The sequence below is a fragment of the Mobula birostris genome, chromosome 17 (assembly GCF_030028105.1).
Source record: "Mobula birostris isolate sMobBir1 chromosome 17, sMobBir1.hap1, whole genome shotgun sequence".
Classification (NCBI taxonomy): domain Eukaryota; kingdom Metazoa; phylum Chordata; class Chondrichthyes; order Myliobatiformes; family Myliobatidae; genus Mobula; species Mobula birostris.
In genome coordinates, this window is record NC_092386.1 from 42,389,591 (window position 1) to 42,533,769 (window position 144,179).

The following is a 144,179-nucleotide window of genomic DNA, read 5'->3' on the forward strand; positions in this document are numbered from 1 at the left end:
GTCAGAGAGAGATGCAACATGGGAACAGACCCTTCAGCCCACTGAGTCCGTGCTATCATGCATGTACAGTATATTTATACTAAAAGAGTAGTACAGTACAAAGTAGGCCCCTCAGCCCAACTAGTCAAAATCGACTATGATGTCCATCCCAGCTAGTCCAATCTGCCAGTATTTGTCCCACAACCTTATAGACCTTTCCAATCCATGCACCTCTTTTAAAAGTCCTTATTGTTTCTAGTTCAACCACTTCCTCTGGCAGCTCATTTCACATACATGCCACCCTTTGTGTAAAATAAGTTGCCTCGCTGTGTCCTCTGGATCTTGATTCCCCACTTTGGGAAAAAGACTAAGTGCATTCATCCTATCTGTGTCCCTCACAATATTATACAGTTCTATAGAATTATCTCTGAGTCTCCTGTGCTCTAAGGAGTTAAGTCCCAGCCTGTACAATCTCTCCCTATGACTCTGTCCCTCAAGCCCTGGCAACATCCTTTCAAATCTTTTCTGCACCCTTTCCAGTTTAATAACATCTTTCCTTTCACAGATATCTGACCCTAACTCGTTTTATTCTCCCCAGATCCGCAACCAACTCCTCCTGCAGGTTCTGTTACCCGCCTACACGCTAGGGAAACTTCACAGTGCCTAGTTAACCATCACTCATGTTTTGAGAAGTAGAAGGAATCGGGAGCATCCAGAGGAAACCTGAAGAATTTGCAAATTCATGTAGACAGTTCCTGATAACAATTCCTCAATGTAAACCTCGGGTAATGAAGATGGTAGTTTCCAGTTTTGGGTAACCTATGCCCCTTGTGTTGTTTTCCCATATCGAGTCCAACCATGCTCTCTCGCCCTTTATTCACCTTTCTCATTGAATTCCCCCTCCCACCATCACCTAGACTCATTATCCTTCCCACCTGCCCTCGTCTCCCTTGGTCCACTCCTGCTATCCCATCTCCTCCCCCTTCCAATTCCATCTGCCTGTCATCCTTCCCTTATCTGGTTACCCAGACCAGCCTCTGTCTCTATTCCCCCACCTGCTTCCGCTCTCTCCCCGTAAGTGATTCTACCTGTCACCTACCATCCCCCACTTAGCTCCACAAGCCCATCATATCTACCCTGCCCCAGACCTGGTTCCACCCATTGTTGTGTTTTGTAACTCCAGAAGCTAACTGAAAGAAAAATCAGGGGCTGGGATAACTGTCCACTTAGTTTCTCTTTTCCTTTTTTTTTTGATCACTGTGGAGGACTACTTATTCTTGTGGGATAAAGTCGTTACTGACAAAGGGTGGGGGGGGTCACTCTGCTTGGCAGGTGAGACTTGTGGCTGCGAAACAATCTCAGGTTCTGGGGCCTCCTCCATGGTGGTTGTAGGAGTTGACTCGGGGGCTGCAGGAAGTGGTTCTGACAGCTCTGGACACCTTCTTCTCTAACAATTGACTCTGCTCTCCTCAACTGATCTATGTGTTATCTCCAGATGACATCAGATGCCATCTCCACTGTGCAAGAGATTGGTCCAGTTCTGTCCTCAACCTTCCCAATTTTGATCACCTCTGTAGTCCTTCTCCAGAAATGCTTGAGCAGGAGTGATAGATCAACCTGCTTGTTTGAGGAGCCCTCAATTTGTCTCAGCTGTTTGTCCTGTACACTGTACTCGTTCTGAGCTCGGGTTTGAGGACATCCAGGTTTGAGTGCAAGGGACGACCCGAGAACCGCACAGCTGATGAGTTGTTGGTTGTGGAGTGTGCTGCGTTACGATATGTAAGGAAGAAATAGGTGAGCTTTGGGTTCAGTTTTAGTGTAGTGTGTTCTGTTGACATTGATCGTAGAGTCTAAAGAGACTCTGGACAAACCTTTCCACCAAGCCATTTGTAACGGGGTGGTATGGTGCAGATGTAATATGTCTTATTCCATTCATTTTCAGGAATGACTGAAGCTGCTCCACAACAAACTGTGCTCCATTGTCACTGACTAAGTATCCTGGAACACCAGTCCGTGAGAAGAGGCTTCTCAACCTATCAACAGTGTGCAAGGCTGTTGGGAACATTTCTGGCCATTTTGCAGCTACGTCGGCGACTGCCATGAATGGTCTGGCAAAATCCACCTGAATTGTCACCTGAGGGCAATGCAGGCAATTCCCAAGGATGGAGAGGTGCTGCTCTTGTCATCTGGTCACGTTGGCATCCCAAGCAGTGGCAAGCATCTCGATCTTCTGATCTATCCCAGGCCACCCAGACAAAGCTTTGAGCCAATGCTTTCATTTTGACCATGCCTATATGACTGGCATGTAGCTCCTCCAACACTTTGGTTATCATCTTGGAAGGTACAACAACTCTCAATCCGAAAATGAGGGAACTGTGTCAAGGGTAAGTTCATCCCGGCACTGGTAAAGATGAAGGATCTGGAACTCCTGTTGCACATTCCAGCAATGTTGGGTTGCCGTGTTGATCCGAGACAGTCAGGGGTCTTTTCTGGTTTCCCTTTCAATCATCTCTACTGTAATAGGGATTTGCATTATGGAGAATACGTCAAGAGGAGTGTCCGCTTCTGTAAATTTTTCAGGTATTTCCTTTTCCAAGGGTAAATGGGGCAACCCATCAGCATTTCCGTGATAAGTTCTCCTCTTGAATTCAATCTTGTAATTGTGTCCTCCAAGACACGGAGCCCATCTCTGCATTTGTGCTGCTGCTGTTAGTGGAACACCCTTCTGATGATTGAAAATGGACTCTAGTAGTTGATGATCTATAATGAGGTTAAAATCTCTCCCATACAAGTACTGGTTGAAATGTTTTACACTCCAAACCAGACTCAAGGCCTCTCTGTCAATCTGTCCATTATTTTTATCTGCAGTGCTCAAGGAACATGATGCAAAGTCTATGGGGCGTTCACTTCCATCACTCGTAACATGACTTGACTGTACGGCGAGGCATCACAAGCAAGCTTCATTGGACAATGTGGATCATCTAATGCCACCATTTCCTTTGGAAAGCCACCTCACACTGCTTTGTCCATTGCTACTTGTTCCTGATCTGCGGCAATAAGTTCCAAGGGTAGAGCACAGTAGTCAGATTTGGCAGGAACGTGTTATAGTAATTGACAAATCCTAAAAAGAACCACAATTATGACACGTCCTTTGGCCTTGGGGCATCCACCATTGCTCTAATTTTCTCAGCACACTTCTGTCATCGTTGTGCATTAACAGTGTGACTACAGTAAGTGTAGGAGTCATGTATCTATTTCTGTCCATTGTAACCATATTTCCATTTTCTCTCTGTATTTTGTGGCTCATATATTATCATCATCTATCACATGGGCTGGGGCGAGATAGAAGCTAATTACTACAGTTGAATATCCACGGTTAGTTGTTTAGTTAGTCTAGTTGAGGGGGAGTGAGTCGGTGGAATGATTTTTTGTTGACAGTTAATTAAAACATTATTAGAGCGCTTAAGTAGGCTGTAAAAATAGGGTACAAGCTCTCCTCTACAATCACTCTGAGCACCGGTGCCCCACAAGGCTGTGTACTCACCCCCCCCCCCCCCGGTACTCACTGTACGCCCATGATTGTGTAGCCAAGTTTCCATCAAACTCAATATATAAGTTTGCTGATGACACAACAATTGTAGGCCGTATCTTGGATAATGATGAGTTTGAGTACCGAGAGGAAATTAAGAACCTGGTGGCATGGTGCGAAGACAATAACCTATCCCTCAACGTCAGCAAGATGAAGGAATTGGTTGTTGACTTCAGAAGGAGTAATGGACCGCACGACCCAATTTTCATCGGTGGTGCGCAAGTGGAACAGGTCAAAAGCTTTAAGTTCCTTGGGGTCAATATCACAAATGACCTGACTTGGTCCAACCAAGCAGTGTTCGCTGCCAAGAAGGCCCACCAGCGCCTTAGCTTCCTGAGAAGACTAAGGAAATTTGGCCTGTCCCCTAAAACCCTCACTAATTTTTATAGATGCACCGTAGAAAGCATTCTTCTAGGGTGCATCACAACCTGGTATGGAAGTTGTCCTGTCCAAGAGCGAAAGAAGCTGCGGAAGATCATGAACACAGCACAGCACAGCACATCACACAAACCAATCTTCCATCTGTGGACTCACTTTACACTGCACGCTGTCAGAGCAGTGCTGCCAGGATAATCAAGGTCACGACCCACCCAGCCAACACACTTTTCGTCCCTCTTCCCTCCGGGAGAAGGTTCAGGAGCTTGAAGACTCGTATGGCCAGATTCGGGAACAGCTTCTTTCCGACTGTGATAAGACTGCTGAACGGATCCTGACCCAGATCTGGGCCGTACCCTCCAAATATCTGGACCTGCCTCTCGGTTTTTTTGCACTACCTTACTTCCCATTTTTCTATTTTCTGTTTATGATTTATAATTTAAATTTTTAATATTTACTAATTTTAACTATTTTTAATATCTTTAATATTTGTAATCCAGGGAGTGTGAAGCACAGAATCAAATATCGCTGTGATGATTGTACGTTCTAGTACCAATTGTTTGGCGACAATAAAGTATAAAGTAAAGTAGGAAAAGAACACAAATTCTGATAGTGCTTAAGTGCGCTAACTTCACTAATTGGAATGCTAATTTAGTTTGACTCCTAATTATGTTTAGAATCACTTCATTATATCGCTAATTAGAAAGTTTAAATACATTGATTTGAATGCTAAGATCGCTATATCACTAATTTAGTTTCATTCTTTTTTTATTGGTACAAGATCATTCATCTTTGCTGGTTTTGTAAAAAGGGATCTAACGTACCTTTGGCGATTTGGAAATTCATTATTGGGAAGCATGTCATACAGTGTCAATTACCTTGGTTTAGTCTCTCAGTGGTTTTGGTTTGATTTTTTCATGGATACACTAACTAAGAACACCAGAGTGACTTCGAGTTTTGTTTTATCAACATCATATCATGGAGAGTTTGCAGCAGTCTCCACCGCCACCAGAACTCTGAATTCTAGATTATATAGAGCTCATACTTATACAGCAAGACAAACAACTTCACATAACTTTGTTTGGCATCCCACGGTCAGTACAATATCAATCACTTAAAAGACATGTCAATTATTCTCTCAGTGTGAACTTAACAGTCCTCTTTGTTCCCTGTTATCAGGGCTCATAATTTACCCCCAGACGCATCCTCCCTCCAGGTTCCAGGGGCCTAGAATCTGATTAATTGAAGTTCCTGGTACTGCGCTCATCATCCAAAGTTATTCTCAACACGCATGAGCAGTCTTAAGCCCAGCTGTTCCAGAATGGTCAAGTATCCCATCAGGCACTAGTTTTAACCATTTCTACCACAGTTTTCAAGTAACCCCTACAGTAAGTGATGCTTAAAGAAATCACACTTGTTGTGTTGTGCTCTGGACCCATAATCTTTTAATCTTTTTAACACTGCTGTGAGATTTTGGAGATGTTCCTTGTCATCCTCACCAGTCATCCCGGTAACACTGAGTGCCTGGGCAGCCTTGCAGCAGCTGATCCATAGCTTTCTGCCCCAGTGCAAGTTCAGATGCTACTCCTAAAATAAGCCTATTAAAGCAATAAAGCCCTTTGTGAGTATTTATGATGAAAAACATGTTGGATTCTTCTTCCTCAAATCAACACAATCCTGACAGAGCCAGCCTTCTTGGCTACGCAGTGAACATCACATCTACTGTAACATGTAATGGATAGAATATCCACAGTGACTCAGGGGACAATTCTATGGTATTTGAGAGGCTATGATTGGGAAGGATCCTTATGGCAGACAGCAGGGAGATTCCTTTTAGTTACTGCATTGGAAGTTGCCTCTTCACTCACTGAAGAACAATTAACAATAGCGCCCTGATGGATGATGCTCTGGAAACAGTGAAGGAGGAAGACAAAGTCATCTTCATAACGACCTGTTTTTTTCAAACTTGTTACCTAATTTGATTTGATTCTCCTTGGGTATTGACTCCTGTTCCTATTTTCAACAACCTTCACAAAAATACAGATCCTTCCATCCCTGCAAATTACTATCATATTTTCCACCCGTCATTGTCTGCCAATTCACTTAAAAGTTGCTGGTGAATGCAGCAGGCCAGGCAGCATCTCTAGGAAGAGGTACAGTCAATGTTTCGGGCCGAGACCCTTCATCAGGACTAACTGAAAGAAGAGCTAGTAAGCGATTTGAAAGTGGGAGGAGGAGGGGGAGATCCGAAATGATAGGAGAAGACAGGAGGGGGACGGACGGAGCTAAGAGCTGGATAGTTGATTGGCAAAAGGGATACGAGGGGATCATGGGACAGGAGGCCCAGGGAGAAAGAAAAGGTGGGGGGGGGTGAAACCCAGAGGATGGGCAAGGGGTATAGTGAAAGGGACAGAGGGAGAGAAAAAGAATGTGTGTATATAAATAAATACCGGATGGGGTACGAGGGGGAGGTGGGGCATTAGCAGAAGTTTGAGAAGTCAATGTTCATGCCATCAGGTTGGAGGCCACCCAGATGGAATATAAGGTGTTGTTCCTCCAACCTGAGTGTGGCTTCATCTTTACAGTAGAGGAGGCCGTGGATAGACATATCAGAATGGGAATGGGATGTGGAATTAAAATGTGTGGCCACTGGGAGATCCTGCTTTCTCTGGCAGACAGAGTGTAGGTGTTCAGCAAAATGGTCTCCCTGTCTGCGTCAGGTCTCGCCAATCGGGAGGCCGCATCAGGAGCACCGGACACAGTATATCACCCCAGCCGACTCACAGGTGAAATGTTGCCTCACCTGGAAGGACTGTCTGGGGCCTTGAATGGTGGTAAGGGAGGAAGTGTAAGGGCATGTGTAGCACTTGTTCTGCTTACAAGGATAAGTGCCAGGAGGTAGGGAGCAATCCCTGTGGAAAGCGCGGGGGCTGGGGAGGGAAAGACGTGCTTAGTGGTGGGATCCCGTTGGAGGTGGCGGAAGTTACGGAGAATTATATGTTGGACCCGGAGGCTGGTGGTGTGGTAGGTGAGGACAAGGGGAACCCTATTCCTTGTAGGGTGGTGGGAGGATGGAGTGAGAGCAGATGTCCGTGAAATGGGGGAGATGCGTTTGAGAGCAGAGTTGATGGTGGAGGAAGGGAAGCCCCTTTCTTTAAAAAAGGAGGACATCTCCTTCATCCTGGAATGAAAAGCCTCATCCTGAGAGCAGATGTGGTGGAGGAGGAGGAATCGCGAGAAAGGAATGACATTTTTGCAAGAGACAGGATGAGAAGAGGAATAGTCCAGATAGCTGTGAGAGTCAGTAGGGTTATAGTAGGCATCAGTAGGTAAGCTGTCTCCAGAGACAGAGACAGAAAGATCTGGAAAGGGGAGGGAGATGTCGGAAATGGACCAGGTAAACTTGAGGGCAGGGTGCCTGGGGAATGAATTGTTGATATTAATGGCTGGGGCCAAACCAGAAAGGGGAATTGAGCAGAGGAGATAAAGAATAGAAGAGGTGTGATTTGTGGTTAAAATAAAGAAGGAAATATGATGGGATTGCAAAAAAAAAAGAGATTGTAACATGAGACCTTGGAAATGGAGGAATATTTGTGGCAGCTGCTAGGATTAACTTCACTTTAGGAACTTAGAATTTGATGATGAAAGGAAAGATTGCTGGAGGATTATCAACAATAAAATTGGAGAAAATGGGGCTGGTAAAGTTTATGTTTACAGCATGGTAACAGGCCCTTTGGCCCAACGAGCCTGCACCACCCGTGTGACCAATTAACCTGTAAAGCCATACATCTTTGGAATGTGGGAGTGAACTGCTTCACCTGAGGAAATCCACACCTTCTGCTCGAAATGTTAAGATAAACTTTATATTCTGTTTACTTTCATATAATTATAGTACTATTTCTTTTAGGCAGAGAGTTAGATTTGCAACTGTCCTAAAATTACTCAGCATTTAGTGTAAAATGAAGGGAATAAAAACAGCAGATTCATCTTAGTTTACTGGAATTATTAGGAACCAACATACCTAAGGAAGTAAAGAGAAAAAATTTGCAATAAAGTTAATTTGGCGCAAGTGCATTATGAGTACTCTTACATAATAAATTTTTATGAAGAACTAACTTTTCATTTATAAAATGTCATAGTCGGACAAAATAAAAAGTCAAATGTTACACCTAGCCATAAATAATTACCAATATTTTAATGTTCGTGGCACTGTATTTCCTTAAAATTTTGAGTCAATTCAGAAAAAAATCCTGCATTACAATCATTTCTATAGAAATACAAAAAGCTTTATTAAAATAAAATTAACAAGTGCAATCAAAAATATTTTAACAAACCATTAAAATGAAATACCAAGACACTTGTTAAGTACAAAAGTGAACAAAATATTCAGAATTCTGAACAACTGTGACACAGTAAAGTCTAAATGTGTGCTCCATTTGAAACGTAATGAATATTATATTCACTGTACACCTGGGAAACAACACCACCCCTAATTGGTTGTGGACGCTTGCTGATCTAAGAAACTTTATTCCTACAAGCATGATTACATCTTGTGGTGTTACATTTGTTGCTTCAGCTACATGAGAAATTTCATGTTGTTAACAAAATGAATGTTCCACAATTTACAAAAAAAGCATTAAATAGGATGTTTTCCAATGTCACTCTCAAACATTCCTAGGGTCAGATATGGTACCACAAATGCAGGTTACCCCATCAATGTGCTTCAATCCTAAACTCATAACAGCATTTTCTGCTGCTACAGGTTTGCTGAGTAAACAGCAATTTATGACCAAAATGCTGGAGATTTTGGCTAAGTGAAGCTGAAATGATTTACCAAAGCTTATTCCATGAAGGTCCCTAACAAGCTAGTAGAGAGTATAATATAATCTCACTTGTTTGGGGTGAATTTATACATACATGAAATATTTACTAATCCCACCATATTGTTCCTTTCACTTTATTTTGGCTACATTAGAAATGGAGAGAGAACCAAATGAAAGAAAATAAAGAAAATTCAATTATATGATCTCTTTCAGCTTACATTATTTAAAGCCTTCACAGTCAATGAATTCATTTTGAAATGTAATCAGTCAGGCAAGCAAATACAAAAGCAATTTACAGCAGAACAAAATATATGGCTGGTCAAATAATTTTTGGTGCTGTTTATAGAGGAATAGAAGGAAAATGGCCAACATAACAGGGGAATACTGCTAACCTTCAATAAATAGTGGCATGGGATCTTTTATCTCCACCTGAACAAGCAGATCAGTCTTTATCTTAACACCTTATTGGATCAATAGTAAGCAGTACAGCATTAGTGGCAGCTTTATAGAGGGGACTGCTGGAATGAGGCTTGAATCACAACCATAGCAGCTGAACATTATTTTATCACCTGGAAGCATACTACAAATTGAGTCAGGCTAACACAATTACTAAGTATAAAACTTCCTAATTCTTACATCAATTTTGTTGGAAATAATATTAAAAGTCATTTTGTTGCCTGTAGTGTTAATCTCAAAACTCGTCTTGCAAGAAGAAACCGATTGAAAAGTGATGTTCACTATCCAAGTAAGTGCATTAATTCAGCTACTGGTTGTGAACAGCTGATTAAATTTAACCCATGTTAAGTTCAAATTCTGTTTTCCAACAATGGTGAAAAGTTGGATTTTAAGAGCAATTTATTAAGTTTGTTTCAGTTTTTCAGAATAGGGTTTTTTCAGTTAACCCTTTAAGCAGTGCATGGTCATTCTTTTATTCCCACCATGTGGTCTTGCTCCGCAGAACAAAAATTAGTCTTCTGTCAGTACACTCTTGAATGTGCAGATAACCATCATACAGTAATCTTCAGTTGCTATTTGCTGAAAAAACAGAAACCCTGGGAGGTATTACTGCAAACAGTATTTTTCGCTGTGCTAGTTATCCTATTTCAGTGCATGTTCTGACTCCTATCATATGAGAATTGGAATAAGATACATGTTGCCTTCAAATTAATTTATTAGTTTGAGCCATACCAAAACAAAAACAGTGCAGGATATATATTTAGAAAATGCTCTGCTATGTATTTAAGTCCAGAGAATTTCTGGTTATCTGAACAGAATCTATTGGGACAGAGCTTACATTGCTACTGAAACTGGAACGCCTCATGGACACTTGAGTTGCAGTGATCTGCCTCAATTCCTTGCGAGATAATCTGACAGGAGTAATGATATGTGAAGGCTTTTCAAAAATTTGAGTAGATTTGGATGAGCATTTTGATTGTTGAGCATCATCTATTACTTCTAAACCGAGGGAATCTTCTTCTTCAGAAGTCTTTCTTGTAGAGCCTTGAATGGTTTCTGAAATTTCTTCCCACAAGCTATGGTTTCTGTTTAGTCCAGATATTGTGAGAGTACTATTATTGTCATCAATACTTTTAGATGGTCTCAAAGCCCACTTTTTATCCTTTGTGCAAATATCTGCTATTGGACTTAATGTAGCATCACCAGTACCATTGCCTGCAATTAAAATATTTTTTATATATTACTTGTCTTGTAACATTTTTATCCATAACCCACAAATAATGATGATGGTTTTCTGCTTCTTATATAAACCATATCAAAGAAAGATATTTAAAAAGGCCATAACGTTCTAGCTACCCATAGCATGTTTTGTGTTTATTATTCCTTTTCTGTCTTCTCTCCTTTCTTTTATTTTGATAATGCCCTGCATTATGGATCCTGTTTCTCAATAATATGAATATAAAAGCTATAGAGAAATATTAAAATTAGGAAATCTAGCCATCTTTTAAAACCATCACACCTATGAGTTTCAGCACTATTTTTCCCTCTTTTTCTTGACTGGAATTCAATCAAAAGAGGTGTTTCCTTACCTTATTGGTAACATAATTTCAAACAAGACAAAAGTGATGCTAACTAGATTAGAATAGCAGAGAAAATCTAATTTAAATGAATGGTTTAAAATTATAAGATTGGATAGCAGGTAGAAGGTGGTTGCATTTAGTAAAGAAATGGTTTATAATGAAAGGACATAAATATATGATCAAATGTAAGTAATTAAAAACTAGCAGGAAAATTTTTGTTTCAAAAAATCTACACAGAATTCTATGAAACAGTAGAATCTATTATACACCCATAATTATCACCAACCATATCAATATTTAAGGATTGGTCAACTAGATTGTGGAGGGTTGAATAAAGTTTCTATTCTATTATGAATTTTTTGAATATGCCCACAAGAAAATTAATCTCAGGATTGTATATGGTATATATATGTACTTAGATAATAAATTTACTTTGAACTTTAAAGTGATGTGAGAACTGGGTATCTAAATGGAATTAGGGTACAAAGAGGATAAACAATATGTGGACTAATTGGGCCAATTTAAATCATTGTCAATATTTTAAAATTGATGCTTAATTTTCTTTTAAAATCCACACCCTATAAGAGCTTCAATATGTTACTATGAAAATATAAAATGCTCATAAACCTCTGATTTGTGCTAAGTTACCATGCAGAATCACCCCAAGCAAAATCTAAACACCACAATAAGGTGGTGAAAATTGGAGAGATATACATTTGCTGAAGATTTTTATTCATCTCCAGCACAGCAATCAAAGGGAAAGACAATTAATCAGTAACTCACTCAAATGGGTGAAAATACATGAAGAAAAGGTATCTTGGTGAACATAAGAAAAGTAAAGAACTTATAAGGAAACAATTTAAATACAAATAGAAAGCACTTCAGTTCATTACTTCTTGATGCTGCCACTTGCTGATTCTGATTCTGTGATTCACCCAACTCACGCAATTTCTTTTTCAGTTCTCTGCTTGTTTTTTTATAAAAGTACAGGTCCTTCTCCAGTTGTTGGATCTTTGACTCATATCCTTTAATACCATCTGCAAAGCCTTCACCACTTTTTTCTGGAAAAAAATATTTCCTTATTATTTTGATACAATCTTCAAAAATTTCTGAATGCATGATGTCAGCAATAACTCATTATATTCCTCCTTTAATGCAAAATGTCTCAGAGCAGTCCACAGGAACAACAAACAAATTTAATAATGGGTCACAATAGGTTTTAGAGCAAATGATCAAAAGATTGGTCAAAGTGTTAAATGAGTGTGGGGAAGCAGAGAGAATCAGGGTGATAATTTCAAAGTTTTGTGCTGAGTTAATTAACATTTGGGATATTGGTTTTAAGACGACAGGTTATAGAAAAATGCTGTGAGACAGAATTTTATCAGAAAACCAATTCAGGAAGTGATTAAACATTAGCTGTTTTTTTAAAAAAGACACAGAAATTGCTTCCAGGTCCTTCCTGGATATAATATCTGGAAAAGCACACAGTGACATCTGATGCGTGATACACCTTTGGATGCCACTTCTGACAACTGCAAAAGCATGTGGGTATTCTGCAGACAGCATTAGTCACTCATTCAGAAGCTCTTAATAATGAGTAAGGTTTCCTTTGTTAAATCTCAAAGCAGGTCCCAGTTTACAGAGGTCATGCTTGGAAATCTTTTTTGTTAAAATATTCCCTACTGGTGTCTAAAACTAGTGTCCAATAGGTTAGGGATCTTGCATACAAAATAAGCTTAGATGGGATAAGAAGGTACGAGAAAAGTTAAAGAAAAATGCAATTTTAGTGTGACGGCGAAGGCAAACACCATATCTTGTATCAAAATGTAAAAGTTATACCATTGCTGGGATGATATCATCTAAAAATACAGTATTGGAATATTCAACTAGTAACTCAGGAATTATATATACAGAAATTAGAGGGTTAACAGTACCAATTAAATGCAAGTATCAGTTTTGTTTACTTAAGGGCCTGAAGATTCACATTGTTTGTTCCATTAAGGGTGGTGAAACAGGCTTCAAGTCAGTATGAGATGAAAGGCCTTGGACCATTTCAGATTAGAGATTGGGGCCATCTAATATGAGGCAGTTAAATCACAACAATAAGAAGGTCTTTCTGTGAAGCTCTAAGAGAAATATTGTGATTTCTCGACTCAGAGGAAAATACTCGTGCCAAATGGAAATAATTTTTTAAATTAAATCTTAAATTGAGCCTTGCTTTTGTAAAGATCTTAAACACAAAAACTTCAAAATACTCCTAACTCAGATCTGATGGCAATTCTGATGAGAATGGAAAAGGCTCTTGTACCCTGGCAACTGTTTGGACACTTAAAATGGCAAAACTGCAAATGCTTGATTCTGAAATGAAAAACAAAATGCTGAAAAGGCAGGTCAGTTAACACTTCATGTTGTAGATTATTCATCAGAACATGTTAAAATAAGAGAACAGAGGGTGGTAGATATATAACATAGGATAAAAGCTCCAAGATTGCCATGAAATTTACTGTTTATGAAGCCGTGAGGTTGGTAGATTAGTAATGGAAGTGCAGGGAGAAAGACAGAAAACAAAGAGACATGTAAAAGTTGTGAAAGACGACTTTGATTCTTCAAACACTTACTTTTGCACAGGATGGGAAGGAGATAGAGAGCACAGTGTCTTGGTGTTATGGCAATAACCTTTCCTTCAATGTCGACAAAACAAGAGATAGAAGGGAAGTAGTGCTCTTTTCTACATCAAGAATACTGAGGTCAAGAAGGTTAAGAGCTTCAAATTTCTCTCAGTGATCATCACTAATAACTTGCACTTGTCCAGCCACGTTGATGCCATGGCCAAGAAAGCTCACCAGCACTTCTACTTCCTCAGGAGGCTGAAGAACATTTACATGACCCTTTTGACCCTCACCAATTTTTATAGATGCACCATAAAAGCATCATAGCCCAGTATGGCAACTGTTCTGCCTGAGATCTCAAGAAACTGCTCAGCACATCATGAAAACCAGCCTCCCCTCCATGGACTCGGTCTACACTTCTCACTGCTTCAGTACAGCAGCCAGCATCATCAAAGATCTCATCCACCCTACATTCTCCTTTTTTCCCCTTTCCCATCAGGTAGAAGACACAAAAGCCTTATAGCATGTACCACTAGACTCAAGGGCAGCTTCTATCCCGCTGTTATAAGACTATTGCATGGTCTTCTACTAGTACAATAAGATGGACACTTGACCTCGTAATCTGTCTCGTTATGGCCTTGCACTTTATTGTCTGGCTGAAAAGTGGTGAATATTCCAACATAGAGTGTACATGTATCTTATAAATACTGGACTTTATGGTATTAGAAAGTGAACTTGTCTTTGGCCTGCACTTGTAACACAGTTTTGACTTGTTGAGTTTCTGGTTAACGGTAACCCCTTCCTAGCAATTAAGATGGAGGGAATGCATAATATAGTGAAATGCAGAGACCATTCCTTTTATTATTCCAGTTATAGTTCGATTATATAACATCTGGACACTGGAAAGCAAACACGATCTCTCTTCAAGGATCAGAGAGGGTATGGAGAATGATTAGATGAAGAGGCTTCTGACCTCATTAATTTACCTCCAGTTGAAAGGAAGCAAGTAGAAAAATATGGAGTCTGTATTGGAAATAGATTAGAATGGGAGAGGGTAAAAACTAAAGGAGGCCAGGCATCAAATGCTAGCCATGACAGCAAAGCCCACTCTTTCAAATTCATACTCATCTGTAAATAAAAAGTTCAATGTGGAATAAGCAAGGATTCAAACTGGGCCTAAGAATAAACAGAAACACAAGTTTTTGTTGAAATAAAACTTGAGCACCACTTTAAAACAGCTCCCAACCCAAATGCAGCCTTTCACTTGAAAAACAGAAAAGTTCAAGCAGTTGAATTGCAAGCAAACATGAACACTGAGCAAAGCACAGTTACAAGAAAAAGCAGAAGAAAGCCAAAATGTGAAAGGCAGAGCCAGAAACTTCCTCATGGAGACAGTAGGAAAAGGTTATCATATCATTATGTGCCATGTTGTATGATGTGGACAATCATGGTCAATCCATGACCAAGATCATTCCTGGAAACCTTTTCTACAGCAGCTTGCCATTACCTTCTTCTGGGCAGAGTTTTTACAAGACAGATGACGCCAGCCATTATCAATACTCTTCAGAGGTTGTCTGCCTGGCATCAGTGGTTGTATAACCAGGACTTGTGATACACATCAGCTGCTCATACGACCATCCACCACCTGCTTCCATAACCACGTGACCCTGATCGTGGTGGGGGCTAAGTAGGTGCTACAGTTTGCCCAAGGGTGACCTGCAGGCCAGAGGAGGGAAGGAGTGCCTACTCCTCCTTTGGTAGAGACGTACTGTATTCTCCACCCCGTCACCCAGAGAAAGGGTAGGAGACTATACCCTGTGATTGAATGTGTAATGGTAAATGAGAACAACAAAATCAACATGCCTGTAAACATGAGAAGTGCCATTGTGCATAGCTTATTTACAAATCCACATAGATCGGATGGATAACAATGATAACACTTAAACAGCATACAATTGATTACCTTTAAAATACTGTAACAACAACTGCATTTTCTGTTCATGCTCCTTCTGTTGCATTGTCAATCGTCGGTCTATCTCCATTGATAGACGCTCCAGTGCAGATTCTAATTCATGCACCATATTTTCATGTTCAGTTACTTTCTCAGACATTTCTGCACATTGAACCTGCAACTTGCGTTCAACTTCACGAAGGCTAATTACCTGACAAAATTAAAACATAAATAAATTTTATCTAGGCTTCAATGTTAAAAGTTTAGTAAATACTGACAACATTACGGAGTGTCTTATTTGGGTATTGATGCCACTGGGAGAAAGTACAGAAGCAAATTTGTTCAGAACAAATCTCAAAAGGAAGGAGGACAATTTTTCTCTATGCTGTTGTTGGGCAAGATTAATTTTGATTGTTCACATGGAAAACTTCCTACTCATCTTCTTAATACGCTCATGATCTTGAGCATTCACTTGAACTGGGAAAATAGCAGATAAAAATCTCAGTTTAACATTCCAATCTACAAGATTCCTCTCTTGACAATGTAACATTTGACCAATAATGCATTATAAAGTCACCTTTGAATCCCAGTAGTGCAGTTTGTATCAACACTAAAACCATAAACAACTACAATGTCGTGAGGATGAACTATTCCAGTGATATGAACACTTCTGGTTTCAAAATCTGCTAAGAAATCAGCGTAATTTTACACTGATAAAATGTCTATTGCTAATTTATATATTTTTATCAGTTAGGAGAAGTATGCTACACTGAGTTTGCTTGGTGACCTATTTACATTCTACATTTTCATCACATGAAACAAAGTCACTTATCAAATTTTGTTCATAATGAGTGAATCACATTATATACAAACTAAATTTTAGGACTAAGTATTATAGCACGAAGAACTCTACCTTGTTAAAATATCTGCAGAGAAGAACTCTTGTCTCAGCAGCTGATAAAGCACCCAATCTAAACATCACATTCTCCTCATTTTGGGCAAGGCTACTGTCCGAGGCTTTCAATGAATGCTGGCGACTGTGAATTGTTTCATTTTTGTATTCTATAGCAGCATCCAGAGCTTCAATACCTTCCTCTAATTGGAGTAGTATTCGCTCCTCCTGAGAAACAACATAGGTGTGATTAACTCATTTATGTACGGTATGCTGGCCTCACTTCTGGTGGATTACCTTGCTCTCCAAACCTGAGCATAAAATGGAAGCCTTTTGATTGTACCTTTCAAAGGGAATTATTGATGAAAAGGTAAAAAAAATTCAGTTTTTGGAAGCGTAGAGGAGTGGGATTAATTAGACAGTTTATTTAAAGAGCCAGCACAATCAACGAATCTGAATCGGTACTGTTACATTTTATGACTTCACCTTCAATTTATTGCGATAAATGACTTTATTATTAAAATGCAATTTAGTTTGAATTTCATCTACAATTTTTGAACTATTTAAGATTATTTTTACTAAGTCCAATGTAATGTTCGGTTTCTTAAATTATGGTAACAGCTATATCTTGCACCTAATACAATAACAAAAGAACTTCATATGTGCTCAAGTAGAGGAGGTCTTTTATAACTATTTTCTATATTACAAGAGAACAAGCAATGACATCCTTTCTCATAGTAGTAATTTCGTATTGAGTTTGGAAAGTTCATGATTTATAATATAAAAATGGCTAGCTAATCTTGTATTAAAATCTATATTAAAAATCTATCACTTCTAAATATTTGGTCACTTTTAATGGTCAACTTCTTTGTTCATATTATAACAGAAAAATTTAAATGCTACACAGAGTGGGTGGTGATAATTATGGTGTAAGGAAGTTTACATTTGGAATTCTCACTGTAAATGAAAGCACAGGGGTTTATGAAGAGCAACACACACAGAAGTTTATGAAGATGTTTCAGAAATAAAAGAGAGTGGTAAAATGAAGACTGAATAATGCTTTTACATTTTGATCAAAATATTATTTGCCTTTTAATTTCATTTTACTTGAAAATTACAATGGATTGTGGCTCCCTTTAAGCAAAATCTTGGGACATTAATTAATAAAAAATAAAAAGAAAACAATTCAAATGTCTTGCATATTGAGGAATTGCACATAGCTACATCAACTGAATCTCCAATTCTGTTACTGGCTTTAACATAGTTACAAAATTTCTATTAATTCAGATCTAAGCAGTAACTGTAAATTGCCAAAAAATAAACAAGTAATTATACCTCAGGTGACAGAACATTTCCTAGCTCTAGCTTCTCATCCAAACATTGCCTTCTTTTCAGAAGTTGAGTTCGTTCCTGTTGAAGTACTTGTATCTCTTCTGAGATTATTTTACTTTCTTCCAAGGTACTAGTTTGAAGTTGAGTGCTCTTGTCTGATAATTCTTTTTCTATTGTTTTTAAACGAGTGGATAAATTCAAAATATCTTTGTTCAGAGCCTGAAAAGAAATGATCAATTATTAATTTCTTGTAGTGTTTTAACTACAAGACTCAACCTCTAACTACTCAATCAAATGATTCATATTATGCAATTTACTTTAGAATTTATCCAATGCAATACACTGTATTGATATAAAATAATGATTAGATTAGTATTTATTTCAGGACTACAGGACTATGGTCTTTCAAAGTAATGATTTCAAAATTAATCCTGAACTACTATTCAAAGCAAATGTTTAAATTTTCTTGACCCATTTGCTTTATAAGATATACTAGACAATGGGGTGACCCGTTGGGACACCCTTTGAGAGAAGGGTAGTGCAGTCTGATGTGACCAGAATGAACATTAAGTTTTCCTGAATGCTATTGGTATCTCTTTGCTTTGGAAACTGAAGTAGAAAACCTCAGTTTATTAAAGAAGAACAACGCATAGCAAAGCAAATGTAGCTGCTCCTCATTTAACAAAGGACACTTTTGATGGCATTATTTCTAGTTTATCTGCCACCCTTGTGCCTCTCGTTGTCATTCCAGAGACATGCAGCCCTTTCATCTCCCGTCTCTTCAGCTCTTCTGCTGTTTGTTGTTTGTCCCTGATCCTGGAGACGTGCATGCCTCTCCTCCTCTGTCTCTTCTTCTCTCACCTTTTTTGTCCTGACTCTTTGATCCTGGAGTCGTACGGCCCTGGCCTCATCCGATTCTTGTTCTCTCCCTCTCCTTGCTGCTTCCCGACGACGTTTGGCGTCAGCTCTTGACCATAATGTCCCCCTTCCCTTTCATGTGACATAATTAGGCTGAGCATTTTTTTTTACCCTAATGCTGGATAGAAGATACGAAGCAGTAACACCAAAGGATGCTGATTATTCTTGATGATGTGGTTGACGCTCTCCTAAATGGATGTGATATAGTCACCGCTGTCTTTTGACTGCAGCAAAGGGTTTTATGGGTGTCTTGAAGTATATCATTACAATAAGATTTAATTATCTCTTATTGATGGGTGGCAGTTAGATCTGTCCCAATCCTGAACATGCTGATGGTGGTGATTAGCAGAATGTGACCCTTTGAAATAGAGCTGCCCTGCCCTTTTTCTCCAGTAGGTGTCGCTGCTGAGACTGGCAGTGCGCATGCGTCGGGCTGTCGCGTCCCGGTTTCCATGATGACTGATCGGGTCTCGGGTTAAAAGGGAGCCTGTTTATTTTGGCAAATGAGCAATTTTATACGAATATATAACCCTGAACTTTGTCTGCATTCTGTGAGTTAGCTCATTTTAATTCGACTTAGCCAAAAAAAGTGCCGCTGTAATGCACCGTTTGCGGTAATTGGAGGTCACAAACAGACAGCAGGAGAGTTTTAGTAGTATATAGATTATCTAGTATCATCTGTTGAAATAATGTCTTTCTTCAGATTTCAAAGATCTTATTTCACTATACCGAAAATAACAAGGTGTTTTCTGATAGCTATCATAGATTGAAGGCGCCTTTCAGACCAAACATGGTTAGGTGTATGGTGACATATATGTATTTTGATAATAGATTTACTTTGAACTTTGAACCTCATGGTAACAGAAGAGCACAAGTCAAATCTCCACATAGATGTCCTTGCAATATTGGATAGAAAATGCTGCAGTAATCAAAAATGAGAACACAGGGAAAGAACATCAAATCTATAAGGTTTTTGTACCATTCTTTTATCACTTTCTACCTGTAGATCCTCCCCAGGTTACCACAGGGTTCCATTACTGATAACTGTTTGTAATATATCCCTCAGGTCTCCCAAATGCTCATTGTGCATACCACTACACATATTGATGATGGCAGAATGATGCCCTTACCTGCATCTCCTCCATTTCCCGCACTTCGGCCCTCACCCCATCCTCCCGTCACAACAGGGGCAGAGTTCCCCTTGTCCTCACCTACCACCCCACCAGCCTCCGGATCCAGCACATTATCCTCCGCAACTTCCGCCACCTTCAACAGGACCCCACCACTACGCACATCTTTCCCTCTCTACCCCTCTCCGCTTTCCACAGGGACCGTTCCCTCCGTGACTCACTGGTCCACACGTCCCTCCCCACGGATCTCCCACCCAGCACTTATCCCTGTAAGCGTAAGTGCTACACCTGTCTCTACAACTCCTCTCTTGCCACCACTCAGGGCCCCAAACAGTCCTTCCAGGTGAGGCAACACTTCACTTGTGACTCTGTTGGGGTCATCTATTGCATCCGGTGCTCCTGGTGCAGCCTCCTCTACACTGGTGAAACCCGACGCAGATTGGGGGACTGCTTCATTCAGCATCTCCGCTCTGTCCACCACAACAGACAGGATCTCCCAGTTGCCACCCACTTCAACTCTGCTTCCCATCCCCATTCAGATATGTCCATACATGGCCTCCTCTGCTGCCATGATGAGGCTAAACTCAGGTTGGAGGAGCAACACCTCATTTACTGTCTAGGTAGTCTCCAGCCCCTTGGTATGAACATTGAATTCTCCAACTTCTGGTAATTCCCTCCCCCTCCCTTCCCCCATCCCAATGTCACACTGCCCCCTCCCCCAGCTGCCTATCACCTCCCTCATGGTTCTGCCTCCTTCTACTACCCATTGTGTTTTCCCCTATTCCTTCTTCACCTTTCCTGCCTATCACCTCCCTGCCTCCCCTCCCCCACCCCTTTATCTTTCCCCTTACTGGTTTTTCACCTGGAACCTACCAGCCTTCTCCTTCCCACCCTCCCCCCACTTTCTTTATAGGGCCTCTGCCCCTTCCCTCTACAGTCCTGACGAAGGGTTCCGGCCTGAAACGTTGACTGATCGTTTCCACGGATGCTGTCCGACCTGCTGAGTTCCTCCAGCGTGTTGTGAGTGTTGCTTTGACTCCAGCATCTGCGGAGTATTTTGTGTTTAATTCAGGTGTTTGCAAGTTGGGGAGAACCTGTATCTATAAATCTGAACATTATTGCCTGAGATGGAAGTGAGATTTTCTCTAGATTGTCTTATTTTTTACTCAAGAAATTTAGCATGTATTTCTCACCAAGATTTTATCTTGTAAGATCCCAGATGAAGTGACATACATTCTTACCTGGCTGGAACGCAACTTCTTGATTTCTAATTGGCTTTTCTCTTGCAATAGTGTCTCCTTTTTCTCAACAATAACTTCCCATTTTTTCAAATCCTCCTCCAGCTCAGCTAGAGCTTGTCTTTGGTGCAGAACCTTTTCCACCTCTTCATCCAACCATTTACGTTGCTCATCAATTCTCTTAAAAAAATAGAAACACATATAAAAATAATAAATGTTCAAAAGAAAATGTTAGAGATTACAAAAACTGTAGAATGCATTTTCTTTGTACATTGTGTGTGTATATATATATATATACACACACACACACGTACGTGTCTGTGGGTATGTGTCTATGGGTTTCCATATTTTTGACGAAACAACTGGACAATCACTGGTAGTTTTGAAACAATAAGTGAGTAAGCCTCATTTAATATATTAGTTTAATGGTAATGCAAATTAACTCCAAATCAGGAGCTTATTTTGTTACATTGGTAAAGTAAAAATATAATATAATATAATTTCAAGAAGAAATATAACATTGCAAGGCACACCTGCTGCTCCTGTGAAATAACAGGAGAGTAACTCATTTTCTTCAGATGAGTAACTTCTTCAGTTTTTCTTTTCAGGATTTTCTGCTGATGCTCGCGCTTTAATTCCAGCTCCTAGTAAAATTAAACATAGAAATCTTGAAATTTCAGGAGATAAACCAGTTTAGAATTAGAAGTCTCATAAAATAGCTTTTGAATTTGGGTCAAAAGTTCAAAATATTCTGATACAGTTCCTTTCATATCATGAATCACTACAAAGTATTGATTTTGTTAGCTGAAATTTCAATGGAGTTGGTTGCTATTCAACATGGGTTTCTCAAAATTTGTTATGAAGCCATAGACATTTGAAATTGAGGCTGAGTCCAGGTTTGTGGAGACTTGCATTATTTTTCTTGAACCTTAAATGCATGAAGAAAGAAGAGAATAATTAAAAATGAGATGGGTACTATGTCCATGTATCAAGGCCTGCCAATTACAACCAGAAATTACATAATTTTGCAAAATGTTCAATGCATGTAGGAGCTTTAATTCTGAAAGCAGACTGTGACAGCCGGCATCATAGAGTGCCCGTGGAAAGAGATAAAGTTAGAGGTCAATTCACCAGAGCTAATTTTACCTTTGTTCTCTCAGTCCCATCATCTATCCCACACCCACCCACCCACACACAATTTTTTTCTACAATTTGACTTTTACTTATTTTCCCCAAACTCACATTTCCATGCTTGATATGTTCTACATTAAAGAGACATGCTTGAACAATTATCAGATAGCCAAGACTGCACCATCGAAATGGAGGTGTGTTCCATCAAATGTTCAAAGGTTCAAAATGATCCACTATGTTTGCATTTTGTCCATTCATTAAAATATGTTATAATTTAATTAATGTTACTCTTAACTGTTGAGAATTCAGTATGAATTTACATCTACAGATAGAAATTCACCCATTTTCCTGTAAATGTTAGCTCACCATATGTGTGTTTAATCAATGGAATAGAAGTTGCAAATTTTACAAATACTGCTTCAAATACCAGCACGAAAATATTGAAGAATTCTGTCCAAACACGGCTATTATTTCTAACTGAATACCATAGATCATATTACCAATTTAAATATTTAAATCATTGAACAATTTCAAAAAACACATCGTCCATTTTTTTAAATACTATTCCTTTGAGCTGTCTTTAGAGTTTTGATCAGTTTTCGTACAATATACTTTATTGTCGCCAATCCTTCTCCCGGAGGGAAGAGGGACAAAAAGTGTGTTGTCTGGGTGGGTCGTGTCCTTGATTATCCTGGCAGCACTGCTCCGACAGCATGCGGTGTAAAGTGAGTCCACCGACGGAAGATTGGTTTGTGTGATGTGCTGCGCCGTGTTCACGATCTTCTGCAGCTTCTTTCGGTCTTGGACAGGACAACTTCCACACCAGGTTGTGATGCACCCTAGAAGAATGCTTTCTACGGTGCATCTATAAAAATTAGTGAGGGTTTTAACGGACGGGCCAAATTTCTTTAGTCTTCTCAGGAAGTTAAGGCGCTGGTGGGCCTTCTTGGCAGTGAACTCTGCTTGGTTGGACGAAATCAGGTCATTTATGATATTGACCCCAAGGAACTTAAAGCTTTTGACCTGTTCCACTTGCACACCACCGATGTAAATTGGGTCGTGCGGTGCGCTACTCCTTCTGAAGTCAACAACCAATTCCTTCATCTTGCTGACATTGAGGGATAGGTTATTGTCATCACACCATGCCACCAGGTTCTTAATTTCCTCTCTGTACTCAAACTCATCATTACCCGAGATATGGCCTACAGTTGTTGTGTCATCAGCAAACTTATATATTGAGTTTGATGGAAACTTGGCTACACAATCATGGGTGTACAGTGAGTACAGCAGGGGGCTGAGTACACAGCCTTGTGGGGCACCAGTGCTCAGAGTGATTGTAGAGGAGAGCTTGTCCCCTATTTTTACAGCCTGGGTCCTGTCTATGAGGAAGTTGAAGATCCAGCTGCAGGTCTGAGTGCTGAGGCCCAGGTTCTGGAGCTTAGGAATCAGTTTATTTGGAATGATGGTATTAAAGGCAGAGCTGTAGTCAATGAAAAGGAGCCTTGCGTATGGGTCTTTATTCTCCAGGCTTTCCAAGGAGGAATGTAGGGCCAGAGAGATGGCATCTGCTGTTGACCTGTTGCTCTGGTAGGCGAATTGCAAAGCGTCGAGGTTGACTGGTAGGCTGTGGTTGATGTGTGCCATAACCAATCTCTCGAAGCACTTCATAGCAATTGATGTCAGAGCCACAGGTCGATAGTCATTCAGGCATGCCATCTTGCTCTTCTTCGGCACTGGGATTATCGTTGCCTTCTTAAAACACGAGGGGACTGAAGCAAGGAGCAGTTGAAAATGTCAGCAAACACTTCAGCTAGCTCGCTTGCACAGGCCCGGAGAACCCGCCCTGGGACGCCATCTGGGCCCGTCGCCTTCCTTGGATTTATCTTCAGGAAGGTCCTTCTAATGTCCTCCTTGACGACAATGAATCTCGATGCCACCAGGTCCAGTTCATCCGGAGGGAGTGGGACGCTCCTCTTCTGTTCGAATCTTGTGTAGAATACGTTAAGTTTGTCAGGAAGAGAAGCGCCACAGTTATTGATATTCCCAGCCTTTTCTTTGTGCCCAGTGATCTCATTTAGACCCTGCCATAGTCTACTGGCATCCCTTTGGTTAGCCTGGGCTTCCAACTTGGCTCGATATTGCCCCTTGGCGTCCTTAATGGCTTTCCGGAGTTCACGCCTGGATTCCGTGTAGCGACTGGTATCCCCGGACCTAAAAGCCGCAGCTCTAGCCTTTAAAAGGGACTTGACCTCATAATTCATCCAAGGTTTCCGGTTAGGGAATACCCGGATCGTCTTGCAAGACACACAGTCCTCCGTGCATTTCCAAATAAAGTCCGTGACAACTGAGGCATACTCATCGAGGTTAGCTGTTAAGTCCTTCAATACTAACCAGTCCACCAATTCAAAGCAGTCACGGAGCACCTCATCTGTTTCCTCCACCCAATGTGACACTACTTTTGTCACCATGACCTCCCGTTTCAGTTTCTGTTTGTAAGCCGGGAGGAGGAGTACGGCCTGATGGTCCCATTTTCCGAAGTGAGGTCATGGGACGGAACGGTAGGCATCCTTGACTGCTGTGTAGCAGTGGTTAAGTATATTCGGGCCTCTAGTGGGGCAGGAGACATGTTGGTATAACTTTGGCAGCGCCTTTCTGAAGTTGGCCTGGTTAAAGTCCTCGGCTGTAATGAGCAAAGCTTCCGGATACCTGGTCTCAAGTTCACTGACGTTGGCATACAGTATGTTCAGAGCACACTCCACTTCCGCCTGGGGGGAATGTAGACCGCTGTCAGTATGACCGAGGTGAATTCCCGTGGCAGATAGTAGGGATGACACTTCACCGACAGGTGTTCCAGGTCCGGGCTGCAGGAGCTTGTCAGTGCCACTGTGTCTGAGCATCACGCAGTGTTGATCAGTAGGCAGACACCACCTCCACTCGTCTTGCCCGAAGGCGCCGTGCAGTCCATCCGACGAATCGAAAATCCCTCCGGTCGAATGGTACAGTCGGGGGTGGCAGGGGAGAGCCAGGTCTCGGTGAAACAGGATACACAGCAGTTCTGCATCTCCTTGCAGTAGGTGAGTCTCCCTTTAAGAGCATCCACCTTGTTCTCTATGGCTTGCACATTAGCTAGTAGGATGGTGGGCATAGGGACCCTGAAGCCCCTCAGCTTCATTCTGACCAACAGCCCAGCTCTTTTCCCATGCTTCCTTGGTAAGTAGTGCATCTTTCCAGGTCTCTATCAAAGCAGTGCGTTGTTGTCAGCTCTATGAGGTTGGTGGACGCGTCCCTCGGGAATCGATCGGCTGGTTGCGTCGTCGTGTGCTCCGGGCCGGGATGAGTAACAGGGGAGGCTCCGCTGCCACTTCCAGCTGCCTGGGGCCCGGGCTGTCGATTGGGGCGGGCCCTGAAGCCGACACTTAATCCCAGATGGCCGGGCTCCTGGCTGAAACAAGTCCGTAAACCGAGTCACGGTTGTGGAGGCCTCCACTCCAGCCGAGCCTCAGGCTTGATTTCTGAGGTCAGCGACGGAGGCCTCACTTCTGGCAGCTGTGGATGGCCACCAATGGGGCTTTACGTTGGCGCTCCGGGGATACGTCTGGGGCACCTTGTGGTCTCCGCTGTCACTTCTGTGTGGTCGTCTGCTCCGGAGAGGTGCTGGTCGGAATGGGCCGTGTCTCCAAGCGCTCCAGCACGGTAGGAGACCGCGGGTCTCTGGGAACGCGGTGGGCCTTGTTTGGTCGGGTCCAGGTGCGGTCCAGAGTTTAAGAAGCAGTTCTGGCGCGGTGGTCTCCAGCTGGGTCAGTAGCTTCGCCAGGGTGTTGTTGATCTTTATCTTTATAAATTGGAGGTTTAGAAGGGTTTCTCGGGTATAGGATAGTGGAGAGGGCAGTTTGCTCAGGAGAGCACACGCAAAGTCGCTAGTTACTGGCGCCAATATTAAAATGTGTCTCATTCTTCCCACATGAAACAAATGAAATAACTTAATGATCACCTTATTCCACCTTGTCACATGCTGTGGGTTAAGAAAAATGGTTATACAATTACATTGAGAAGCATTATCAGAAATGAAAATAGATAATACATTCAAGAACTGGCTCAATGCAAATTTACTTTAGGTTCAATCCCTAGTCTGTTTCAATCTCTTTAAAGTACCACCTACATACAACTCAGAATTCCCTGGTGACAAACACACAACCTGATGACAAACCCATATTATTTTACTGCTCTTAAAAATTTGATTTAGGCACAGAATGAAAGGTTCACTTTTTTCAACCCTTGTGCTGTATCTAAAGATGAGGATTGTCTTTTTGATGTATATTACCATAGTCTGTGTGTACAAATGTGCTATTTTATGGGAGTGTTGCAAATAGTTATTATAATATGAATTATATAGATCTTGGAAATAACAAAAGGCTACATTAAAAATTACAATGCATCTCATATGTTTAAAAACTTAAATACATATTTTACCAACATAACTGTTAACACTTATATCTTACTTTGATTCGTTGTTGATCTTTTTGAATCTCATTTTCCAGTTTTCGTTTTTTTTCACTTTCTTCTTGCAATTTTTTCTGGAGTAGTAGTTGTTGTTCTTTCATAATTTCCACATTCTGGCTCAATTGGACCAATCGTTTCTCACTTTGTTCTGACATAGAAAACAGCTTCTTCGTTTCTTGCTGTTTCTTCTGCAAGGTCTAAGAAGATAACAAAATTTTCAATATGTTTTTGTTGGCAGCAGTATCCTAGTTACCACCAAATTTCCCTTTGAACTATAAAATATATTGCACGTTATTTTTCACTCACACTGAGGTCCCCTCCTTTTTCTGGTGCTTCAATGACTATTTCCTATTCTTTCCTCAGTACAGAAATTTCATGCAGTCTTCTTCAGATCTATTCACCAACCACACCTTAAAATAATCAATTTCTGATTATTGCTTCCCCTTCCTTGAGCTCTCAATCTTCAGTACAATGAGCTGTAAACCAATAACTATTTTAAGCATACTTCCTCCCACAGTTACTAGATTATATTTTTCCTACTATATTTTCTGCAGAACTATTTGTCCAGTTTCTCATTTTTTGTTGCATCTCCTCTAATAATCCATCCTTCTACACTTCTCTCTTTTTCTATGCACATTGGGTGTTGGTCTTTTTTTTTATTGGATTCTTTCAGGTTTCTTGCTTTGCGACTACAAGCAAATAAATCTCAAGGTTGTATAATTCTTACATTCTTTGATATTAAATGTACATTGAATACTTGTGCTTCTGATATTTCCTATTTCCTTAGCTGAGAATTTGCATGACCTTCAATTATAACAAAAGATGCTAGAAACTCTCAGCACATCTATAATCATTGATCATTGGGGTTGTTACTCCCAATGCAAGTCTGATGATAGGTTATTAACCTAGCCCTTCACAAAGGTTGACTTTTCACTGCCGCTCCCTGTTCTACAGAGTATTCCCAGCATATTCTATTTTATTGCCGATCTCAATCATCCAGTTTTTTTTGTTTTTTTTATTCCTTTCCCTTTCTGGTTATTTATCTCATCATTCCCCCATGTTCTTAGGAACTTCTTATTTTTACAACTATTGTCCAACATATAAAGTGATTTTTATTCATTTATATTGAATGTTTTTTGAATTATTTAATACTTCAGCAATCAGTATACCTGAACTTTAAGTTTGGCAGAATCCATCTTCTTGCGGAATTCCTTTTGCAATTTTACTTTTTCTGCAGCATCCCTGAGCTCTTTGTTCTCCAGTTCCTGCAGTTGTTTCTGAGCTTCAGTCAGCTCAGTCTTGGCCTGCTCTGCTTCCTTTTCTAACTGAATAATCTTTTGGTAGTACTGTCGGTTCACAGCCTGAGCATCCTGACCTAATTAAACAAATCAATATAAATTGTAAAATAGGCAACGAAGGAGAATTTTAGTAAGATCAATACTTCCCCCATAACCACCTCAAAAAAGAAAGTACATTTTGCTTGTTTTTGTCTCTGCAACTGAGTGAGAGAACCTAATGCACTCATGCACTGAAAATAATTAACACGTGCTTAATCAAGTTGTATTGTGATATTTAAAGTTCCTTGTATTCGCAATCAAATTACGTCCATAGGCCAATCTAAGAAATAACGAAATATTGACTTCTTGACTAGTGGGCTGACTGCATCCTTCATGCCGATGTTTCCCTTATCCCCATCCTGTATAAATGTTTTAGCTATTGATTGTTTTTAAATCAAAGTCTATGTATAATGAACAATGAGTGAAGAAGAATTAACAACTCTGCTTCAATTATTTGATTCAACCACATTCAATTGGGTTACTCAAAAAGAATACAGCACTAAATATTTAATATGACTTGACAGAAATATTTAGAGACAATGCTCCCAATTAATTCATTTTCCTTTCTAAGAAAAATATGGAATATGAATGAGGATTAATCAATACTTATGTTAATAAAAAGATATAACAAATTATAAACTTAAGAGATTCTGCAGTTGCTGGAAATCATGATGAACACACAAAATGCTGGAGGAACTCAGCAGGCCAGACAGCATCTGTGGAAATGAATAAACAGTCGATGTTTTGGGCCTAGACCCTTCATCAGGTTTGGAGAGGAAGGGAGCAGAAGCCAGAATAAGAAGGTTGAGGAAGGAGAATGAGTACAAGCCGGTAGGTAATAAGTGGAACAAGGTGGGGGGAGGGGGATGATGGATGGAAGAGGTAAAGGGCTGAAGAAGGAGGAATCTAATAGGAGAGAACAGTTGAACATGGGAGAACAGGAAGGAGGCCACCAGAGGGAGGTAATGGGCTGGTAAGAAGAGAAGAGATTTAGAGGGAGCCAGAGTGGGGAATGAAAAAAACAAGAGAAGGGGAATGGGGAGGAAATTACCGGAAGCTACAGAAATATAACAAAGGGTTATTTTGGATACTTCAATATTAATGCATGGATTGTTATTCAGACAATCTACTATCTGTATATTTTGATCAACTCTAACCTGTTTTAACCAGTTCTTTGATGAGCTCTTCCTTCATGCGAATGTTGATAGCAAGCTCTCTTATCTTCTGCTTAGAATGAGCCACATCCATGTCTACAGACTTCAATTTCTTCATGTTTAATACTTGACTTTGACGCAAGCGCTCAGTCTCAGAGGAGGAATTCTTTTGTGAGACTACACATTCACATTAAAACAGAAACATGAAATTGGACTATAATTTATACCAAACATAACTGGGAAAGTTAATTCAATGAACAGCAAGTGCAACAATGCTGAATCAATTCTTTCGTACAATATTCTAAACTCAAATAAGCTGTTTGGAGGAAGGTACTTTGGCACTTTCTTTGAAATAAAGAGAATATGGGGAAGGGGCATAATCTGCTACCTTTGCACACTTCAGTCGACAATGAAAACATTGCCATGACCAAAATCTGGGAATTTGCTGCTTGGAACATAACATCAGAAATGTGAGGCAATTCAGCTTACAAACCGGTTTCACCGTTCAATTCATGATGATCTGTATATAGCTCCATTTATTAATATTAGTGGTATGTATCACTTGATTCCCTTATCTAATAAATATTTATTATTTTCATTGCTGAAAAATTGACCTGTTGTAGTACAGTAGCCATCTCAGAATTTACAAAACTGGAGTGGAAGCAAATCATTCTTGTCTCCAAGGTATTGCCCAATAAGAAAAACTAAGAAATCATTCCCTGAACCATAAGGTTCAAAAACTAAAGAACACAGTCATAAAATAATGAGATGCAAGGTAAAATTTTTATTATATTTCACAAAGATTGATTATCATCAAAAGCTCACTGTCTATAAGTGTGGTAAAACATAATCAATCAGGGCTTTCAAAAAGATAAATACTCCAGGAAAAAAATCATTTGCAGGACTATGGGGAAAGATAAGGAAATGTGAGTAGTATAGTACAATGGGTGAATGGCCTCTTGAGTTGTAACGAGTCTAAGATTCTGTTAAAGACTTGATTACTGTTTTACCTATGCATTAGGTAGACTGCTAAAGAGCATTATTTTATGTCACCCACAAGTGTTCAATGAACAGATCTTTAAATGAATTGTCAAACTTTATGCTATCTCTCTATCCTTTTAGGTAACAAGGTTTGACATTACAATTCTGTATTTTAGGGTTAAAGTGTATCAATATAAAAGATAGACAAAAAAAGCTGGTGCAGCAAAGTAAGCAGAAATTCATTCTGTTACTAGATTTTAATAATGATGTAATTAATTTTTCCTAGCTCAAATTATGTTTCTTTCATTATGCCATTTTTCACTTGCAAGTTTTCAAAATTTCTCATTAATAAATGCACTATTTTTTTCCGCCAACTATCCATATACCTTTCTGTGACTCAAAGTCTATTCCATTGTCATCTCGTCCTTGACTGGTCACATGGAAGTCTTTATTAAATGATTTAATGTCGCTCATCATACAGGCTTGCTTCTGAGTCCAAGTCTGATTTATTGAATGTCTAATATGGAAGAAAATATCAATATAATATAATTAAAATTCAAACAGAATTATTTTAGGTATAAGCACAAGTCAGTTTTATTTCCTGATCATTTTTGTTATGGTATGGTATAAGTGAACAATTGTATTGATTCATTCTATACCACAGAAAGATGTGTAAAGTTCAGAAAATTAATGTGCCTTGTTTTAGTGGAAATCAAATTGCAGATTGAACAAATTGTTCCATTCTAACAAAAGATCTCAACTGATGAGTTGTGAGAAAGGAGTGACAATTAGAGACCGATGAGCAAACTTATTTCTGAGTTAACTTCACTTCAATCCTTTCCCTTTCTATTCATTTTAAGGTTCTCATTAAGTATTGATCCTTTTTGTCTCCAAATAAATGAACACTGCTCTCAAGCTAAAGCCAGGTGGACTGTTACATTCCAGCATAACACTCACCTTGTCGTCATATGCTGAAATTTTTTCCTTAAGAAGAACAAATGCATGGTGTAAACACGAATTTGTTAAAAAATTATGTCCACCAATGTTCAAAGGTTATAATAAAAAATATCTATTAACTTAATATACAATGGAAACCCTGAAGGAGAAGTTTATGTTCAAAGCATAAAGTAAACTTGGTCCAAACTACATTCATCTTAAGTTTCCGCTCCCCCTGCCCTGCGCAACCTCAATGGGTTTCTGCTCAAATTCACTTCCATATAGCCAGACACAGAATACAACCTGAAAGAGTTTAATCAGACAATTTAAAACAATTGCAGGCAAGCATTCAAAGTGATAATATAGGAATTAGCACAGGATTTTTAACTACTACAAAGTTCTAATGTGCATGGCATTCAAAGCATGCTAGAATTAACAGTTTTTGGCTTTGTATGCAAATTCCCTCAAAACAAATCAATAAGCTTCAAGACCTTGGCCTCTATACCTGTTGTACAGTTGGATCCTCGATTTCCTCACTTGCAGACCGCAGTCAGTTCGGATTGGCACAACATCTCTTCCACAATCTCCACCAGTACAGGTACACCACAAGGCTGCATGCTCAACCCCTGCTCTATTCACTCTTTACCTATGACTGTGAGGTTATGCACAGCTCCAATGCCATATTTAAATTTGCTGATGACGCCACTGTCATTGATCGAATGAAAGGTAATGATGAATCAACATGTAGGAAAGAAATTGAAAACTTGGCAGAGTGGTGCCCCGACAAGGACTTGTTAATTAATGTCAGCAAAACCAAGGAGCTCATTATTGACTTCAGGGGGAGGAAACCAGAAGTCCATGAGCCATTCTCACTGGGGGAAAATCAGAGCTGGAGGAGGTCAGCAACTTTAAATTCCTCGTTGTTACCATTTCAGAGGATCTGTCCTGGGAAAAGCATGTAAGTGCCATTACAAAGAAAACACAACAGTGCCTCTACTTAGAAGTTTGCAAAGGTTTGGCATGAGTATATTAACTGATTGCATCACAGCCTAGTATGGAAACAACAAAACCCTTGAAAGGAAAATTCTACAAAAAGTAGTGGATAAGGCCCAGTCCATCACGGTTAAAGATTTCCCCACTATTGAGCACATCTACATGAAACACTGATACAGGAAAGTAATATCCATCATCAAGGACCCTCACCATCCAGGGTATGCTCTCTTCTCACTGCTTCCATTAGGAAGCAGTTAGAGGAGCCTCAGGACCCACACCACCAAGTTCAGGAATAGTTAATACCCCTCAAATGGCTCTTGAACCAGAGGAGGTAACTTTACTCAACTGTACTCGCCCCATCACTGAATTGTTCCCACAACCTATGGACTCATTTTCAAGTACTCTTCATCTCATGTTCTTGATATTTTCTGTTTGTTTGCTTGTTTATTTATTTACTTATTTAGTATTTGCACAGTTTGTTGTCTTTTGCACATTGGTTGTTTGGCTGCCCTGTTGGGTGAGGTCTTTCTTTAATCCTGTTGTATTTCTTGAATATACTGTCATTGCCCACAAGAAAATAAATCTCAGGGTTGTAAGTGGTGATATCTACTTTGATAATAAATTTACTTTGAACTTTGATATCCGTCCATAAAATACATGCCAGTGCTTTCCACTCCAATTTCCCATTACTGCAGACAGGAAAATAGAATCAGTGAGTTATGAGCATGGGTATGAAGGATAATGGTGAAAGACTAAACAATGGAGAAAAGTGAAGAAAAGACGATGACATGAGAGAGCTGATACAGAAAAGACATGAGGTGGGGAAGGGACCATGGGGAGAGATGACCATTGAACAAGGAGGAAATTGGGCTTTAAAGAAAAGATCTGGTAGCTGGGTAAATATCACTGCAAAAAATATGTTAATGGATTAGGCGGAGAGGGTTTCAGAAAAGATCCGAGTTACTATAAATGCAGGAGAAGGGAATGCAGTTGGTGGGAAAGAAGTCATAAATTTTTGGAACTCTTCCTCAAAGAGGAATGAAAGTGAATTTTGACATATCTTACAGGTAGGGCAATAGATTCTTGATAAGCAAAGATGTGGTAGGTGATTGGAAAATAGACAAAATATGGAATATGAGGTTCTTCACCATAAATTAACTGTTGATAGTGACAATAATGAAGAAGAAAAGAAGAAGAAAGAAAATACTAATGCAGATCAGCCATGATCATATTAAATGCCAGTGCAGGATCAAGGAACTGATTAGCCTGCATCTGTCCCTAATTGGCCTTATCCTTATGTATTATTGTGAAGAATGTCAACAACATGTTGGAAAACAGAAATATCTTAAGAAAAATATTCCATCCTGCTGGAATCTTCACTGCGGAACTTCCCAATAAGTTAAAGTGCTTCAAGAAAACAGGGCCAACTCCAATCCTCTGGAAAAAGTCTGTTGTTACAGCTGAAACTCATGACATTCAAGTACCACATAATCCAAGTTTGATATAAAAACAGAATTTTTGAAAGCATATAATGTGGACAAGGATTTCCTGACTGCTTTAAGTGATCAGATTTAAGGTAAATTTCAATTCCATAGCACAAAAAACATAATTTCTAGTAAATCTTTTGAAAAATTCTTAACATAAAAATCATTGCATGTACTTAAGATTGTTAACTGTGTATAATTTAAATATTACATTTGAAAATTTACTACAAAATTAAGCATTAAAAAAATCACAATGTTAATTCCTCATCCAAAGTAACTCAATCTTAAATATTGAGAGAATAAACAAAACTATTCTCTCTGTACATTGGGATTGGGTGAACAGTCTGTTCATCAATTTTTATATAATGCATCAAAAGGTTTAAATTTATCATATTTTCTAGTTCTTAATTAGTAAGGGTATCAAAGATTATGGGTTGAAGGCAGGTTAGGAGGGATAATATATCAGCCATGGTGGACTTTCAGTCTTTGAAAATTCCTTCCTTCAAGAATGCCACGAACAAAATCTTTGAATATTTCAAGGCCAAAACAGATATAATCAATGATAAGGGGCGAATGTTCTCACGTTCTCAGTATTTATTGTTTATTTATTATGATTATTACTCTCTGTATTTGTACATTTTGATGTCTTTTGCACATTGGTTGTTTGTCCGTGTGACATCTAGAGAAGACGAATGCTAATGTGAGAATGCTGTTCTTGGACTACAGTTCAGCATTCAACACCATAATTCCCTCCAGGCTCGACAAGAATCTCAATGACCTCAGCCTTCACCCTGCCTTGTGTAGCTGGATCCTGGAAGTCCTGTCAGATCGCCAGCAGGTGGTAAGAGTGGGCTCCCTCACCTCTGCCCCTCCGGCCCTCAATACATGTGCCCCTCAGAGCTGTGTCCTAAGCCCCCTCCTTTACTCTCTGCACACCCATGACTGCGTCGCCACCCACAGCTCCAATCTGCTAATTAAATTTGCTGACAATACTGCATAGATTGGCCTTATCACAAGTAATAATGAGGCAGCCTACAGAGAAGAAGTCATCACCTCAACACAATGGTTTCAAGAAAACAACCTATCCCTCAATGTCACATAAGAAAAAAAGGAGCTGGTTGTGGACTACAGGAGGAATGGAGAAAGGCTAGCCCCTGTTGACATCAATAGATCTGGGGTTGAGAGGGTGAATAGTTTTAGGTTTCTCGGCATAACATCACCGAGGATCTCACGTGGTCTGTACATACCGGCTGTGTGATGAAAAAGGCACAACAATGCCTCTTTCATCTCAGACGGTTGAAGAAGTTTGGTATGGGCCCCCAAATCCTAAGAACTTTCTATAGGGGCACAATTGAGAGCATCCTGACTGGCTGCATCACTACCTGGTATGGGAACTGTACTTCCCTCAATCATAGGACTCTGCAGAGAGTGTTGCGGACAGCCCAGTGCATCTGTAAATGTGAACTTCTCGCTATTCAGGACATTTACAAAGACAGGTGTGTAAAAAGGGCCCAAAGGATCACTGGGGACCCGAGTCACCCCAACCACAAACTATTCCAGCTGCTACCATCTGGGAAACGGTACCATAGCATAAAAGCTAGAACCAACAGGCTCCGGTACAGCTTCTTCCACCAGGCCATCAGACTGCTTAACTCATGCTGACACAACTGTATTTCTATGTTATATTGACTATCCTGTTGTACATACTATTTATTATAAATTACTATAAATTGTATATTGCACATTTAGACGGAGACGTAACATAAAGATTTTTACTCCTCATGTATATGAAGGATGCAAGTAATAAAGTCAATTCAATTCAATTCATTTCATCCTTTTGAGTGCAGTCTTTCATTGATCTATTGTGTTTTTTGTATTTATGCTTTTTGTTTTTTGTGAATGCGTCAAATAAATTAATCTCAGGGTTGTATATAGTGACATATATGTGCTTTGATAATACATTTAATTTGAAATTTGAATTTTGAATAATTATTAAGAGTATCGAGGTGAAGTTGAGGTTTCTATCAGACCAGCCATGGTCTTGTTGAATAGCAAAGGGATGATTCAGATGAAAACCATGCACAAAAGGAAGGAAAGTTACCTCAATTGCAAGATCAATACTTGACATTTATGTACCTGGAGTGCTGTGCATTAGCATTTTCTTTCTTCTTTTCTTCCTTATTGCCATTATCAACAGTTAATTTATGGTGGAGAACTTCATCCTGCTCTTCAAATTTCTCCATTAACTTCTGAGTGCGTGTTCGAAACTCTGCCATCACCCTTTCAAGAGCATATGAAGGTGGGCTTGTGTGCACCTGTCCAACAATAATCATCTTTTCAACTACATTCCTTTATAAATTGTATTTATTTTGCAGGTTCTAAAGCCTAAAATGCCTCTGAAAAGTAAATTAAAAATAATATCTCGCCTTTTAACTCCTTCCCATTGACTAGGGTTCTAAACACTCTATCCTTGTGAAGTTAACAATTGTATTGTGAATCCTATATTCCTGTAAATACTCTTCTCTACACTAGGGAAATCCAAGTGATTGGATTCTGCTTGACAGAACCTCCTAATTAACAGGTAAAGGTGACTTCAAAGTCCCGTTGTTTGCCGTTTTAATTCATCATTCTTCCACACTAATCTCCTTAGCCTTTGATCGTATTCCAACAAAGCTCAATACAAGTTAAAGAAATAACCTATCTTCCAATTACATACATTACAAACTCTAAGATTCAAAACACAGAATTTCAGATCATTAGCAGTTTCACAATAAAACATAAGGCACAGTTTTGTTTTTGCTCTCTTCTCATTTGTTATCCCTATTTCACCTCATTTATATCCTTCTATCTACACCTCTTCCAGACTTCTGATGAAGAATCTCTAACCTAAACTGTTCCCTATGTTTCGCTTCTCACAGCTGCACCCTGACCTTCTGAGTATTCCAGCATCTTGTTGTTGTTATTCATTGGCCTTTACCAATCTCTTTCAGCTGGCACCACAATCTCATGTCATTCAGTCTACCTTGTTCGCCACACTATTACAGATCTTTTCTTCTATCCCTTCCTTTTTCTCGGCAACTTCAAACTTTTCAATGTTGGTTGATTGCATGCTAATAGTGCTCAACATTTATGCTTTCTAACCAAAATACGAACAAGATATGACCTCCATAAAACTATCAGATGACGCTAAGAGACAGCACCGGTCCAAAATAGAGTCCCAGTCCTGCTGTCAATTGTGGCAGGGCTTACTTACTGTAGTGGGTTACAAAATGAGCTCAAACAACATGGCTGACAACAGCACATCCCTTCCTGAAGGCTTAACATATTTTAAGCAGAAGGGAACAGATGAGTCACCACCTATTCCTGACAGTTTCCAGTGCACTGAATCTACAGTCATGGTCGTGGACTTAAGATCAGTCTTCCAGAGAGTGAACCTGCATAAAGCACCGTGCCTGGATGGTGTTCCTGGTTGTGTACTTTGATCCTGTGCAGATCAGCTGGCAGGGATACTTGCAGACATTCTTAACTTCTCCCTGCTTCAGGCTGTGGTTCCCTCTTGCTGTAAGAAGACCACTATCATCCCAAGAAAAGCAAAACAACATACCTTAATGACTCCTACCAAGTAGCTTTGACATCTACCACCATGAAGTGCTTTCAGAGGCATGTATCAGCTCCAGCCTTCCAGAAAACCTTGACCCACGGCAATGTGCCATGGCCCTACATTCATCTCTGGAGCATCTGAACAGACTACTGTTTATTGACTACAATTCTGCCTTCAGTACTAGTAAACTCACCACCAAGCTCCTGATCCTGGGAGTCAATGCCTCCATCTGCAACTGGATCCTTGACTTTCTGACCAACAGACTGCAATCAGTAAGGATAGGCAGCAACACCGACACCACGATTATTCTAAACACTGCTGCTCCACACTCATGACTGCATGGCCAGATTCTGTTCTAACTCCATCTACAAGTTGCAGATGGAGTGGGCCTCATCTCAAATAATAATGAGTTAGAGAAGAGGAAGAGATAGAGAGCTTAGTGCTGGTGTGCTAACAACCTTTCCCTCAATGTCAACAAAAACGTGGTACTTGACTATAGGAAGGAGGGCATGCTCCTGTATAAATCAACTGTGTTGTAGTTGAGAGGGCTGAGAGTTTCAAATTGTGAACGTCACCAAAAGCCAGTCCTGGTCCAATTACGTAGATATCACAACCAAGAAAGTTCACTAAAGCAATTTAGCATGCCCCCATCAACTCTTACCCATTTTTATTTCTGCACATCGAAAGCATTCTATGTGGATGCAACTGTTCTGCACGTGACCACAAGAAACTGCAGAGAGTTGTAGACACAGCTCAGCACACGATGGGAGCCAGCTTCCCCCCTGTGGACTTTGTCTATTCTTCTTGTTGCCCTTGTAAAGTAGCCAGCATTATCAAAGACCCCAGCCACTCAGAACATTTTCCCTTCTCTCTCCCATTGGGCAGAAGATACAAAAGCCTGAAAACACATATAGCCAGCCTCAAGGACAGCTTCTATCCCACTATTATCAGATTCCTGAATGGACCTCAATGTATGATAAGATGGACTCTTGATTCAGAATCTACTCATGATCTGTATACACAGTATGCAAGACATGCTTTTCACTGCATCTTGCTACATGTGACAATAATAAGCCAGTTGCAATACCAATATCAAGTACATTTTTAGCATACCAACATACATGAAACTGCTTTGTATTAGCATTGATTGCAACTTGTGATGCGAACCTCCGACCAGTTTTTCCAGTAACCTAACAGACAGTTCTTTAAAGCACAGCTCGAGGCTGCAGAGAAAAAAATAACCTTTATACACTTACTATTACTTAGAGAAACAGAATTTATCCTCAGGATTCTGGGGAACAATGTTAACCTATGATTACAATATTTTCCTTTCTATTCCATTCTCTGGACCTGAACTCCTGTCAACTGCCCCCACCACCAACCAGCTCTATTCAATATTTACATATCTAAATAGCAACTTGGTCAGGTATTCACCAAGGTTTAGTAATGAAGTCCAGCAATATCTCTAAGCTTAGCCAATTGTCAAGTTTATAAGAGATTATGAATATTTCTGAATGCTCTTTCCTCTGAGAAAATCTCTATATTGCAGTTTTTCCAACAGTTCAAATCTGTCCATTATTAAAATACAGACATCGGACTAATCTTCACTTGTAACAGGGTTAGCTAATAGTTAACAACAAATTAGCCTTTCATCATATCATTTGCCTGTTTTTTTTACTCCATTGGAATTCATTAAAGGAAACACTGATAAGATTAAATAACAGTTGACAGATGAATAACTATCAGTTTATCAACACAAATGTATGAAAGTGATTTACAAATCTTTGTATTTTGTATCATATTTGAATAAAATTATCAGACAAAATCATATGGAAGTCCTGAAATATTATTTTATGAATAAATATTACCTTTCTGGAGTGCGCAATCGATTCAGTTTGATGAGACTGCATAATACTGAAAGACTTCATATGAATATTTGATAATGGCACAGTATGAGGTCTTCTTGCTGCAGTCACAGCTAAAGATGTTTCATTTGAATATCTGCTATGATGTGAAAACTTGTCAGATTTAAGGACCTGTAATTCTTTCTGGAGTTGATCAATAATAAGCTGTTGTTCAACCATTTTATCATTCTGTAAAGTGAAATTTAAAATAAAAGTGAAACGTTCCTGCTTCTCTAGTTCATTGGCCCCAGATTTCATGATTAATATTTTTGCTAAGCTTTTAGGTATCTACACCAACTATTGTTTCTTGATTGATATATCAGATATCTAGTACATTGTATAGGCACTTCTTGCTCAGTTATAACAAAGTAGGAAACTACTTGTTCTCTACTCACTTTGTCACCCTTTCACTTATATATGCTTAATAACAACATGTCCTAAATAGAGCAATTTGGGTACAATACATAAATTATTAATTTCTGTTTGCCTATAAGTAAAGCATGCACATAAAAATATCAATGTATTGTAAGTGCAGAATATTGAACACTGTCACTGGCCAGAAAATTGGGAAACAGGCAACAAATGATTGCCGGCACTCTTCTTTGACTTGGGTGGCAAATACATATTTACCAATAAAGATCAATTTTTGTTGACTTGCTAGTAACAACAATCTTAAATGTTGAGGACCCTGTAGGACAGCAGGTATTTCTATGAAATTATACTATCACGTAGGAGAGCAAGAAAAATCCTTGTTCATGCAACAACTGAAAAATAACTTTTGATACCAAACTAACCAGGCCCTTTGGCTTAGCTAGTTATCAAAACAATGCTAAATTATACATGTTTCTGGATGTTTATTTTATTGAGAATTATTCAAAAACATTCAAAACATTGGAGCAATTAAAACATTAAAAAAAACATTTGATTAATCTCAGTGACTCTTAAAAATATGTTGGACTGTTTTGTCCCTTGCAGACATTCCTCCAAACCTCTCAGAGATCTACTGGACAGATTTGCAGCAGACTGACACACTTGCACTGGACACCCAAGAAGTGTTCAATTGGGAGTGTCGGCAGAAAATCACTAGCGAAGAATCCCAGTTGATTTGAGGCTTCCATGCTCGCTTAGGGGTCCAATGCTGGTGGGTCTCAAGATGGTAAATTTAAACAATTTGCTGACATTGAGTCATACTGTAAAGAAACAGGCCCTTTGGCCCTTCTAGTCCATGACAAAAACATTTAAACTGCCTATTCCCAACGACCTACACTGGGACCATAGCCCTCCATATCTGTACTATCCACGTACCTATCAAACTTCTCTTAACTGTTGAAATTGAGCATGCATGGACCACTTATGTTGGCGGCTCATTCCACCCTCTCATGATCCTCTGAGTGAAGAAGTTTCCCCTCATATTCCCCTTAAACCTCACCTTTTGCCCTTAAACTATGACCTCTGGTTGTAGTTCTACCCAACTTAGTGGAAAAAGCCTGCTTGCATTTACCCTATCTATACCCCTCATAATTTTGTATATATTTCTCACTGACTTCATGCCTTTCCTTTATTCTTAATACTTTTCCTTGACTCTAATTAACTGGCTGTAAATAACAATGTTAATTAATCATATGCCAATTAATTTGTTGCAGTTTTATGGAATACACTGTTGGTTATAAAGGTACTGTATAAGTGTATACAGTTTTGTTCTTTCTCTAATGTTTTTTAATGCACAATGTAACAGAGAGCAATACTGTACTGAAGTCCCTTTGCAGTTTTCCAAAACAGATGTTGCTCTCTTAGGCAAAGAAATAATGATCTGTATCAATATGTATTTGGCCCATTTGTCCCTTGAAAGCCACCTGCAGTTGTAATTACCTTTTGCGGTCACACAGTTCCAAATGCCCTCAAAGCCTTACTGCTGTGGCCAAGCTATGAGACATGGCTCTAAGTCACTGACATAGAAAACAAAGATACTACTCTCTAATTATGTCATGCTTTTAAAAATGTTCATAAATCCTATCCCCAAGAATCCTCTCCAACAGCTGGTCTGTAATTTGCAGAATTATCCTTATTCCCCTTTTTGAACAAAGGATTACTATTAGCTAGTCAACAGTCCTCCAGGACCTTGCCTGTGCCTAGAATGGACATGAAGAACTTTGCCAAGGCCCAGTAGTCTCATCTCTTGCCTTTCCCAATAACCTGAAGAATAATTGTATCAGGCTCTATTCTTCAAGAAACCCAACACCATATCTTCCTTAATCTCAAAACATGTTATCATGCTCCACAATGATCTCACTATCTTTCATGTCCTTTTCCTTTGTGAATACTGATGCAAAGTATCAGTTCTGGTGATAGATATTTGCAAAACACCTACATTCTTAAAAATTCAAGTTACTGTACATACAACATGCAAATTACTGTAAATTCAAGTTACTGTACATGTAAACAATTTACATTATTATGAATGTAAATTAATAGAAATAGCTCAGCACATTACAGGTGTCCCCCACTTTTCGAACGTTCGCTTTGCGAAACCTCGCTGTTATGAAAGACCTACGTTAGTTACCTGTTTTCGCTAACAGAAGGTATTTTCACTGTTATGAAAAAAGGCAGCACACGAAAAAAGCAGCGCACAATAAAAGGCAGCGCGCACCCCGAGCAGCCAAGCTCCTCCCCCGGAACTGCATTCTAGCCAGCATTGCTTAAACACGTGCCTGTAAGCAGCCATTAGCAAGATGAGTCCTAAGGTATCGGAAAAGCTTAAAAGAGCTCGTAAGGATGTTACACTTAGCGTAAAACTAGACATAATTAAGCGTTTCGATCATGGTGAACAAAGTAAGGACAAAGTGAGTTTGGCTTGTGGAAGTTGACGAAGATGATGTTGAAGAGGTTTTGGCATCTCACGACCAAGAACTGATAGATGAAGAGCTGATGCAATTAGAAGAGGAAAGAATAACAATCGAAACCAAATGCAGTAGCGAACGCACTGAAAGTGAAGTCGTCCAGGAACTGAACGTGAACCAACTGCGTGAGATTTTGCTTCAATGATTGCAGAAAAGTACGACTTTAATTTTGAAAGGGTACATCGGTTTAGGGCATATTTGCAAGATGGTTTGAGTGCTTACAAAGAACTGTATGATAGAAAAATGCGCGAGGCTAAGCAGTCAGCATACTGTCATTTTTCAAGCCTTCCACATCAGCCACAGCAGACGACGAACCTCGATCTTCGATATCGAGGCAGGCAGACATAGAAGAAGATGACCTGCCTGCCCTGATGCAAACAGATGACAATGAGATGACACCCCAGTGTCCCACCACCCCAACCCTCAGGCTGCGGACCAATATCGATCCGCGGAGCATGCAGCGGTAGCCGAGACATGTAAATGTCGGCCCAGATCAGAGGCAATTGCCGATTGCATTGCCTCTGATCTGGGCCGACATTTATGTGCCGGGCGGCACCTGATTAATTAGCTCGTTTATTTTGGCTTTTTTCTTAAAGATGTGCTGGATGCATCCCGGCTACCGCTGCATTCTCCGCAGATCGGTATCGGTTCGCTGCCCGGAGGTTGGGGACCACTGCACCACCTCAACCTCCGACAACTCAGCCTAACACACCATCATCAGTGTGCTCGGCACTGTCTTCCAGATTCCCGTAAGTGATACTACACTGTACATATATTATTTCTACTTTATATCGGCTGTGTATTTTTATGTGTTATTTGGTATGATTTGGCAGCTTCATAGCTTAAGGGTTACTGGAGAGCGTGTTTCTGCTGAGAGCGCTTGCATGAGATTTTCGCTACGGAGAACAGTGCAGTAATGATTGTAGAAAAGTATTTCTACTTTATATAGGGTGTGTATTTATCATATCATTCCTGGTTTTACTATATGTTACTGTTATTTTAGGTTTTATATGTTATTTGGCATGATTTGGTAAGTTATTTTTTGGGTCTGCGAACGCTCACAATTTTTCCCATATAAATAAATGGTAATTGCTTCTTCACCTTACTACATTCCGGCTTATGAACCGTTTCATAGGAACGCTCTACCTTCGGATGGCGGGGGAAACCTGTACATAGTGATTCTGAGCTTAATGATACGTCTAAAATTAGTGGTAAGAGAGAGATTTAAAAACCTACAGAGAGCAACAAAAAGAATCATTAGGAGGGAAAGGATGAAATATGAAAGCAAGCTAGCAAACAATATCAAAGTGGATAGTAAAGCTTTTTCAAGTATGTAAAAAAATTGAAAGAGAGGTGAGAGTGGATATAGGACCACTAGAAAATGAGGCTGGAGAAATAATAATGGGGGACAAGGAGATGGCAGTTGAAATAAATGAATATTTTGCATCAATTTTCACTGTGGAAGACACTAGTAGTGTGCCAGATGTGAAAGGTACGAGGGAAGAGAAGTGAGTGCAGTTACTATTACAAGGGAGAATGGGCTCAAAAATCTGAAAGACCTAAGGGTACATTAGTCATCTGGACCAGATGAATTGCACCCTAGGATTCTGAGAGAGGTAGTGGTAAAGATTGTGGAGGCATTAGTAATAATCTTTCAAAAATCATTAGACTCCGGCATGGTACAAGAGGACTGGAAAATTGCTAATGTCACTCCACTCTTTAAGGAGGAAGGCAGCGGAAAGGGAATTATAGACCAGCTAGCCTCACCTCAGTGGTTGGGAAGATGTTGGAGTCAATTGTTAAGGATGAGGCTATAGAGTACTTAGCAACACAGTACAAGATAGGACAAAGTCAGCATGGTTTCCTTAAGGAAAAATCTTGCCTAAAAAATCTGTTGGTACTCTTTGAGGAGATTACAAGTCGGACAGATAAAGGGGATGCAGTGGATGTTGTATATTTGGATTTTCAGAAGTCCTTTGACAAGGTGTGACAAATGAGGCTGCTTATCAAGTTAAGAACCCATGGTATTACAGGAAAGCTACTGGCATGGTTAGAGCATTGGCAGATTAGTAGGAGGCAGTGAGTGGAAATAAAATGATCCTTTTCAGGATGGCTGCCAGTGACTAGTGGTGTTCTACAGGGGTCGGTGTTGGGACTGCTTTTTTTTATGCTGTTATCAATGATTTAGATGATGGAACAGATGGCTTTGTTGCCAAGTTTCCAGATGATACGAAGATTGGTGGAGGGGCAGGTAGTGTTGAGGATACAGACAGGCTGCGGAAGGATTTAGATAGATTAGGAGAATGGGCAAGAAAGTGGCAAAGGAAATACAATGTTGGAAAATGCATGGTCACACACTTTGGTAGTAGAAATAAATGTACAGACTATTTTCTAAACGGGGAGAAAATCCAAATATCTGAGATGCAAGGGGATTTGGGAGTCCTTGTGCAGAACACCCGAAAGGTTAATTTGCAGGTAGAGTCAGTGGCGAGGAAGGCAAATGCAATGTTAGCATTCATTTCAAGAGGTCTAGAATATAAGAGCAAGGATGTGATGCTACGGTTTTATAAGGCACTGGTGAGGCCTCACCTTGAATATTGTGAACAGTTTTGGGCTCCTCATCTAGGAAAAATTTATGTTGGCATTAGAGAGGGTTTAGAGGAGGTTCACAAGGATGACTCTGGGAATGAAAGGGTTGTCATACGAAAAACATTTGTTAGTCCTGAGTCTGTACTAGCTAGAATTTGGAAGGATGGGGGGGATCCGATTGAAACCTTTTGAATGTCGGAAGGCCTAGACAGAGTAGATGTGGAAAGGATGTTTCCCATGGTGGGGGAGTCTAGGACAAATGGGAACAACCTCAGGACAGAGGGGTGTCCATTTAAAACAGAGATGTGGAGAAATTTCTTTAGCTGGAGGGTGGTGAATTTTTTACTACAGGCAGTTGCAGAGGCTAGGTCATTGTGTATACTTAAGGCAGAGCTTGATAGGTTCTTGATTGAACATGGCATCAAAGGTTACAGGGAGAAGGCCGGGGAGTGAGGCTGAGAAGGGGAAAAAGGAATCAGCCATGATTGAATGGTGGAACAGACTCGTTGGGCCAAATTGCCTAATTCTGCTCCTATGTCTTATGGTCTTGAATAGAGATGAAATCTAAGGTTTGAAAGATATACCAGCATCACACCTCTAGCATATTCTGTACTTCTGCACGGCAGCCAGCACAAGTTAAATCACAAAGAAAACTACTTAACAACAATTTACAGTTGAGGAAAGAATCTACAGCGACAATGGAACTTTATTTCTGCATTCTTTCGTCAATATTTTTTAACATCATGCTCATATTCTGGTATAAATACTTGAAGTATGGGATCTTTAGATATGAAGTATCTGCTAAAAAGGTCCTCCAATCAATTTTGTTTGTTTTATTGCTTTAATGTTATAATGCAAGCCAATTGTTTTCCTCAACATTATATTTGGACATGCAATTTTAATTGCATGTTTATTTTGGGAAAAATAGTGGTTACAATCATAATGGTAAGTTTGAATCGGAATGTTTCATAGAAACATAGAAACGTAGAAAACCTACAGCGCAATACAGGCCCTTCGGCCCACAAAGTTGTGCCGAACATGTCCCTACCTTAGAAATTACTAGGCTTACCCATAGCCCTTTACTTTTCTAAGCTCCATGTACCTATCCAAAAGTCTCTTAAAAGACCCTATCATATCCGTCTCCACCACTGTTGCCGGCAGCCCATTCCACGCACTCACCACTCTCTGCATAAAACACTTACCCCTGATATCTCCCCTGTACCTACTTCCCAGCACCTTAAACCTGTGTCCTCTTGTGGCAACCATTTCAGCCCTGGGAAAAAGCCTCTGACTATCCACACGATCAATGCCTCTCATCATTTCAATTACAAAATGTTAATATTAGTTTAAATATATATGGAGTGACATTAATCCTAGTGCAATGTTTGTTTAGAGCTCTGCTAAGAAAACTAGGTCACCTATTTAATTTCAAATTGCTGTTCACTCAAGATAGAAACAAGTTTTCCAATCACTCCATTCCTACAAAAAAAAATGAGACACATAGATGGAGTACACAGCTGGTATCTTTCTCCCAATGTCGAAATGTCTAATACTAGAGGTTGTACATTTAAGGTGAAAGGGGGAAGTTCAAAGGAGAACAGTGGATGGCTGGAATGCTGTGCCGGGGTAGTAGTAGAGGCAGATACAATAAAGGCATTTACAAGGTCCTTAGATATGAATACAGGTATGCAGAGAACAGAATGATATGAACCATATGCAAGCAGAAGAGATTCATTTAATAAGAGGTCATTCGTTGAATTAGTTCAGCACAATATTGTGTACTGAAGGGCTAGTTCCTCTGCTGCACTGTTATATGTTTTATGTTAAACAGCAGGATTCAAATGATTAAACAGGGTTTCCATTATGTGCTAGAGAACTCATATGTTTCTTCTGTCCCATTGTCTACAGTAACTATGGGTGGGATACAGAGCTATTTCTATATACTTATAAGCTCCTTACAAAGGACTTTCTCAGTGGTGGTCCTGCTGAATGTGCTGCATAAGCTGTAGCTGTCGGATATGTGTCAGAGGTAGGGCTAACATTCCCCCTTACTCTGAAGGAGAAGGATAAGATTGACTCTGATGCGTCTCCTTTGTTCCCCACTGTAGTATAGTGCATCATGTTTCTATTTTGACATTAACGAAGAGAAAAATCTCAGCAGGCTAAGGTTTTTTCAATCTGGTGAAGACAAATACATAACTTTCTGCAGGCTCTGCTCCAGTATGCATTGATGCTTGGGCATCTCAGATCAGGGATGATTTAAGATCAATGACACCATGAAATCTTAGACTCTAGAATTGTGAACCACTAGGATTTTTGCTCACCCAATGTTCAAATTGTCGTTGATCTTTACAAGTAATTTGTCGTTGTCATGCCAAGTATTTAAGAATAATTATTAATACTGCTCCTTGTATTTCTCTTGGGAGTAGATATGTGGTGAAGATCACATTCACTTGTCTCTAGATGAGAAGAATCTACACTGTATTTCTGGAGAAGTACTTTGACCGCTAGGAAAAGGCAATAAAGGAGAACCCTGGCAATAACTTCCCTTATAGCAGACAAAGGGGACATACTGCAGTTGGATTTGCCTCCTTTCAAGAAGATAGCTTTATAACAGAATCCTGAGGTACTTAAGCACATCCCTTTCTTCCCAGGCATTTATGATTGAAGCTTTAGAACTTCAGCAGTGTCAACTTTGCTTTTTATTGGCCTCTGTTGGTAAGGGACAAAGGCAAATAATTTTTAGAACGGAATGAAAGATATTCATGTTATGGACAAAGTCACAGGGAGGATTTCTTTGAAATGCTCTTTCCATCAGATGCTGATTGCTTTCCTTTGTTGATAAGTTCACTTTCATCTTGGATGTTTGAGCCATAAATGGCCTTGACAGTGCTGAAGAATCTGTACATATGATTATCGGGGAGTTGATGAAATACTTGTGCTCTGGCCATGCCCCACTTGTTATTTTTTAGTCACAATATTTCTGTTGTACCTCAGCTTTGAGGTCCATTTAGAGTTGTTGCTTTTCTCTAGATGTTTAGTAGAATCCATTGTGTTTGGATTTCCAGGTTATTTTCATCAAACCAACCCTTATGCTTTCTGAGCACAAGTCTCTTCGTACTTTGTACATGTTAACTATTTGAGCAATCCAGATATAATGGACTCTGCAGCTCCTATAGGTTGAAGGCATTAGGTAAAGTAAAATTTGAGTGTTTGTCGCATGATAGTATGATAAGGTCTTGTTCTGTGAGTAAATATGAACTGCCATTTTGAGAAGCAATTTAAAAATTCACTGCTGATTATTCTTGGCATAATTTGGCAGTGTTTTACTCATGAACAAGTACTAGCAAGGAAGTAACCCCAACAAAAAATGAGATCTATTTCCTTAGGACTGCTAAAATACACAGAAATGAGCTCAAGATATTCTACTCTGGGTTATTTCAATAGTGACTATACAATAGCATGAATAATCTCCAGTTTATTATCTCTAAAAGGAATGAAATATTAGTCGTTAGTTTCAGAGTTGAAATGCTGATCTCTACACTGAAATTAAAGTTGGAAGTGCACTTTGAAGCAATGTTTAAACTTTGATGAGGGAATTTTAGCTCAAGAACATAATGTTTGTAAGAAGGGAAGAATGATAGGCAAGGAATAATTATTATATTAGTTCACTTCAACATTGATGATATAAGCTGCATGAGGTTGCTCACAGAGAGAACTTCTCCTTCCTTATTATATCTTAAATTAGCTCAGCTTCTATTTCAAAGCACAGAATTCAAGTCCTGGACCTATCCAAATGTCCAAAACACCTAGCTTCACACCTCATTATAAAAGTAATTGAGTTATACAGCATGGAAACCTGGCCGTTAGGCTCAGTCTGTCAGATCAACCAATCTTCCTACCCAAGCTAGTCCCATTTGTCTTCATTTGGCCCATATCCCTCTAAAGTTCTCCTATCCATGTACCTGTTTAAATGCCTTTTAAATATTGTAAATGTACCCACTTCGAGCACTCCTTCGGCAGCTCATTTCAAATACTCAACACTGTCCATGTGAAGAAGTTGCTTGGAAGGTGCCCTTGTGACAACAGACCAAATTATCAGAAGATTGATGTTGATAAGAGGACAATGGGGGAACATTCAGAAATGTTAATGGGGGGCGAGAGAGATTAACGAAAGGGAGACACAGTTCCGAGTATTGTCAAGACCGGTTGCTTTGAACCTGAACTGTTTAAAGTTTGATGGACAGGCGATACCCCAGCAGGGGGATAAAAGGGACAGGTTCGCTAGGGCAACAGACACCACGACACCATGAGGTAACGAGACCCTGGAAGCGGTGTGCCCCCACAAGTTGGTGCGAGTTTTGGAGGTCTGGTCGCGGGACCAGCCATAGACGCACAGGGTGGAAAGGTACGGGTGGCGGGAATCTGGTGTGTGTGTCCGCCCTTGCCTCGGTGCCAGATTCACCGCAGAAGAACGATCGTATCTGGAACGGAGGGGTCACAGTCGGTGACCTCAGAAGACATTACAAAGGGCTCACCCGAAAGCTAACTGCGAGGAATATCGAAGGTCTGTTTGGAATCCGATTTGCATATTCATTCGCTCTCTCTCCCTCCCCAACGGCACAACAGCGATTACTGCGAACTGAACTAAATTGAACTGAACTCTGTGTCACTTGAGACTGATCATTTTACCCCTAGACTGCGAGAGAGCTTGATTGATCCTATTATCCTAGTTCTGTGTACATGTGTGTTTTATCATTGCTAACCTGTTGCATTTATATCCTTATGATTAGAGTACTGTGTTGCTTATTTCTTTAATAAAACTTTCTTAGTTCCAGTAATCCAGACTCCAACTAAGTGGTCCATTTCTGCTGGTTTGGCAACCCAGTTACGGGGTACGTAACACCCTTTAAATCTTTCCCCCTCACCTTAAATCTACGCCTCCTAGTTTTAGATGCCTATCACAGGAAAAAGTCTGTGAGCATTCACCTTATCTATGTCCTCCAAGATTTTATACACTTTGATATGCATAGTCCTCAGCCCCCCTTTCTCTCCAGGGGAAAAAAGCCTCAGCCTGTCAAGATCTTCTTTATAACTCAAGCCTTTTAGTCCCAGTAACAACCATGTGAACCAGAAATGCACATAATTGTCCAAGTGCAGTCTCACCAATGTCTTACACACTTGTAACATGATATCTTAAATCTGTACTCAATATCCTAACTGATGGAGACAAGTGTGCCAAAAGCTTTTTCCACCTTGTCATCTATGTTGCTACTTTCAGGGAACTATGCACTTCACTATATACTTTTACTACCAGGTCTCTGTTCCACAGCATTCTCCAGGACCCTACCATTTACTGTGCAAGTCCTGCCCACAATTAACTTACCAAAATGCAATACTTTCAACTTGTCTGAGTAAATTCCAGTTGCCATTTCTTGACCCACTTTCCCTGTTGAAATAGACCTTGTTGTAATCTTAGATAACCTTCTTTACTGTACACCATGTCTGTCACCACTTTTGGTGTCATCTACAAACTTTCTAAACATGTGAACAACTTTCTCATTCACACTGTTAATAATGATAAAGAACAACAGTTCTCCAGCATGGATCCCTCTGACACATTGCCGGTCACAGCCCTCCAATCTGAAAAACAATCGTCCAGTATTATCCCTTATTAAAGGCCTGGCTAAAATCCATGTAGACAATGTCTACTACTGTGCCCTCATCCATTATCTTAGTCACCTCTTCAAATAAACTCAACCAAATTTCTAATACATGTTTTTCTATGCACAAAACCACACTGATATCCTTAATCAGTTCTTTGCCTTTCCAAATGCAGATAATTCCTGTCTCTCAGAATCCCCTCCAGTAACTTTCCCACCAGTGATGTTAATTTCACTGGCCCATTGTTTTCTGGTTTATCCTTGCATCTCTTCTTAAACAAAGGTGCGATATTTGCCTTCTTTTTCAGAATCTCATCCATGGCTAATGATGAACCAAAGATCTCTGTCAGAGCCCACTGATTTCTTTCCGACTTTTCCACAACTCCCTAGGATACACTTGGACAGTCCTTGGATATTTATCTACTTTTGTGCATTTTAAGACCGCTATCACCTCCTCTTTTGTAATGTGATATTTCAAGGCATCACTATTCTCTTACCTGAATCCCCTAGCTTCTATGACCTTCTCCAGAGCAAGAAGGGACTTGAAATATTCATTTAATACCTTGCCCATTTCTTGTGATTCCACCTATAGAAGACCCCATTGATCCTTAAGGGGCCTTATCCTGTTGCTAGTTAATCTTTTGCTCTTAGTGTACTTATTGAATCTCTTAAGATGCTCCTTTGCCATATGTACCAAAGCTAATTCATGTCATCTTTTTGCCTTCCTGATTTCCTTCTTAAGTGTAGTCCTACGTCCCTTATACTCCTCAAAGGATTCATTTGATCCTAGTAGTCCATACCAGATGATGCATTCTTCATTTTCCTGATCAGAAGCCAAATATCCTGCATCAGCCAAGGTTCCCAAATCCTGTCAGTCCTGCCCCCTCTCTAAATACAAGAGATTCTGCAGATGCTGGAAATCTTGAGCAAGATGCTGGAGGAAGTCAACAAGTCAGACAGCATCTATGGAGGGGAATAAACAGTCAATATTTCAGGCATAGACTCTTCATCAGGGCTGGATAGGGATGGGACAGAAGCCAGAATTACAAACGTTTGTAGGAGGAGGGGGAGGGGAAGGAATGCAAACTGGCAGGTGATAGGTGAGACCAGGTGAGGGGGTGGCAGAGGGGATGAGATAAGAAACTGGTGAGGGGGGAGATAGATGAAAGAGGTAAAGGTTGAAGAGAAGACAGTGGACCATGGAAGAAAAGGAAGAAGGGGAGCCAGAGGGAGGAGATGGGCAGATGAAAAGAAGAGAATGGGTGAATGGGTAACCATAACGAGGAATTAAAAAAGAAAGAAGGAGGGAGGAGGAGAAATTACTTGTAGAGAAATCGATGTTCATAGTTTGGTTCATTGATGGTTGGAGGTTAATTGGACAGAATATGAGGTGTTGCTTCCCCAATCTGAGTATGGCCTCACCATGGCAGTTGAGGAGGCCATGGACAACATGTCAGAATGGCCACTTTTCCCACTCTGCAGACCTTTGTCATTCCTACCCACCTGACTTCACCTATCACCTATTACCTTCTAACTATACTCCATCCCTCCCCCACCTTCTTATTCTGGCATCTTCCCCCTTCCTTTCCAGTCCTGAAGAAGGGTCTCGGCTCGAAACATCAGCTGTTTATTCACTTCCATAGATGCTGCCTGACGTGCTGATTTCCCCCAGCATTTTGTGTGTGTTCCTCATCTCTCTAGCAAGAAGATACTGGAACTGAATTCCCTTATCTAAGTCTCCCAACTTGCCAGACGTACCTCTCCAAATCAACCTTTGAAAGTTCCTGCCTAATGCCATCAAAATTAGCCCAGCCCAAAATTACAACAGGTCCATTTTTTCCATAACTACTTTAAAACTGTTAGAATTATGGTCACTGATCTTAAAGTTGTATAAAACCAGAAATCAATAAAGAATAATGCAGCTTTGTGGAAAACACTGGAACCAGAAATGCAATTTTCATGCTACGGATGATCTGTGAACGAGCCATCCAGGTACAAAAAGACATCTACCTATGTTTCATTGACTATGCAAAAGCTTTTGACAATGTCAGACAGCAAGATCTTCTGGAAATGCTTCAAAATCTTTACATAGATGGGAAAGATATACGTTTCTTAAGAAACTTATACTGGGACCAGACAGTATCCATCAGAATAGAAGGAGAAGTGAGTGAGTATGTGAATATCATGAGAGGAGTCAGGCAAGGTTGTGTCTTTTCGCCAGACTTATTCAACCTGTATAGTGAAAATATCTTGAGAAGTATCAAAGACATCAAAGGATTCACAATTGGAGGCCATAATATAAATAACACCAGATATGCTGATGACATCGTACTAATAGCTGGCTCAGAAACAAAACTTCAAGAACTACTCACTATAGTGGCAGCAGAAAGTAATCGCAGAGGCCTCTCAATCAACACCAAGAAGACAGAAAGCATGGTCATCTCCAGAAGGACAAACATCCCACAATGTGTGATCAAGATCGGAAATACAAACATCAAACAAGTCAACAAATTCAAATATCTTGGCAGCCTAATAACAAGTAATGGCAGGTGCGATATCAAATACAGAATAGCAATGGCGAAAGAAGCTTTCCAAAAAATGAAGACCATATTAACAGACAGAAAGATGAGCACGTACACTAAAAACACAATACTGAAGTGCTGCATTTATTCTATCCTGACTTACGGAAGTGAATGCTGGACCATTTCTCCAGCAATGGAGAAGAGACTAGAAGCAGCTGAATTATGGTTCTACAGGAGAATGTGAAAAGTATCATGGACCACACATACATCAAATGAAGAAGTTCTCAGAAGAGCCCAAGCAGTTCGATCACTCATACCAACAATAAGAGAAAGACAACTCAGATTTCTAGGACACATCATGCGGAAAGATGAACTAGAAAAACTTATACTCTCTAGAAAGATTGAGGGGAGCAAACCTAGAGGAAGACCTTGGCTTATGTACATCAAAAGCATAGCCAGGTGGCTACACATCGAGGAAATGGAAGTCATCCAAAAAATGAAGGATAGATCTATATGGAAAGCCATGGTCACCAAAGTCCGCATCGGATATGGTACCTAGACAGACAGACAAATCTTGAAGTGCTTCCCTATCAACACGTCAGTCACTTGTCTTGGCTCATTTAGCAATAGGATATCCAGAATTGGCCTCTCTTTAATAGGAATTAATTAAATATGGTTAAAAAAACGATTAAATAAATTAATAATTTGACTAAAGCGGAATAGGGATGGACTAACCTGAATGCGGCATCTTTCTTGCGATTCTGTTAAAGTTTCCAGGAGTTCCACTTTTTCCTGCTCTAGTGCATGTATTTGCCCCTGCAATTCCTTCATCTCCATGGCTTTTTGACTGAATAACTCTTCATCTGTAGCCAAGCTATCCTAAGGAAGATAACAGCAATACTTATGCACAAAACATAAAGAGATCTACCAAATTTCACTTAAATGTTGTTTCCTAAAGAAATATTAAAAAATTATTCAGGTTAATTCCCATTCTGAATTTCTTCTGACTATTATTTACCAAGCCTTTATGGTATAATTATTGTTAATTTTACTTTAGAAAATATTAAATTTACACAGATCTCAAAGTAAATCACTGTGACTATAATTGCCTGTTTGGTTTAGTCATATTTATTAAATCACAGCAAACTATTTGCAATCTCCTGGCACTGTTGACAAGTTCATAAAAAATAATTTTCAATGCCTCTTGTCTCAACAACTCCTCCCTCATTTTCTGACAATTTTGGTTTATACCATCTATTTTATGCTATAATCATTGTAAGACTATAGTCTTAATTACAGAATGTGTACTTATGGCAAAACTCAGTTTACTGTACCTGGCATTTCTTCAACTCCCTTTTCAATTGAAATATTGTAATATGATGAGAATTTTGTCCTCCATTTCCAAATACACCCTCGATACCACTCGTGTCAGTCAATTTATTCTGCAGTTCCTCTACCAGGTTGAACCACTCCTTCATTTTTTGTTGTTGGTTTGCTTTCAGATTGTTTGTATCTCTAACTTCTGACAGCAAGTATGAGGCTTCATCTATGCAATGTTTATAATGATAGCTTTCCTCTTGTAGATGGGCCACCTGCTCTTCCAAAGAATGGATCCGTTTTTTGTCTTGACTTAACAAGTCTTGTGATGTCTGGTTGGCCTGTGTGAGTAGACTTGTCCGTTGATTCTGTAGTGCTTCCCTAAGTGTTTTAATTTCTAGTTCCATTTCATCGATGCGATCCCAGTCCGGGCCATAATTTACAATAGGTTTGTTTCTTATATCTCTGGCTCTATTAGCATACTTCAGAGTGTTAAGGGATTCATCAAAGGTGGATGAAGAAGGGCTAATGCAGGCAATCATTGTAGTTTTGGCATTCCCTCCAAGAGAGTCCTTAAGCAAACGAGTTATCTTAGTATCTCTATATGGAATGTGTATACTTTTTCTCTTTGGGTCTCCAAGGGCACTGATCACATTTCCAAGTGCCAAGAGACCACTGTTTATTTGAATTGATTCCTTAAATCGTTCACCAGTGTTCCCTGTTTTTGTAACTCTTTCAGAACCAGCAAGATCAACAAAGCAAAATTTGGAAGAGATCAACTGAAATGATATCTGTGATTCTTCTGTAAGGCTGTCATTATGTTTATTTAATTCTGATTCACTTTTAGGCCGTTTTTGGTTGAGGTACATTGTGAAAATGGCATGTGATCGACTGGAATGTTTATTCATCTGGGTGGTACCTGTGTGTCGGGCTGCATTTCCAGCCTCCAAAAGGCTTATCATTTCATCTGGTGTCTCAATTTCACACTCCTTGGCGCCAATGATCACTAGAATAAACAAGGGATATAGAAAGAAATGTTCACTATAGTATGTTAACAAGCCTTTCAATTGAAAAATAAAACAATTTAGTTTGATGTTACTTTACATTGAGCATCCTCATGCATTAATTTTGTGGAGTAGTATGACAAAAGAATTCAGTTTGCGTTTTTACAAAGTTTCCATGGAAAACAGCAACAGTGAAGGCAGTCATGAAACCTTAATCTAAATTGATTCTATTTTCAAACGAATAGCATATTCTTCCCCCTAGAGTTAAGAAGGCCAAACTATGCAAAGGGATACGGATAAGTCAAAATCAAAAAAGCTGCAGATGCTACAAATCTGAAATATACACAGAAAATGGTAGTAACTCAGCAGGATCAGGCAGCAATTGTAGAAAGTGAAAAAGAGTTACTACTTCAAGTTGTTCTGATCAAGGATCTTTAAACCGAAAAGTTAACTCTGTTTCTCTTTCCACAAATCTATCTGATCTGATGAGTATTTCCGGCATTTTTTGTTTTGATATGGATAAGTCAGAGGACAGGAAAGGTAATGTGGAAAATATGAGGTTTTGCACTTCATTAATAGCAGATTAGAAATACCATAACTTTTAAATAATGAGAAAACGTTAACGTGCAGAAAGATCTTGATATGATGGTGCATGAAACACAGAAAAATGCAGATAGAATAAACAATTTGGAAGATAAAATTAAATAGCTTTCTTTGGAAGGCGGTTGTAGTACAAATTAGGCAATATTTTACACAACTATGGCAACACTGCACTTGAAATATCATTTGAGTTTTGGAATGTACCGAATGAAAATAATCCATTTATTCTTATCTTGTTTTCCGTCCTTTAACCACGCTGCTATTGTTAGAGTAGATTCGCTGAAGTTGGATGATGACAGATTTGAGTAAGATTGGCCAATACTCATGGAATTTGGAAGAATGAAAGGTTAATTCATTGTGTTGTTCAAGATTCTGCAAAAGATTGCCAGGGTAAACCTTATCAGGTTGTCTTGCCTAGTTGGAGAAAAAAGAACTAGGGGAAAGTTTCAGGATAAGGGTCACCAATTAAATCCAAGAAGTTTCTTTTATGAAGATATTTGTAAATCCCGAGCATTCTGTAGCTCAGAGGGTTGTAACCATTCAGTCATTGGGAATATAATGACATACTAATTAAGTTATGGGACTAGTATCCAGAGGAATAAACCACAGGCCTTCTTAGTTCAAATGTCACTAAAATAGCTAGGAAGTGTCAATTAATAAAAGCTGGAAATAAAAAAGGTTGTATCAATAATGGTGACAGTAAATCTACAAGATAGTTTGAAAACCAGGCTTATTTATTAATATGCCACAGGGAAAAAACCTGCCACCTGTTCTCCCCTAATATGATCCCAAACAGCAATGACTGATTCTTAACTGGTCTAACAAAGCACTTAATTCAAGCCTCTAATGCCAGTCTCTAATGTCTATTTCACTGAGAAAGAATATTTGTTTAAAAAGACAAGGGTGTGATTGATAGATTTTTTGACACAAAAGGTAGCTAATAAGCTATGGATTTGGCAAAAGAGGAAACAAAGTAAAAGATCAACTGTAAATTGTGAAGTAGTCCCTCAGGACTGTTCGGCCTAATCCAGCTATTTAAAAAAAAATTCTGTACATTTTTCACATCTCACAATAATTACAATGCCCACCTGGCACACTTATTCCATGCTATACTTCCCCAACTCTCCCTCAAACAATCCTGATTAATCAGGGCGGTAGACCAACATTATCTGCCCAAAGAAATTCCATCCAATTACTGCAAGTGCAAGCCTCACACTCACATCCTACTATGGTAGGTACATCAACTAAATATAAAAGGGAGAACTCACAATATTCTTATCACTTCTTCCTACAAAGATGGCACAAGATGCAGCACCTGAAGCAGTGATACACAGGAGATCAAAGAGTACTTCAATGTGTCATTATAGTAGAGGACAGAATGCTGGCTGTAACTGGATTAGTTGTCACAAAGCTAATTGAAAGTAAAGATGCTTCCTACATGTTTTTCTGATACAGATGCTGCAGATGGTGATATCTCTCACTTGAACTATAGACCCACTCCTTGTGCCATTCTCCTTTCAAGAATCCATCATTTGGTAACAACAGAGGGAATTATATTAAAAATACCTAGTCATTCATTCTGAGCCTCAGATACTGACTATTTCACACATATAGTTTTCAGAAGGAATCTGCAGGTACTAAGCCACTGGGCATGAGCGACCTGCAGGATGAAGGGTACCCTAATGCCAATTTTATGAATTCTATCTTGTAGTGTGATTGATATTCTTTTGAAGCTGTAGACTATAACTTAAACTATAACTTATAGTTTATCATTAGTATTACAAACAATCCCCTACATTTGTGCCCAACAAGGGTTCAGTTACAGACTCTTTTTTGCTAGTCTTAATTAATCAGTTCTGGAATTTATAACTCACAATGTGATGTGATAATATTTATTCTTTTAAACACAAGGAATTCTCAGATGCTGGAGATTTTGAGCAACAGACAGAAAATGCTGGAGGAACTCAGCAAGTCAGGTAGCATCTATGGAGGGGAATGATCAGCTGACGTTCTGGGTCGAGACCCATCATTAGGAGTGGAAAGGAAAGGAAGGCTACAAACACAAGAAAGTCTGTAGATGCTGGAAATCCAGAGTAACACACGCAAAATGCCGGAGGAACTTAGAAGGTCAGGCAATAATCTATGGAACAGAATAAACAGTCATTGTTTTGGGCTGAGGCCTTTCATCAGGACTGAAAAGAAGAGGGAAGAAGCCAGAATAAGAAGTTGGTGGGGAAGGGAAGGAGTACAAGCTAGAAGGTGATAGGTGGAAAAGGTAAAGGGCTGAAGTTCAAAGACATACCAGTTAGTAGCTTAATTGGTCATTGTAAATTGTTCCAAGATTAGGCTAGTGTTAAATCAATGGGTTGCTGGGTGGCGCAACTTTAAGGACCAAAAGGGCCTTTCTCTAAATAGGAGCTGTATCCCTAAGCAAAAATAAATAAATAAATAAATATTTCACTGCTTGAATTAACCTCACAAGGAATGGAATTACCTGTATTTCCTTTTTCATCTTCTCGAATATGAATGTCTTTGTTGGTGCTCTGTATCTCCAAAAGGTCCCGAAGCTCTTCTTTATACACTTCAATGTAGGATACTTTCACATTGAAGTAATTATGTTTTTCCGCAATATTTTGGAAGATCTCATTAATAGCACGTGGAATAATCCCTTTCAACTCATCAGAAATTGAAGCTTTAAGTCACAAAAAACAGAACTCTATTAAAATATCTAGCATGCTTTTGTATCACAATACAATAATGTACTGAAATCACAATCGTAATCATGGTTTTATAAACTATAAATAACATAATATAATCATGTTTTAGAAACTATAAATAATTTTATTGGTGCAGATTAGGTTAGGGTTAACATGCTGATGCAATAAATATACTGAATTGCTAAACTTTAGACATGCATTACAGAATATGCATTCTGAAAGTAAATTTACGAGCTAATGTTTGCAGGTGGGTATATTGAGAAAATGCATTTGCACAGTCCATGATTTACTTAAATGGAAGATTACAGATTGTGAACCTGTCATTTCCCGAATTCCTAAAATGCAAATTAAAAGAATCAGATTGGTGACAACAGAATATTATTTGGCCCATTGTGTCCTTGTTAATCAAAAGGCAGCCACTCAGCGTTTTTTCACCTTTCAATAGTTCCTACATAGCCCTAAAGGTATTGGCTATTTAAGTATACATCCAGGGATTTATCAAATATGATTGGGTTTTTTCCTGTCTCCACCACTCTTTCAGGCAATAAGTTCCAGACCCCTACCAGCCTCCAAGTTAAATAGCTGTCTTTGCGTCCTGTCTTATCCTTTTCAATTGCTTTAAATTACCTTTTATCACCAGTTTACGCTCTTTTGCATGATAGAGAATGGCAAAATGTGTGTGCGTGTGAGTGTGTGTGTGTACTGCCAACAATTTCTTTTATGTGGCTGGCAGTGTGCCTTAAATTCTAAAATGAAAATGAATGGTATGTAGGGTTTATTAAAACCATCCCTGCAGTATAGGATAAGGTTCCAAATGAAAGTAACTCTTAAAATGCTTAATCCATCCATAATGAAAATGAAAACACTATCATGGTTACATGATTGCAATATCTTGAAATTAATTTAACATAATGCAATCAAAATATGCATTTGGCAAATGTTAGTGATTCTATTAAAATCTCTAAATTTTTAATTGCCTTTGGTGACTTAATTTATTAATAAAATGAAAATCATAGTGGATTCTCAGCAACAGAAACAGATATGTTTTCCAAAATTCCTTTATTTCCCTCTTCCCTGTAGAACTCACTACATATGTGAAAGTCCAGTGTACAATGTCTTTCAACCATTTGGTTCTTGAACCAACCAGTTAAACGCTGATCACTACTGTTTAGCAAAACTATAACCACTTTGACCATCTTGCACTAAGATGGATGTGTTTTATTTTGATTTCGTCATGTTTTCTTTTAAAATTTGTGTCTAATTTATGATCAATTTACATATTTATAGTGAATGCCGCTTGCATGATGCTATGTGCCTGCGAAGCTACTGCAAGTCAGTTTCTAATGCCTTGCACTTGAGCATACAGGTTTCCCCCGCCATCCGAAGGTAGAGCGTTCTTATGAAACGGTTCGTAAGCCAGAATGTCGTAAAGCGAAGAAGCAATTACCATTTATTTATATGGGAAAATTTTGTGCGCCCTCGCAGACCCAAAAATAACCTACCAAATCATGCCAAATAACACATAAAACCTAAAATACAGTAACATATAGTAAAAGCAGGAGTGATATGATAAATACACAGCCTATATAAAGTTGAAATATTTCTCTACAATTGCCTGCACTGTTCTCCGTAGCGAAAATCTCATGCAAGTGCTGTCAGCAGAAAATCTCACGCAAGCGCCATTTGCAAAAACACTCTCTCCAGTAACCTTTAAGCTATGAAGCTGCCAAATCATACCAAATAACACGTAAAAATACACAGCCTATATAAAGTAGAAATAATGTATGTACAGTGTAGTATCACTTACGGGAATTGGGAAGACAGCGAGCACACTGATCATGGTGTGTTAGACTGAGTCGTCGCAGTTTGGGGTGGTGTAGTGGCCCCCACCATCCGGGCAGCGACCCGATACCGATCCGCGAAGCATGCAGCGGTAGCTGGGAGGCACACAGCACATCTTTAAGAAAAAAGCCGAAATAAACATGCTAATTAATTAGGTGTCGCCTGGCACTTAAATGTCGGCCCAGATCAGAGGCGATTGCCGACTGCCTCGCCTCTGATCTGAGCCAACAATTACGTGCCGGGTGGCACCTAATTAATTAGCATGTTTATTTCGGCTTTTTTCTTAAAGATGTGCTGTGTGCCTCCCGGCTACCGCTGCATTCTCTGCGAATCAGTATCTGTCCGCGGCCTGAGAGTTGGGGTGGTGGGACACTGGGGTGTCATCTCATCGTCGTCTGTTTCCATTAGGGCAGGCAGCTCATCTTCTCCTATGACCGCCCGCCTTGATGTCGAAGGTCGAGGTTCGTTGTCTGCTGTGGCTGATGTGGAAGGCTTGCTTGACTGCTGAGCCTCACGCATTTTTCTATCATACAGTTCTTTGTAGGCACTCAAACCATCCTGCAAATATCCCCTAAACCTACGTACCCTTTCAAAATTAAAGTCGTACTTTATCATTGCAGTGAAAATCTCACGCAGTTGCTTCACATTCAGTTCGCTACTGCATTCGGTTTCGATTGTTATCCTTCCTTCTTCCAATTGCATCAGCTTTTCATCTATCAGTTCTTGGTCATGGGATGCCAAAACCTCTTCAACATCATCTTCGTCAACTTCCACAAGCCAAACTCACATTGTCCTTACTTGGTTCACCACGATCAAAACGCTTAATTATGTCTAGTTTTACGCTAAGTGTAACACCCTTACGAGCTCTTTTAGGCTTTTCCGACACATTAGAACTCATTTTGCAAACAGCTGCTCACAGGCATGTGTTTAAGCAATGCCAGTGAGAATGCAGTTCCGAATCCGGGGAAGAGCGGCTGCTCGGGGTGCGCACTGTCTTTTATTGCATGTTGCTTTTTTCGCGCGCTGATTTTTTTTCATAACGGTGAAAACACCTTCTGTTAGCAAAAACAGGGAACTAACATAGGTCCTTCGTAACAGTGAGGTTTCGTAAAGCGAACGTTCGAAAAGCAGGGGACACCTGTATTGTTACTTTGCAATATATGCATATTGTCATCTGTGTAGCTATATGTTAACAATTTGGAAGAGAGGGCCAAGTGTTGCATTATCTAAGTTTGCTGATGACACTAAATTGAGTGGAAAAGCAAATTGTGCAGAGGTTGAGGAGAATCTGCAGAAATACATAGATGGGTTAACCGAGTGGGCAAGGATCTGGCAGATGGAGTACAATGCTGGTAAATGAGAGGTCATTCATTTTGGAAGCAAAAATAGAATATCAGAATATCACTTAGATGGTGAAAGGAAGCATGAGAGGCTACGTCATTAAATATATTTAAGATACCGATAATTTTTTTGTACAGTAGGGGAATTAGGATTATGGGGAAAACAGAAGAACATAAGAACATAAGAAATAGGAGCAGGAGTAGACCATCTGGCCCATCGAGCCTGCTCCGCCATTCAATAAAATCATGGCTGATGTGGCCATGGACTCATCTCCACCTACCTGCCTTTTCCCTCTACCCTTAATTCCTCTACTATGCAAAAATCTATCCAAATTAAATATATTTACAGAGGTAGCCTCCACTGCTTCACTGGACAGAGAATTCCACAGATTCATCACTCTTTAGGAAAAGCAGTTCCTCTTCATCTCCATCCTAAATTTACTTCCCCGAATTTTGAGGCTATCTATGTCTCCTAGTTCTGGTCTCACCTACCAGTGGAAACAACTTTCCTACCTCTATCCTATCTATCCCTTTCATAATTTTATACGTTTGTATAAGATCTCCTCTCATCCTTCTGAACTCCGCGAGTACAGTCCCAGGCGACTCCATCTCTCCTCATAGTCTAACCCCCCATCTCTGGAATCTACCTGGTTGATTCTCCGCATGCCCTCCAAAGCCAGTATATCCTTCCTCAAGTAAGGAGACCAGAGCTGCACACAGTACTCCAGATGCGGCCTCAACTATACAGTTGTAGCATAACCTCTTTACTCTTAAAATCAATCCCTCTATCAATGAAGGCCAACATTCCATTTGCCTTCTTGATAGCCTGCTGCACCTGCAATTCATGCACATGCAATCCCAGGTCCTCCTACACAGCAGCTGGCTGTAATCTTTTACCATTTAAATAATAACCTGATCTTCAATTTCACTTTCCAAAGTAAATGACCTTGCAATTACCAACATTACACTCCATCTGCCAGACCCTTGACCACTCAATTAAAGTTTCTATATCTCTCTGCAGACTCTGTGTATGCTCTGCACAATTTGCTTTTCCACTTAATTTAGTGTCATCAGCAAACTTAGATACACTACAATATTTCAACAATGAGATGGGTTGGGAACTTACCAGAGCATTCTTTTATTTCGTTAGTTATCCATGGCTGGCTCTCCCCACCCTTACTGTCCTTGCTTTTAACTGGAATATACTTTTGTTAAGCACCATGAAAAATCTCTTTGAAAGTCTTCCACTGTTCCTGAACCATCCCATAATATAGCCTGTGTTCCCAGTCTATCCTATCCAATTCCCTCCTCATCCCGTTGTAATCTCCCTTGTTTAGGAATAATAAACTGGTTTTAGATCAAACTATTGCACCCTCCATTTGTATGACAAACTCAGTCATGCTGTGATCACACTTACCGAGAGGATCCTTAACTACAAGATTGCTCATTTTACCTGTCTCATTGCATAGGACCAGATCCAAGATGGCATGTTCCCTTGTAGGTTCAGTCACATGCTGTTCTAGAAAGCTATCACATATGCATTCTATGAAGTCCTCCTCAAGACTGCCTCGACCAACTTGATTCACCAAATCTATGTGCAAGTTAAAGTCCCCACAGTAACTGCTGTTCAATTCTTCAATGCCTCAGATATTTCTCCGTTTAGTGCCTGTGCCATTGTAATATTATTATTTGGATGCCTATAGACCACTCCCACCAGTGATTTTTTTCCTTTTACTATTCCTAATCTTTACCCAGATGGATTCAACATTCCGCTCCTTAGACTTTATATTGTTTCTCACTATCGCCCTGATCTCATCCTTAATTAAGAGCGCTACCCCACCTCCCTGACCTTCCTGCCTATCCTTCCGTTATACCTGATATGCTTGGATATTTAATTCCCAATCCTCTCCACCCAGCAATTACGTTTCTGTAATGGCCACTAAATTATACCACTTTATACCGATTTGTGCCACAAGTTCACTGACCTTGTTATGAATACTACGGACATTAAGATAAAGTTCCCTTATACCCATTGTGCCTTTAAAATCTAGCAATCTTTGTCTCTTATGCACTTGACTTTACTGCACTCCACCCTTACTTTTCTCTTTTTTAACTTTTGCTTTTGATTTATCTTTATCCACAATTTTCTCTTTTACTTTAACCACACTTCTCCAATATGTTGAACCCACCCTCCTGCTATTTAGTTTAAAGCCCTATCCACTACCCTAGTTATGTGATTCACCAGGATTCAGGTCCCATCATGGTTCAGGTGGAGCACGTCCCAATGGAATAGCTCCCTCCTTCCCCAAAACCGGTGCCAATTTCCATGAATTCAAACTCACTTCTTCCACACCAATCCTTGAACCACACATTTAACTTTCTAATCTTCTTAACTCTGTGCCAATTTGCACGTGGCTCAGATAGTAATCCAGAGATTACCACCTTTTTGGTTCTGCTTTTTAATTTAGTCCTTAGCTGCTCAAATTCCCTCATCAGAATCTCTTTCTTTGTTCTATCTATGTTGTTGATACCCACATGGACCACAACAACTAAATCTTTCCCCTCCCACTGCAAATTTTCTGCAGGTCAGATAAGATGTTCCGAACCTGGGAACCAGGCAGGTACTACAGTATTTGGGACACTCTATACCTGCAACAGAGAACTTTGTCTATTCCTCTAACTATACTACCCCAATCACCACAACATTTCTCTTCTCTCCCCCCTCTTGAATGGCTCTCTGAACCACAGCGACATAGTTAGGTTGCTCATCCTTCCTACAGCCCCCACTCTCATCCACACAGGGAGGAAGAATCTCAGACCTGTTGGACAAGCTCAAGGGCTGAAGCTCCTCCAGCACTGTATCTTGGATGCCACTACCTGCCTCACTCACAACCACATCCTCTTGTCCCTGACCACAGACTGAATTTGCGACAGCTAATCTAAAGGGTATCCTGAAACAAGAGCATCAAGGTAACTCTCTCCTCCTCTGATGTGTCACAGTGTTTGAAGCTCAGATTCCAGGTTATCAACTTTGAGCCTGAGTTTCTCAAGCAGCCAACACTTGCTGCAGATATGGTCACCAGGAATCACAATGGGGTCCACCAGCTCCCATGTCATGCTACTACAGAACATCACCTGATCCTGCATCCTCCTTCCTTTATTTAATTAGTTGTAGTTTGGTGACTTTTTATTCAACCACTACAAAATTTTGCCCGCTACTCAACTGTGCCTTCTCACCGAAGCCTGTTGAGCCTCTCAAGCCAAAGTTGGTAAACTCTGCTCTCCCCACCAGTAAACTATACCATGAAGTGACTTTTAGTCCCACCTTGTTAGGCCTACAACAACTTCGCCACTATACTAATTATTAGTTCAGTTTTTTCTTTGAAAAACACACTAATCGCCTCTATTACTGCTAGCACTAGTGAACTGCTTATGCAAAAGTGAAAAAACTAGCCGCCCAAAACAAGGGATAGACCGGAAAAATATTCCTTTGCGTCTCCTGTAAGGCAACCAAACACAAGTTATATAAGCAGCTGTGACACAGCTAGGCGGAGGTGAGTCCACAGTCAGATCAGCCACAATCTTATTGCATGGCAAAGCAAGTTTGATGGCCCAGATGGCATACTCTTGCTCCTATTTCTTAAGATCTTGTAGACTTAACTTTGACTAATGTTTCTCCATCATCATAGATCTGTAAAGGACATACCACATTAACAATCTCATCTCTAGGGAAGCTCTTGATTGTCGATTGTTCGGGCAGTTGGAGGCAATGACGAAACTATGAACTTTAGCACATAAAGATTTGACATTTGGTTTAACCGCACTTGTATTGCATCAGCTTGTGCTAACTCTAATCATGACATACAGTACATTAGCGTCAGACTAATGTTTAAGTGTATAGAGTACTTCAAGTTAATGTAACTTAATATAACAGAACATTGGTTTGTACTATTTATGATTCACAAAAGGAAAGATTTTTTAAAAGACTTACCCACATGTCCACCTCCCATGGTATATGTTTTTCCAGATCCTGTTTGTCCATAAGCAAATACAGTGGCATTGTAACCCTCAATTGCTGATGCCACCAAAGGCCTTACACAAGCTAAGTATACATCTTCTTGCGAGGATTTTTGACCAAATACAAGATCAAATGTAAAAGCACGATCTCTCCCAATTACAACCTGTTGTGTGTTTGGAACAACTCGAACACAAACTTGATGGTTGTGAAGGATCTCTTTTGGAAGGAGAGGCCGAATCCTCACAGCAACTTTCACTGCAATCTCTTCCATAGTAGATGTTTGAAAATTTTGATGTTTAAAACAACTCTTTTACTTCTATGCATGCATTTTGAAGGTTATTTTTCTTCCATGTTCGGATGTGTGTAGACTTAAAAGAAAAAAGTATGCATGTTAAAACCTTATGAATGTGATAAGTTAGTTAACTGGACTACAAAAAATGAACAAACAACAAAAACAACAGTTACATTTTTAGATTTTAAAAAAATGATGGATCGAGTAGGGAGGTGAAAGAGTGTATTTTCTAAAAAGCCTTTGAAAAAGTATCACTCAATAAACTAATAGGGCAAAGACTTCTGCACAGTACTGTAGAAATTTAATGTATTGCACTGTACTGCTGCCACAAAAGAAAACATATTTCATGACATATGTGAGTGATGATAAACTTGATTTTGATATGGGTCTCTTGTGACTGAGAGTGGGAAGGGGGCAGGCAGAGGGGAATTATGGTTGCGAAAGGGTTGGAGGAGATGGGAGGGAGTGGGAAGCACCAGAGAGACATTCTGTAATCATTAATAAACCAATTGTTTGGAATCAAATGACCTTGCCTGATGTCTCAGACCTGCGTGTGTCTGCACCTATGCCACCCCCAGCCCTGGCATTCCTTCTCTGTCACCTGTCCTGGACCCCTCCCATAGTACTCCACCCTCCCCATTCCCAATGTCCTTATGCTCCCACCAGATTTACAAACTCACTCTCTGCTCCACATTGATAAATACAGTACTGTGCAAAAGTCTTAGGCAGCTAGCTATATGTACTGTATATATGTGCCTGAGACTTTTGCATGGTACTGTAAATAATTGCTAAATGTATTTGGCATCAGGCACATAAAAGCTAATGTGTGATTGGTAGAGACAGAGAAGAACAAAAAAATGACAAAGGGCAGATGAAGCCAGATAAGAGAAGGGAGAGGGAAGACAAAGAGGCTATAAGATGATAACTGGAATTAGCTAAAGGAGAGATAATGGACAGATAGAAGCAGATGGAGGAAGGAATGAGGAGGGTAGGCCAGAGAAGAAGAAACCAGGGTGGATAGGTGTGTGGATAATGGGCAGATGGAAATAGGACAGGATTACAAGGAGAGAGAAAACCTAGAGAGAGTACAATCGTTGCTGATAACTACAGCTGCGAAAGGTGCATCCAGCTGCGGCTCCTGACAAACCGAGTTTGGGAACTGGAGCTGGAGCTGGATGAACTTCGAATCGTTTGGGGGGCAGAGGCAGAAATAGAGTGGAGTTACAGGGAGATAGTCACCCCTAAGAGTCAGGAGACAGGTAGCTGGGTGACTGTCAGGAGAGGGAGGGGGAATAGACAGAATGAGCAGAGCACCCCTGTGGCCGTTCCCACCAATAATAAGTATATCGTTTTGGATATTGTTGACGGGGACGACCTACCAGGGACAAGATTGTGTCTCTGACACCGAGATGGGACCCTCAATTCAGGAGGGAAGGAGGGAAAAGAGGAGAGCAGTAGTGATAGGGGATTCGATAGTTAGGGGGACAGATAAGAGGTTCTGTGGAAGAGATCGAGATTCCCGGATGGTCTGTTGCCTCCCTGGTGCCAAGGTCCGCGATATCTTGGATCGAGTTCTTGGGATTCTCAAGAGGGAGGGTGAGTAGCCGGATGTCGTGGTCCATGTAGGGAACAATGACGCGGGTAGGAAGAGTGAGGAGGTCTGAAACGTGAGTTTAGGGAGTTAGGCGCCAAGTTAAAGGACAGGACCTCCAGGATGGCAATCTCAGGATTGCTACCAGTGCCACATGCAGGCGGGTTTAGAAATAGTAAGATAGCACATGGTTGAAGACATGGTGCAGGAGAGAGGGCTTCAGATTTATAGATAATTGGACAGTATTCCAGGGAAGGTGGGACATGTTCCGGCAAGACGGTTTACATCTGAACTGGAGGGGGACAAATATTCTTGCAGGTAGGTTTTCTAGAGAGGCTCTGGTGGATTTAAACTAGATACAAAGGGGGCGGGGAACCAGAGTGTAGGGACACATGTAGGGAAGAAGGAAGAAAAAGAAAATAGTAAAGTTGTTTGCACCGGTAGAGATAAACAGAGAGTAAGAGGTGGAAAATTTCTTAAATGCATTTATTTTAACACTAGGAGCATTATAAGAAAGGTGGATGAGCTTAAAGCATGGATTGATACCTGGAAGTATAATGTGGTAGCTATTAGTGAAACATGGTTACAGGAGGGGTGTAATTGGCAACTAAATATTCCTGGATTTAATTGCTTCAGGTCTGATAGAATCAGAGGGACGAACAAGAGAGGTGTTGCATTGCTCGTTAGAGAAAATATTACAGCGGTGCTCTGGCAGGATAGAATAGAGGGCTCGTCTAGGGAGACTATTTGGGTGGAACTGAGGAATGGGAAAGGTGTAGTAACTCTTATGGGGGTGTATTATAGACCACCAAATGGGGAGCGAGAATTGGAGGAGCAAATTTGTAAGGAGATAGCAGGTATTTGTAGTAAGCACAAGGTTGTGATTGTGGGAGATTTTAATTTTCCACACATAGACTGGGAAGCCCATACTGTAAAAGGGCTGGATGGTTTGGAGTTTGTAAAATGTGTGCAGGATAGTTTTTTTGCAGCAATACATAGAGGTACCAACTAGAGAAAGGGCAGTGTTGGATCTCCTGTTACGGAATGAGATAGGTCAGGTGACGGAGGTTTATGTTGGGGAGCACTTCGGGTCCAGTGATCACAATGCTACTAGTTTCAATATAATTATGGAGAAGGATAGGTCTGGACCCAGGGTTGAGATTTTTGATTGGAGAAAAGCTAACTTTGAGGAGATGCGAAAGGATTTGGAAGGAGGGGATTGGGACAATTTGTTTTATGGGAAGAATGTAATAGAGAAATGGAGGTCATTTAAAGGTGAAATTTTGAGAGTACAGAATCTTTATATTCCTGTTAGGTTGAAAGGAAAGGTTAAAAGTTTGAGAGAGCCATAGTTTTCAAGGGATATTGGAAACTTGGTTCGGAAAAAGAGAGATATCTACAATAAATATAGGCAGCATGGAGTAAATGAGGTGCTCGAGGAATATAAAGAATGTAAAAAGAATCTTAAGAAAGAAATTAGAAAAGCTAAAAGAGGATATGAGGTTGCTTTGGCAAGTAAGGTGAAAATAAATCCCAAGGGTTTCTATTGATATATTAACAGCAAAAGGATAGTGAGGGATAAAATTGGTCCCTTAGAGAATCAGAGTGGACAGCTACGGGTGGAGCCAAAAGAGATGGGGGAGATTCTGAACAATTTCTTTTCTTCAGTATTCACTAAGGAGAAGGATATTGAATTGTGTAAGATAAGGGAAACAGGTAGGGAAGTTATGGAAACTATGATGATTAAAGAAGAGGAAGTAGTGGAGCTTTTAAGGAATATAAAGGTGGATAAGTCTTCGGGTCCTGACAGGATATTCCCTAGGACCTTGAGGGAAGTTAGTGTGGAAATAGCAGGGGCTCTGACAGAAATATTTCAAATGTCATTCGAAATAGGGATGGTGCCGGAGGATTGGCATATTGCTCATGTTGTTCCAATGTTTAAAAAGTGTTCTAAGACGGAACCTAGCAATTATCGGCCTGTGAGTTTGATGTCAGTGGTGGGTAAATTGATGGAAAGTATTCTTAGAGATGGTATATATAATCATCTGGATAGACTGGGTCTGATTAGGAACAGTCAACATGGATTTGTATGTGGAAGGTCATGTTTGACAAATCTTATTGAATTTTTTGAGGAGGTTACTAGGAAGGTTGACGAGGGTAAAGCAGTGGATGTTGTCTATATGGACTTCAGTAAGGCCTTTGACAAGGTCCCACATGGAAGGTTGGTTAGGAAGGTTCAATCATTAGGTATTAATATTGAGGTAGTAAAATGGATTCAGCAGTGGCTGGATGGGAGACGCCAGAGAGAGGTGGTGGATAACTGTTTGTCAGATTGGAGACCAGTGACTAGTGGTGTGCTTCAGGGATCTGTACTGGGTCCAATGTTATTTGTCATATACATTAATGATCTGGATGATGGGGTGGTAAATTGGATGAGTAAGTATGTATATGATACTAAGATAGGTGGAGTTATGGATAATGAAGTAGGTTTTCAAAGCTTGCAGAGAGATTTAGGCCAGTTAGAAGAGTGGGCTGAAAGATGGCAGATGGAGTTTAATGCTGATAAATGTGAGGTGCTATATTTTGGTAGGACTAATCAAAATAGGACATACATGGTAAATGGTAGGGCATTGAATAATGCAGTAGAACAGAGGGATCTAGGAATAATGGTGCATAGTTCCCTGAAGGTGGAATCTCATGTGGATAGGGTGGTGAAGAAAGCTTTTGGTATGCTGGCCTTTATAAATCAGAGCATTGAGTATAGGAGTTGGGATGTAATGCTGAAATTGTACAAGGCATTGGTGAGGCCAAATTTGGAGTATTGTGTACAGTTTTGGTCACCGAATTATAGGAAAGATGTCAACAAATTAGAGAGAGTACAGATAAGATTTACTAGAATGTTACCTGGGTTTCATCACCTAAGTTACAGAGAAAGGTTGAACAAGTTGGGTCTTTATTCTTTGGAATGTAAAAGGTTGAGGGGGGACTTGATAGAGGTATTTAAAATTATGAGTTAATGTGGATAGACTTTTTCCATTGGGAGTGGGGGAGATTCAAACAAGAGGACATGAGTTGAGAGTTAAAGGGCAAAAGTTTAGGGGTAACATGAGGGGAACTTCTTTACTCAGAGAGTGGTAGCTGTGTGCAACGAGCTTCCAGTGGAAGTGGTTGAGGCAGGTTCGATGTTGTCGTTTAAAGTTAAATTGGACAGCTATATGGACAGGAAAGGAATGGAGGGTTATGGGCTGAGTGCAGGTCGGTGGGACTAGGTGAGAGTAAGAGTTTGGCATGGACTAGAAGGGCCAAGACGGCCTGTTTCCGTGCTGTAATTGTTATATGGTTATATAGATGAACCAATGTGAGTAGGAAAGGAAAATGAGGGAGTGGGCTACATGAAATTAGAAAATGTTCAGACCATTGGGTTGTAGGCTACCCAAGTGGAATATGAGATTCTGTTCTCCAGTTGGTGTTTGGCTTCACAAAGACCATAGAGAAGGCCAAAGTCAGACAGGATGGTGTGGGAATGAGAAGAGGAATTGAAATGACATGCAATTGGAAACTCAAGAAGATAGTACTTGCTGACAAATATTGGTGATATACAAAATGGTCTTCTAGTCTATGCTTGGCGTTGCCAAGCCTGAATACCTACCTCACATGCAAGAGTTGTTTAGCTCCCTGGATAGTGCTGAGGAAGGTGGTGTAGAGCAAGTGTTACCCCTCCTATGGTTGCAGGAAAAAGTGCTAGATACAATCTCAAAAAGTTGAAATAGATTTGTCAAAAAATATTCCCCTTTCATAAATCAATGTTGAATCAGAGTCAGATCAATTCACTATACAAATAACTTTTTTAGCCCACCATATCCGTGCTGACTATCAGATACGCATCTATGATCTTTCCATTTTCCAGCACTTGGCCCATAGCTTCCTGTGTCCTTGTGATTCAAGTGCTCATCCAGATACACTTTCAATATTGCACGAGTACCTACCTCCATCATTTCAACATATTTCAACTAAACTCTGGGAGAAAGAATCTTCTTCAATACTTACCTAAATGTCCATCTTCTTGCCGTAAACCTATTCCCTTTGGTTTTAGACACCGCTGCAATGAGACAAAGTTTTATTACTGTCTACTTTATTAATGCCCCTCACAATTTTATAGAGTCATAGAGCCATACAACATGAAAACAGGTTTTTTGGCCATCCAGGTCTGTGTCAACTGTCAACAACAATAATCCTACATTAATCCCATTTTTTAATTCTCTACTTCACTCAGCTCGCTTTAAACCTGCTGTACTCAAAGGAAAACAAATCTAGCCTATCCAGTCCCTCCTTAAAATGAAACACTCCATTCCAGACAATATCCTGCTCAATGACCTCTGCACCCTTTCCAATGTAATCACTTTCTTCCTATAGTGTGGCAGCCACAACTGCACAGAGTCCTTCAGCTGTGGCCTAACACTATTTCATCAGGTTCACCTCACTGTTTTTTATTCTGTGCACTAACTATTGAAGGTATGTATCTTTTGGCCTTATTAATCATCTTATCCACATTCTGCCACCTTCAAGGCCCCTTGGGCTTTACTCTAAGGTCTCAATGTTCCTCAGTTCTCCCTGGAACCCAAGCATTTATCTTTACGTGTCCTAGTTATACAAATGCTCCCGAAATGCATTGCCTCACACTTACCAGGAATAAGATCTTTCTGCTTTTGTTTCACCAATCTGACCAAGTCATCAATAGCATTCTGTAAACTAAGATTACCTCTTCACTATCCAACACCACAGTCAATTTTTGTGTCTCCTGTGAATATACCGATTATGCCTCCTCCATTTTCATCCAAATTTTTAATATATATTATAATCACTAAGGATACCAGCACCAATCACTATCATCATTGTTTTTAATTTTGCCTTTTTATCATGTTTGCTGCTGGCTATAATTGGAGATAGACTCATATGTTTGTATATTCTGTACCAAGCTGATACTGATTAACATTTTTTGATTTCACTAACTACATGGCAGTGTAATTTCTCCTTAACTTTCTAAAGCTCCTCCTCATCAGAGTTCTCTCTGCCCCCACCTCCACTCTTCAATTAATTTAAATCTTTTTCTACAACCTTAGTTGTTTGATTCGCTAGGCTCTAGGTCCCAGTCTGACACATGAAGCCTGTCCAAGTGGAAATGCTTCTTCTTTCCCCTTATCGTAAACTTCTTTCGATCCACCCGATGCAAAGACACCACGTACTACGGTGAATGTAACTTTAACTCTTTATTAGCAAGTTACCAGAGAGAACCCTCCTTAAGCAATCTCTTGGGTTGCTCTGGAGGTCTCTGGCTTCTGAAGCAAATACAGTGCTTTTTATACATATGCAGTCACGTACATAGATACAGGTGGGTTCACCCCCCCCCCCTTAGTTTCTGTACAGATGAGTAGTGTTTAACTTATCAGCCATAAATTGTTCGTGTAACAGCTTACTTACCCTGATGTCTGGAAACAGCCAGACATAAGCTTACCCCTCAGAGCTTCCCACCCTTGAAACAGGCATTCCTTATAATGCTTATCTAGCAAGTGCTAGGTTTCTTACAGCAGTTAATCAAACAATGGTACAAGCTGTTCTTAAGCAAGGACTGAAGTTACATGGGTCGCATACCAAGAATAATATTACCCGCTCAGCTTATCTTGTGAGAAACACTTGTGCTTTTATGCTTTTTGTCAAAGTCTTAGCCACTATGACCCTTACAAAATAGCCAGGGTCACAAGAGGCCTGCGAGATGCTAACTTCTTGACATTACATTACAAGAGGCCTGCGAGATGCTAACTTCTTAACATTACATTACAAGAGGCCTGCGAGATGCTAACTTCTTAACATTACATTACACCCTGAACTGAAGCAATTGAACTATTAATTGAAATCCATTTCTCTCACATCAATCTTTCTCCTAACAAGGCATATTTCCATCTGGCTGAGGTAAAATCCCAAGAGCATTAACTCCCTGGGCCTCCTGTCCCATGATCCTCTCATATCCCCTTTGTCAATCACCTGTCCAGCTCTTGGCTCCATTCCTCCCCCTCCTGTCTTCTCCTATCATTTTGGATCTCCCCCTCCCCCTCCCACTTTCAAATCTCTTACTAACTCTTCCTTCAGTTAGTCCTGATGAAGGGTCTCGGCCTGAAACGTCGACTGTACCTCTTCCTAGAGATGCTGCCTGGCCTGCTGCGTTCACCAGCAACTTTGATGTGTGTTGCAAGGGTATTAACTTTATGGTTCTACTATTAATCTGATATTCTTTCAGCAGATCCCTTTTCTTTCTCCTATCCAGATCATTGGCTTCAGTGAGGATGACACTGGAGTGAGATCTCCAGTGAGATTTTCCTCTGCCATACCGTTTCTGACCAGACCTAAAGAGACTTCTTTAACTCTGGGAGGCAACATAGCCTTTAGGTCACATGCCCGCAGATCCACAGAACAGTACCCAGTTTCTTAGCTAGTCACTTGAACATTCCCTTCCATTCCCAATATTTGAAGGACACTTGTACACAATTGTGTGTTCAGTTTATTCATGCGCTCTTGGACAGGTCCCAGCTCTAAGGCACCTACAACCTTATCTTCTATAAAGGAACAGTCGACATTTCAGGAACCCCTGCATCAGAACTCAAATCCATGTTGTGCGATTCTAAATCCAGAACAAACTATGAAACTCCCGATACTCTAGCCTCGATCTCTGCAGCAGAGCGGCGATAATCTCCCAACTGTTGCCGACACCAGGAACGTTTCTGGAATTACTGGACCGAGCCTCGGGGCTGCGGTCACTCACTGTCAAGTAGCCACTGGCGGCTCTTTACCGAAATGCTTCGGCCGGAGCCTCTCGTTTCGCTTTATCGTTGAGTTGCAGCTGACACATTTCGCTTATTTATTCGCCAAGGATTTGCTCCTTGCCCTGGGCTTACCTGCCACCCGACTTCTCCCTGACTCCATTTACTCTGCCTCTGCCGCCAGCTTTCTGTTTACCGTTGTCGCCTAGCAACGTGGCTCGAGCTCCGCGCGGCCGCCCGCTCCGCGGTGAGAGCGGTGCGCGGACCGGAAGCGGCGATTCGTGCTCAGCGCGTGCTGCCGAGGGACACTCGCGCGCATGCGCGCGGGCCCGCCTTGTTGGCGCTGACTGCGAGCTGGGGCGGTCGGGGTGGTGAACCGTAACGTTGTAAGTTGGCCTGCGAGTTGTGGGTGCCTCGGTTACAGTTAGTAGGAGAGACTGCGATAGCACGCTTTCTTATCTTTGAGCAAAGCCAGCTGCAACGAACGTGTAGATTATTTGTTGTTTTCGGGAAGAGAAGCTGCATCTCCAGGAAATCCCTCATCGCCGCAGTTCCCAGTGTGGTTCCGGAGTGCACAGCCCGGGCTTTCAGCGGACGTTTGCATCAATCATAAGTGCATCTCAGGGATGTATGTGGTGAAATATACGTGCTTTGATCATAAATTAACTTTGAACTTTGAAATCGCTCTTTGGCACCTGGGCACAGTGGTTGCAGTTCCCAGTGTAGTTCAGTTCTGCATAACTCGGGTTTTCGGCGGATTATAGCATCAGCCTTAAATTTGTATCTTCGACTTTCAAAATGTGCTTTGATGACATATTTACAAAAATAAAATAATGTTTAGCTATATACTATGTTTAGTAACCTGAAATAAAATCAAAATAAATGCTGAAACCGCTCAGCACGAGAGCCTAAGGAAAGAGAGTTTTGGATCAAGGCCTTCTAACAGTTATTATTTTGATTCTTTTAGCAATACTGCTGCATTCTTCTGGATATTTTAATTGTGGTTGATGAATCTTAAGTGAAGCCTGAGAGGGAATTGTCTTAGGGCAATCCTGAGTTGATCTGTACTAGTTTGAAATGAGTATTGCCTAAAATAATCTTTAAATAACCACACGCTGAATTATTCTCGTTTGTTTGCAGAAATGCAAGTCTCAGATGAACTATTCCCAAAACAGAATTTGCAGTTCTTATTTTCGATCATCCAATTAATATATAACCGTTTCTAGATGGCGACGTCTAGGCAGTTATATAATAAAATGTTTACTAAATATGCTGAAATATCTAAATGGCTGTCTCCCAAAGCTACTGTTCCGATTTTTGTATAAATTGGATGTTCACTAAAGTGAGTGGTACAGTATGCGAGAAATATAACACCCAAAATGCTGGAGGAACTCCGCAGGCAGCATCTATGGAAAAGAGTAAACTGTCGAGGTTTCGGGCCTGATGAAGGGTCTTGGCCCGAAAGGTCACCTGTACTTCTTTCCATAGATGCTGACTAGCCTGCTGAATTCCATCAGCATTTTGAGTGTGTTGCTTGGGTTGACGGCATCTATAGATTTTCTCTTGTTTGTGAGAAATACAGTTCTGATTTTGCAATTGTTGCAGAGCTTTTTGCATATTTTGTGTTGATTGACGACGCAACACCAATTTATTATTTATGTACGCCTCTCTCAGAATATAATGCTTTTGAGATTGAGACCTATGTGCTTTCCCTGGCTTAGGTTTATAGTGTATGTGCGATAGCCGAGCCTCAAAGGTGGGAGGTTGAACGAGTGCTTTCCTTCAGATTGCAACTATGGTTCAGTTTTTTCCCCTTGTTAGTTACGATGATAGGACAGTTGCAGTTGCATAGCGGACTGTTCCAGGAGGTGAGGTTAATGTTTAACAAGACTCAAGTCAAAGTGCTTACTATTAGTTAATGGTTATGTATGTAGGATATGAATATTAAATCTGTCTGGTTTTGTTGTAACATGTTTTAATGGTTGCCAAAGATTTGTTTGGTTATTTCAATTCATTTCCCACTTTCCCCTCAAGATTTAATAAAGAAATGGAGTCGAAACTGCTGCCTAAGGAAGCTGGAAAATTTATAGCTGGAAACACTAAAGATGTCTATATTGTAGAAGATGGAGTCAAAAAGGTTGCAGAAATGCTCTTGGAAAAGTGGAATGCAAAGGAACTTGATCCAACCGGATGGAAGGTGCTTCATGATCTGAATCCACAAACAATGAACGAGGAGTCCGTTAACTGGGTATTTGTTACAGACACCCTCAATTTTTCATTTTGGTCTGAAAATGATGATAACAAGTGTTTGGTTAAGTACAAAGGCAAACTGCATAGTGGCTTTTGGTCACTTTGTGCTGCTATTAACAGAGCATTAGATGAAGGTTAGTTCCATGTCAGATTAATTCTTTTATCTTTTTTGTGGCAGATTAAGAGACTGTTTCAGAGTCCACCATTTCTTCTAAGAGATCCAGTCATAACATTTATGACACTACTGCTGATGTAGATCTTAAAGTGCAGATGGGGAAATTAAATATTAACACAATTGATTTTTAAATTTCCTGTCATTTATTGTCAAAATAATTAAAGAATGAGAGAATTTCCATTATACAATGCTTTCACAATCTTGGTGTCTAAAATCACATTATAGTAATTGAAATATTTTGTATCTTTAACTTAGAAGCTACTGCAGCTATCTTTACAGGTATGTTTCAGTGATATTTAAGGAATAAATTCTACCGGAATAACATCCAGTAATACTTGTAGAGCCAATATTTTTTCAGTCTAGTAACAAAGCATGCATGTGAAATTAATTTTCTTTTGTGTGGAAAATGTAAGTAAGGGGATAGAAAATGAGAGAATATCATTAAGCTGGATATAGATTTTATATTGTGAGCTGTATGTTCCATTCTAAATCAATGGGTGGACTAGAAACTCCGGCTAATTTACAGTCTCAATCACTCTAATTTTGCCGGTGGTTGGTCTGACATTAAGAGTTGTTATAAGTAAAGTTCATCCTGGTAGATTCTCAACATTGATGACTGGATAACCATGAAAGGCTATACAGTGAATAAAAACCAAACTCTGCAGATGTTGGGATCTGAAATAAAAATAGAAAATGCTGGAAACATTTAACAGGCCTAGCAGCATCTGTGGGAAGAGAAACAAAATTAACTTTTCAGGTCAAAGCCCCTTCATCAAAACAGTCCTAAAATTTATTTTGACCTGGAATATCGACTCTTCTCTTTCCATAGACACTGCCTAACCTTCAAAGTGTTTCAGCATTTTCTCTGTTACATGCTTATAATTAGTGTGCACTTTGAATTATGCAGCAGATTTAACTGATAATTTTTGTTGGTGTCTTTTTATTCTATATCAAGCAATTCCGATCACCAGTGCATCATATTTTGCTAACATAACCCTTCAGCAACTGAAGTATGTGTTGCGTTCAGATACTGATATACCAATGCCAATGATTGAAGAACGTCTCAGAGTGCTTAAGGAAGCTGGAAACATTTTGCTGGAGAAGTTTGATGGTTCCTTCCTTAACTGCATTAAGAAGAGTGAGAATAATGCCCAGAAGCTGCTACAGCTTGTGGTGGAGAACTTTCCTTCATACAGAGATGAGGCCATGTTTCAGGTGAGTCTTTTGTGGCTGATCCATCTTTTGTCAATAACTTCACTTTAGCCAAGATATTGAAGAATGCTATCGCAAAGACATAAACGGAGTTAAAATTATAGCTGTTTAAGAACATGGACCCTATATCATAATGGGGAGCAATAAAATCTTTGGGAATTTGTGCAGCAACCGTTTTGCATCATAACATTCCCAGTGTCAGAAATGTGTTGCTTGTTATGACTATTTGGAATTTGGTTTGGCAACAACATCTCCACAATCTCCATCAGCATAGGTGCACCACAAGGCTGTGTGCTTAACCCCCTGTTCAACACTCTTTACGCTTATGACAACTCATGCCATATTTAAGTTTGTTGATGACACTACTGTCACAGGCCAAATCAAAGGTGGTAATGAATCAGCAGATTAGATTAGATTATGAGGACACTCAATCCTTGTTTATTGTCATTTAGAAATGCATGCATTAAAAAATGATACAGTGTTCCTCCAGAATGATATCACAAGAAACACAGGACAAACCAAGACTAAAACTGACAAAACCACATAATTATAACATACAGTTACAACAGTGCAAAGCAGTACTGTAATTTGATAAAGAGCAGACCATGGGCACGGTAAAAAAAATACAGGAGGGAGATTGAAAATCAGACTGAGTGGTGCCATAACAACAACCTCTTACTCAATGTCAGCAAGAACAGGGAACTCGTTATTGACTTCAGGAGGGGAAACTGGAGGTCCATGAGCCAGTCCTCATCAGGGGATCGGAGGTGGAGAGGGTCAGCAACTTCATTGGTGTTATCATTTCAGAGTTTCTGTCTTGGGCCCTGCGCATAAGTAAAATTACAAAGAAAGCATGGTGGTACATCTTAGTTCCTTAGGAGTTTGTGAAGCAGCGGCATATGACATCTAAAAACTTTGACAAACTTCTAGAGATGGATGGTGGAGAGTATATTGACTGGCTGCATCACAGACTGGTATGGAAATGTAAATGCCCTTGAAAGGAAAATCCTACAAAAAGTCCCTCCCGCCATTGAGCACATCTACAAGGAGCATTCTCACAGGAAAGCAACATGCATCGTGCATCATCAAGGACCCCACCACCAAGGCCATGCTCTTGTTGCTACAATCAGGAACAAGGTACAGGAGCCTTAGGATTCTCACCATCAGGTTCAGGAACATTTATTACCCTTCAAACATCAGGCTCTTGAACTAAAAGGGATAACTTCACTCAACTTCACTTGCCCAATACTGAGCTGTTCCTACAACCTATGGACTAAGTTTCAAGGACTTCATCTTATGCTCTCGGTACTTATTGCTTATTTATTATTGTTACTTCTTTTTCTAAGACCGATTAGGGTCAAAGAGCACTGGCATCGAGGCTCATGGTCATTGAGGCAGGTAGAATAAATAGATACATGGGTGTAAGGCATTTTTCTGAGAGAGCGATGGTGGGGAGAAAGAGTAAGGTGATGGTCCAAAGCCCAGAGGGGCATTGGCCAAAGCTAGAATGGAATTTCTGTGATGATTGTGGGCCAATGGGTGGTGATGAAGTTCAGGTTAGGTACAGTGCTTGTAAAAAGTATTCACCCCCGCCTTGGAAGTTTTCAGGTTTTATAGTTTTACATTTTTTGACACTGAACATCAGAAAAAGACTCTTTCATGTCAAAGTGAAAACAGTTCTCTACAAAGTGATCAAAATTAATTACAAATATAAAACATAAAATTATTGATTGCAGAAGTATTCACCCCTTCAAGTCAGTATTTAGTAGATGCATCTTTGGCAGCAACTTGAGTCTGTGTAGATAGGTCTCTATCACGTTTGTACATCTGGACACCAGTTTTTCCCCCATTCTTCTTTACAAAACTGCTCAAGCTTTGTCAGATTGCTTGGGGATCATGAGTGAACAACCCTTTTCAAGTTCAGCCACAAATTCTCAATTGGATTGAGGTCTGGACTCTGACTTGGCCACTCTAGGACATTAACTTTGTTGTTTTTAAGCCATTCCTCTGTAGCTTTGGCTTTATGCTTGGGGTCATTGTCTTGTTAGAAAACAAATCTTCTCCCAAGATGCAGTTTCTTTGCAGACTGCAGCAGGTTTTCCTCCAGGATTTCCCTGTATTTTGCTGCATTCATTTTACCCTTTTGTTTCACAAGTCTTACAGGGCCTACTGCAATGAAGCATCCCCACAGCATGATGCAGCTACCACCATGCTTCACGATAGGGATGGTGCGTTTTTGATGATGTACATAGTGTTTAGTCTGATGGCAAAGGCCTTAATTTTGATTTCTTCAGACAATAGAACCTTCTAGCTGACTTCAGAGTCTCCTACATGCCTTCTGACAAACTCCAGCCGAGATTTCATGTGAGTGTTTTCAATAGTGGCTTCCTCTATACCATTCTCCCATAAAGCTGCAGCTAGTGAAGCACCCAGGCAACAGTTGTATGCGCGGTTTCTCCTATCTCAACCACTGAAGCTTGTAACTCCTCCAGGGTTGTCATAGGTCTCTTGGTAGCCTCCCTCACTCATCCCTTTCTTGCATGGTCACTCTGTTTTTGAGGACTGCCTGTTCTAGGCAGGTTTACAGCTGTGCCATATTCTTTACATTTCTTGATGATGGACTTAACTGTACTCTATGGGATATTCAGTGACTTGGACATTTTCTTGTATCCACCTTCTGACTTGGAGTTGCTTGGAGTGCTCTTTTGTCTTCATGATGTAATTTTTGCCAGGGTACTGACTAACCAGCAGTTGGACCATCCAGATATAGGTGTATTTTTACCACAGCCAGTTGAAACACCTTGACTGCACAGAGGTGTCCAAAAACAGATCTCCATTTAACTAATTAATGGCAAGATTCTTAACAGTATGAATTAACAGGGGTCTAAGTACATAGATCCCTCAAAGTTACTGTGCTAGTTGATGCAGTGGTTAAGAAAGCATATGGTGTTTTGGCCTTCATTAATCAGGGGATTGAGTTTAAGAGCCATGAGGTAATGTTGCAGCTCTATAAAACTGGTTAGACCACACTTGGAGTATTGTGTTCAGTTCTGGTCGCTTGTATTAGGAAGAGTGTGGAAGCTTTAGAGAGGGTGGAGAGGAGATTTATGAGGAAGCTGCCTGGATTAGAGAACCAATCTTATGCGGAAAGTTGAGCAAACTCTTTGAAGTGAAGGAGGATAAGAGGTGACTTGACAGCGGTTTATAGGTTATCAGAGGCGTAGATAGAGTGTCAATGGCCTATACCAGAGGACATTCTTTTAAGTTGAGATGTCAGAGGTAGTTTTTTTATACAGAGAGTTCTAAGTACCTGAAATGCACTGCCGGGGCAGTGGTTAAGGCTGATACGTTAGGAACATACTGCGTAATAGACTTTTAGATAAGCACATAGATAAAAGAAAAAAAAAATGGAAGGTTATGGAATACTTTAGAGGGAGGGGTTAGATTGATCATGGAGTAGTTTTATGTATAGTAGGTCAACACAAGATTGTGGGCTGAAGGAGTCAAAGTGTGCTGTACAATTTGTAGCTAATGGAATGTTGCACACACAACTTTGAAGTGTAAGAGTGAAATGTGACCAGAAGCACTTGATGGAATTTCTGACCAAGCATTAAACTGATTTTAAAAAATTGTAGCTTCTATTTTGTGATGCATTGATCCATAATGACTCCTTTGTGCCGAAAAATTGCCATCACATGATCTGGTATTGAGTTTTGTGTAGTAGTAAAATGAAATGGAAACATACTGCAGATTTGTTAGAAATTTTGAAGGACAAGTTTTCAATTTTTACTTATAATGATGTCAGCATATCACATCAGTAGGATTTTTTTCCTGAAATTTTTATTTTTTGTTACCAGGACCAAGTACAAGCAATTTATAATTTTTTTTTTTCAGAGCTCCATTGGGATAAAGCCATTAGTTCAGTTTTGTTTGTGCTGAAATGTAATGAAATCTTGAAATAGCATTCAACATTGCAGACCATTTCAGATACTGGTCGTGTTTCATTTTAAGATTTTTTTTCTTGCATGAAGTAATCAGGATTAACTGTATAATAATCTGGATTTCACAATCTAAACTTTTGCTCTTAAGCTTGATGTAATTCCATCATGTTGACACTTCATTGTAGGGTATGTCTGCTGCTACTTCTAACATATTCTGTGGTCCTCGTTGGATTGGGTTAGTTGGCTAGTTTATAACAAACATAGATTGCGTGACATAGTGAGCACTGAGAACGTGCAAGATCAGGCTTTCACTTATTGTCCAATATATGGTGGACTACCTCCCATCCCTCAAGTAACGAGGAGGCTAAAGTATTTTATTTAGAGATATAGCGCGGAACAAGCTCTTCTGATCCATTGAGTCGCGCTGCCTAGCAGCTCATGGACTTTGCCTGAGCCTAGTCACAGGGCAACATCTTTGGACTGTAGGAGGAAGCTGGAGTACCCAGAGGAAACCCACATGCACACAAAAAGATCATACAAATTTTCTTACAGAGTATGCCGGAATTGTGTTCGAGCTCCGACACCTCAAGCTATAATAGCATTGCACTACCCTCTCTGCTGCCATGGAATAGAATGCAGAAGCAACTGAAAGGCTTGTTCAGATGCAGATGTACTGTAGGTTCCAGCACCAGGAGGAAATGTGTTTTGTTTATATAGAATGATACAGCACAGAAAGCTTTTGCTGGCTCTTTGATTGAGAATCAATCAGTCTTTTCTTTGTATATTGTATTTCACATCCTATTTCTTAGATACCTACATTCCTTTTTCGCAGAACTTAATAAGTCAGATGGTAGACTGCTTTTTCTTCTAAAACTGACCTTTAATCTGCTTTTTCCTCAGTAATATGCTGCAGCCTGTGGCTCTTGTTTGTGAACTGTATTTTGATCACACCAACTTCATTTACAGCAGAGTATGGCACAGAGTTAAGGTTTTATAATGTACCTAGAAATAATTTTGTTTTACTGTCACAGGGAAGGTAGAATTTTCTAAATTTTACTAGAAATGGGGATTATTCATTAAGATTGATCTTACTAAGTGTAACAAATATCTTGGTATCATAACAAATATTTTGTATCTTAACTATTTTCCTTCATCACTTAGGGGAAAAAAGTTGCCTTTTATAAAAGAGCACAGATCCTCGTAGCAGACATCTGGGGTCTTCTAGAAGGAAAGGGGTATGGTTTATTTCATGACATTGCCAGTTTGTCAATGTTTGCAGACTACCGAATCCCTCAGGCACTTGTCTATTTTGGAGCAATGAAGTATTCACAAGAACTCATGGAAAAACTCAAACAAGGTTTGTAATCAATTTAGTACCAATGGTGAATAATTGCGAGAAGGGAGTAACACTGTGCATTTGATCACAGAAGTCATGGATGAACAAGAAATTTATTCACTTTTTGAGATGTTATGTATGACACCTGCAAAGTCTGTGGACAAAATTAATCAGCTAATGCCCAGTGATCAGTGTTGATTTATTTACGATATCTGGCTGGAACATGTTAAGATATATCAAGGTGTACTGAGGAGTCCATATAAATGCAATGTTCACTGCTTGACAAATTAGTATTTTATGTAAACAAAGGCGCCTAGCAAACATTAAGAAGCAGAATTTGCTAGAGAAATAATTTATTGTAATCACTTCGAAAAGTAAATTTCATTTTTGACTTAATCTTGAAAGTACCTTAGCTAAAATTTAAGACCCTGCAATAAAATATACTGTACTGAATAGAATAGAGTAGTTTATTTTTTTTAAATCCAGACAATGTAAGTTCAGTTGATTTGGGGTCTGTGGTATCAATGTCAGCCTATCAGGATCTGATATGAGCCCGTTTAGATTATTGCCTAGATATTCTCTGAAATTACTTAGCTGTATAGAATAACCTGTGTGTAAGGATGGATGACTTCAAATATCTTTACTTGATCTCCCACTGCAATGAGATGGGGAAAAGATAGAGTTGGTGCTCTTGATACATTCCTCTCGTTTCATTGTAATAAGACAGAAATAGGCCATTTGGCCCATAGAGTCCACTCTGCCATTTCATCCTGGTTGATTTATTATCCCTCTCAATCCCATTCTCCTACCTTCTCCCCGTAAACTTTGACACCTTGACTAAACAGTATATCTCACTATACATACTACTTATTACAAATTACTATAAATTGCACATTATACATTCAGACGGAGATGTAACATAAAGATTTTTATTCCTCACATAAGTGAAGGATGTTAGAAATAAAGTCCAATTCAACCTATCTACCTCCATTTAAAATACACTCAATGACTTGGGCTCCCTTCTGAGAATGCTGTGGACCCAATCTTAGACATCCCTGACGCTGGCACCTGGGAGGCAAAATACCATCTGGGTGTTTTTTTTCACATCTACAGAATCTCCTGTCTGCTGCTCTCTAACTATGGAATCGCCTATCACTACTGCACTCCTCTCCCCCCTGCTTCCCTTCTGAGCCACAGAGCCCGAGTAAGTGCCGGAGAACCAGTCACTGTAGTTTCCCCCGGTATGTTGTGCCCTTCAACAGAATTCAAAGCTGTATACTGTACTTATTATTGAGGGGACTGATCACAGGGGTACCCTGCACTGGCTGCCTATTCCCTTTCCTGACAGTCACTCAGGTACTTGCCTTCTGCTACCTTGGAGTGACTACCTTCCTGTAGCTCCCATCTATCACCTCCTCGTTCTCCCATATGAGCTGAAGGTCATTGAGCTGCAGCTCCAGTTCCTTAACACGGTCTTGTAAGAAGCTGCAGCTTCATGTACTTCATGCAGATGTAGTTATCAGGGAGACTGGAATTCTCCCAGAGTTCTCACATCTTTCACAAGGAACAGACCACTAACTCTGGACTCATTCTCTGCGCACTGTATGTACTAATAGACTAAGAAAGAGAAAATAAAACTTACTAAAATCTTTCTTGGAACCCCTGCCTGTTCTCGCACAAGCCTCCCACTCCAGCAATGGCGCTGTGCTTGTACCTCACTTTCTGTTACTGTCTCAAATAAACCTCACTCCCGACAAGACTTGTTCTGTACAAATGGTAAAAGTAATAAAGCCACTATCACATACTGTATGATGTGTTTTTTTTTGACAAAGAAGATTGAAGACTTGACATAATAATACGAGCAAAAGGTTTTAAATAGAATGGAAGAATGCATCTCCCAGTATGTAACATGAATGGAGTGACCAAAAATAATTGGTCTGGTAGTGATATGAATCTCATCCTGCTGTTCTAGTTAATTGAGTGCTTACCCTTTGTTGGTGGACATTATAACTACTTCCTACTTACCTTTTTTTTTAAATCTGTCTCATTCACTATTCCCCTCTGCATGTACACTTTCATCTCTCCTGTTGGCAGTTCTGTTTATATAGTGATCAGTTGATACCACCTTCTACTACTAATTGTTCTTTCACTAAACTGTGGAATAAGAAAACATAACTACGTTATGGGGTAATGTCAGGAAAATAACAATGAACTCTAGTACCTGTGAGTTCAATATGGGAATAGAAATATAAATTGGGATGGTTTGGGTTAAAATTTATCGAACATTTCCAGAACATGTATTCAGAAATTTTCCAAGTTAATTGAATGTCCATCTTGATTATTGCTAACTTAGTTTTGTTACCTAACCCTTTTATTTTGCTTTCTTCTCATTTTTCTTTACATTCTTCATTGAGAAAAAAGGGATCTTCTAGAAAAAAGGGCAATTTGTTAGATATATAATACAAATCACAGGTTTTTAGCTACCCTGAAAATATGTTTTCTGTAGGTAGAGGAAAGGTTACATTCTGATTAGAATGGAAACAACTAATTATTTTATCCATTAACAAAATCTGACATTGGTGATAACATATGGCAAACATCTGGCTAATCCTCATAAAATGGGTAACTCTGTTTTGGTAATTCTAAGTACATGGATGGGAAGGATACATAGGGCTATATCCAAGTGTGGGTCAATGGGACTAGGCAGAATAATAGTTTGGCATGGACTAGATGGGCCAAGGAACTTGTTTCTGTGCTTTTGCACTCTTATCAGCAGGTTAAAACGGAAAATGATTTTGTAAAATTTGATTTGTGCCTTATTATCTAATAGGAAGAAAATCCATCTTGATATTTATTGTTTCATTTCTCAAATATTGCAGACTTGAGAATGTAAATTGAAATGTCATTATTTGATATTTTACTCGGAATCTGTTTATTTTGTTCCAATTGTTTTATCACTAGTCTAACCAAATTTACTGAAATTAAAAATGCCTTTTCAATTTGTCTCCTAGGTGTGCTCTTCCACTCCGGGGACAGAGAGGAGGTAGAAATCAGAGGTTGCTCCATTTGGTGCATTGAGTTAATAATGCATCACATCCAAGAACTTGGAGCACAAAAGAAATGTGTGAATAAAGAGATCAATTCTGTTCTGGTTGATTACTACCTGTGGGATTATGCAAGAGATCACCGAAAAGATATGGCAGATATTCCTATCCATCGTGTCCGATGCATCTACTACTAATTAGATTCTACACAATTTCCGCAAAGCATAGGAACATTTTGTTATGGGGTGATATGATTGAATTGCTCATTTATATTAAATTTGCCAACATTTAACTATTTTTGTACACCTCCAAAGTTGTGATTTTAAAATTATGGTATTTTATAAAATTGTTAGAGTAGGTAATATGGGTTTAAAAAAAAAACTGTGGAGGAACTCAGCAGGTCAAGTAGCACCTATGGAGGTGCAGAGATGGTGAACATTTTGGGCTAAGATCCTCCATCGCGCCTGAAAATGTAGAGGAAAGATAGCCATGGGAGGGAGGGATGGTAGGTGATATATGAAATCAGGTGAGGTGGAGGATAATGGGCAGATGAAGCCAGGTAAGGGAGAGGGATGGGAACATTTGGACAGGGTGGGTGGGGGGGGTGTGGTCTGCTGGGCAGATGGAGCCGGATGAGAGAAGGAGGAAGATGGAGGCTGGAGGGTGATGGGATAGGAGCAATGATGGGCAGATGGAACCAGGTGGGGACAGCTAGGAAATCCAGGTGGCTAGATGTGTAGATGATGAGCAGATAGAACCAGGTGGGCAGGTTAAGAGATCTAGGTAATGGGTGGGGGTGGGGGAGGAAGAAAAACTTGTTTAAGTGGGAAAGCAAAACAGGTGTGAGTTACCTGAAATTGGAAAATTCATTGTATTGTAATCTACTGTGTGGAATGTACAGTGTTGTTTTTCTAGTTTGTGTTTGACCTCCCCATTGAAGAAAGTGGTAGACAGACAGATTGGTGTGGGAATGGGAAGGGGAGTTGGAAATGATACAGCTGGAAGCTCAACGTGACTGTTGCAGGCAGTGCACAGAATCTTAGCAAAATCTTTGTTTGGTTTTGTCAAAGTAAAGGAAGTTATGCCACGAACACTGGATGTTATAGACAAAGGGCAGAAAAATGTATGTGAATCTTTGCCTCAACTGAGTGTTTAGGTCCCTGAACAGTGGTGGGGTTGGAGGGGTGGGGGGGAAGAAAAGATGCAGGGACAAATGAGAGGCATCAGAAATGGACCAAATGAATTTCAGGGCAGGGTGGAAGTTGGAAGCAAAGTTGATGAAATTGACAAGTTCAGCCTGGGTGCATGAAGCAGCACCAATGTAGCACAGGAAGAGCGGGGGAGCAGTTCTAGAAAAAGTTTTAATGTAGCCAACAAAAAGGCAGGGACACATGGCTACCTCTAGGATTTGGAGAAGGTGGGAGGAGCGGAAGGAGAAATTGTTGAAGGTGAGGACCAGGTGAAGGAGGGTGGTGGTGGAGGGAAACTGGTTGGGTCTGTTACTGAGAAAGAAGCAGAGAGCGGAGCGCTGTAAGAACTTCTGATGGGGATAGAAGTGTATGTGGCATTGGACATTCATGGTAAAAATGAGGTGTTCAGGGCTGGAGAATTGAGTGTTCGGATCGAGAGCAAGTGAAATGTCATGGATGTAGATGTGAAGGGACTGAACCAAGGGGGATTGAATGGAGTTGAACTATGCGGACACAATTTCAGTGGGGTAGGAGCAAGCAGAGGAAGTGGGCCTACCTGAACAGTCGGTTTTGTGGATCTTGGGTAGGAAGTAGAAATGATCAGTGCAAGGTAGGGTATTATGAAGTTGGTGGCAGTGGATGGGACATCTCCAGAGTTGATGAAGTTAGTGATGCTGGGCAAGATAGTGGCCTGGTGGTGCAGAGGTCCTTTGTAAAGGGGTCCTTTACAAGGGGTCAGTAAGAGGAGGGGTATGTCAGATGTGAGAGAAGGGGGGCAAATTGAAAGACACTTGGGTTCTCTAAGGAATTTACTTAAAATGACTGCTTAAGAGGGGTTTTCAAGATGGTGCAGTGAAAGGTCTGTTTTACAGAGCTCAGCATTGCAACACTGATAATTTTGCATATAAACCTATCCGTTTCAGCTTCTTTTTTTAAATGCCCAAGTGTCAGATTTAATAACATGAACATTGAGTATTTTTTTTGAGCTGCTTCACCGTGACATCGAAAAGTACTAGAAAGGCGGCTAAGATGGACTACACAGAGTGCTTGCCTGGGGTTGAGGAGCTAGCTGCTGCTAGCTATGCTAACACGTTGGACCCTGCTTTTTGTCAAGTAATTCTGGAAGTTACAGAGAACATATCCAAAATGATGGACAAGAAGCTGTGTCCACTCTCTCTAACACTCTGGTACCAGATGTTGGAGCTTAAAAATCTTGATACAAGAACGACCGAGGCCAAGACTGTAGCTGATCAAGCCCAAAGCCGCATCCGGGCACTAGAAAAGCAAGTTCAAAGCCTGTCTGACCATATCAATGAGCTTGAGAATAGAAGTAGGAGGAAGAACATACGGATCATTGGTTTACCTGAAGGTACAGAAGGCAGCCAGCCAGCGAAGTTTTTTGAGGGCTGGCTGCCTAATTTACTTGATTTGGAAACCAAGGCTGGATGCATTAAAGTGGGAAGAGATCGTACGCTGGCTCCAAAACTGGGCTCAGACCAACGCCCTCGACCTGTCCTCGTGCGCTTCCATAATTTTGGTGATAAGCAAAGAGTGATGGAGGCTTTGAGACGCCATGGGACTGATGCCCAGGCTTTAATATATGAGGGATCCAGGCTTATGTTTTTTCAAGATTTTTCAGCAGCCGTTATTCGGAAGTGCAAGGAATTCAACCAGGTAAAGAAGCGGCTGAAAGAATCTGGAATCCAGTACTTTATGCTGTACCCAGTGGAGCTAAAAATCACCTACACCAAGATATTTGATTCTCCTGACAAAGCTAAAACTTTTGTAGACACATTGGGCTAAAGAATGTATATATATTGTGTAGCTCTGGTTATGGACAATAACATGCTCAATGGTGGCTTTATTTTACCTTTTCATTACTCGACGGCAAGATGTAGGATGGGTAACTTGTTTGTTTTGATTAATACAGTTTCATTATTTGTTTAAATTAGCGGTGCTGCTCCAGCCTGAAGGCGCTTAAACATGATGGTAACAAATTGGTGGATTGATAAATTATGTCTTGTTTTCATTTTTGACTATATTAAATGCCATATTGGCAGTGGGACAGAATATGGGGTGCTAGAAAGTTCAGATATCCCCTTTAAGTGTGGGTTTATCCTCTTGTTCAGCGCTGTTGGCGCTTTGTTTTTTTTGTGTGTTTTTTTTATTCACTTCTTGCTGCTCAGCTGATCTTAAGTCAGGTTTCTTCTCCTTCGGAGTCACATGATTGTTATAAAGGGTTATGATCAGTAACATATAAAAATTGTGCACTTGGAACATTAAGAGGAGTCATTCACCAATCAAGAGAAAGAAAATCCTATTAAACCTGAAAAAGGAAAGGGTAGACATAGCCTTGCTGCAGGAGACACATTTAAATGATAAAGAACATCTAAAGCTGCAACAGAGTGGATTTGATTGTCTATTTTTCATCTTTTAATACCAGGAGTAGGGGGGTGGCCATTTTAATAAGGAAGAACCTAGCTTTTAAGTTATTAGACTGCTTTAAGGATAAGTATGGGAGATTTGTGATTGTTAAGACTTCAATATATGGAGAGGATTATGGTATTCTCAATGTTTACTGCCCTCCAGCTCATCCTCTCAAATTCCTAATAGATGCTTTTTCCAAACTTACAAGCTTTTCAATACAAAACATTATTGTAGGTGGGGATTTTAATTGTCTCATGGACCCATTGATGGACAGAGTGCCTAGTGGTCCCCCATTGCTCTCACAGTCCAAACAAATCATGGGCTTATGTGGAGATCTAGGACTTGTGGATAGCTGGAGGTTGTTATATCCCTCAGACAAAGACTTCATATTTTTTTCTAATCCACACAAGTGTTACACCAGAATAGACTTTTTTCTAAACCCCAAAACGCTCCTAGATTTAGTTGTATCCTTTACAATTGGAAATATCGCTCTTCCTGACCATGCAGCAGTATATTTAAATATTAAGCCGAAAGATAATGCAGCACGATCTAGACATTAGAGGCTGAATCCTTTTATTCTAAAGGATAATATATAGACTACTTCCGAATTCAAAACTTCCCTATCTATTAATTCCAAATCAGCTAGTAGTCCATCGATGCTCTAGGAAACCGCTAAGGCCTATGCAAGAAGATTAATTATCTCCTACTCTGCTAGTGAAAAGCGACGTTGTGGAACAGCAGCGCCTAGTGGAAGCAAGGCTTGCGGCAGCTAGGAAGGATTATATTAATAAGCCTTCTGCAGCCATGTTACAGAATATCACAGCCCTATTCTGTACTCTTTACTTACATAAGCAGCCAAAAGAAAATTGACGTTTACTAAATGATTGTTTGAACATGGTGAAAAACCAGAAAGAAAAATGCCTCTCAGATTATTGCTTCAATTAGGGATGGGACAGGAGCCCTCACTAGTAATTCTAAAATGATTAATGTTGTGTTTAAGAATTTTTATTGTAAATTGTATCAATCTCAGCAATGTAATGATAGACAATCTAGGATGGAGTCCTTTTTCAGAAATTTAGATCTCCTAGACATTTCTTCTGAACAAGAGTCCCTCCTCAATGCTCCCTTATCTATACATGAGATACAGGAAGCTGTGAGACAGCTCCAAGGTGGGAAGGCCCCTGGTCCTGATGGACTCACTAGTGAATTCTATAGAGTTCAAAGGGTTATTATCAGAGCCTATGCTAGACGTGTTCAATCATGCATTTAATTGTGGTCTTCTCCCACCATCATTGAGAGAAGCTGTAATTCTTAAGAAAGGAAAGAGCCCTGAAGATTGTGCCTCCTACAGGCCTATTTCATTGTTAAATGTTGACTTTAAAATCTTAACTAAAACCTTAGTGTTGCGATTAGAAACTGTTACGTTTTATCATGAAAGAGGATCAAATGGGTTTTGTAAAAGGCCGTAGATCATCTAACAATATCAGAAGATTACGTAATGTGATTCAGGCATGTCAGCAACGGGCAGTGGATGGCTTGGTGGTTTCCTTAGATGCACAAAAGGCCTTTGATCATGTCGAATGGTCATATCTTTTTCTCACTTTAGAACGAGTTGGTTTGGGCAATAATTTTATTAATTGGGTAGAGGTTCTTTATAAATACCCTTTGGCTGTGATTCTCACTAATGGTATTGGTCGGATAATTTTAGTATTCTGAGGGGCAGCAGGCAGGGCTGCCCTTTATCACCACTACTTTTTACACTAGCGATCGAACCATTGGCTGAGGCTGTTCGGCGAGACCGCAAAGTATCTGCTCCAGGCATAGGACTCAAGTCACATAAAATTACATTGTATGCGGATGACGTTCTAATTTTCTTATCAAACCCTGCTATATCAGTGCACCACCTTATACAATGCATCAATTCATTTAGCACCTTTTCAGGTTATAAAATCAACTTTACTAAATCAAAGGCTATGCCTCTGGGGAAGGTGTAGCAGGTACCTGACACTCAGGGTGTTTTCCCCTTTAAATGGTAGCAGACAAGTTTTGTTTACTTAGGCATATTTATCACACCTACGTTTGATCAATTGTTCAAAGCCAACTTTACAGTTATTTGACAAAATCAAACAGGATCTTGAGCAATGGAGCACTCCTCCCATTTCTTGGCTTGGCCGAACATCCTTGCTCAAAATGAACATTCCTCCTCGTCTGCTCTACCCAGTACGAATGATTCCAGTCATTTTTACCCAACAAATACTTTAAAAAAAAATAAATGACTGGTTTGTTTCTTTCATCTGGAACAAAAAAAAAAGACCCTGCATTAAAATGTCTAAGTTACAGCCTCCCAGTAGTCTAGGGGGTCCGGATTTTCCAGACATCAAAAAATATCATTATTTTATCTTATGTGGTTGACTGGGTTTGCAGGGACCCCTCCTCAATTTGGCTAGACATTAAAGCTTCACAAGCAAAATGACCTCTTATTAATTTGCTTTTCCTCAATAAGATGAAACTAGTTAAGTAATATTGTCACAATCCAATAACAATTAATACAGTCAGGGCTTGGAGGTCAGTGCGACAAATTGAGGGCAACACAGTGAAAATATCACCCTTCACTCCAATAACTGGCAGTCCAGATTTTCAGCCTGGCATAATGGATTCTAGATTTAAACTTTGAATTTCTAAGGGTATTTTCCATCTTGGAGATTTGTTTGATGAAGGAATGATGATGTCGTTTAGTCAAATAGTACAGAAATTTAACATTCCCAACAAGGATCTTCTTTGTTTCTTTCAGATAAGAGATTATATACAGAAAAAAACATCATTGTTAACTGATTTCTATAGTTCTGACATAGAAAAGAGAGTGTTTTGTTCTAAGGGTGAAGTCTCCATCAGTACTTTTTACAGCATCCTGAGGGAATGTTCTTGTGGAGAGGCTGAGTAGCTGGGAAGGGTCTGGCAGGAAGAGCTGGGAGTAGAAATTGCAGCTGAAACATGGGAAGACATCTGTGATAATGCAAAGAAAACTTCAGTTTGTAATAGAACTAAAGCACTGCAACTCAAAATTCTGCATAGAGCCAATCTGACTCCAAGTCATCTCTTGAAAATTAAGACTGGTTTCTCCAATGTGTTCTAAATGTAAAGTAAATACTGGAACTTTCACCCACTATTTTTGGACTTGTCCCAAACTTCAGGCATACTGGAGTGATATTTTGGGTCAAATAGAATTGATTCTGAAGATGGAGCTTGAACTGGACCCAGTGTCTTTTCTCTTAGGCTTACCCAACAGTCGTATTATTAATGCACATCAGAAAAAACTTTTTAACATCCTAATTTTTTTTTGTGCAAGGAAGAACATTTTACTTTGTTGGATATCCGATAAGGCCCCTGGACTTTTTGGTTGGCATCAATTAATCATGGAATACATTCCTTTGGACTTTTTGACATGTATGATACACTCAAAAACAAATAGTTTTCATAAAACAAGGTGACCTTTTCTGCAGTATGTAGATGTAAACCTGTCTGCTATACTAATAAGGGCTTTTGTATAGGATGTTGGGGTGATGTCTATAGTTTGATGGAAGTTTTCTGATTGTTGATATCTGTGAGGGGAAGAAATGTAAATGTATCTGTAAATTGAAAGTTTTGTTATGCTGAGCAAAAAAAAAATTTAAAAACTACATTTTAACGCTACAAAATACATCTCGAGATAAAAAACTTAACTCTTGACATTGTTGATGTTATTGAAGGAGGAATAAATACTGTTCAGACTTCAAAAAAAAAGACCGCTTAAAAAGGAGAGTGGGGTAAAGAGACAAGACTGAAGTAACTAAAACACCTAAAGGTGCATTCTACTTGCATTGACAGAACATCAGCCAGTTCAGCAAGAATACAGTTACATATTTTACTGTGTTTACTGTTATTTCATATGCTGTAGGCCTGTAGTTTGACTGTATTTGATCTCAAATTGGAAATAAGTCAGGAAGTGATAGTGTAGGCAATGCATCAAAACTGTTAAGAAATCAGATCACTTTCGATGTCAGTCTGCAGTAGCTGGATTGATGTGGGTATCTTCTGCTCCAGAGAAGTGCATTATGAAAGGAAATGGGTGGCAAGGCAGCTAACCCCAGCTGAGACTTTCAAAAATGGAAGAGTTGCTACATGGCCCACCTTCCTAGTTTGAGAATTGATTTTTGTCAGCAAATATATTACAGTTATATTAATTATCATTGTATATTTGCAATTTAATAAATTGATCTCCATTGATGGAGAATGGACGTGAAAGCACAGAGGAACATCTGGAGAAATTTCTGAAATGCCCATTCGCTGTTGGCGTTACTGTGTGGTAGGGAATCTTTCGGAGGGTAGGCCTCAAAATCCCCGGCCTTGCCTGCTTTTGGCGACTGAGAAGGAGGTTGAATCGTTCGGACAGAGATGGCGCTCAGTACTCGGTGTTGGAGAGCTGATCAGAGCTCGAAGCTTTCGGATGACTCAGAGTCGGACTGTGGTCGGCATGGCAGGGAGAGTTTTTCTTCCTTCTCCCGTCTGCGTGAGATGTGGGACATTTGAGAAACTTTGAACTTTACTGTGCTCACGGACTTCATCAAGTTATGGTATTGTTACACTGTTTGTAACTATATGTTATAATTATGTGGTTTTGTCAGTTTTTTCAGTCTTGGTTTGTCCTGTGTTTTGTGGTATCACATCGGAGGAAATAATGTATCATTTCTTAATGCATGCATTGTTAAATAACAATAAAAGAGGACTGCGTGTCTTCATAATCATAACATTGCAGCACCCCATGTTTACCTTCACTGAAGCACTCATTTACTGTTCATATGTACGATTATAATGCTGTCAGTAACAGAACTCCATTTAATTATAATGACTCCTTTTAAGTTAATGCAATTAGGATTCTCATTCTTGGGAAAATATTGTGACTGCTCAGGCAACTGTACATTTGCTGAGGAAACCAAACAAAATTAAACATCCTGCAATCATCAATAGTTATCCCCACTTTTGATCTTCTTAAAATGGAAGTGCTGTAGATTTATCACAACCTATTTTGGGATTGTTTCTGTGAATTCCAACAATGACTATAGAATATTAGAAATAATATCCAAGATAAGTCTCTTGGGAAATGGTTCCAAAGTGATCAGGATTGTTATTTTGATTCATTTTTATTGTTAATGGCCATTAGAAACACCTGTTACTGTTTGCCCTGGTGATTCTATTTTAAGGGTTTTAATATCAAGGTTATAATTCGCAACCTCTTCACGGGGTGGGGGAGTACAAATTGTCCATGTTTCACACTAATATCAGTGTTCTCCTGCAGAGTAAATGGTACAGAGGCACCTTTGGATTTTACAGCTTAGTTTACGATAATCCTTCAGCAAAATTAGTATTGTGGTGATGGATTAAAGAAACCTCAAAAATTTAAATTATAACAATTACTTCCCCAACCCCATCTAAATTTTACGCTCAAGAAGTCAATGGACATTTCTTTTACTGCTAAACTTCAATCTGTTAACACAAACATTATTTGACTTTCCTGTTCTTACAAAATTGTATCACTTCACATTTAGCATTATTGAATTGAAATTCATTCGCCAATTGTGGACCCATATTTTCTAGTTTAATAATGTCTCCTGAATGTTATCAGTCCCCCTTTGTAATAATTACACCTCCCAATTTAGTGTCATCAAAGTTTGGAATAGTACTTGTGAATTTTGTATCCATATCAATCACATGAACAATACTGAACTCCCAACACTAATCACTTTTTCTCAGGCTTTGCCAGTCTCATCAATAGCTACTCTTAATTTGTATTGTGTTCTAATTTTTTTGCAGTGAGCTTGGTATCCATTCTGCTACTTATCCCCATTTCAGACACTTTGATCTTGTTAGTGGGGATCATTGGAACCAGGCACATTGCTTCAACCATTTTGTACAGTTGAGGAGTTTCTACTCTGAAATGGCTGTGACTCTTTGGAATTCTCCACTACAGAAAGTCATGGAATATATTCAAGGTGGAGATTGGCAGTCACTTGAAGTACAGGAATGTCAAGGGGCATTGAGGCCAAGATTGGAGATGCAGAAATTTGTGGGAGGAGATTTCAGGGACTTCTGCTACTCTTGTTTCTAATGCTGTTAGATGAGTATATAATTTGGTTATTTTGTAAGATATTTTAAAAAATGCAAATAGATATTACAACTATTGTCTGCTCTTCCTGTAAGCCTAAGCTAATGAGAGAAGGTGGCATGTGCTATATATGTTGCAAAAGATGAGACTGGTTGAATGGTATTTATTATTTACAGAAAATTTTATGTAATTGTTATAAAATCAATAATTGGCTTTTATTGTCACATATGATAAGGTACAGTTAAAATAATCTTGTTTTACATGCCATCCATACAGATAATTTCAGTACATCAAGTAGTACAAGGGAAAAACAATAACAATGCAGAAAGTGGTGTTACAGTTGCAGAGAAAGTGCAGCACATTCAATAAGATGCATGCCATGACAAGGTAAATTGTAAAGTGAAGAGTTCATCTTATCATTTAAGAGCCGCATTCAGTATTCTTATAACAGTCAAATAGAAGCTGTTCTTGAGCCTGGAGGTACATGCTTTCAGGCTTTTGTACATTCTGCCTGATAGAAGGGGGAAGAAAGAATCTCTGGGATTGTGTTGTCTGCTTTTCCAAGGCAGTGAGAAGTATACAGACTTTATGGAAGAAAAGTTGCACTTATTTGTGGTCTTGAGCAGAGTAGTTGGCAAATGAGGCCATAATGTATCTGGATAGGATGCTTTCTGTGGTAGATCTACAAAATTGGAGAGTGCCTATTTCCTTGGCCTCCTTAGGAAATAGAGGAAATGGTAATATAATGGTATCAGTGGGTCTAGAACTGATCCTTGGGCAATGCCTGTTGTAACATTGTTCCAGTCTGGTAAGCAATCTTTCATTACTGCTAATGTGATTAATAGACAATTCTACATTTTTCAATTTCCTTCTTCAAATGGAATTCATATTTCAAGAACACAATGCTGATTTTGAACTTTTGCTCATATGATGTGGTGTCATGTATTCTTTCTCAATATCAGCATGTTGGAGTTCGTCCTAAATATAGATGCTACAGAATCTTTTTAAGCATTTAGTAATTGCCCAAGTAACAAATGTCCTTTGTTATATCTATTGTTTCGTCAGGATCTGGGCATTTCTTGCAAAGCACTTATGGCCCATTCTTAATTGTCTTTAAATGTGGTGAACTATTTTCTTGAGGCACAGTCCCTCTGGTAAAAAGCACTCACTGTTGCTGCTTCAGGGTTTAGCCCCTGGGACCATGAATGAGTGGTGTTGATATATTTCTAATTTTGGGGTGGTATATGACTTAGAGGGGAAAATGCAGATGAGATGCTCTCTTGTCCTCCTTAGTAGTAGAACTTCCTGATTTGGGTGACCCTGCAGAAGCAGCCCAAGTACACAACAGTAGTGCATATCTGTATGATATACACAGCAACAGCATTGATGGTGCTTGTCACCTCTTAGCCTTAATGTTCTCTTCCTGCATGCAGGTTTGGGCTTCATTATGAACAAGGAATTGAACAATGTGCTATCATAGAAACCATAGAAAAACTACAGCACAGAACCAGGCCTTTTGGCCCTTCTTGGCTGTGCCGAACCATTTTCTGCCTAGTCCCACTGACCTGCACACGGACCATATCCCTCCATACACCTCTCATCCATATATCTGTCCAATTCATTCTTAAACGTTAAAAAAGAACCCGCATTTACCACCTCGCCTGGCAGCTCATTCCACACTCCCATCACCCTCTGTGTGAAGAAGCCCCCCTAATGTTCCCTTTAAACTTTTCCCCCTTCACCCTTAACCCATGTCCTCTGGTTTTTTTTTTCTCCCCTTGCCTCAGTGGAAAAAGTCTGCTTGCATTCACTGTATCTATACCCATCATAATTTTATATACCTCTATCAAATCTCCCCTCATTTTTCTACGCTCCAGGGAATAAAGTACTAACCTATCCAACCTTTCTCTGTAACTCACTTTCTCAAGTCCCGGCAACATCCTTGTAAACCTTCTCTGCACTCTTTCAACCTTACTTTTTTCCTTCCTGTAATTTGGTGACCAAAACTGAACACAATATTCCAGATTCGGCCTCACCAATGCCTTATACAACCTCATCATAACATTCCAGCTCTTATACTCAGTACTTTGATTAATAAACGCCAATGTACCAAAAGCTCTCTTTATGACCCTATCTACCTGTGATGCTACTTTTAGCGAATGTTGTATCTGTATTCGCAGATCCCTCTGTTCTACTGCACTCCTCAGTGCCTTACCAATTACCCTGTATGTTCAACCTTGGTTTGTCCTTCCAAAGTGCAATACCTCACACTTGTCTGTATTAAACTCTTTCTTTCTTTTTAAATCTTTTTATTAAATAAGTATACAAAAGGTAAACCATATAAGCACTAATACACTGTTAGAAATTACAGGAGATATTAATACAGAAAAAAATTGATACAAACAGTGCAGTTTAAATATAAAATAAGGTAAAATAATAGTATACTAATTATATATATATATATATATATATATCAATAGAGAAAAGGGAAAAAAAAAACCCAAAAAAACCCCACCGTGCAACTAAACTAAAGGCAAAGCAAAGCAATGGGCTAACTTGGAAACAGGTAGAGTTAAAAAACTTAAAATCACGTCCTCAAACCCGACCTCCATTAAAAACAGTTAAAAAAAAAGAAAGAAGAGAATATAAATATGAAACAAAAGAGAAAAAAAATTACATTAAATGAAAATATTGAATAAAAGATCTCCAGGTCTGTTCAAATTTAAATGAGGAATCATAAAGATTACTTCTAATTTTCTCCAAATTTAAGCATAATATCGTCTGGGAGAACCAAAAAAAGGTAGTTGGAGCATTAGGCTCTTTCCAATGTTGTAAGATACATCCTTTCGCCATTAAAGTAAGAAAAGCAATCATTCTACGCGCTGAAGGGGAAAGATTACTGGAAATTTTAGGTAATCCAAAGATAGCAGTAATAGGATGAGGAGAGATATCTATATTCAATACCTTTGAGATAATATTAGAAGTGTCTCTCCAAAAAGTTTCCAGAGTAGGACAAGACCAAAACATATGAGTTAAGGAAGCTATCTGCCCCAGACATCTATCACAAAAAGGATTAATATGAGAATAAAAACGAGCTAATTTATCTCTGGACATATGTGCTCTATGAACAACTTTAAATTGAATTAGGGAATGTTTAGCACAGATAGAGGAAGTATTGACTAATTGTAAAATCTGCCCCCAGTCATCCACGGAAATAATAGAATCCAATTCTTGTTCCCAATCTGACCTAATCTTATCAAGTGGAGCTTTCCTAAGTTTCATAATAATATTATAAATAATAGTCGTTGCACCTTTCTGACATGGATTAAGGTTAATTATAGTATCTAAAATATATGTAGGAGGAAGCATTGGAAAGGAAGAAAGTATAGTACTTAGGAAATTTCTAACTTGAAGATATCTAAAAAAATGTATTCTTGGTAAATTATATTTATTAGATAATTGTTCAAAAGACATAAGGGAACCATCTAAAAATAAATCCAAAAACCGTGAAATACCTGTATTAAACTCCATCTGCCATTTTCCAGCCCATTTTTCCAGCTGGTCCAAATCCCTCTGCAAGCTTTGAAAACCTTCCTCACTGTCCACTACACCTCCAATCTTTGTATCATCAGCAAATTTGCTGATCCAGTTTACCACATTATCATCCAGATCATTGATATAGATGACAAATAACAATGGACCCAGCACTGATCCCTGTGGCACACCACTAGTCACAGGCCTCCACTCTGATAAGCAATCCTCTACTAACACTCTTTGGCATCTTCCATTGAGCCAATGTCTAATCCAATTTACCACCTCTCCACTCTCACCAATGGAAACAACTTTCCTACTTCTATCTTATCTATCCCTTTCAAAATTTTGTATGTTTCTATAAGAGCCCCTCTCATTCGTCTGAATTCCAGAGAGTATAGTACTTCATCCCTGGAATCAAGCCAGTATATCCTTCCTCAAGTATGGAGACCAGAACTGTACACAGTACTGGAGGTGTGGCCTCACCAGTACCCTGTATAGTTGCAGCATGACCTCCCTGCTCTTGAATTCAATCCCTCTAGCAATGAAGGCCAACATTCCATTTGCCTTCTTAATAACCTGTTGTACCTGCAAGCCAACTTTTTGTGATTCATGAACAAGCACTCCCAAGTCCCTCTGCACAACAGCATGCTGCAATCTTTCACCATTTAAATTATAATCTTCTCTTCCATTCCTTCCAAAGTGGATGATCTTGCATTTACCAACGTTGTATTCCATCTGTCAGAGCTTGGCCCACTCACTTAACATATCTATATCCCTCTGCAGACTCTCCACATCCTCTGTACAATTTGCTTTTCCACTCATTTTAGTGTCATCAGCAAATTTTGCTATGCACTCAGTCTCCTCTTCCAAATCATCAATGTAAGTTGTGAACAGCTGTGGGCCCAGCACCGACCTCTGCGGCACCCCACTCACCACTGACTGCCAATTGTAGAAACATCCATTTACACCAACACTCACAACACGCTGGAGGAACTCAGCAGGTCGGGCAACATCTGTGGAAATGATCAGTCAACGTTTCGGGCCGGAACATTGATCATTTCCATGGATGCTGAGTTCCTCCAGCATGTTGTGAGTGTTGCTTTGACCCCAGCATCTGCAGAGTATTTTGTGTTTACCCATTTATACCAACTTTCTGCCTTCTATTGGTTAACTATCCATGCCAACACAGTTCCTCTGACTCCATACATCTGTATTTTATTTATATGTCTCCTGTGCACCTTATCGAATGCCTTCTGGGAATTCAAGTATACGACATCCACCTGTTCCCCTCTATCCACTGCACTCATTATGTCCTCAAAGAACTCCAGTAAGTTTGTCAAACAGGACCTGCCCTTTCTGAATCACTGCTGTGTCTGTCTAACGGAACCACTCCTTTCTAAATGTTTCGCTATTTCTTCCTTAATAACAACTTCAAGCATTTTCCCAACTACAGATGTTAAACTAACAGGCCTATAGTTGCCTGCCTTTTGCCTACATCCTTTTTTAAAAAGTGGCTTGACATTTACTGTCTTCCAATCCGCCGGGATCTGCCCAGAGTCTAGAGAGTTTTGATAAATGATTACCAATGCATCTACTATAACCTCCGCCAATTTCTTCAGCACCCTGGGATGCACCCCATCAGGACCAGTGGATTTATCTACCTTCAGACCCTCTAGTTTGCTCATCACTATCTCTTTAGTGACAGTGAATTTATCGAGGCCCTCACCTCCCATTTCATCCATAACATCCTTCTTTGGCATATTAGATGTGTCCTCCACTGTGAAGACCGACACAAAACAGTCGTTCAATGCCTCAGCCATTTCCTTATCACCCAATATCAATCTCCCCTTCTCGTCTTCCAAGGGACCTACGTTGACTTTAGCCACCCTCTTGTGCTTTATATATTTATAAAAAAACTTTTGCTATCTGGTTTTATATTTTGTGCTAATTTGCTGAACTATTCCAATACCTTCTGCTTTTATTTCTGATTTACAACAACCTTTTGCTCCAATCATACTTTAGCTTGTTCATCTTTTTTAAAATTTCCATTGTATGGTAGCTTTTGAGATGTGATGCAACCTTACAACCACATGGTGTCATCACCACATTATCAAGTTATGTGTTGCTCAAGTTTGTTTATCGTTATCTGTCTGTACCTATATACAGTATAACCAAATGAAACGACATTCCTCCAGATCCACAATACATATATCACTTACAGCACAAAAGAAAATATTACCACAAATAAGTAAATAAAATAAAATGCAAAATGCATGCAGTGTACCGCACAGGTAAACAGCAGACAGTAAACAATAAATGAAGTGGATACACCAAAGATTAAATAATTTTAAATCAGAGTGTTGTGCCATCCTTGACACTGAGAAAAAAAAACAAACAATTCTAATTGCTTAAACTGCATTGTCTAAATTACAAGATTGCACTGATATTGGAATATGCAATACGGAATAATAACCAGATACACAAGCTGTTGAATGGTACCCATTTGTCTTGATATTTATGGCTCATCTGAAATACTATAAACAGCCATCAGGTTAATTAAATAATCCATGAAAAACAATCAGTGAATCACCTACCAATCTATTGGTATTCTGACATATTTCCAAAAGTTATTTTTCTCTAAGTGGAATAAAGTCCCTACATTTACAATTAAAAAATAAACAAAAATGTTGGGATATACAGCAGTTCAGGCAGCATCTGTGGAGGAGGAAAGAATTAATGTTTCAGGGTAAAAATCTTTTATAGGAAACTTAACAAAAGATCATGGATATGTAATGGACTAAGATGTAGCCATGTGCATCCACATGAGACCCAATTATGCTAGCCTTTTTGTTGGCTATGTGAAACAGTTCATATTCCAAGCCTTCATTGGTAAAGCTCCCTTACTCTCTCTGTCCTACTTACTGCATGTTAAGTGTATTGTATGTAGGTTGCTTCATGAACATATGCTAAGCTCGGCAACTACATCATCTTTACCTCCAACTTCCACACTGCCTTTCAATTCACTTGGTTCATTTCTAATACCTCTCTCCCCTTCCTCAATCTCTGTCTCCAACTTGGGGAGGGGCCCAAACTCTATGAATTTCCTTTATAAACCTCCCGACTCCCAAAGCTATTTTTTCCCATTGTCTCCTGTAAAAATGCCATTTCTTTTTCTCAGTTCCATTGTCTCTGCAACATCTGTTCCCAAAATGAGGCTTTCCTTTTCAGGACAGCAGCAATGTCTCCTTTAAAACTACAGGGTTTCCCTTCCTGCAACATTGATGCTGTCCTCACCCACATATCCATTTTCTGGACATCTGTCATCACCCCATCTTCTCATCCCCTTAACAGGCATAGAGTTCTTCTTGTCCTCACTTATCAGCCCATGAGCCTAGGCATCCAACACATCATCCTCTGCAACTTCTACCATCTTCAATGGGATCCTACCCATGCCCCCGCCCCAACTCTCCAGTTACTTCAGGGATCACTACATCCGTGATTCTATTATCCATTTGTTTCTCCTCAATAAAATCCCACCTGGAACTCAAATCCTAAAAGCAGAAGTGCTACATGTGCCCATCCACTTTCTCCCTCACTTCCATTCCAGGCCCTAGAACAGTCCTCCCAGGGAACCCAACATAAATTGGAGGACTGCTTTGTAGATTACCTTCACTCCATCCACAAGAAGCAGAGCTTCCCATTGGCCAACTATTTTAATTCCTATCCCACTCCTGTTCTGACATATTGGTCCATGATCTCCCTATTGATGAGGCCACTCTCAGGTTGGAGGAGCAACACCTCATTTGTCTAGGTAGTCTCTAACCTGATGGCATGAATATTTCTCTAATATCCAGTAATTTTCACCTCCCCATTCCATACTCTGGCTCCCTTTTTACCACTTCTCTTCTCCTGACTTCTCACCCTCCTCCTCTTTCTCCCATGGTCCACTCTCCTCTTCTAACAGGTTCTTTCTTCAGCCCTTTATCTTTTCCACTCCCAGCTTCTCTCTTCATCCTCTTCCCCCACCCACCCGATTTCACGTATCACATTCTTGCATGTACTTCTCCCCATCCCCTTTCCTTTCCAGTTGACTATTTATTTCTATTGATGCTGCCTGGTCAGCTTAATTCCTTCAGCATTTTGTATCTTATTCTAATGTTTACACAAACTTTATTTCTAGTTTACCAGTGCATTTTTTTTTTGCTTACCGACTTGGGCCTTATGCACAGCCAGTCTTTCACGATCTCCTACGCACTTTACACCCAATGACAATTATCATAAGGACACAAGAAATAGGATCATAGGATTCAGGACAAATCCAATCCAACTAATTTATCATTGACCCCACTTTCAATCATTAGCAAAGTAGAAATATGTTGAAATAACCTTTTCAGTGATGGCCATTATTGAGTAAGTATGTTAATGACCTTCTCACAGATATCCTTTTTGGGGCTTGACAACAGGAGGAAACCAGAGGTCCATGAGTCAGTCCACATCAGGGACTCAGAGGTAAAGAGGATCAACAATTTTAAATTCCTTGGCCTGATCATTTCAGAGGATCTGTTCTGGGTCCAGCGTACAAGTACTATTACAAAGAAAGCATGGCAGCACCATGTGCAGTCTCAGCATGTCATCTAAAACTGATGAATTTCTATTGATGTGCGGCAGAGAGTATACTAACTGGTTGCATCATGACCTGCTGTGGAAACAGCCAATGCCACTGAACAGAAAAAAACCCACAAAAAATAGTGGATACTACTAATCCATCACAGTACATTCCTCCCCACCACTGAGCACATCTGTCACAGGTAAGCAGCATCCATCATCAAGGACCCCAAACATCCAGGCTGTGTTCTCTCCTCACTGCTACCATCAGGAAGGAGGTACAGGAGCCTCAAGACCAGTATTTTAAAATTTCATTTTCTATTTGCAACTTGCCTTTTACACAATGTTTATTTGGTGTGTGTTCTTTCATGGATTCTATTTTCTTTGTATTTACTGTAAATGCCTGCCAGAAAATGAACCTCAGGGTTGTATATGGTGATAAATAGGTACTTTGAACTTGGCTCCAGACCCCATTCATCAACCCTAATTTTGAGATGAATTCCAAAATGAGATGGGAAAATTACCCTAGGCCCAACCATCTTCAGCTGCTTCATTATTTACCACTGGATCAAGTGAGAATGTTTACACGAGTTTAGATTAATACAGCATAGAGCTCAGGCACAATTCATCCTTGCAATCAGAGGTGCCCAAGTAGGCTGGTCTTATTTGTTTGCCTTGTTTGCCTTGGGTCCATAAACTTCACCCTGAACCTACTCACTTACACATACTCGTCTCTACTGCTTCCTCTGATAACTTCATACATACACATCACACTTTCCGTATAAAAGCTTTTCCCTATTACCTAAGGGATAAGGTGTCCCTCCACCTTATCTATTGCCCTTCATGATTGTATGAACCTCTCATCATCCTTCAGCCTTTTCTACTCCATTAAAACCAGTCCCACCCTATTCGGTCCATCGTAACTGAAGCCCCCCCAGACTTGGTGGCATTCTTTTGAATCTTCTCTACTCTAGCTTTATCACAAGTAGAGTTTTTCAACCAGAACTGCATAGTATTCCAAGTATCATCTCACCCACCAATGAATTACATTAATTATGGTAATACTACATACACAAAATGCATTGCACTTGCTTACTCAGGTTGCACTGACAAACATCTCAATTTTGTGATCTCTACCACTACAATGGAGCCATTATATAAGACACTCACTTTCAGATTCCTTGGAAATAAGACTGCCATTCCTTTGGTTTAAATCGACCTTCAGCAGGATTACAGTACATCAAAATGACTCAGCTGCACTTTTTTTTTATTAACAGTTAGATATAAAGTTTTAGCTATAACACCCCCACCATCTTTATTCTCACCACTGAAGGCGAGTTTATTAAACAGCTGAGTTCTGAATTATCTTCTTCTAAACAAGAGGTAAAATTGACCAGTGCTTTACAATTTGATGTGAAAATTGGAAAAGTTAATTCTACCAGGAATTGTTATGAGAATTAGAGCTAAGACAGCTCAGTTGGTGGAACAGAAATAAACAGGGTAAGCAACACACATCAAAGTTGCTGGTGAACACAGCAGGCCAGGTAGTATCTCTAGGAAGAGGTACAGTCAATGCTTTGGGCAGAGACCCTTCATCAGGACTAACTGAAAGAAGAGCTAGTAAGAGATTTGGAAGTGGGAGGGGAGATCCAAAATGATAGAAGACAAGAGGGGGAGGGATGGAGCCAAGCACTGGACAGTTGATTAGCAAAAGGGATATGAGAGGATCATGGGACAGGAGGCCCAGGCAGAAAGAAAAGGGGAAGGGGGGGGGGAAACCCAGAGGATGGGCAAGGGGTATAGTGAGAGGGACAGAGGGAGAAAAAGGAGGAAAAAAGTGTATATACCATATGGGGTACAAGGGGGAGGTGGGGCATTAGCAGAAGTTTGACAAGTCAATGTTCATGCCGTCAGGTTAGAGGCTACCCAGACAGAATATAAGGTGTTGTTCCTCCAATCTGAGTGTGGTTTCATCTTTACAGTAGAGGAGGCCGTGGATAGACATATCAGAATGGGAATGGGACGTGGAATTAAAATGTGTGGCCACTGGGAGATCCTGCTTTCTCTGGTAGACAGTGTGTAGGTGTTCAGCAAAACCATCTCCCAGTCTGCGTCAGGTCTCACCAATATAGACGACCACATCAGGAGCACCAGATGCAGTATATCACCCCAGCCAACTCACAGGTGAAGTGTCACCTCACCTGGAAGGACTGTCTGATGCCCTGAATGGTGGTAAGGGAAGATGGATAAGGGCATGTGTAGCACTTCTTCCGCTTACAAGGATAAATGCTAGAGGGAGATCGGTGGACGAATGGACAAGGGAGTCGTGTAGGGAGCAATCATTGTGGAAAGCTGGGGGCGGGGAAGATGTGCTTAGTGGTGGGATCCTGTTGGTGGCAGCAGAAGTTATGGAGAATATGTTGGACATGGAGGCTGGTGGGGTGGTAGGTGAAGAGAAGAGGATCCCTATTCCTAGTGGGGTAGCGGGAGTACAGGGTAAGAATTGAAATAAAGCTGGGACAATGTATCCAGAATAGAGATACACCAGGAATAGAATTTAGTAAAATCAGGAAGCATGGGACTGAAGTAAATAGAATGTGACAATGAGCACAGCATGCTTACCTACATCTGCAAGGCACTGAGTATAAAAAGTCATATTGCAGCTGTATAAAATTTTGGTCAGGCCACATTGAGTATTGTATGCAGTTTTAGTTACACAGGTTCTGGAATGTTGAAGGGTGGATAAGTATCATGACACTCTGGTTACTTAAATGGTACATAATTTGGCTTGAGCACAAACTGGCTACCTCAGATGGGTCAAACGTCTGGCTTGTACTGTACATTTTTATAGTTCCTATATGCTTGATAGCCATGTGGAGTGGTGATAAAAACACTACCAGTTTAAAATTCTCCCGTTCTACTAGATCTAGTTACTGGTAGTGGATGGCAACTGTAAGTTATTAACTGCAACATTACACCCAGGTAGTAATTTGACCTCTAAACTATTCAGCCCATTCCCTGTTCATTATGTAGCTTTAGCAATTTACTGGAGATTTAACATTTCCTTTGAAAAACAACTGGGTGTGGGAGGAAGGGTAAAAGAATGCTCAACTGTTCAAATTAGTCGCGCCTTTGTCACGTATCAAATCTACCAAAAAGACCACTGACCCAACAGGGGAACTCTTAGGTGGTGCTGAAAGGCCAAATTTGCATTCAATCAGTGCACATCTCCATAACTGCTTAGACTCTACCTTATGTATTCAGTAATTCTATTCTCTAGTCTATCTTTCCAAATCCATTATGCAACAGAGGACATGGTCTTCACAAATGCCCACTTAATTATTACTTTGGATAGCATGCTGGGTGAACAGCTACACTTAACAGACTCTTATTTAAAGATGCAGGCCTTTCCAGACCAATGAGCTGCACCACCCAGTAACACCAGCCTAATCACAGGACAAATTACAATAACCAATTTACCTACTCTAAGCAGGTCTTTGGACTGTGAGGAACAAAGCACTTGGGAAAACCCATGCACCCCTGGGGAATATGTTCTTAACAGACAGCACTGGAATTAAACTGCAAACTACAGAATGCCCTGAGCCATAATTGTGCTACACTAACCCCATATATGAAGAGGAATTTAACAGTAGCCACTAGTTAGGATAACTTAAATTGCAAACACACTATAGCTTGTGGTGATCGGCCAATGGAAAATTGTTGACATCTAGGCCATGAATTCTGCAGTAAGAGCTGCAACCCTATCAATCACAACAGGATCTTACCTTTTAATGTAAATAGTTTAGCTTGCTGCACTGCAACTTCACTGTAGCATTTAATTATAAAACAGATTAGTCCAAGTATGTTAATACTCATATTGAGACATTTTATAAACCATTGGTTATAGTGATTAAAAGGACCTCAATGGTGACACCAGGTTCTTGAGCAAGCTAGCATAACATTTAATAATGAATCATTAGTGGAAGACAAATCTTGTGAGCAGAAGCAATTTTATATCATTCCAATTAAAAACAGCTAAACAGAGACAGATGTTTGTCTAGTTTAATTACTAACCAGTCAACTTTTGCTGTCAGTTTCTCATCTGGCAAAAGTATAAGGAATCTATCCTCAAGCAAAATATACACGAGTTTAGTTTACCTAGTTTATTTTAAAAACCATAAAATGTTCCTTACAAAACAAGATTGCATTCTGCACATGTACTGAATGGATCTGGCACATTTAAACTACCAGTACTATTGTCCATAAACAGTGTACATCTTATGTTACCATAGATACAGGAAATACAATAAACCACTGAAACATTTAGAACAAAACAAAGCCCAGAATCCACTCCACTTTTGGAAAATTCGAACTGTCTAAGCTGTAAGGTTCACTAATTAAAACATTACAAATGATCAAAAGCTGAATATAATCATTGCTTCCAGTGTGATCTAAGTAAGCAGAGGAATGTTGGCTCTTCAAACAAAAGCAGTGACAAAAAAAGCAGCGATCCTTCAATCTTCTCCGCTTTGTTTTACAAGAACTGCCCAGAGTACTGCCTCACACTGTGAAAGAAAAGACAGAATTAAGACTTTGGAAGCCATTTACAAAGTCCCTCAGCTTACTTTGACCCACACTAACTTAAATGCAAAAGACAAGCCATCAGCCCTTGGTTTAAAGTTTACATCTCCTTACAATCTACTGGTGTAAGGAACTTCATGATAACAGGTCCATACTACACTCAAATTATACCTAATCCTGGCCAGAAAACACTATCTGACATTAAAAACAAACTGTGCTCTCACAGCATGCATTTAAAACAATTCACTAGTGCTGGGTCGAAATTTTGATATACTGAACTTCTAAAGGAAATATTTGCCTTCAGAGGTCAATAGCAATATTGCACACCCAATTGTTCACAAATTCAATTCCCCAAAATTGACCCTTTCCACCACCAAAACAAAAACGTTCCCGCTACCAAACTGACCTTTTCTCGTGTGGAGCTGCGGTATCTGAACGCACGGGTCAGCTTAAGGGCGCAAAGCGGCTGCTGTAGCTGCACTGGGGAGAAACCAGGTAAAAAAAAATAAACTAATTTGACCAAACATTTTTGTTTTCAATGAATGTTCGGATGCGAGTGCAGATCAATTCGACCCAGCACTAAAATTTCAGTTAACCAAAGCTTGTGTATATGAAAGGACAGCACAGCAAGATGAACAGAAAATGGTAGTTTGCTGTTGCAGAACTTTTGAGAATTAAACTTATTGGAACAAAAGTTCTTGAGAGATATGATCTGCGCTATATGGCAGACTGTGATTTGTTGTCAATCCAACTGTCCAAAACAACAAAATCACTAGTCTTCCACACAGAACCAGACCAAATTCCAAGTTGACTGATCTTCTATGCTTACATAGCACAGGCAATGAAATCTCATTGAACATTAACTAGTGATAGCAAATACAATGGGATTCACAAAAAGGCACTTTTACAATTAAACAGCAGATACCATTTGTGGAATTTGTTGCATTAATGCAGGTCAAATTTAACATTAAAAGCAGAACTAGGAAGGTTCAGAAATTTGAAAAGTGCACAAGTCAGAGTGCAGCATGTTAAGGGCAGAGCATATCATTACTGTTAAACAAACCATTCAATGTTATTAGTTACCTGTTTTGCAGCAAATATTGTGCATTCTGGATCTGGTCCTGTGTGCCTGTAATGGTGATTATGCGATCCTCAGAGCCTTCAAGTGGCTCATCAATCTTGATGGATGCTCCTGATTCATGACGAATCTGTTTAATTCTCTGACCTCCTTTGCCAATTATAGAACCAGCCAACTATTAAAAGTACAAATGAAATATTCATTATGCAATTTCAGGTCACAACTGTACATAACAGCTCAAAATTTAATTTGTTGCCATCACAATGTTGAGAAAAATCTCAGAAAACACCAAGTACTATCAAGATCCAGCATCAATATACAGACAATTTTGATCACTCATTGCAGTGGAACCAGAATCCATTGCTCTGAGTCATTAAGACTCACTACCATTGGATTTATTCATCCTCTGCAGGTACATACTACATTTTGAACAATGAACACCCCAGATTACCAATGATACTGAGCTAAAGATAAGAACATGCAGGGGCCACACAGACTATTTTTTTCTCTTCCAACCTCTCAGTTTATTATTAACCGAACACTATCAATTGGGTCAGGGGTAGGAGTGCACAAGAGTAATCTGTGGAATATGACCATTGCTACAATTATCTTACATATTTGAATGATGAACCAACTTTATCAAGGCTAATTTTGCCTTTTAGCCAAAATGGATTTCAAACCTCATGCACGCATTTTCAAGCAATGGAACAGTAGAAAGAAGATACAAACAATCTTACATCTTTGGGAATTGTGACTTGTGTAGTGATGATTGGCCCTCCCAAATCTCCATATCCGCCACGGCCACCTGAAGAAAGACAAAGGTCACCTAAATCTTGAACTCTCATTCAAAAAAAAAAAATCAAAAATTGAAATCAAACTTACCATATCCGGAACCACCCTGTGCAAGCCGGAGTGGGGGGGGGGGGGGGGGGGGGGGGGGAGAGGGGAGGAGAGAGAGAGAGAGAAAATAGAAAATTAAGGAATGTTAAGTTCTGAGATTTTACAAATAAGGCACTCAAAACGCATGACAAAATTTTGATTAATCAACAAAGGTGTCACTAAGCAAATAGGGATAACTTGTGAATGTGGAACTGAGCCACAAACTATGCAACATCTGCAATGCCCATCGCTAGAGGAACCCTGTACTGTTGCAGATCTTGCTGAATTCAACAAGGCACAAAAATGTGTCCAGTTCTGGCTGGGTCATGTACAGACTGTCCGTGGACACGGTAAGAAGATTAACCAACTGATTACTCTATCAAGAAGCCCGTTTAATAATTATGTACTTGTTAACTGGCAGTTTGGACAGCTCTTATGATGTTATTAAGTACATATACTATGAACCCAATTGGTGTTCCCATTTCCTTTGTTAAATCTGGTTCAAGACTACAGAAGAACCCTGTTTAAATAGTCATTTACATCTTCTGCCCAACTACAAAATGTCAAATGTTATAATTGTTGTAAAAATTGAGATATTTACAACTTACCATGCCATCATATCGGTCAGCCATTCTGTTCCTGCCATAGAGAGCAAGGTCACTACAATAAAATAGGAGCTACTTGTAAACACAGTAACTGCCCCAAATCCAGACTACTTTGGCAAGCCAGGATGGATGGTACAGTCTGGTGCTCAAGAAATCTTACATATAGATGTATTTAATTTACTTCAAGCTAAGTCCCTTTAAATTCTCTAGCAAATATTACTCAAAACGAGCTGTTAAGACAAAATTTACATCTTGACTGAACTAGACAACTACAGCATGCACAACAGTGCTCAAAGTTTCTACAGACCCTCCAATAGTTTGGTGGAGAACAGAATTAATTTCAGTCATACATTTCAACTAGCAAAAACCCAGTAATTTTAACTGATGCCAAGTATACATCCTGAAAACAATATTCATTCAATGTCACTCTGCTACTCTTCATGCATATGCTTCGCACTAAGTACCAACATCGCAAAATTTAAACCAATTACCTTTCACACTAGGCTTCATACCTTGACAACTCAATTCCTCAGGTCACTAGTTTTATTTAAAAACTTACCCTCTGGGTGGAGGTGGAGGTGGGAGAACACGGCCCCCACCTCTGCCACCTCTTCCTGTGCGTGGCATAGGTGGAGGTCCCCTACGGGTTGGTGGACTCATGTCATCATAAGCATCTCTTCTGGGTGGGGGCATGGGCCTACCACCCCTGTTTGGCATCCCCAAGGGACCCCTACGCTCATATCCAGGTGAAGGGGGGTGGGGTCCACCCCTACCACGCATTTGAAAAGGCATTGGACGCCTTCCTCTGTCATCAAACATCATTGTAAAGCCACCATAATCATAGGTTTCGTCATAGAAATTTGGATCATATGGCTGAGCACGTCCTTTGACAGGAGACTTAAAATTAAAAAGAAATTACTGTGAATCACATGTAAAGCTTTAAAATATTTCATTAGTCATGTTGCTAATAAAATTCCAAGTAACATTTTAAACATTCAAGAAGTCACGTTCCCTTGCTGCAACCAAAAAGAACAAGCGGTTAACCAAGTCATTAAATTTAAACATTGCCCTGCAGCAAATGCAAAATGGAATAGCACCCACCTCTGCCAATAAGCCCAGTATAATCTTGATGCATTCAACCACTCTATCAGGCTTTCCACCAAGGAGAACTACTCTATCAGTTGAATGAGGACAACATTCCTGAAACAGTTTAATTGTTGTCTGTGTGCTCTGAAATGAAGGAAATTTTCAATATAAAGATTAGTTTAAAAAAAAGACTGGTTACCAATGACCATTAATTTAAATACTTACAATAGCAATTACTGAAGTTGGAGAAACAAAAACATCCTAGCTGTTCTTCACAAACTGTGGATATCAGTCATGGCCCTTCACCCTGAAAATCTACTTTCAGAGTAATAAAAACTAGTGTTAAATGCAACTTACTTCTCTTAGTTCCTTTATCTTTACTCCTTTGACACCAATAATGCTTCCAGCTTGGCTTTGATGAACCAACATCCTCAGTTCACAGTCAAAGTCTTTTCCTTTATAGTGCTGGTACTGTAAGGTCAAAAGTTTGACAACAGAGCATAAAATTCTTGATCTAGTGTAAAATCAACTGTATTAAAATTAAAACACATGGCTCATCTAGCTTAAGGAGCAAAACAAAGCCATGTCCATTTAAACGGGCCGATGCTTTTGTTGATGAACACAACTCACCTCTTCCAAAGTTGGGATGATCTTCGATAATATGTCACCAATTGTCTCAATATCTGCATTTATACTCAATATGCTGCCAATTATTTTTTGAAACCATTAACGATTTAAGGAGGAAGGAAAATAAACAAGTGAGTAAGCCATTCAAAGCACATGGAAACAACAATTTTAACAATTACTTAAAAATTTATTTTATAGAATATTTAGTAAACCCCATTATAAATATTTACTAATAAACATGCAATAATTAACTAATTAACATTTCAAATTAAATCTTTGTAAAAAAATGGGTAATTGGAAGGGCTCAGATTAAGTGGGCAAGAAAAACGACGAATAGCTGAGAGCAGAAAGTGGAAAATTCATTTTCCCCACCACCAGTAATTTGAGAAACCCCTGGAAATATTAGCAATTTTGGCACACCTTCTCATAGGCAAAAGCAGAAGAGGTATGTGAGTATCATGGAGAACAGTATTAAAAAAGGTATTTGACAGAAATTTGGAGAAAAGTTAAGAAACTAGTCGTGGAAACAGCACTACTATGCCCCTGTAAGAAATTAATACAAAACAAAAGACAAAACAATGAGACAGAACAAATGAAAGTTGGGAGTGGGTGACAGAAGTTAGCTTGGAAAACTATGAGAGGTAATGGGTGTGGGGTGGGGTGGAAGGGAGGGAGCAAGGTGGGCCACAAGGACAGTGCAAGATAGGCAGATTTAACAAATGATTAACAATGCAGCAAAAATGCAACACTTGAAGCTGTGCTCCTTCCATTAAAATGAATTAGTGGATTGCTCTGGGTGGGCAACTCACGTAATAAAGACCAGCCACAAAAGACTTAATGGGGAAAATAGACAGAAAAATAACTTGAACAGTACACTTTTCTATAAGGGGCTACTAATTAATAACAACAAATTCAGGTTATAAAAGATACAATTCCTTGTTCTAATCAGGCAGTGAGTCATAAACTGTTGGGACATACCGCTCGGGGCCACTGCTGTCTGGGACTGATACACTGGCATTGTACTGCATTGGTCACAAAGGCGTTCGTGGTTGTTGGCATTGGGCAAGGGCATTCAGTGACGTTCAGGTATTGGTGCCCATTTGGCATTTGAGCACATTATGGGCATAGCCAACCAGGGTATTCAGATGGGTGTTCAAGGGACAGATGGGTCAACGTCATGATGGGCAACGCAGGGAACAAGTCGATCCAGTACAAGGGCAACGGAGATAAATGGCCAAAAAAACAAGGAGAGGGAAGAGGGGGGAAAAGGAGTAAATTTTAATTGAATAATATTATAAAATCTATTCTCATCACTCTATATATAATTAAATATATATATATATCCTTTGTACAGATTTCTGAAGACTCTACACAACAACGGAAGCACTTCATAACTGCACTTAAAAAGTTAACAATATTCCTCATAAATATGGGAAATAACTATATTGAGTAATCAATTCAACAAGACTTTAACATTAAACCTAGCGTCTAATGGGCATCTATTTACTCTAGTTACTCAAATTCTGTTTAGCTTCATTTTTACAAAACATTGCCTCCCATTATCTATGGAAACAGTTAACACTGTTCTATACCCAATTTCATATCAAGCATTCTTCTTTACATAAAGCAGTCTTTGTCCTTCACGTACATCTGAATAGCTGTTGAAGCAAGAACAGATGGACATCTTTAAAAAAAATTAAGTTCTGACTCTGGGATACTCCGGGTTACACCAACCACCTGCAATGTTTCTCCATTTAATATTTTAGTGCATAAAATTAGGAAATGCTACAATTAAGGAATACTACACAATTATGGACACCTTACAAAACACTCATCTATGATAAAATTTAAAACTGCACCCTAATTTAAAAATGTTCATATATCCTCAATCAGCCCAGACATTGTTAAGAAAACTGTATGGTTCACACGCAATATTACAAATGGCTTTCATAAACCTCCCAGAACATTAACAACTCATTTTAAAATATGTCCAAAATTTATTTGGCTATCTAGCAGCATATTTATGACTTATAACTTGTAGACTTCCACATAATGTATCTAAAAACAATAGCCTATACTATAGATATATACTCACGTCTGTGCGCAATGACTTGATATTTTTGCCACCTTTCCCAATCACAGCTCCAGCATTCTTTTAAAAACAAAAATTATAATAGCATCAGCAAATATGGGCACCAACGTACTGTTCTAGTAGGAACATCATTAAGCCTACTATAAACAGAAAGATTAAAAGTACTAGTGATGGGGAAAAAAGCTCATCTTACCTTGCTCTGCAAGAGAAGTCGAAGTTCCACACATTGGTCATTATTCCGAGACCTCTTAAAAGCTTGCTCTCCATCATGGTCCTCAGCAGGACGCTTGCCTGAAAGTTGTGTGTGTTTTTTTAAAAATATCAAGCTTTACTGATTTTTCTGGCACTTAACTTCTTTAGTTTCTGAATTAACTTTCCTAGTTAACAGTTGGCAATTCATTTAATCACCAGTCTTATCAGCACCACAACTGAAATCTTCAGTAACTAAGCCATGTTACTTACCTTTCATACAAATAAAATTAATCCAAGTAATCTCTAAACAACAAGTTTCAATTTACAACCAAATCGCATAACTATAAAGTTGTACAAAGTGGTGACTTAAGTTCTTTACTTTGAACTCTAGGTAACAAAGCACCTATGCAATAAAAGTTAGGGCACAAAAGACAGGATCAGCATCTGTGCAGAGTAGAAAAATCAGCAAGTTTGAACTGCTCTACAGAAGCTATTAATTCAGATTCTGAAAATTGTACCCTCTTGAAATTTACATCACTTTACACCCAACTACAATATTTAATTCTCAGAAAAAAATATCAGAAAGGATATACAACTTCTTACACAAGAACAGAGACCAAGCCTTCTGATATGAACCATACACTTATTCGAAAATCTGCTAGATCCTAATTAGTTCAAAAAATTTTCTCCCTGGTAGAGTTGGCAGGTGTAGAAAATGTCGAGGTGGGAGGTAAAAAAACAACAGCACAGCCAAGGGATTTTTAAACAATGACTAGTAAACACGTGGCTTTGTTGAACCACTAACCAATTCGAGTATAAACGGGCAAGCAGAAATACAGGAGTTTTGATAAACTGAAAACTGGGTTGTTGGCACCGGTGTACAAGGACAAGCACAAAGGATTTAATGGCTGAGGTACAAATCTCAGGTGGAAGGAACTCAGTGATCACATGCGTGTGGGTAACAGCAGAATTTTAAGATGTATTCCAGGTCATATATATTAGACAAAAACTATAATCACAGAAAAATATGCTTGGATAAGGGATGGAAAAATGACTAAGGATGAATAATGCAGATCACTCAGATGTTACTTGCAAATTGGCCCTGAATGAAGCAGAAACTTCACTGGAGAATACAAGGGCAATTATAGGATGCATGTGAGACATTCAAGCACCCCAAAGACAGGATGAAGTTGTTATTAATGGGATGGGGAAGTCAACTGTCCAAAATCAGAATGAGATGCAAGGAAAGTTTTGTGATCACAGGGAAAACAACTTGTTACCAATACGGCAGCTTCTACTTCATCCATTATAAGCTACCCAAATTCCTCTTACACTGGAGCATGGTGATGCCATTCCTAGCCTCGGCTTTCAGTTAGGTTTTCATTTTAAGAATGGTCTGTAAAACACTGATTAAACTGTACATTTCATCAATCCATTAAAACATACAACATTAAGCACACAATATACAGGACTGATAGAAAACGCAAGCAATATTCAAATGCTAGTTTTTAAATCAGCCCTTAGATCAATAGCTATATAATAAAAAAATGGAAGAAAAGCAAAACATACAAGAACCAGGGCTAAGACTACTACCGTTGGTCTCTGGGCTGTTATACTTGATATCTTGCTGATCAGTCTCCATTTTAACTGGCAAGAAATGTGATGAATATGCAAGAATGCAGCTAGCCTGTAAGACAAGATGTTTTCCTTCAAGTTATTTTGTAAAACCACAATCCTCATATCAACACCCCTTCACCATTAAGCTTTAAAATACCACAATTTTATAAAAACTTCATGGATGGTCCCAAGCCCAGCTGTGAAAGGGGAGTTGGGCATGGGACTAGAAATCCCGTACCATAAAAACCCGCAGGCAAAGAAACGCCAACAGAAGCTTCAAAGACCTTATCTCTGGGAGAGGAAGGATCATCAAAAAGGGGGCTGCATCCAGGGACAATTTGAAAGACTAGCCCATGATAGACAACTCCAGTGAGCAGCTGTCAGTGGCCTACACCCCAGTGGGGTTGATGGTCTCTACTAAGCAATCTAAAAACTGCTTTTCCCAAAGTAGCAAACCCATGGAATTCTATGCCCTGGGAAGCAATAGAGGTATTTAAGATATTTTGCAGAACTGAGGAATTACGGAAAGATTTGTAGCGCCGAATCCAGTCAAATCAGTCATGACCTTATTGAAAAGAGCAGCAGGCTCAACAGGCCACATGGTCAATTTCCGCTCATTTCTTATGCTTTTTTAAATACATCAAATTGCTCAAAATTTTAGATTCAATTCAAAGAATGCTACAACCACCATGTGGAAAATAATTCTAAACATGCATTCAGAAAAGATGGCTAAATTCTTGAATTGAATGTATTAATGCGAAGACAAATCAGCTAACCCGACTACCTAATGTAGTATCTGCTGTTCAAACATACTATTTGTGGAACAGATTAAACACTCAAATAAGTAGCTGAACATAATAATATCCGCCTGATGCACAAAATAGCTGAGCAGCTTTACCAAGTTCATTTTTTTTTCACTACTGTGAATATTATCCAAAAAGAGAGGGCTGACAAATTAAAATATGCTCAGAATTACATGTCACTGTTACAAGGGACACTACAAAAATAAATTCACTACCAAATATTGGATACCGAACAATCCATAAAGCCACTTGGATTATGAGTGTGATTACAATGAATTTTTTAATTTATATGAAATCTAGTTTGCATTAAGGCACCCCCACTGTCATTTTAGTTATTTTCAGCTAATTTGCTAATCGGGATGACAAGTAAGGACACTGCTCCACACCAAAAAAAATCTACTTGAGCTGGAAACCTCTCAAACTAATGAAGAAATGCGTCACTATAAATTTGAGCACTGCAATCCCATTTAACAATAGGCAATGAAACCAGCGCATGATGCAAGTATATCCTTCCAATGTAAAGGTCGTTTGGGCTCTTTCGTTGACGACCTGATAGGACATATTGCCCTAACACTGAGGTTAATCTTTTAGAACAAGGCCGTGGACTAAAGCTTGACATACAGCGTCAATAAGAACATTAGGAGGACAGTCACTGACGTCATATGCCCAAATTATTCTCTATATTAGCGCTGTAACATCCATACAACCCTTAATCCTTCCCGAGCTGTCACGCATTTGTTTTAATGTCTGCACGGAATCCACTAGTGATATGAAACTTCTGCTAATGTACATAGGCCATCAATACGTTACTATTGCAATACCAAGGTAGAAAATGAAGATTAAAAAGACTACGGGATGCTTTGATATACTGCATGTTGAAATTTCCGAAAATCTGAAGGAGCACGTGCGCAAAACAAAACGCGACGGAGGCGCGGGTGACGGGTTAAATCAGGCCACTCCGAAGGGCAAGCGGCGTTATCTCAGAACCTGAAATACACTAGGGCCGTCGTTAGAGGCAAGCGACGAACGATCCTTCCGAGGGTGGGTTTTACCAAATGGACACGGGAGAAACAACTCTACACCTCGCTGAAGATTGCCGTGGGTCACGATGAAAACACACGCGCCATCTCCGGCCGCACCAGCCTCAACGTGTGTAACGTACCATCTTAAAATGGCGGCGACTATGAGACAGCGAAATGTGCCGAGCGAGGGATCACTTCCGGCCCGTAAAACTACCGCCACCTCGCCGTCAACCCACAGCCCAAACCAACCCTCTCCCCCCTGCCCCGGTCCCCTACAACCGCCCAACACCCCGAAGCGGCGAGGCTGCCAAACTCTCCGACCACCCGAACAAGCGCCGCTTCTCAAAATGGCGGCCAGGCACTCACACCAGGAGGCTGGCAATCGATTGCCTTTGCCTTGCCCCAGGAGGGCCGATAAACACGCCTGTCGCCATTTACCCCGTGACTTGACAAAGAGGAAGAGTCTAGCAACGATGACGACGACAGGAGTTTTTTTTAAACCGAGGCCGTAGTCACCAGCCGCTCCAGGCCCGCAGTCCGGGGGACTCTATTGTTTCAAAAGGCTTAGAGTGGGGATTGGACAATTTCAAATTGGTCTTTTTTTAATCCGCACTTCCACCTTTCAAGATGTAGCGCAAGAGCTCGCTAAAACTAAAATGTCTGCCACACCGCCCCCAACTTCTGCATTACCGCTGAAGCGCGTGCCGTTCAGCAGAACTTGGCATAAAATCGCTTTAAATTATAGCGCTGCTTATTTCGTTGAAAGCTTTAAAACGGATCTGTGAGGGGAAACAGCGGCGAACGATTAGAGTGCAGTACGCGGATCGGTGCCCTTACTTACCAAAGCTAAACGCTGCGAAAGGAATCCGAGCTCAGCTTTAAACACAAGCGAAGCAAAATGGATCGCTTCGGTGTGGTGGCGAGCGTTTTACCCAGAAGCCCCGGCAGTCGCGCACTGATTGGTCCGGATACAAAGCTTTTTCTTAAACCGATGACGTAACTCGGGACATGGCTCGTTGTTATTCGTTTAGGCGCACGTCAATCAAAACCGTCATCGAGCCCGCACTCTCGTCTCTCTCCCTTTATGAAGTTATTATATAAAATACATGATGTGCGTGCTTTCTTCTATAATTCTTTACATCGTTTACTTCTAAAAAATGCTTATAACTACGGTCGTGTTAATAATTGTCTGATGTAAATTCTGTTTCGCATATTTTTGGGAAAGAGCGTACCGTGAAAGAGCTCACGGATGGTAAAGAAAGTAAAGCATCGCGATATTTGGCGGTGCCGCGCGTTTGGCGCGCAATTCGGGGCGTTGCGGTGTGATGGCGGGCGGTTAGTGCAGCCGGAGTGGGAAGCGGAGGACGTATTGTGGGCATTGGTTGGTAGCAACCTTTGTATCTGCTTTTTGCTGGTCATTATAGGAAATATCGCGCTAATGATTTTATCTAAAGGCCCTTAATAAGTAACTTTGTTCCCATAGACTACATCACTGCTTTGGTTTAAATACAATAGCAATATTTCAAACTCAGCCTGTTAAGGTTTGGTATATTTTTTGTGCCCTGTGTCTTCAGCTGCTCCTGATTTTTAACGTTTCCGTATGAAGCAATATAAAAAATAACTTTTGGAAAGCAAACGGCAACGGGACGGAGTCAGTGGAGAGAGAAATTATTACATAAACAAAGTGTCAGGTCTTTGACCTTCTACCAGAACCATCGACCTGAAACTTTCCTACTCCAGAGACAATGTGACAGACCCGATGGTTTCCAGCGTATTTTGTCTTTATTGATACTGGAATGTTGAGTTAATGTTTATAATTGTGCACTAGATGAAATAATGAATTTTCTTCAAAACAAGAGGGAAATGTATTGAAATGTCACTTGTCTGTAGCTAGAAAACATGATAATAATCAAATGGCAATATTAGTTATGGGGAAAGCTTTTGAGGGTCTTGCAGTACATATGGTTTGCATTGAATGCATCAGGGTAATCTAGGGCTAATCTTTGCATTTATTAAATCCACTGTATAGAAAGTTAATAAAAGATATTGAGGGTATGGTAGATCAATATAGAAACAACATCTTCGTGATGTGTTGGTAAGACCAACTAAAAGTCAGCTGTATTAGTATTACATTGGAGTAAAGAGAATTATAGAGGCATGAGGGAGGGGCTGGTTGAAGTTGTTTGCAAAGGGATGATGGCAGAATAGCAATGGCTGGTGTTTCTGGAAGCAGTTTGGAAGGCGTGAAATAGATACATCCCAAAACAGAAGTAGTCCTGCTGAAGGTTCTTGGCCTGAAACATTGACTGCTCTTTTCCATAGATGCTACCTGGCCTTCTGAGTTCCTCCAGCATTTTGTGTGTGTTGCTTGAAGTATTCTAAAGGCAGGATGTGGCTGACAAGGGAAGTCAAAGACAACATAAAAGCAAAAGAGAGAATATATGATTGAGCAAAAATTAATGGGATATTAGGGGATTAAAATGTTTTTAGACACCAACAGAAGGCAACTAAAAGAGCCATAAGGAGGGAGAAGATGAAAGATAAAGGCAAGCTAGCCAATAATATCAAAAACGATACCAAATATATGAAGAGTCAAAAAAAAAAGGTGACATATAAAGTGGCTGGAGAGGTAGCAACGGGGAAAAGGAAATGGAGGACGAACTGAATAAGTACTTTGCATCATTCTGCACGGTGGAAGACACTAGCAGTATACCGGAAGTTCAAGAGTGTCAGGGCAGAAGTGAGTGCAGTAGCTCTTGCTGTGGAATGGGTGCTTGGGAGGCCTGAAGGTAGATAAGTGACCTGGACCAGATGGACTACACCACAGGGTTCTGAACAAGGCAGCTGAAGAGATTGTGGAGGCATTAATAATGATCTTCCAAGAATCACTAGATTCTGGTACAGTCTTGAGGACTGGAAAATTGCAAATATCACTCCACTTTTAAGGAAGGGAGGGAGGCTGAAGAGAAGAAATTATAGGCCAGTTAGCCTGACCTCAGTGGTTGAAAAGATGTTGGAATCAATTGTTAAGTGTGAGGTCTTGGGGTACTTGGAGGCTCATGATAAAATGGGCCAAAGCCAGCATTGTTTCTTTGAGGGACTTAGTCCTTGTGTGGACTTCCCTAAAGGTTAACTTGCAAATTGAGTTGATGGTCAGGAAGGAAATATTAGCATTCATTTCAAGAGGACTAGAATGTAAAAGCAAGGATGTAGTGCTGAGGGTTTATAATGCATTGGCAAGCTTTCACTTGGAGTATCATGAGCAGTTTTGAGCCCTTTATCTAAGAAAGGATGTGCTGACACGGGAGAGGGTTCACAGGAGAATGATTCCTGGAATGAAAGGGTTATCGTATGATGAGTGTTTGATGTTTTTGCGTCTGTACTCACTGGAATTTAGAAGAAGGAGTACCTCATTGAAATCTAGCGATTGTTGAAAGGTCTAGATGTGGAGAGGATGTTTCCTATAGTGGGGGAATCTAGGACCAGATGGTATAGCCTCAAAATAGAGGGACATCCATTTAGAACGGAGAAGAGGAGGAATTTCTTTAGACAGATGGTGGTGAATCTGCACTTCATTGCCACAAGTGGCTTGGGGGCCAGGTTATTAGGTGTATTTAAAGTGGAAGTTGATAAGCTCTTGATTAGCAAAGGTGTGAAAGGTTATGGGGGGGAAGGCAGGAGAATGGGGTTGAAAGGGAAAGTGGATCAGCCATGATGAAATAGCAGAGCAGACGCAATGAGCCGAATGGCCTAATTCTGCTCTTATGTCATTTGATGGTATTAAATGTAACGTTAAATTGATAGCTTTTCTGCACTGAATGTCAAAAAGGTTCTGTAAATAAACTGCCACTTTAGTGATGTTTATTTTTGTCCTGGCAATCACTAATCTACAAAGAAAATACATACACAGGTGATAACTGCGATCTGCTTCATGAGGATAACTTGATTCTTCCCATAAATCCAGTTATCAAATGTGTTTGGAGTGAAGAGGGAGAGGATGTCATATTATGGCAATAAATTAATAAGAATATGAGAATAAGTTAAATATTCTAGCAGACACCAGGATGTTCCATTGCGCGACTCGAAAATGTTAATAGTGATCAGCGCACTAACAATTACCCCACCTGTGGCAAAAGTCACCAAATGTTTTAGGAGAAATTGTAAACGAAATACAACTGAACAAAACAAAGGAAACTGCCAAGGATGGTGATAGAAATAATAACTTAAATTAACCAAAATGTCATAAACTTGGAAACAGTACAAAGATTGTGATGTTAATTGGAGATATTTAAGGAATTTAAATCTCTGCTGTATTTGTATAGCCAAAGTGAGGCCATCAGTATGGTGCTGGTGAGTAAGTATCTATTATAAGTTATACTTTCTTTAGGTGGGTGGGAGAAGAATTGGGAATACATCTGTGGGCATATAAGAGAGTAGGCTGTAGGGAAGTTGATACAGGAATGGGATTGCGCTGCAATATGGAATGGACTAAAATAGCTACCTTCTATATAACAAGAATACAATAAAAAGTTGGTATTTATTTAGTGTTTATTTTTAATTTCAGTGCTCCAAAACAATTTATAAAATACTTTTGAAATGCAATCTCTAATTCATTTTGAAAATATTTCCACTTTGAACTGTCAAATGTTAATTTGTGTAATGTGCAACGTAATGAACATCAGTTTCAGAAACCACACTATATTGGTGACCCATTAAGCTATTAAAATGCAGCTACTAGTAGTAATATCAGTAAAGTTTTTTGTGATTCTTCAGGTCTCGTGGATTTTAAGAACATGAAGTTCAGGATAGAAAATTGAAATGATTTCCGCAAGAGTAGAAACATGGCTGGAAGCAACATGGCATGTCAAAGTTCCTTCACATTGGCTTCAAGCATGCTTAGATTGGATTCAACAAGAGAACCAAGGTACTAATTTAACACAGGCTGTTATCAATAAACAAGTATTTGAGCAATGGCTTCTTACTGACCTCAGGGATCTGGACTACCAAATTTTGCCAGATGGAATCTCAGAAATGCATAAAAGTGAGCTCAGTGGATTTTACTGTTTGCAAGTTGATTCATTGGTTGATGTCAGTCAACCTGCATACAGCCAGCTGCAAAAAGTTAGGGGTAAGGACATCACTAATGAACAAGTAACTTCAACAGAAATATCTCAGAGATCTTGGGAAGCCAAACCAACTCGAATGTTAATGTTGCAATTAACTGATGGAGTCCAGGAGCTCCAAGCAATGGAATACCAACCTGTAACTGCTCTTCATTGCAACCTATCACCGGGCACAAAAATCTTGTTGCTGGGTAATATTGCTTGCCGATTAGGAGTCCTGCTGCTGAAACCTGAAAATGTGAGGGTCCTTGGGGGTGAAGTGGAGACCCTTGTGGAAGAAAATTCCCAAGAGAGAATACTTGCAAGGTTAATTGGAGAATCAGATGATGCTGCTGTAGCAAGAATGAATAGTAATGATCAACCTATTGTTGAAAGGACTAATGGGATGCCACTACTGCTGGAACCTTCCGATGATGAGCTATTAGCTGGCTTTGATGATGATGATCTGTTTTTGGACCCCAATTTGGATTCTGAAAGTGGATATGGTAGTAAGACAGGCAATTTGAGCAGTGTCTCAGATAGTATACATCACCCAATCAGTGCTCTGGATGATCAAGGGCAACACAGGGAGTGCCAGTCATCACAAATGTCCAGAGAATTTCGAAGTGAAGATTTACAAGACAACGTTGATGAAGATTTTGATGAGTTTCCCTTGGATGAACTTGATGATGATTTGTTTACTGCGGAAATGGAGCCAACTGGAGAAATAAATAAATCCCCTAAATCTCACATATTGTTAGCAGGGGAATTGCAGAGAAGTAATAAAAGATGCATTGAATTTGTGGGAGAAAATAGCAAATCTAGCCTATGTCAAGAGCCAAGTGTAAAAGCTGTTGATATTTGTTCTAACCAGAGGTTACAAAGCCATCTTAAACATTTTACAAGCAGTAGATATACTGATAATGCAGAGGAGTGTTCCATGCTAGGTAATTTAAATACTCAAAATTCACACTGTTTACTAAGAAAATCGGGCATTAACTCTGTGGATAGAAATATAAATATTGCCACTATGGAACAAGAATATAAACAGCATGTGGTATGTGACCTCCCTGACAAGAGACTATTTCATGTCACTAATTCTGAAAATGTATATGTTACATCTGAATTAATTAGAAAATCTTCCAGCAGTGGAGATAGTAGTAAACAAACTTGTGAGCAGGTAGGCAACTCAAAAGGAACAAGATATCACAGTGGTTCAATAGAATTGAAATCTCCACCATTTACATATCTAAAAATTCTTTTGGATAAGAAGCCTGATGTAAAAACTGTGGTACAAATCAAAGGCTTCATTGTTACATTACTTGACAAACTTACAAGTAATAATGGTCTTTGGAGCATCAGAGCTAAAATATCAGATGGTACTGCCTACATGGATGTGGAACTTGAGGATGACATTTTAAGAAATCTAATTGGTTTCTCAGTAGATGAAATGAGAGTCTCAATAAAATGCCCCAACAAACAGAAAGAAGTGACTGCAGGGTTGCAGAAATGCCAACAGGAGTTGGTGGACCTTTGTTGTCTGATGACCATTGAATTTAATCCAATTCTTACTGCTGCTAGAATTGTGACTCTCCATGAAGTAAGTGTAGATGATCTACAAGCATTGAAACATCGTGTACACAAAGAAAAGATTGTTAGATAGTTAACTAACTGGTGATATTGCCATATGTTCTCTCATGACGTGTTTAATCAAATGAAAATTAAATGTTTTTGTTATTTGTGAAACTTACTATAAGGAATAAACTTTTCTAAAAATTATTTCAAACTTCTTCAGTTTTAAACTTCTAGCAGAATGAATTATCTTTGTGTTTATTTGTAGTTTTTTGCCAAATGTAAGAAGACTAAAGTAATAGAAATTTTCAAATAATAGAAAGAAAATTCTGTTTGTTTTTGTCGTAGAGTAATAAAGCCGGGAAACAGGCTCTTTGGCCTACCTGATCCATGGTGACCACAGCTTCCTCCCTGGTAGTCCAAGTGGCCTGCATTCTGCCCGTAACCCTACAAGCCCCTCCTTCTCCATATACATATACAAATGCCTCTTAAGTGTTGTAATTGTATCTGCTCAACCACTTCCTTTGGCATCTCATTTTGGTACTGTCTATCCTCTGTGTAAAGATGTTACCTCTCAGGTTTCTTAAATCTTTCCCTTCTTGTTCCACTTAGTTTAGGATTTAGAACTATGAAAATGGACAAGGGAGAGCCAGTGGATGTAGTGTACCTGGACTTTCAGAAAGCCTTTGATAAGGTCCCACGTAGGAGATTAGTGGGCAAAATTAGAGCACATGGTATTGGGGGTAGTGTACTGACATGGATAGAAAATTGGTTGGCGGACAGGAAACAGAATAGGGATTAACGGGCCCCTTTCAGAATGGCAGGGGGTGACTAGTGGGGTACCGCAAGGCTCGGTGCTGGGACCGCAGCTATTTACAATATACATTAATAATTTAGATGAAGGGATTAAAAGTAACATTAGCAAATTTACAGATGACACAAAGCTGGGTGGCAGTGTGAAATGTGCGGAGGGTGTTGAGATAATGCAGGATGACTTGGACAGGTTGGGTGAGTGGGCAGATGCAGTTTAGTGTGGATAAATGTGAGGTTATCCACTTTGGTGGCAAGAACAGGAAGGCAGATTACTAATTGAATGGTGTCAAGTTAGGAAAAGGGGAAGTACAACGAGATCTAGGTGTACATCAGTCACTGAAAGCAAGCATGCAGGTAAAGCAGACATTGAAGAAAGCTAATGACATGTTGGTCTTCATAACAAGGGGAATTGAGTATAGGAGCAAAGAGGTCCTTCTGCAGTTGTACAGGGCCCTGGTGAGACCACACCTGGAGTATTGTGTACAGTTTTGCTCTCCAAATTTGAGGAAGGACATTCTTGCTATTGAGGGAGTGCAGCGTAGGTTCACGAGGTTAATTCCCGGGATGGCGGGACTGTCATATGTTGAAAGATTGGAGCGACTGGGCTTGTATACACTGGAATTTAGAAGGATGAGAGGGGATCTGATTGAAACATATAAGATTATTAAGGGATTGGACACGCTAGAGGCAGGAAACATGTTCCTGATGTTGGGGGAGTCCAGAGCCAGAGGCTGCAATTTGAGAATAAGGGGTAGGCCATTTAGAACGGAGTTGAGGAAACACTTTTTCACCCAGGGAGTTGTGGATCCGTGGAATGCTCTGCCTTAGATGGCAGTGGAGGCCAATTCTCTGGATGCTTTCAAGAAAGAGTTACGATAGAGCTCTTAAAGATAGCGGAGTCAAGGGATATGGGGAGAAAGCAAGAACGGGGTACTGATTGTGGATGATCAGCCATGATCACAGTGAATGGCAGTGCTGGTTTGAAAGGCCGAATGGCCTACTCCTGCACCTGTTGTCTATTGATTTCCCCGATTCTGGTGGAAAGAATATGACCACCTTATTGATATTCCTTATGATTACATAAACTTCTTAATGAGATCAACCCTCATTCTGCACGCCAGGAACTAAAGATCTAGTGTGGCCAACCTCCCCCTACAACTCAGACCCTCTAGTCCAGGGCACCATCCTCGTAAATCCCTTTTGCACCCTCTCCAGCTTGACAATGTCTTTACTATTAATAGGGTGACCAAAACTGTACACAATCCCCAAGTGTGTCCTCACCAAAGGCTTTATAGCTGCAACAAAAGATCTCAGTCTTGAACTTGATGCCTTGACTGATGAAGGCCAGCATACTAAATAATTTCTGACCTCTTCTGTGGCCACATTCAGTGAACTATATACTTGTACTACCAGGTACCTCTGTTCCATTACACTTGACACTGCCCTGCCATTTAATCAGATGCCACTTTATTAGTTATACCTACTTGTTAATTCAATTATCTAATCAGACAATCACGTGGCATCAACTCAATGCATATAAACATGCAGACATGGTTAAGAAGTTCAAATACCAGTCCAAATATTAGAATAGGGAAGAAGCGTGATCCAAGTGACTGACCATGGAAAGATTATTGGCGCTAGACGTGGTGGCTTGAGTATCTCAGAATCTGCTGATCTGGAATTTTCACGCACAATAGTCTCTTAGGAATTTACAGAAAAGGGTGTGAAAAACTATGCAGGAGGGGCAGGATATTGTTTTAGACATAATCGAGTGGGAGGGATTAAAGTGGGGGAGGGGTGGTGTTTCTAGTCAGGGAAACTAGCATGGTAGTGCTCAGATTGAAGAGCTCAGTCTGCTGGTAGTATATAATGCACGTTGGACTCCATGAGGAAGAGCATCATTATTCTCACCTACGGCTAGAAGGGCAAAAGAGGTGACATCAGAGATTGGAGGCCCATTTCCCTGATGAATGTAGCTATAAGATCATGTCCAAAGCCATTGCCAGAAGGGTCGAGTCTGTTCTGGGAGAGGTGATCCACCCAGATCAAACCTGTGCTGTATCTGGTAGGAAGATCTTTGGCAGCCTCGTGCTGCTAGGGGACACCATCTCCTAAATGCAGGACAGGGGGGTGGATGCTTGCCTGGTCAGCTTGGACCCAGCAGAATTCTTTGTCAGGGTATCACACATGTATATGATGGTTGTGCTCTCCAAAATGGGCTTTTGGGAAGATGCTGGTGTCTGATTTAGAAGGGCTAAGGTGAGCCATTAAAATTGGCTGCAGCAGACAGGGAAGGCAAAACAGGAATTGGGATTATAGGGAGGGCACTCCCTATCGATTACCGGGAAGAGCCTGGTCATCAGGTGTGATGTGCTCTCAGGACTGCTGTATGCGGTGCATCTTTAGCCCCCGCTCCTCTGGATTGGGAATCGCCTGAGCTGTCTTTAGGTTCATCTGGGGATCCAAGATGGAGCAGTTAGAGGGGCCACAATGCACAAGTCCCTGGAAAATGGGCAAAAACATACCCAATGTTGGCCTCACCCTGATAACTACCCCGCTGTGTGCCTGTATCAGGCTGTGCATACAGCCTAAATACTTGAGCTCCAAGTACCACTATGTTCCAAGGTTCTATCTGTCCCCGGTGCTGTAAAGGATGGGTCTGGCCCCATTGCTGTGCAATGTCCCAGTCAGCTGGACAATGCTGCACTACCTGTCTTTTATTGAAGAGACCAAGACCTTTGACTAAAAGTCCATCAGGCAGTGATCAGCAAGGAACATCCTGCCAACACTACAGGAGTAGGACTTGATAAACATAGTGGGTGGTTTCTTGAGCAGAGTGTCCAGACCATCTGGCAGAATGCCTCATTGCCAGGCCACACCAACAAGCACCAAGACCTTTCCTGGCTGGCAGTGAGAGGGGTTCTCCCAGTCATATCGTTCCCGCATATCTGGAGCAACATTCCCATAACGTACTGCCCGCAGGATGACTATGGTGGGGAAGGGACAGTCGCTCACCTCTGTAGACTGGATTTACGAAGAAGGTATGGTGAAAGGTGAAAGGGCCTGTGTCGCAGTTTATCCAGAGCAGCTGTGTGAAAGAGATTTACGGGTTGTTTTCATGGACACACAGAGAGACAAAACATAAAGTGTTGCTGGTTGATCATCAATTCGGTGAAGGACGCTCTTTGGTTTGCCCAAAACTTGTTGGTCTGCCAGCACGTTGAGACATCCGTGGAGAAATGCTTCGGACTGGCACATTCTAGGCTGCAGGTATACATATTGGGGTATGCATTGCACTTGGTTCAACCACTACAAGGCTTCGGTGGAGAAGGATCACGGTCCTACTGGAGAGGGAGAGACCGGGTTGGGGGAGGAAACCTAATCATTATTGTAGCAGTGTACCACTGCAGAGTGCCACTCAAGTGGCAGCACTACGTTCGTGTACATTGCCTATAGAAAGTACTCAACCCCCCCCCCCCGGAAGTTTTCATGTTTATTGTTTAACAATATTGAATCACAGTGGATTTAATTTGGCTTTTTTAACACTGATCAACAGAAAAAGGCTCTTGTGTCAAAGTGAAAATAGATCTCTATAAAGTGATATAAATTAATTACAAATATAAAACACAAAATAATTGATTGCAGGAGTATTCACCCCTTTCAAGTCAGTATTTAGTAGATGCGCCTTTGGCAGCAACTTCAGCCTTGAGTCCGTGTGGATAGGTCTCTATTAGCTTTGTACATCTGGACACTGCAATTTTTCCCCTGTTGTTCTTTACAAAACTGCTCAAGCTCTGTCAGATTGCATGGAGATAGTGAGTGAACAGCCCTTTTCAAGTCCAGCCACAAATTTTCAATTGGATTGAGGTCTGGACTCTGACTTGGCCACTCCAGGACATTAACTTTGTTGTTTTTAAGCCATTCCTGTGTAGGTTTGGCTTTATGCTTGGGGTCATTGTCTTGCTGGAAAACAAATCTTCTCTCAAGTTGCAGTTGCCTTGCAGACTGCATCAGATTTTCCTCCAGGATTTCCCTGTATTTTGTGCATTTATTTTACCCTCTACCTTCAGAAGCCTTCCAGGGCCTGCTGCAGTGAAGCATCCCCACAGCATGATGCAGCCACCACCATGCTTCAAGGTAGGGATGATGTAATTTTGATGATGTGTGGTGTTTGGCATAGCATTTAGTCCGATGGCCAAAAAAGCTCAATTTTGTTTTCATCAGACCATAGAACCTTCTTCCAGCTGACTTCAAAGTCTCCCATATGCCTTCTGGCCTCTGTCACTAATCCCCTTCTTCACGGTCATTCAGTTTTTGAGGTCAGCCTGCTCTAAGCAGATTTAAGCCATATTCTTTCCATTTCTTGATGATTGACTTAACTGTACTCCAAGGGATATTCAGTGACCTGGAAATTTTCCTGACTTGTGCTTTACAATAACTTTTTTTGCAGAGTTGCTTGGATGTTCTTTTGTCTTTGTGGTGTAGTTTTTGCCAGGATACTGACTCACCAGCAATTGGACCTTACAGATACAGGTGTATTTTTACTACAGTCAATTGAAACACCTTGATTGCACATGGTGATCTCCATTTAACTAATTATGTGATATCTAAAACGATTTTGCTGCACCAGTGTTGATTTGGTGTGTCATATTAAAGGGGGTGAATACTGATGCAATCAATTATTTTGTGTTTTACATTTGTAATTAATTTAGATCACGTTGTAGAGATCTGTTTTCACTTTGATATGAAAGAGATTTTCTGTTGATCAGTGTAAAAAAAACAAATTAAATCCACTGTGATTCAATGTTGTAAAGCAATAAAATATGAAAACTTCCAAGGGGGGGTGAATACTTTTTATAGGCACTGTATATGAAAACAATAGAACAGTACAGAAAGCATTGACCACGTAAGTAAAGAATGAAATGTAATTGAGCAGTTTATTCTTGTAAATATTTTTAGTTATCAGTAAAGTTTGTTTTTATGAAAATATAGCTAGATACTACATCACAAACATGAGAAATTCTGCAGATACTGGAAATCCAAGGCAACACACACACACAAAGTGCTGGAGCATCTCAGCAGGTCAGGGAGCATCCACGGAAATGAACAAACAGTTGATATTTCAGGCTGAGACCACCTTCAGGACTGGAAAGATGCCAGAATAGAAAGGTGGGGGGAGGGTAAGGAGGATGGGTAGGAAAGGTAAAGGCTGGTGAGGAAGGAATCTGATAGGAGAGGACAGTAGACCACAGGAGAAAGAGAAGGAGGAGCAGCGGGGGGAGGTGCTAGGCAGGTGAGAAGAGGTAAAAGACCAGAGTGGGGAATAGAAGAGGAGGGGAGGAGGAGGGATTTTGTTTTAAACTGGAAGGAGAAATTGATATTAATGCCATGAGGTTTGAGGCCACCCAAATGAAATTTAAGGTGTTGCTCTTCCGCCCTGAGGGTGGTCTCATCATGGCTCAAGAGGAGGCCGTGCTCTGACACGTTGGAATGGGAATTGGAATTAAAATGTTTGGCCACCAGGAAATTCCACTGTTAGCAGACAGAGCAGAGGTGCTTGATGAAACAGTCCCCCAATTTACGACGGGTCTCACCAAACTAGAGGAGGCCACATCAGGAGCACTGAACAATATAGAGGACCCCAGTAGATTTGCACGTGAAGTGTTGCCTCACCTGGAAAGACTGTTTGGAGCCCTGAATGGAGGTGAGAGATGAGGTATGGACAGGTGTAACACCTTGTCCACTTGTAGGGTAAATGCCAGGGGGGACATTAATGAGGAGGGATGAATGGATGAGGGGATCATGGAGGGGGTGATTCCTTGGGAAGTGGAGAGAGGGGTGGAGATAAATCTGTGTTTGGTGGTAGGATCCTTTTGGAGATGGCGGAGGTTGCGGCGAATGATGTGTTGGTTTTGTATGCTCATGGGCTGGTAGGTAACGACAGAAACTATCACTGTTAAGGTGGTGGGTGAGTGTGGATGTTCAGGAAATGGAGGAGATGCAGGTGACGACAGCATCATTGACGGAGGAAAGGAAACCTCGTTCTTTGAAGAAGGAAGATACTAATAGATAATAGATTTATTAGGGAATGAGACAGAGCAGGTGACAGAAGTTTGTGTAGGGGAAAACTTTGCATCTACTGATCATAATGACATTAAGTTCTTTATAACTATGGAGAAGGTTAGGTCTGCTCCTGTGGTTGAGATTCTAAGTTGAAGACAGGTCAATATTGATGGTATCAGCAAGGATCTGGCAATTGTGTATTGGGATATGTTGTTTTCAGGCAAAGGTATGCTTGGTAAGTGGAAGGTCTTCAAAAGTGAAATTTTGAGAGTGCAGAGTTTGTATGTTCCTGTCAGAATAAAATCAAGGATAAAAGATATAGGGAATCTTGGCTTTCAAGAGATATTGAGGACCTGGTTAAAAAAGGAGAAGTTACATTGCAGGAATAGACAGACTAGTGGTAAGTTATTGGAAGGTATCCTAAAGGACAGGTTATCTGAGTATTTGGATAGACTGATTAGGGATAGTCAACATGGCTTTGTGCATGGTAGATCACGTCTAACCAATCTTATAGAATACTTTGAGGAAGTTATTAGGAAGGTTGATGAAGGCAAGGCAATGGATGTTGTCAAGATGGACTTTAGCAGTGCCTTTGACAAGGTCCTGCGTGGGAGGTTGGTCAAGAAGCTTTGATCACCTGTCATTTGGAATGAGGTAGAACATTGGATTAGACACATTGGTTTCATGGGAAAAGCCAGAGAGTGGTCATAGATGGTTGCCTCTCTGACTGGAGGTCTATGACAAGTGTGTGCTGCAGGGATCAGAGCTGGTTCTTTTGTTGTTTTTTCGTCTATATCAATGATCTGGACAATAATGCAGTGAACTGGATCAGCAAATTTGCAGATGAGACCAAGATTGGGGGAGGGTGTTATATTGAAGTTATAAAAGATGTTGGTGAGCCCTAATCTGGAGTATTGTGCTGGTGGAACGCAGCAGGCCAGGCAGCATCTATAGGAAGAAGCACAGTTGACGTTTCGAGCCGAGACCCGAAGAGTGTGTGTGTTGATAGAATTTCCAGCATCTGCAGATTTTCTTGTGTTGGAGCATTGTGTGCAGTTCTGGTCACCTATCTACAGGAAGGATATTAATAAGATTGAAAGAGTGCAGAGAAAATTTACAAGGATGTTACCAGGACTTAAGGACCTCAGTTATAAGGAAAAGTTAAAGGATTAGAACTTTATTCCCTGGAGCTTGGAGAATAAGGGGAGATTTGATAGAGGGATAGAAAATTATGAGGGGTATAGACAGGGTAAATACAAGTAGGTTTTTCCCACTCAGGTTGGGTGAGACTAGAACTAGAGGTCACGGGTTAATGGTGAAATGTAAATTGTTTAAGGAGAACATGAGGGGGATCTCCTTTATTCAGAGGGTTGTGAGAGTATGGAATGAGCTGCCAGCAGAACTGGTGGATTTACATTTAGATTTAGATTATGAGGACATTCAGTCCTCGTCTATTGTCATTTAGAAATGCATGCATGAAAAAATGATACAACTTTCCTCCAGAATGATATCACAAGAAAACACAGGACAAACCGAGACTAAAACTGACAAAACCACATTAACAGCAGTGCAAAGCAATACCATAATTTGATAAAGAGCAGACCATGGGCACAGTAAAAAAAAAAGTCTCAAAAGTCTCGATAGCCTCATCATCTCACGCAGGCAGCAGAAGGGAGAAACTCTCCTTGCCATGAACCTCCATGCGCCTCAAACTTGCTGATGCAGAACCATTGGAAGCACCTGACCACAGCGGACTCTGAGTCTGTCTGAAAACTTCGAGCCTCCGACCAGCCCCTCCGACACAGCCTCTCCAAGCACCATCCTCTGCCAAGTGCATTGACCCCGCCCCGGCTGCCGAGCAACAAGCGAAGCCGAGGACTTGAGGCCTTCCCCTCCGGAGAATCTGGGCCACACAGTAGCAGCAGCAGTGAAGCAGGCATTTCAGAAGTTTCACCAGATGTCCCTCCGTGCTCTCACATCCATCTCTATCAAATCAGGATTGTGCACGGCACCCTACTTGACAAATAACAGACATCACCACTGGAGTGGCCACTGCGAGCTGCGTCGCGCCGCCATCTTCTCCTCCTGGATTTAGGTTTGATTTCAAAATTTAAGAGAAGTTTGGATAGATACGTGGATGGGAGGGGTAGGGAGATCTACGGACTAGGTGCAGGTCAATGAGTCGAGGCTGATTAATGGACTAGATGGGCCGAAGTGCCTGTTTCAGTGCAGTAGTGATCTAAGACTCCATGACTCCAAAACAAAAGGCATCCAGTGAGCAGCAGTTCCTTGGGTGAAAACGACGTGTTAATGTGAGAGGTCAGAGGGGAATGGCCGGACTGGTTCAAGATAACAGGAAGACAATAGTTACTCAGATAACCATGTATTACAACAGTGGTGCTCAGAAGAGTATCTCATACCTTGAAGTGTATGGGCTGCAGCAGGGGAAGACCACACTGGGTTCAGCTCATGTACCTAACAAAGTGGCCATTGAGTTGAATTGCATTTGTCCTTACTCAGCCCATCCCCCTAACGGATCAGTGTCTCTTTGCAATTCATTGCAATCTGCTGCACTGTCAACAGATCCCCCTAAACTGGTATCACTGGCAAACTTGCTAGTCATACATTCATAGCCAACATTTACCTAAACGATGAATGACAGAGGTCCGTGCACTGAGACCTGGGCGACCCTCTAGTCACTGGCTTCCAGTCAAAGAATCCATCTTCAACCATTGCTCTGTGCTTTCTATAATCGAGCCAAGTCTGAATTCACCTCACAAGCTCCCCCAGAATCCCAAGCAACTATTTCAGAACAGCCTTCCAAATGAGACCTTGTCAAAGACCTTACTAGAGTCCATATTGACAATATCCACTGCCCTACCTTCATCTAACCCTCTTAGTTACCTGCTTGAAACACCCCAAAAGATTTGTCAAACATGTATAAACCCATGGCTGACTCTTCCTGGTCAGCCTTGACTATCTAAGATAGTAGATCTTGTCCCTCAGAACTCCCTCCAGTAACTTTGCTACTACTGAAGTAGAGCTCACTGGCCTATAGTTCCCTGGTCTTCCCAGCGGTCTGAATTACTGTTTTTAAGGGGATGAAGTGAGGTTATGTTGTAGGGGACTTGTTCCTACATGTCTCCCAAATAATCTCATGGAATTTGTACATTTAAGCATTTTAATTTGTGTCAACCTTAAGCAGTTGAGGGGGCAGAGTTCTGTGTCCTACTGCAGCACAGGTGGCTGTGCTTGTTAATTGTCATCTCACTTTAAAGCTTGTGCTCAATTGTATTGTGAAATAAACAATTCACATTTTAAATTCCCTCCTTTCTCTGGAAGGAATTTTTTTCTGACAAGTTGTAGATGTATATCAAAGTTTTTCATTGTAAACTGGATCTTGCCATCATGCATTGTAGTCCTGATGTAATAGCAGTGGAGAACCGTAGGAGGTGGGAGAACTTTGTGCAACTCTGTTGAGCTCCACGGACGGGAACACCCACTTGGATTACATCAAATTGCTGCCTGAGTCACAAGAAGTTCCATCCGTTCCCTTAGGGCAAATCAATCTCTCCAAAGCAGTAGTTTACTGGCCAGGTTGTACCAGCTCCATGGGACCACATGTTCAGGAATTGTACAGCACTATAAGGAGAAGTATCATCACCATCATACCCAAGCAGAATGTAGCGAGCGAGGACAAGAGGAATTGGAGACCTACCTTGTTGTTGAATGTGGATTACATACAGTAATTCTCTCCAAGGCTGTCGCCAGTTGAGTCAAGTCTGTTCATGATACAGGTGATCCATTCAGACCAGGCTTGCAATGCGTCCAGCAGAACAACCTGCCACAACCAAATGCTGTTCCAGGATACCATCACTTTTGTGTAGGACAATGGAGTACACGCGGAATTTGTCAGCTGGGATTAGGAAAAGGCTTTTGACAATATTACACCCATACACATGTACTGTATATTTTCCTCAAAGTGCACATAGACAAGTTGAAGGTCAAATTTAATTGTCATTCAACCCACGTGAATATTCATGATATAGCTAAATGAAACAATGTTAATCTGGCACCAAGGTGCAAAACAAAGTAGCAACAGTCACACACAGCACAGGACACATATAGCACCTATAAGATATCAGTAAAATACAGTCCACATGAAAAAATATACAGGCAGGACCCTGAGTCCATGAATGTTGCTGCAGTTGAACACAATACAGCTTGTCTTCTGCCGAGCAAACACTGGGGGCAGCACTGACTCCAGCTTGGACACCGCACCACACCGCTTCCAGTGGAACACAACTCTGACACCACTCTCCCAGGCAGATCAAGGTGCAAGAGGAGTGACGATGCAGGAAATGGAGGCACTCAGGTCAAAGCATCCCTGTGCACAGACAATGTTCGATCTACAGATTGATCAAGTTCAAGCCTAATCATCATTCAACCATGCGTGAATATAACCAAATGAAACAGCATTCCTCTGCAACTAAGGTGCAAAACACATTACCATCAGCACACTGCACAAATAGCACATATGGCTATGATTTCGTTAAAACATCCATTCACCAAAAAAAATATATATAAAGCTCAAATCCCTCAGCGCAATGACTTGATTATGGTAAGTTGGCCTGGTCTAGCTTCTTCTTTCACTGAGTGAACACTAGAGGGCAGCACTGACAGGAGGAGCCAGACCCCGGCCCAGTACCGATGTCAGCGTGCTCCACAGAGGCTCTCCCACACCGCCTCGGCATCTCCTCTCCTGGTCAGCTTTTGCTGCTGATTTTAACGAGTCTTGGGGCCAGAGTCAATTGTGGTGATGGTAAGGCTTGTCATTTGGTAACAGGCCTGGTGGATCTTCTGTGGTAATTTGGCCCATAACCTTCTGAACCTTTCCAATCTGGGCTTTCACCAACAAATCTAACTATATGGCAGTACACGTGGTGGAGGAGCCAGAGCATGTTGTAGGAAATTGGTTGGAGTGGATAGACAAGATGAAGAATTGGGAATGCGGGAGTGGTGCTCTCTCTTAATGGCAGCAAGAACCTCTTGTTGCTGAGGTATGTGGCACGTGTGGTTCACATTCTACTCCAGTGCTACAGCAATCACCTGAAGCATCTTCAAGATATCCAAAATGGATATGTTCATTGGGTCATGATGTACAGGCCTCCAGCTAAAGAGGTGAAAAGCCTACCCAACACAGCTCTCATCAAGGTAGCCAGCTTTGCATATGGCTGCATCAAACTTTGCATAGAACTGGAGAGTGCAAACATCAAGTTTTATGACACACTAAGCTTCTATTTGACCTTGATGTAGGGAAGGATGTGCATGGACTCATTGCCTCACAATGAGTTTGAAGCGATTTGGCATGTCAACAAATACATTCAAAAACTTCTAAGTTGTACCGTGGAGAGCATTCTGACAGGCTGCATCACTGTCTAGTATGGAGGGGCTACTGCACAGGACTGAAAGAAGCTGCAGAAGGTTGTAAATCTAGTCAGCTCCATCTTGGATACTGGCCTACAAAGTACCCAGGACATCTTTAGGGAGCGATGTCTCAGAAAGGCAGCGTCCATTATTAAAGACCTCCAGCACCCAGGGCATGCCCTTTTCTCACTGTTACCATCAGGCAGGAGGTACAGAAGCCTGAAGGCACACACTCAGCGATTCAGGAGCAGCGTCTTCCCCGCTGCCATCCGATTCCTGAATGGACTTTGAAGCTTTGGACACTACCTCACCTTTTTTAATACACAGTATTTCTGTTTTTGCACATTTTTAAATAATCTATTCAATATACATAATTGATTTACTTGTTTGTTTATTACTATGTTTTATTTTATTTATTATTTTTTTAAAATCTCTCTGCTAGATTATGTATTGCATTGAACTGCTGCTGCTAAGTTAACAAATTTCACGTCACATGCCGGTGATAATAAATCTGATTCTGATCCTGACAATGCTACATTCATTTGGGCCTTGCTGCAAATCCTGTCCTCAGTAGAAAGCTTTTGTGGATAAACACCTTTGACTACATCCATCAGGCAGTGGTCAGCGTGGATTATATGGAGACACTGCAAGGGAAGGAGCTGTTGGTTCCTGCGGGACAGTTGTCTCAGCAAACTGTCAAAATCACGAGGCAGAATACCTTGTTGCCATAACTGATAGATGGGCAGCCAGACCTTGTTTGGCTGGAGGTAAGAAGAACCCTCCCAGTAAAATCTTTCATTTTGGAGCCTACAACCCATTGCATGCTGCCCTCACTTCACAGCAGTGCAGACTGAACAATGGTCCACCTCTCATGCACAAGTAAAATGAGAAACTTACATATTGCATCAGAGGCAAATAACATGATATAAGCAGCATTCACAAAAAAACATAAATGTAAATTATATACAATTTTTACAAGGAAACCAAAATAGAAGTTACACTAAAACAACAAAATTCCATTTAGTGCAAAGTGATCAGAGTGGCTATGGTGTTGTAAATTGTATTGCTGATTAGGATTTTGTCAGTTGGTTCAAGAACAGAATGGTTAAAGGGAAGTAGCTGTTCTTGAATCTGGTGGTATGGGATTTCAGGCTTCTGTACCTCCTGGCTGATTGGCTGCATAAAGTGGTGTGGCCCCGATGGTGAGGATCTATGATGTTAGATGTTAACTTCTTATGGTAGTACCTCCTCTAGATACTGCCGATGGTGGGGAAGGATATATTGGGGGTAGTCGTCTACTGTCTGCAGTTTTGTAATGTTCCTGTGCATTTGAAATGCTGTACCAGATCAAGATGCAACCAGTCAGGATACTTTCAACCGTACATCTGTAGAAGTTTGTTAGACTGCTCAGTGGCAAGATGAACCACCTTAATCGGGGAAAGTAAAGACATCGGTGAGCTTTCCTTGTGATTGCCTCTGCGTGCTGGGCCCAGGACGGGTCATTTGATATGTTAATGCAGAGGAATTCAATGCTCCTGACTCTCCACCAGCAATCTCCCAATGTAGACTGGTGCATGTTCACCCTCCTTCCCCCTCTTGAAGTCAACGATCGGCTGAGGTTGTCTCAGCATCACTCTGTCCTATCGCTCTGGTAAGCCGACCCATGTGATTCATCCAACAATAGTACTGTGGCTGATGAACTTGTAGACGGCACTGCAGCTGCGCTTAACCTCAAAGTCATGGGTGAGTCTATCAGGATAAATTGGATGGACTTGAGATCTCTCCGATGTTCACGTACGTGGGCCTTGCGTGCATTCGTATCATCCCAGACCTCAAGGGATGTCCATCAATAACCATGATGCAATGGTCTACCCTGAGAGGTAGGCTTGGTCGGGAGTCCAAGCTGCGTGCGCAGAGTCTGGTCCAGAAAGTTGCGGGCTGCACAGAATCCACCAGAGCTGTCGGGGTATGGAGGAGGATAGAGAGAGTGAGTCAGGCTCCGGAGCTGGAATGAGAGGCCGGGAGGAGTTTAACAGATAGAAAGCCCCTTGTCTCTACCTGGTGGTGCCGTTTTACTGGACACAGTGGGCATTTGATGTGTAGGCAACCAATGGCAAAAATAGTAAGCGTACAAGTTGTTCCTCCACTGACGCTCACGCTCGGGGGGGGGGGGGGTGGAATTAAGGGAGCTCTCCTTAACTGTATGGGTGCCGGAGACATTGTTGATGAGGATCCTCCAGCCTGAAGTGGTTCTGGGAATGGAAATGGGGTTCTGGTTGATGATCTCCAAGGTAGTTCCATAGGACGCTTCTCAATTCAGAAGGCCAGAGTGATAACGCTTTTGAGGTCGGTGGGCACCTCCCAGCTAGACAGCTCATCTTTCTAGCGCTCCATGATGGTCATGAGCCAGCAGCACTTCCGCATTGCAGCTGCACACCACCATGGATTCTATGGTGTAATCCAGCACCAAGCATCAGGCTTGATGCAGGCAAAGCATCCGATCCTTTGCCCCCTTCCACTTCCTGGATGGTCAAAAATCCAGTGTATCTCTGCAGTAAATTCCTCATATTTATTGCAAATGGTGGTTTTGTTCTACCAGTTAGCAGTGACCCAGGTCGGAGCTTACCCAGTCAGGAGAGGGATAATGAAGAGCTGTCTGGAGCCCAAAGGGTAAGACGCACTGGAACAGGAATCGGGTTGTGGGATCCCTCAAAGCGTTCAGGCACTGGAATCTGGGGCTCCAAGGGAGGATGTTGACTGGTGCAGGGTTGCTGCATTGAGACAGAGATCTGATTGAGAATGGCATGCAGATGGCCATTGGTTTTCTTCTGCTTCAGGATTGTGTGCTCCAGTTGACAGGTGACATCCTTTAGGTGAACGTATTCTGCTCGGTCAGTTGTGGGTTCACTTCTCCTGTCAGGAATGGAGAGGAGGCTAGACCCGTGAGCAGAGCAGAGCAGAGGAGTAAGCAATAAACTGCATAATAACAAGACATGAGGGGCGAGAAAACAGGAGAGAACAGATACTTAAGGCAACAAGTTAACTGAAAGCTAGGAGCAACTGGTTGAGGCTGGATTGGTTTGTATGAGTGAGCCAAGGGCTGTGGGTTAGAGCTGGGTTTAAATAGGCTGCAGATAGTGAGCTGGAAACCAGTGGCAAGTGAGTCCCATTAGCTGGGTGGAGATTGGAATATGTCTGCCTGCGTAGGCCTCACATCACTAGATGATTCCCCGAAGATTATCCTTTATCAGGACCATTGTTATGTTCTCTTTCATCAATCAGTTGGTCTACGCCCACCTGGACAAGCCAGCGAGCACTGTGAGGGTCATGTTTTTTGACTTCTCCAGTGCGTTCAACACCATCCGCCCTGCTCTGCTGGGGGAGAAGCTGACAGCGATGCAGGTGGATGCTTCCCTGGTGTCATGGATTCTTGATTACCTGACTGGCAGACCACAGTACATGTGCTTGCAACACTGTGTGTCCAACAGAGTGATCAGCAGCACTGGGGCTCCACAGGGGACTGTCTTGTCTCCCTTTCTCTTCACCATTTACACCTTGGACCTCAACTACTGCACAGAGTATTGTCATCTTCAGAAGTTTTCTGATGACTCTGCCATAGTTGGATGCATCAGCAAGGGAGATGAGGCTGAGTACAGGGCTACGGTAGGAAACTTTGTCACATGGTGTGAGCAGAATTATCTGCAGCTTAATGTGAAAAAGACTAAGGAGCTGGTGGTAGACCTGAGGAGAGCTAAGGTACCGGTGACCCCTGTTTCCATCCAGGGGGTCAGTGTGGACATGGTGGAGGATTACAAATACCTGGGGATACGAATTGACAATAAACTGGACTGATCAAAGAACACTGAGGCTGTCTACAAGAAGGGTCAGAGCCGTCTCTATTTCCTGAGGAGACTGAGGTCCTTTAACATCTGCCGGATGATACTGAGGATGTTCTACGAGTCTGTGGTGGCCAGTGCTATCATGTTTGCTGTTGTGTGCTGGGGCAGCAGGCTGAGGGTAGCAGACACCAACAGGATCAACAAACTCTTTCGTAAGGCCAGTGATGTTGTGGAGATAGAACTGGACTCTCTAACGGTGATGTCTGAAAAGAGGATGCTATCCAAGTTGCATGCCATCTTGGACAATGTCTCCCATCCACTACATAATGTACTGGTTGGACACAGGAGTACATTCAGCCAGAGACTCATTCCACCGAGATGCAACACAAAGCGTCATAGGAAGTCATTCCTGCCTGTGGCCATCAAACTTTACAACTCCTCCCTTGGAGGGTCAGACACCCTGAGCCAATAGGCTGGTCCTGGACTAATTTGCTGGCATAATTTACATACTACTATTTAACTATTTATGGTTTTATTACTATTTATTGTTTATGGTGCAACTGTAAAGAAAACCAATTTCCCCCGGGATCAATAAAGTATGACTATGACTATGACTATCCAAATACCTTCGAAATCTGTTAAAGGTTTCTGTCAAAACTATCCATCCACAATTTGAATTTAAGCCCCCGTCATTAAGGGTAGAAAACAATTTTAAATCCATGCTCTCCACATATTGTCTTCTCTGGCAAAGGAAATGAATCATTCCTATTGTTTTGTTTAGGACACTTGACACCTTGATTAAAACTACCAGTCAAAGAATGAGTATTCTGGGCAGACCCTCTGCAATTTCCCCAATTTCTTTCAGTATTCCGTGATGCATTAGATCTTGCAATCAACTTCCACTGGACTTCCAGCCTTTATGTGACATGACAAAAACCAGGCTTCTAAGTCATACTGATTTATTAGAGGTTACTTCTGGAAAATGAGTGGCACTGACAGAATCTTACAAAGAAGTATTAAAATCACCTGGATCAGTCATTAAACAACAAACATGGATTAAATGTATCCATACTGAACACTCACACAAATAGCGATCTATTCAGCCCAGCCTGATGCTTTTACAGTTCGGACCATTTGGAGTTTGGAGTTCAATCTTGTGCTACCTGTAAGAAGTTTGTACATTCCTCATGGTGACTACGTTGGTTTCCTCCAGGTGCTCTGGTTTCCTCCCACTTTCCAAGGATGTACCGGTTAGTAGGCTAATTGGTCATTGTACATTGTAATGAAATTAGGCTCGGGTTAAATAGGTGGGTTGCTGCGAGGTGTGACTCTTTGGGCCACAAGGGCCTGTCAATGCTGTATCTCTAAATAAATTAAAAATTGTCATCAATCCTGAAACCTACTTTTTTTTATTGTGATATCATGATAAAGATCTCATCACTGAATGTGAAAACGATCCACCACGTCCTGCAAAGCGAAACTTAACTGTTTTACAGGAAGTGGGAGCAAATTATTTTCGATTAGCTTTGTTTTTATTTGGTATATCCTGCAAGGCAGAAAGCCATTTAATTTCTGGTCAACATCACAGAAGTAAGCCAAGTTGTGTTTGACACTATTAGGCCATGCATTAGCTAGGTAAATTAATCAAATGTATCAGTGCAGCAGTGTCATGGAAACTATAAGCACACAGTTTGTGAACATTCAGTATGGCATCTAAAACTTAAGCACCCTTCTATAGAAGTGCAGTGGAGAGTATACCAACTGATTGCATCATGGCGAGGCATGGAAACACCAATTCCTTTGAAAGGAAAAGCCAACAAAAAGTAGTGGATACAGCTCAGTCCATCACGGGTGAAGTCCTACCTACCACTGAGCACATCCACAAGGAGCTCTGTCACAGGAAAGCAGCATCTACCGACAAGAGTGCCAGAATCCAGGCCATGCTCTCTCCTCGCTGCCACCATCAGGAAAGAGATACTGGAGTCTCAGGTTCAGGAGCAGTTAATTCCCCTCAATTATCAGGCTCCTGCATCAGCATGGATAACTTCACTCGGCCCAATACTGAACTTATTTCACAACCTATGGGATCACTTTTAAGGACTCTTCAACTCATGTTCTTGCTACTTATTGCTTAATTATTTATTATTCTTATTTCTTTTTCTTTCCCATTTTCTATCTGTACAGTTTGTTATCTTTGCACATTGATTGTTTGTCCAGCTTTGCTGTGTGCAGTTCTTCATTGATTCTATTGTCTTTCTTTGTACTTACTACAAATGCCCACAAAAATAAATCTCAGGGTTGGATATGCTGACGTATATGTACTTATTAATAAATTTATTTTGAACTTTGAACTTCGCTCTGATTTTTTTTTTCATTTGCAGTACATTTAATTAGTGCTTTGGGGATGTGATAGAGAAAGAAAAGACTTGTCTTTTATGTGGTGCCATTCTTGAACTTGGCAAACTGAAATACTTTGGGAACTGTAGGGAGTTATAGCAGCAGTTAGTGAGAAATGTATTGAAGCCAAAGCTTAGAAAATACAATTGAATTACCTAAGTCCATTCTAATGGTATCTTTGTACAAGAACAAAACTGTCAAGGTTAGGCATCAGTACACCACAAAATAACAGTGAAATTACTATCAACCTCAGACTCCATAATCAGCATGGTGGTTATGTAATGAATATTAGAAAAGATAATATGTTTTAGAGGATAGAAATTTTTAATATTTTAGCTTCTCTTTTATATCTCGTGGAGAAACTTTTAGCAAGACGTTATGGGCAAACATTTGCCATAAGGCTAATCTAAAGTTTGGATTACTCTATAACTGAA

The 144,179-nt window shown here is 40.3% G+C and overlaps 4 protein-coding genes across 16 annotated transcripts; 2 read left to right on the plus strand and 2 right to left on the minus strand.

The window, feature by feature from the left end:
* Positions 1-8,201: 8,201 nt before the first annotated feature.
* On the minus strand, positions 8,202-74,374 carry LOC140211633 (kinesin-like protein KIF27). Its single transcript, XM_072281582.1, has 19 exons — positions 74,233-74,374; positions 71,333-71,384; positions 65,376-65,770; positions 57,980-58,177; positions 53,899-54,887; positions 53,300-53,443; positions 38,858-39,082; positions 35,525-35,703; positions 30,362-30,492; positions 28,998-29,171; positions 27,673-27,878; positions 26,503-26,700; positions 21,406-21,516; positions 20,876-21,052; positions 17,590-17,805; positions 16,276-16,482; positions 15,375-15,573; positions 11,696-11,863; positions 8,202-10,437 (listed from the first exon to the last, which is right to left on the minus strand). Exons 3-19 carry the CDS (start codon positions 65,671-65,673, stop codon positions 9,998-10,000), a joined length of 4,260 nt encoding a protein of 1,419 aa, XP_072137683.1. The 5' UTR covers positions 65,674-65,770; positions 71,333-71,384; positions 74,233-74,374; the 3' UTR covers positions 8,202-9,997.
* Positions 74,375-74,385: 11 nt separating this feature from the next.
* On the plus strand, positions 74,386-86,613 carry qng1 (Q-nucleotide N-glycosylase 1). Of its 3 annotated transcripts, none has more exons than XM_072281584.1 (5): positions 74,386-74,483; positions 76,132-76,481; positions 77,478-77,737; positions 82,837-83,032; positions 86,023-86,613. In XM_072281584.1, exons 2-5 carry the CDS (start codon positions 76,145-76,147, stop codon positions 86,250-86,252), a joined length of 1,023 nt encoding a protein of 340 aa, XP_072137685.1. In that variant the 5' UTR covers positions 74,386-74,483; positions 76,132-76,144; the 3' UTR covers positions 86,253-86,613. The 3 variants fall into 3 exon arrangements, with proteins under 3 accessions (XP_072137685.1, XP_072137686.1, XP_072137687.1); XM_072281585.1 differs by lacking the exon at positions 74,386-74,483 and adding an exon at positions 74,554-74,725; XM_072281586.1 differs by lacking the exon at positions 74,386-74,483 and having other exon boundaries at positions 76,256-76,345; positions 86,023-86,612.
* A 21,485-nt stretch (positions 86,614-108,098) lies between these two features.
* hnrnpk (heterogeneous nuclear ribonucleoprotein K) lies at positions 108,099-119,481 on the minus strand. 9 transcript variants are annotated; one of them, XM_072281597.1, is made up of 15 exons: positions 119,374-119,481; positions 116,660-116,777; positions 115,092-115,189; positions 114,902-114,958; positions 113,785-113,828; positions 112,810-112,882; positions 112,537-112,659; positions 112,195-112,323; positions 111,653-111,990; positions 111,097-111,148; positions 110,492-110,507; positions 110,347-110,414; positions 109,615-109,784; positions 108,938-109,011; positions 108,099-108,515 (listed from the first exon to the last, which is right to left on the minus strand). In XM_072281597.1, exons 2-14 carry the CDS (start codon positions 116,730-116,732, stop codon positions 108,981-108,983), a joined length of 1,272 nt encoding a protein of 423 aa, XP_072137698.1. In that variant the 5' UTR covers positions 116,733-116,777; positions 119,374-119,481; the 3' UTR covers positions 108,099-108,515; positions 108,938-108,980. The 9 variants fall into 9 exon arrangements, with proteins under 9 accessions (XP_072137698.1, XP_072137696.1, XP_072137697.1 ...); XM_072281595.1 differs by lacking the exon at positions 119,374-119,481 and adding an exon at positions 118,673-118,691 and having other exon boundaries at positions 116,684-116,777; XM_072281596.1 differs by lacking the exon at positions 119,374-119,481 and adding an exon at positions 118,673-118,690 and having other exon boundaries at positions 112,537-112,650; positions 116,684-116,777.
* Positions 118,238-125,387, plus strand: rmi1 (RMI1, RecQ mediated genome instability 1, homolog (S. cerevisiae)). Of its 3 annotated transcripts, none has more exons than XM_072281587.1 (2): positions 118,238-119,913; positions 123,306-125,387. In XM_072281587.1, the coding sequence occupies exon 2, from the start codon at positions 123,351-123,353 to the stop codon at positions 125,295-125,297; it is 1,947 nt and encodes a 648-aa protein (XP_072137688.1). In that variant the 5' UTR covers positions 118,238-119,913; positions 123,306-123,350; the 3' UTR covers positions 125,298-125,387. The 3 variants fall into 3 exon arrangements, with proteins under 3 accessions (XP_072137688.1, XP_072137689.1, XP_072137690.1); XM_072281588.1 differs by having other exon boundaries at positions 118,238-119,643; XM_072281589.1 differs by lacking the exon at positions 118,238-119,913 and adding an exon at positions 122,866-122,882.
* Positions 125,388-144,179: the final 18,792 nt, after the last annotated feature.

Coding starts and splice junctions, on each gene's coding strand:
- hnrnpk (XM_072281591.1), bottom strand. Junction 114,959..115,091: donor GACTTCTCTTGCAGAGCAAG/GTAAGATGAGCT, acceptor TGTTTTTAAAAG/AATGCTGGAGCTGTGATTGG. Junction 112,660..112,809: donor TCATCCCAACTTTGGAAGAG/GTGAGTTGTGTT, acceptor GTCAAACTTTTG/ACCTTACAGTACCAGCACTA.
- qng1 (XM_072281584.1), top strand. CDS start 76,145: ATGGAGTCGAAACTGCTGCCTAAGGAAGCTGGAAAATTTATAGCTGGA. Junction 77,738..82,836: donor GAGATGAGGCCATGTTTCAG/GTGAGTCTTTTG, acceptor TTCATCACTTAG/GGGAAAAAAGTTGCCTTTTA. Junction 83,033..86,022: donor CATGGAAAAACTCAAACAAG/GTTTGTAATCAA, acceptor TTTGTCTCCTAG/GTGTGCTCTTCCACTCCGGG.
- rmi1 (XM_072281587.1), top strand. CDS start 123,351: ATGATTTCCGCAAGAGTAGAAACATGGCTGGAAGCAACATGGCATGTC.
- LOC140211633 (XM_072281582.1), bottom strand. CDS start 65,673: ATGGAAGAGATTGCAGTGAAAGTTGCTGTGAGGATTCGGCCTCTCCTT. Junction 21,517..26,502: donor AAGATCAACAACGAATCAAA/GTAAGATATAAG, acceptor TAATTTTACTAG/GAGCTGGAATTAAAGCGCGA. Junction 17,806..20,875: donor AGAAGTTGCGTTCCAGCCAG/GTAAGAATGTAT, acceptor ATTTCTTTTCAG/GCTCTGAACAAAGATATTTT.